This window comes from Theobroma cacao, chromosome 3 (genome assembly GCF_000208745.1).
Source record: "Theobroma cacao cultivar B97-61/B2 chromosome 3, Criollo_cocoa_genome_V2, whole genome shotgun sequence".
NCBI lineage: Eukaryota > Viridiplantae > Streptophyta > Magnoliopsida > Malvales > Malvaceae > Theobroma > Theobroma cacao.
The window spans coordinates 32,991,908-33,105,286 of NC_030852.1; the positions used below are offsets into that span (position 1 = coordinate 32,991,908).

Here is a 113,379-nt window from a genome sequence, read left to right on the forward strand (position 1 = left end):
TGAAATGGCAGGCATTAGTATATTGGTGAAAAAAAGAAGGTTTCTCTTTATTTACTCTTTCTTGCCTAACACCTTGAGAAATGACCTTCAAGATTGTAAGAAAGAGTGGAAATGGCCTGATTCATTGCCTTCTTTTGCAAGTGCTATGATCATTCCCTGCCTTTCCATTCTTTCTTTAATGACACTAGAAAACACTGTGTGTTGAACAGGAATTTTCTTTTTTGCTCAGTCAGGATTTTTTCTTATGCTGAACAGGTTTATAAAGTGCAAGATTTTAGAGAATCTTTGAAAAAACAAGTGCACAGTGGCTTTGACAAAAACAGTTGCAAAAGTTTTAGACAAACAATCGAAGAATAAGAGTCTTGGACACTCACGTCTGTTGATAACTGGAGGCCTTGGAAGCTCATCAGCTACTCCACGAGTTGGTAAGGCGAAGTCATTTGTGTTGGTTTGATTCAGCAAAAAGTTCTGAGATGGATTTGAGATCTCTTCCTGGAATAAAGGCATCAAACCAGGCTCAAAATAAAAAATTCATTTCTAGTTCTAGATGCCATGAAATACGAATAACAAGTAGTTTTTGTTAGTAAATAAGAACGAAAAAAATGTTTAGCAGTTTAATTAGAAAAAACTATAGTAAATTAAAATTGCTTATACATCGTAATGTATATGTATATACCAGAAGATTGTGTGAAGGAGAGAAGAAACTGTGAGCCAAATGGAGCTGATTAGCCGAAGGCAGAAGCAACCCGCGCATGTTCACTGGTAAAAGATTGGTGCAGTGCCCACATCGAACTGTTACAGTCTTGAACAAACTTGTGCAGGGAACACTGACCTATATAGCACAAAACAAAGAATCCCCAAAAGAAATATCCGTAGTGAAAAACATCATCCTTATGAAGGAGACATAGCCAAGGACTTAAGAAAGGAAAGAAAAGGAAAACCCTAGGTGAGACCCTAATTGGTGAACAAAAGGTTGAACAAAAACCAAAAGTGAAAAAGAGATGAAAGTAATGAATGAGCAAAGAATTAGCTAGCAAACAGTGGTAAGAATACCGCAAGGACAGTGTCGCAAATGTTGCAATGAACATAGCAGAGCTGCTCGGAGGGAGGGAGGTGGTCCAAAGACAAGGTAGAAGAGGAGGACATCTTCTTTGATTCCCCTTGCCTTTCTCTTTTGAAATTGATTGATGATTGCTCTCTTTGGTGGATTGATTGATTGATTGATAGAATGACAGCTTAACCACCACCTTGGATCTGCTTTTCTTGATTATGGTTTGTGAGAGAAAGAGAGAGAGAGTGTGTGTGAGAGGAAATAAAGAGAGAGAAGATGGATGATCTACTAGATATAAGAGGGCAAAAGAGAGAGAGAGAGAAGAGGTAAAAAAAAAACAAAGGAAGAAGAAATCCCCTCATCTCTTTCCCTTCTGTTTATTGGTCTTGTTAATGGCTAACATGTATCTCTGTACCCCATGGATCTCAATTAGGGTACCAAAGGACATGCATGACATATTGGCATATACTACATCATGTCATCATGCATACATACATGCATATCATGAAATGTGTGGTTGGCATTCCCAAGGCAAAGTTTGTGTTTGTGCAAGTGAGAAAGAGAAAGAGAAAGAGAGAGAGAGAAAGGGCTGAGGCGGCAGATGTGGGGGAGAGGAGCAAGAAAGGGACGTGTGCATGGGGTGACATAGCTTTCACTTACTCACCTGTTGTTTTCAGCAGTTAAGAGGCTGTGTTTGTATAGTGTTTGCTTCCTTTTTCTGATAAAACTATTATTTTATACTTTCATTTGCCTCAATTTCCGAACCCAAAAACCCTAACCCTCCTTTGTACCTCCCGGATAATAAGCCCCTCAGCTCTCCTCCGCTTCCGCCTCCTAAGGGCTCTCCCATCTCCATCTATCGTCTCTGCATTTATTCATGCAAACAAATCAACATATCATGAATCATCATGGCATAATCATCAAATCCCATGCTCTTGTTTGTAGCTTTTATTACTTCCATATACTAAAACAAAAAAAGAGTTAAAAAAAATCATAAATTTAACGTTATTGTATTTATTTAGAACTGAAAGGTTACTTTTGGTGAAATGACCACTCATTCTCTCTCGACTTACACACAGACAGAAACGTATTTAAGTCACTTGAAACCCATTTGGCAGTGTTCACAGACTTGCTCCCCCCTGTTACAACCTTTGTCCTTTCCTAAATTTCTATTTCTTTTTGGCTTATGTTTGCTAATTTGGTTAGAATCTTTTCACGCTTTCTTTTCTCAGCCAGAGATCTCTAGGGTTTTTGTTATAATTTCTGCAAAGCTACCTATCCTAACTTTGCTTTGATCATACTAATAATATACTTGCCAAATCCCAAATGCCAATTCTCTTTTGAACATTCTTTTCTCTTCTTTCTCTCCTTTCATTCTCAACTCAAAAAGAAGTTCCTTCCCCCCCCCCCNCCCCCCCCACCTCCCCCTCTTTTTAGAGATAAGTGAGTAATTAAGGAAGAATTAAATTTGCTCTCCACCATTCATTGAGTTGTGGGAATGGGGACCTTTGTAAACTCGTATGCAACACATTAAATGTAATTGAATTTAAGTATGAAAAAGAAAATACTACAAAAAGAGTTGTAAAGTTTCTTGGCCTTTTACAACCCATCAAAATGAGGCATTCAAAATTTAAACCATACCCATTTACCATGCTGAAAGGGAAGTGAGCCTGAGAATCTGACTCACAGACTTGGATGAGATCTTTTGCTCAAAAGTCAAATCTCAAAAGAGACGAAAGGCTAGCTATTCGCTTGCTGCCTTAATGTAAAAAAAAAAGTAGACAACTTAAATCCACTAGCAGTACAAAATGGAACTTTTTTTTTTCTCCTTCAAGTACTTCAGTACATAAATAAAACAATTGATACTAATTTGTGTTTAAAGTGCAATGAAAAACTGCATTAGGAGTTTTATAGTTTTGGTTGCACATTAATAAAACTCTCGTTGAACTAGCAAAAGAAAGAAACACTCCCATGGTGGAAAAGCATGTGCTGCATATTGCATACTGATCCTCCATTCCAAAGGCTACACACATTCTGCGGGTATATTCCTTTGGGTTATACCAAATCAATAGGGCAATGCGTACAAGAAAAAGAAACTACAAATCTGACCTGACGCTTTGGTTGTAAGTTAGACAGTCTGGTTCTAGTCTGACGTCTTACTATTTTGACGTTATCTACTTCCCGTGCTTTCCACTCTCCTAATTAAAATCAACAATATGGTACCTCAGTCACATTTTCAGATTGTATTGGCTGGCCACAAAAAAAAAAATGAAGATTTTTACTTATGAGACTATGATATTGTTTAGTTCTAGCTAAATAAAGTGTATTTTTGGTACCTTTTAATGAAGCTGTGCAACCAGGTTTTCTGGCCACAACCAGCTGGTGCTTTATTGGATGCAAATCTTGAGAAGAGAGGGAACAACTCATGTACGAGTGGTGTCAGGATGCTATAGATCAACCCTAGGTCGGGCTTGAACGATCTCCTGACCTAAATCTTGAACATATGTATATGCATCAGCACTTTGTAAGGATAGGGCAGATTAGATGCAGAATCTGACGCAACATTCTGAACTGTTGAAAATTGGCTCTCTTCTGCTGGAGCACAAGGCTCGAGCTCTTAATTACGATCCTGTAGATCGGCCTACTTAACAAAAAAGCTGGTATAACCCCAGTTATATCAGTCCCACTTTTGCTAACTTTGGGGTCAGGAGAATGAGAAATGGCTTAATACTTTGACTATGTTGGTATGTTAACTTTTTCTTTACCAAATTTAAAAAGAAAAAAAAAAAAGGGTATCAATTTTCCACGCCCTGATTGACCCGTTGCCTTTGCTACTGCTGCTTTGATGTATGAGCCTTACTGGACGTTAGTTTAAGAGGTCGTAAACCCAGAAGTGATTAACGTGATAATGCATTCACAAGGAAGACTCAACATTCTCCCAACAGTCCATGGTAATTCTGCTGTCACAATGTCAACAATCTTTCTGAATTGTTGCGAATTTAGGATCGGTATTGTGTTGCTAATTATTCTGAACAACCTTCCAAGTTTGACAATTAAAATATAGAAGTAAACTTAGAATACCTAGATTATAAGAATTTAATCTAATTGAAATATGGTACATATTGTCGTATATATACTCCTATTTATTTTCTGTACATTTTGGGTAAGATAAATAGGAGGACTTGAACCTTTGATCCATTTTGATCTTATTTTATACATTATATTTTTGCCAATAAAATATTGGTTTAGAAATTATATGTTCACGATTTTTGAATACACAATAGAAAATGAGATTTTACAGCTTTGTGTGTGTATATTCAGCGATCTAGAAAGATTATTCGCATGTAATAATTGCCTAATTGTAAATAGGGTTAACGTCTAGCAGTCGGAATAATTGTACGGTGATTTACCAATGAATCAAATTATTTTTGTCATCAAAAATCTTTTATCACTTTCGTAAGAGACTTTGAATGATGCAGTGATTGTGGTTTTTAATGAAATTTTAAAAAGTTTATTTTTTAAAATAATAACTTAATTGAAAACATAATTGCAACTAGCTGAGAACTGATTGGAACTCAATTTTGTGTACTTTTTGGTGATTAACATTGTGTCTTTTGCCATGTAAAATTCCTTTACTTTTTCTCTATAGCATATTAGTAGTTTCAAACAATGTTGCTATTCATATTGTACTTACCAAGGCCAATCAAGTTAAAAAAATAATAATATCGTAGGCAACACAATATATTTAATTTGGGGGATTAATTATATATGAATTTTAAGACCTTTTTTTTCTCCTTTTTCTTTGGAGAAGTACGATCAACATGCAATAATTCAGTTATTCCTTTGGCTAATTTTACACTAACATATACACTAAATAGTAGGTGCCAAATTGCCAATTTGGCAAACAAAATGGAGTGACTCAGAACATTAACTTGAAAAAATAAAAAAATATATAGAGAAAAAGGCAAACGAATATTGTATATTTACTAATCTGATTCTTTCTTTCATATTATTCCTTCATCTGCGCCCTTTCCTTTTTTGTTCTTTTAATTTTTGTGTTGGCGCCTGTTGGCTTTGAGTTATATATAATAAATTGATTTTCACTAATGACCCATCATATGTTGGCAGTTGTCTGTGTAGACACACACACACACAAGCATGCATTCATGCCTACATGTACGAAATAAGGAAAAGCATGCAGTGTCTCTGTATAAAGCCTGCAGAAGCTATTTGTTGCTGTTTGTGGGGTTATCACCTTCTCTCTCTCTCTCTCTCTTTCTTTGATCTTATGGCTGGTGCCTGGTGTTGGTGGGGTTGGGTAGAAATCGATAAAGTTGATATTGAATTTGGTGTGTCTGATATTTTTGTGGCCTTATCCCATGTCCCAAGTCCCAAACTGAATCTGTGTTAGCTTTTGCCTTCCCCCTCTCTCCCCCTCTGAGATGAACGTACGTACGAGTTCAAGAGGGAGCTGATAGCTAGATTTATAGATTGATAGCTATCCATTTGGCTTGGCTTGGATTGGAGATATGTTACCCCACATGCTTTTCCCTTGTTGCAGTTATAACTCTGCTGCATGGGCAATTGGGACTACTCTTGTTTCTGAATCACACAAAACAAGCCTATGGACATCGACTTTGATTCACCCCCCTCACTAAATAGGATAGGTTGGACTTTGGAGGGTAGCATTTACAGGTTTTTGCACTCCTTTTTAATCAATCGATCGATCAATAATTAATTTTGGTTCCATTCTATTCTTGATCGTCTTGTTTCAATCAAGGAGTCATTGCCTGATCGTTTCAGGCTAGAAAACCTTTTAAGTTTGTGCATGGAAAGCATGCTAAAGTTTGAACCACTACTTGAAGCCTCCCCTCCTCGCTACATTATACATAACTAAGTATCATAGGAGTTTATTTCTAAATGTAATGCTCTTCCAGATTATATGTAGGTCTATGGCATACAATGATTAAACACATTTGAGCTTGTCGGTTATGCATTTGAGGATTAATTTGTTGACCCTCGTTTCAAACTATTTACGAAAATTTATTATGCAATAAGTATATATTAGAACCTTTATCCTAAAATATGATATCACCTTATTGATTTACAACAGTTTTATGCAAGATTAATAACATCAACTTATACTAAGAATCGACAATTATTCTTTCACTTCTTCATATCTTTTAATTATGTTAAGTATATATAGATGATGTATGTTATATGTTTCAAACTAAATAAATATATATCCAATTCTAGTACCCCTTCATGATCTTGCAATTGTAAGGTTTTGATCAAAGCTTAGGTTGGTCATGAGGCTAATGAAGATTAAACTTAGGGTCCGTTTGGTTCTGGGTTTTGAGATATGCCTCCAAAATGTGATTTTGAGTAAAAAGATGTGTCATTACTCACTTGGGTATGTATTAATTGTTTTAACTTATATATATATATATATATAAATATATATATATATATATATATATATATAAATATATATATATGTATAAATTGGTTCAACGACCTACTACGGAAGTTAAATTAATGGAAACTATACATTTATTAAAAATGGTGTCGTACATTATTTTGGTTGTTTATTCTCCGAGTGCTTCTTTGTTAATTTCCCAATACTAGGGGAAATTCAGAATTCAGACTGCAACAGGGGAGCCTACGTCAGGATTGGCCCACATTTCTGCCCAATAAATTCCATCTGGGAGACCCTTAAAATGCCCTGCTTTAAGGCCCATACTGGCCCACTAAGAAGCCTGGAGAGTGGATGGCCAGAGCACAACTAATGATCTCTTTGTACTTTCATATTTTAGCGAATTTCAACTTAACATTGCAATTTGTAAGATTTAGAAGCAAATAAATAAATAAATATTATTAAAAACATAAATAAAAAAGGAGATTGAAACTCTAGGAGAATGAATTTTATATTAGTATAACTATTTTGTAGGAATGAAAGGAGCTTTTTCTTTTATAATTTTTAATGTCTTGAGGTGTATATTATATTATTTTTTAAAAATGTTATATTATGATTTTTCATCTATAAGTAAAGTTTTGTAATTTTTGATAATTAATTTCTTTTAAAAAAGCATTATCGAGGAAAAAATAATTAAAACAAAAAAATTTTAATTTTTTGATAATTTTAGACAAAAATTTAAAATTTGACAATATATATTTCTCAAAAAAAAGATAGGAGTATCGTCTAAATTATTAATTGGTCAAAATAATGATTTGATTCAAGTTCTTCCATCTTCTTTCCAGAGATTTTTATTTGAATAAAATGTAGTGGGTATGATACAGATTTATTGATTGTGATCCCAATTCCAACCCGTGAATAGAGTAGAAGCCCATGAATTTCCAGGTGGCATGGCAATAACCAAGGAACGAAGGCAGACACGTGTGCTAATCCCTACCAATCACCTTACTGCAAAACAAGTGGATAAAAATGGAGAAAACATATCACACGTGCGAGAGCTAATCCTTTTTAATGAACTCCCTGTTTCCCTCCACATTTCATCTTCACAACAAAAAGGAAGAAAACAAACCACTACTTGTAAATGGCACTGGCTTCAGTCTCCTCCTTATCCATCAATTCTCTTAGTATTTCTTCTCCTTCAAAAGCTCCATGTTACCATCTGCAATCTTTTTCAAAACGTTTTGGCGTCTTTTGTCAGATAAACAACCCAGAAATTAAAGCCCAAATTCGCGGTGAGTAATGATCTTGATTCTACTTGTTTGATGAACATTGTTTTTATTTGTAGCACTCAATTTTAACAGAGTTTTCCTCGGAAAAGGAAGATTGTTCCAACAATAAGTATGCAGTCACGGATGCTAAGTTTAAGAGCTGGAGAGCCTTGGTTTCAACAGCATTGGCAGCAGCAATGGTTGCTTTTGGCTCTGATATGTCTGCTCTGGCTGAGCTTAATAAGTACGAGGCAGAAACTCGTGGGGAATTTGGTATCGGATCAGCAGCCCAGTTTGGTTCTGCAGATTTAAGGTGCATTTTATAGCATCTTTTATGGTTAACATGTCTGTTCTTGGTTTAGGAAGGGGATTGATTTCTGTGTATTTTGCGTTTTGCAGGAAAGCAGTTCATATGAATGAAAATTTCAGGTAACCATTGAATATATGCTAAGTTTGCATGATAAAGAATTCTAATGTGTACATTTATCTTTCAAACAAATTAGTTTGCAACTACAAAATTGGGGGATGGTGACTTTGAATTTGTACTGAACAAAAAAATTTAGCCATCGAAAGATATTTAATAATGGAATGTTCTAGTGTGCCAGTTCCTAATCAATCGGAAATCTAAATGGTTGATACAGAAGGGCAAACTTCACAGCTGCTGATATGAGGGAATCTGATTTCAGTGGTTCAACATTCAATGGTGCATATCTTGAGAAAGCAGTCGCATACAAGGCAAATTTCACAGGTAAATTGGCTGCCAAAGAGTAGATAACTTCATATATGATAGAATACATGTTTAGATAATGACATCATTTATGAAATGAAAATTATACCAAGTTTGAATACTAGGTTATACCTATAACAAACATTCAAAACCTAAGTGAAATTGTCATCTACCAATAACTTTTGAAGCTTCTGTAAGATCAAACTTGTCCAACCTTGGAAATTAGTGCTTCTTTCTTTTGCTACTGTTTGCATCTCTGGTTGTATTCGATCTGGATGCTCTTTTCCTTTCCCTCCATGGGCAGTTTCGTGCAGCCATCCATCCCGTTACTATCAATTTAGGCATTCGATGTTCCGTTCTACTTGGACCTTTTTCCCGAAACTGATTGCTGCATTGGCCTGATAAATTTTCTGATTCCTGTAAATTGCTCCTGCAAGTATTTGTGGAGCAACTCCCTTCTGACTCACTCAGTACTATAAGTGAGGGATCTTCTGCATCAGACAGCTCATGGTTTAATCCATTTGTCTCAAAAGTAGTTGCTTCCAGGATATTCTCATCCCTAACTTGAGGACATCTTCTTCTACAGCCCTTGGGAGAATCCATAGTTACTAAGTCTATTGTCTTGGGTGGCAGAATCGGATCTTCAGGCTCTGAAGTTTCCGACTGATCAATCAAGCCCATGGAGTCTACAACCTTTGGCATATCTATTCCTTGTTCTTCTTCTGATAATGCTACTGACTCAAGGCTATAGTTATAAATAGAAACCATTGAGTCCTCGGATTCCAAATCATACCAAGAGCTGCTGAAAACCAATTTAGCTTCCTCTAATGACTCCGAAGTTTCTTTCAAGTCAATGTGTTCGATTTCATCCAAAGCCTTTGGTGTCTCTCTTTCCGCCGATGTTATAGAATCAAGTCCCTTCTTCGAAAGAGAGACCTCCAATTCTGAACCAGACCACAAGCTAGAGTCTGGCCCTTCTGATTCTAAATCTTCAGATAATGGTGTTTGAGATTTTCCTTTCGGACCACAGCCTCTAGGATAATCCCGGATAGCCAAGACCTTTTTGCGGGGTGCATAATCTGTAGGCATGGACTCAGACACAACTTCCTCAGGTAATTCTGTAGCCTCATGATCGGAAGTTTCCAACTGGTCAATCGGGCTTGTGGTATCCAAAGCCTGTGACCCATCTTTTCCTTCAACTTCCGCTGAGGAAACTGATTCAAGCGCATCGTCAAATAAAGAAGCCACTAAGTCCTCAGATTCTGAATCATACAGTGAGCTAGAGCTAGGCGACTCTGATTGAACTAGGTGTTGAGAGAATTGAGTAGCAAATCTTCCCCTTGGACTGCAGCCCTTAGGGTAGTCACGAAAAACAGGTATCATCCGCATCTTGTAGCAAATAACAGTTTCAGAACAAATACTTTCAGCTTTTCTTTTCTTCTGTCTATTAAAACTTTTCTTCGGAAGAAACTTGTTTGATTTGCGAGACCATTGTTGGCTCTTGGTAATTTGAACACTGGTACATCAAAATGGAAAATTGATACGAATATATCCATAAAACAGATAAAAACAGAGAAAGAAAAGCATTTACCAAAAAATAAACTTGAAAAGGAGGAGAGAATAGAATAAACGACTTACCCTTAGGGGTTGAACGAGAAGAGGAGTCGGTGATGAACGCAAAACGAAAACCCTGAAACCCTAAACAATTGCCCTTTCTAAGAATTCTTTGCTTAGTTTTCTTGCGTTGGAAGGAAAGGGGCAGGAGACTTCCGTTCGTTAGGAGAGAGATTTGCCCTTGGAAGGATTACTGTAATTACGGTTCAATTACCCAAAGGCGGTGTAAAATTGTAACTATACGTTTTATTTTTTTCTTTATTTCTAAAACAAAACTTGCCCGCTAATGTCCTAAAATCAAAAGGAAAAAAAATACATTAGACAATACAGTTAAACCTTATAAATTAATACATTGAGATTATGAAAATTATTAATTAATTGAAATATTATTTAAGTGATAAATTAATTTATTAATTTATACATCAATTAATAAAAAAATAATTTACTAATATATTTTTATTATTTTTTTTCAAAACATTAAATTTAATATATGTATTATACATTATTTTCTCTTACAATACTAGAACATACACCAGCACTTCTTAACGCATTAAGAAAAGTTAGAGATAATGTTATTAACATTGGAGTCTTATTTTACAAAGGCTCCTAATTGAGTTGTGTACATATATAATTAATAGTTTTGATGTATAAGGAGATTATTAATTTATATATCAAGTGAGATTTATGTGTTTTTTTAAAATGTAGTTATCTTATAAATTTAATGCATTATTAATTGATCACATTGGTCCCAAGTCGGGACCGATAAAAAATATTATTTAATCAAGATTATTAATTTATAAAAGTTATATGGTTCTTCTTTTAATTGTTGAAATACATTTTTAGGGATTATATGAACAATTATATAGGCCATGAAATAATTTTCAAGAAAATGTTGTTCTGTAGTTGTTGACCATAACACCGCATTTTGTATTTCACAAATTGGAATTTTCTCCATGCTGGCAGCAAACAACATTCATGCTTGGATCCACTGCCCAAAGAGATTGATTGCCTTGCTCTTGTGTGTCTGCTTGCATGCATCTGTTATGTTGCTCGGACTCATCTTTTAAATACGAGTGTGTTCAAGTTTTTCCACATTTTTTCTTATATTTACAGAGCCATGCTCGTACCCCCGTATCCATACCCATTTTGAGGTGTTGTTCTATATGTACTTATGATAGACTCATGGTTGAAATTGCAAGATATTGAGAACGTAAAGTTATCTTATGCTTTGTCGAATTTTCCTAGTGTAATTGATTTATTTGATCTCACAGGTGCTGATTTGAGTGACACATTGATGGATCGCATGGTAAAGTTTTCCAAACCCTGGTGCTGATTCCTTGACCTATTAATTTTGATGGTTGTTACGTTTGGTAATGATTAGGGATTGTGTTATTGTGCACACTGGCAGAGAATTGCTTGCTATTTAAAGTTAGGGGATGAAAACCCAAATTACTTTTAGTTTATAGAAAGTCTAGCTTCAAATACAGACTTCATTTTGTTTCAGGTTCTCAATGACGCTAATCTTACAAATGCTGTGCTAGTAAGATCTGTGCTCACCCGAAGTGATCTCGGGGGTGCCCTGATTGAAGGCGCTGATTTCAGTGATGCTGTTATTGATCTTCCTCAGAAGCAGGTATGCATATTCACACACACTCCCTGGGTTTGGGTTTCAGCTTTAAGGTGTCCCTGTTTCTAGGCTTGTTTTTAGTTCTTCTCTCTGACATTGTTTTGTTTCCCAATGTGCTATAGCCCCCAGTGATTAACTCAATATCTGTAGTAGGGGAAGGCACCAGTCAATATTAAACTTTGCTCTGCCCTGAAAACAGAGCAAGTCAGAACTAATTGATCAGTTAAAAATGTAGGGGACATAAAGTTTACATCAATCTGTCATCACCAAGGCCTCATAGATGATTCCATGGCATTCAATTTGCGTCATGCAAAATAGTTAAGTTGCTCAAGTTCAAAGAACAATAAAGAATAGTAGTAAAGCTCTTAAAAATTGCAATATCGAATCTAAATCTAAATTTATCGTTCAGATAGTTCATAGGCTTGTTGCCTATGTGTACAGAAAAGCTATTTCCTGTGTCTCAGTCAGTTCAAAAATTGCACCTGCTTGTGGTAAAAGCGGAATTAATGCAACCTACTTCGGTACTATAGAATGTCAGTGGTGAGTTGAATTACAAACTAAAAAGACTATTGTAATATGGTGTCAACTTTAGAAGTTCAGCCATATTATCTTGTCAACTAAGGTCGTACCTGCCTTCTGCATTTATTGACTCCATTACTATCTGCATATATTAACCAGTGGCCATGAATAGCTAAAATTAATATTTGCTTCTTCCAGTGAGCAAGCCATTAAGATTTGCAAGACCCACCACGCATTACTATGATGGCAGATTATTCCGCAAGTATGCAATCATCTGCCATGTCATCCTCAGTCTTACCCTTTATTCACTTTTCATGTGGCTGCCAAACTGCAACCCTCCCCCAGATATTGATTAGAACAACTTAAGATGTAGGAGAGCAGTGTGCTTTGGCTACCAACAAACAGTTCCAAAGGCAAATTGTCTGGTCACCCGAGGTTTCTAAGTTATTTTCTGTCCTGGGAAGTGTCTGTCATTAATGTTTTACTAGTATTTTACTCAGTGTGTCACGCTAGGGAATTTAGGGACCAGAATAAGTTGAATGCTTCACCATCCATAAAGATGCCTCATTTATTTGCCATAATCGTAGTGTTAGATACAAAGTAGTATATATATAGTTGAGTCCATTAATGTTTTAGCAGCATACATTATTGCATCATAGTTTATCGGACTATTTCTCTTACAAAGTCCATGAAACTGATACCTCACTATTGCGTATATAATGGAAGGATAGTCATGGCCTTGTAGAGATCTTTTCATGAACATTGCAAGGCAACCTGACTTATCTCTTGTATTAGTCTGGCCATATAAGTAAGGGGCTTTTCTTCTCTTGATGTGTGAGAGGTAGGTCATGAAGCTAGGGTGCCTAGATAATTAGCAGGACTGCAATATCAGATTCATGGTCAAATTTCCTAGCTGTCCTGTGTAGGGACATGGCTTTTTTATATATATATATATATATATATCTTTAACAAACTTGCATCTAAATTTAGAAGCATTCCTCAGCCTAAGACCTGTAAAAGATTTCTTCTCTTGTAAAGTAAACGGTATTTAATGATGACTTTTTTTCTTTCTATACAAGTTCTATTTAGTTATCTTTTCAGGTTTGCAATCTATAAGTAAGCATCTATGCAATTAGAGCACCAGCAAAAATTTTAACCTCAGAACTCCATTTGATGCTTGTCTAACTTGCAAAACTTGGAAGTATTTCTAATATTCAATAGCTTTGTGAATATTTAAGCTGCAATAAATGCTTTTTGTCAATTTTTCTGCCACAAGGGCTCTGTTCATGTGAGCGTATACCAAGCATATAAACCTGCAACTGAAGGCAAGGATGTTAAAGGCCTACACTTAACTGTAGAGAAAGAGAACTAGGCGCCCAATAGTCATGGATATTATTAATTTAAGTAGACTGCATTTCTAGAATCGGATCTGTGTACATAGTTCCCAAATTTTTTGAGCTTCATTTATGTTTTTAATGCTGGCCTAAACTGTAGTCTTCACTGCTTCCAGCAGTTCCCTAAAATGAGCATCAAGTTTGCATCTCTTTCATAATTTTACTTATTATCTTTGGTGATTCATTCACACTCCAATTCCACATACTCTTGAGCTCCTTTTATTTCTTCCAAATAATTTTTGCATTTGTTTATGTAGGCTCTCTGCAAGTACGCAAATGGCAAAAATCCAATCACTGGGGTAAGCACCAGAGCAAGTTTAGGTTGTGGAAACAGCCGGCGAAATGCTTATGGCTCCCCTTCTTCTCCTCTGTTGAGTGCTCCACCTCAAAAATTGCTTGATCGGGATGGTTTCTGTGACAAAGATACTGGCCTTTGTGAAGCAAAATAATTCTAAACCCTGGTAGTAATCATACCAAATGACATCTCATAGGCACATTGATGATGCAGGATAAAGGAGTGCGAGAACAGAACATATATTACTTTCCTTTTCACTTCTGGATAAACAGCAAATTTGAGAATCTTTACCATATATTCTTTTTCAAGCATCAGTGATCTATGACAACTCTAAATCACTAACAAAGGATGGATGAAAGGAAATCAATAAAATCACATTATGTCGCTAAGTGATTTACACTGATCCAAACATGGCTGGCACTCAATAATAGATGAGACCCTTCACATGTGCTCAATTATGTCGCTATGTGAAGTGACAGTGTGGATTAAGTTTTGGTGTCTCATATGATGTTTCTGCGGAAATAGCTTATGATTTGTTATCAACCACATGCCAGGTTGACTTCAAACCTGGAATTTGGGGTCAGATTTTGCAATAATTATGTTGTTAATTCCTTAGATTTGTACTTATGCAGCAGTCATTGTCATTTTGGAGTAATGTCAAGCCATCACAGCTAATGGCTTCCTGGATAGTCCTAGAGATCTAAAGGGTCATTGATGCAACAAAAAACTGTTCTCATAAACATCAAAATTCTGAACCCTGCATCCAGTTGTCAGAAACTGTAGACTTCCTCGATTGCCTGAAGACAGGAGGAGATCTAAAATGATTTCATTACAGTAGATATGAATCATCTATGAATGAAGTGTCATTTCTGTCTCAAATGTTATGCCATCAACTCCACAGTCACTCTTCATAAAATCGCCTAATCGCCCATTAAAACAACGCAAAGAAGGATACAATTTGTTACACCAATGAGTCCAAGAGTTGGCTTAAAGACTGTAAAACAAATAGTTTGAAAAGGTCAAAAATGGGTCATGGTAGACATAAGCATGCAATCATTTTGCCTCCGCACTCCTCCCTCCTCCCCCAGTCGTCAATTTGTTCCTTCACATCCCTTCTATGATTGCGGGAAGGTCATCTCTCATCTGAGTGGAGCATTGGAGAGAATCTACCTTATCACACCCATCTGAATGTTCTAATAACTTGGAAGCGTGCATTTCAAGCAGGACTAGGCTCTAAAAATGTCAGCAGAACATGTACTTTCATTTGTAGAAATAGTCCTTTTGATAAAAGCCTTACTTTCTCTTCCAAACATTTTATTTGATGTTCGGTTGAGTTATTTGATCGGTTCATCTTCAGATAAATTAGAAAAAAAAAGAAAAGAACAAAAGCATAAATATGGAGAAAGCGTTTTTTGTTAATTCTAAAATAGACATTTCCCCATTAATATAGAGGAAGAAAATTGAGCTTTGCCTTAACGAAAACTTCTAACTCTATATAGGGGCTTAGAGTTGGTTGGAGCATGGGTTGTGGACTTCGAGTCCAATTCTCTATAACAGAGAATCATGCGAATTCAGAACAGAGCAGCTACTCAATGTAACACTGGGAGAGAATCCAGAATTATAAACTTGTTCAATCGATGAAAGTCCATTAATTACCCTTATAACAACCCAAAGAACGATAATACTATTTTGTTGAACCGGTGCGTTCAGCAGAAGCCCTAATTTAAGACCATAAAACCCAAATCCTGAAAAGCTAAAAAGGTCAAGACGAGTCATGTGGATGAATATGTGCATGCAAACCAATCATTAGGGTTGCACCACTTTCTCATACATTATGCTACAGCCAAAATGTGTTCCATCTTATCCTCTTTTGTAGCGGTTGGATGGTCATTTAAGTTGTCACTGTCCATCTGAATGTTCTAATCTACAGTGGGTACCTTAATTAGGCAAGACTCGTCCTCCCAAACAGTTTAGAAACAGTGGATTCAATTTTGGTGGACAAGTCTTTCTCTGCTCCCAAGTCAAGCATAGACCCGTCATTAAAGAAATCAATCAAGTTGCTTGAACTTTACTTTTTCTTCTTCTTTTTTAGGGTGGACCAGGAGACAGCACCCCAAACAAAAATGAGCTCGACATCGATAATTGAACGAAGGATTGGTTGTCCCCCTTATCGCTAACTCTCAAGTGTTTCCAATCAGGGTATGCTCCCTTTTAGTTTGTCATTTTCTGTCTCTTGTCATCCTTGTGCTTCAGTAAAACCTTCCATGGCATGACATTCACACAAACCCTATCAACCAAAGCTATCAATGTGCTCCTACTAATTTCAACACAGGGAGAACGATATTAATTTCAACAAGCATTCGATTAATTATGATTACCATACAACCTACGTAACCGTAGGGTGAAACATACTGTCACATTTTCTTTCGGTAAATACGTTCTGCGAGTACATACCAACATACAGTACATTGCATAAATTATTCCTTTATTAATGCCAATCATTGACTGAAAGTTAACTGTTTTCAATAAATATAATCCTAGTTTTCAAACAATGTGTGTGCAGATGCGTGAAGGATACACCATCTATATATATATGGAGTTTTTCATTTTTTTCCGTCAAATACCTTCTGAAATGACACAAACATTGTAGCTGATAACAGAGCAGCTGTACTATGACAAGGAGTTGATTCTACACCGTCAAACTAATTCAGGTATTTGTAGCAAAATATATATATATATATATATATATATTAGTGGAGTTTTAATCTTCCTAGCTATATAGTAACCTGAACTAAAGACAAGTGAGCTAATCATTTCACCTCCAGGCTAAACTTGTGTAGGTTGGTCAGCTATCAAATCTTTGCCATGTTATGCTATTGTTGATGTGTAACTTAACAAGCCAAATTAGTCAAAGCAAAATAAAAAAAAATAGTCTGAAAAGGTTAGTTACACAGGTTTTAGAACTTGCTCATATCATGAGCCTGCTCAAGCACCCAAGCTAGCGGCGGATTCTGACGGTGTGGTCCAAGAGTCTCAAATTAAAAAATGAAAAATATAAGTGCTTACTGCTTAGAGACTTTTTAAAACATTGTTTATTCTTACAGTATGTCAGCAATCCTAAAGAGATTATGACTAACTGAGACATAAAAATGGATTAAGTACAAGTTCGGACTCCGGGTACTGTGGAGGTTTGGGATTTGGGAAACTAACGAAGCACTCTAATAATGGTGCGTCACATGTGGTTTTTGTTTTCACATGGTCAATGATGTTATCTTAGTCTGCAAACAACATTTTTAATGAACCCTAATTATTCAGTCACACCTATATGCATCAATGTGCGCATGGTCTTGCTTGCTATGGGCTTTGGCAGGCACAGAATTAGGCCACCCTCTCTCTCTTATGCTCACACTGGTTGAGAGAAAATGAATGGTAATTCTTCTGTTTCGTTTATCACAAGTGAACACAGAGAGAGGAAGCCATGAATTCAAAGAGTGCAAAGGAAACCCTAAGGAGAAATGACTAAACCTTCACGTCAAACTTAGTCAGAAAGAAGCACTTTCTCTAAGCTTTTTAGCATCATTCTTTTTCCAATGAGGAACACTTCGGCTAAGCATGCCTAGCTCTCTACAAGGAAGAATTGTTTCATTATGGGTCCATGAGAGCACGCCCAATGATGATGTCGCTTGGAAACTTTTCATTGCTTTAAAGTGATTTTCATGCTTGACTTCAACCCAAGTAAGAGGATGTTCTCCAAATGGATAACAACCAAAGAATTGTAGTACTTTTGCCGGTTAGTCCTATATTATTCATTATTTTTTTTTTTTGCTCAGCCTATATTATTCATTATTACTAGATTCCTAAAGTATGTTTCCCCTTCCTCCTGGTATTTAAACCAAGCTGGTAAAATTTCAAAACAGACTTCGCGCGGTCAATTGCAGACAGCCCCCGCCCCTCCTCCCCTGATTATTCTCCGAACAATGCTCCTCCAATTTTGCAACCCTGGCAGCTATCGTCAAGGCCTGAGCTGGGCGACTGATGGTGACGAAATCTATATCAGTCTCTGTTGAGCCACAAGTTTAATGACATTTTCCATGTCAAATATCCGTCTTATCCAGCTGCTTCATGGTATTTCCAGTCTAAATATATAGCTGAAATTTGAGACATTTGGGAGTGCTGAAGCCTGCAATTTCCTATATATATGCTTCCCTATCTCATATGTTATCAAGTTCAACTTTTTTGCAGAAGGACTTTGTTTGAGCAAACAAAGACTTTTTTGCAGAAGGATCTAACGAGTCTGCTAATCTTAAGGAGATAGAACTTCTGGCTGCCTCCATCTTAATTCATCTTCTTGACCAGGTATGTAGCTACACCAAAGGTATCCTGGTAGTAAAAATTCCAACAAGGATTTATTCTGAAAGAAAAACATTTGTCAATCGTTTTGTACTTCTCCTTCACTTTCTGTGAACAGAGAATGACTCATTAAATATTAGCATCTAAATTCTTTGTCCTGCGGTTGGGAAGTAATTACAACGAGTTTTTACATTAAAATGCATCTCACATTTGCTGTTGACGTCCTCCATTATCTTTCTTGTCTTAGCGCTTTCAACTATGTACGTAATTACTACAACCTTTTTAATTGAAACAGTTGATGCATTTGGGTAGTGGATGACCACGATTTTGCGTTGTGCTTCTCTTTCGTCATAGCATACACCATTTTTAACTCATGACCAAGTACATACATTTCTAGTAGGACTGCTGTAGCTAGCATGCCATTTTGCTCTTTTCCATTTCATAACTCTGAGCTGCTGGCACTTAACTTATATTTTCATCCGACTAATTAGTTCAATGTTAAGGAATGAACTTAATACAAGGTTCATTTTAACGGCTTGTGCTGCAAAAATACTGTTCTTATTAGCATGCATATTCATATTTGCAGCATGATTGGTCTCAAAGTAGAGCATTTAAACTGTGAAGTAGTAGTCGGCTTAAATTACCCTATATAAGAACCCTGTAGCTCAATACTTGTTCTTTCTTCACCACATGTTGCCTGATTTCCTCTCCTTGCTCAAAGTCGATTGATATTTTCTTGGATCTTCCAACCACACTACTGATATCACTCCACCTGGTTTGAAATGATAGGGATTTCCCTTTAGAACAACCTTAACATATTGCAGATTAGAGGCAGTTTTTATGTGCTCCTGCATCAACTGGAAAAAAGAACTTAACAATAATATTTCAAATTAAGATTAGAGTCTGGTCGTCAAATGCTGAAAACAAATGCAACTTGTGTGATTAACAACACAAAGATGCTACGTAGCTTGTGTGGTTGCAAAAATTTTCTTTCAAGGTCAGTTTTCTTTTAAAACAGAATCTCAGCCAAACATCAAATTTTCATTTAAAGTATTCCAATGGTTATAGAAAAACAAAAGTACATTGATTATCAAACTGTTTTGTCAAAGGTATTGACTTACACACTGCATAGTTCTTAACCAAAAGGATAAACTTTGTGTATTTGAAAATTTATGGAACAAGGATCAAACAGTTAAAAACAAAAAAAACTTCGTCAATGGGGATGAGAAGAGAAAGCTGTTACAACATTTGCAGAAGCTATATCAAGTTGACAACATAAATGATCTAAGAAGAAAAAAGATCGCAATAGAGAAACCCTTGATATGTATATTAAGCTGCAATACGGAAAAATACATTCAATATTAGGCCGAGTCAGTCCCAAAGAGCACTCGACCATAGTCCACCTAAAAGTACTAATTATTTGTACTTGCATCATGTCCAATATCTAATAACTACATCCCTAGTATTAATCAATACAAATTAAGGACAGCCGAAGTCCCATAGCTAATGCAATACCATTATAGTTTTATTATGTACAGCAACCCGGATTGAAGGCTTCTTTTCTTATAAGTGTACTTCCTATAATTAGTATGTATGCTCTCTAATTGCTAGAATATGCTTTCACTTCCACAGATCAATTTGACAACTCGAAGTGGATGTGGAGGCATATTCCTGATGAGCAATTTCTGGCCTTTTGGATTCACTGGCTAGTAAATTCATTTGCTCAGCCACTTGAAGGCTGGTGGCTGCATTGGGATAATTGTTTTCCTTGGAAGCTTCCTCATGACTGAGCTGAGAGGCAACAAATTTGTCAAGAACTCGCCAATCTGTCACTTGATCCACTGCTTGTTCACTGTTGTTATAAAGCGAGTTCAGATTTTGCTGATGCCCTGGCTGCATGTGCTCTTCTTGTGTGAGGGTTGAGGACTGCAAAGTGCTTCCATTGTTCCTGTCATAACCGTAAGGAACAACTGAGTTGCAGCTTACACTTGCAGCAGATTGTGGAACTTTGGGACTTTCCAACTGAGGGAGCTGAAGGAAAGGGTCATGAGGCAGATTGTATTGCAACTCAAGCTCTTGCTTGCAGGGATAATGGTGATGGTATGATGCATAAGGCTGAGGAATTCGCCTTGGGGAATCAAGATCCTGCATAAATGAGACCTGGTCATCGTACCAACACGGAGAATCATATTCACCAACTTTTCGTACTGTTGTCATTCGCTTCTTGAACACCCTACAAACCACCCATCCTTCTTCCTGTGGAATAACAAAGACATCAAATTAGTCATAACTATGAAAATTTCACTGAGATCGCTTGCCTGCATGCATGCTTGTACATATCTGTATGAAAATGTACACTAATGGAAGTGCACCAAATGTTTGCAAACTTGGAAAAAGATTAAAAAAGATATATGCCTTTGAGCATTACTTGCGAAAAAAGTTAGATGTTTATAATGATAAAATCGAATTTAGAATATCTCATGGAAAAGCCAGGTATCACAAGCATGTGTGTGTGTTTTTTTTTTTTACAGAATACTTGCTTTGCTTAGAATCTTTAACATGATATATAGAAAACCATATTCAGGGCAAGTATTCGGGCTGTTGAGAGGCAGTTTTTTATTTATTTATTTTATAATTTGGGAAGGCAAAGGCTAAAGCCAATGTTAGGATGAAAGGCAGACGTTCCTGATAAAAGTGAATTGTGTCTTACATATACTACAAAATCATATCTTCAAATCTAATTAGTTTGTTGCTGAGATAGCATAACTCCGATTTTGCTGAAAACCATTTCACTGTTATGTCTCAATTAATGATAAAATAAACAAAAATCTTTTTTTTTTTACAGAAATAAAACAGTAAATACTTGCCTGAGGAGTTCCATTTTCATTTGTTTCTAGTCGATACTCATGCATGATCCAATCTGATTTTTGTCCATTCGGGGCTCGTCCTTTGTAAAAGACTAGGGTTTTTCTCATGCCAATAAGGCTATGCCTGGAGTAAATAGCCTTGTCTCTTCCGGTAGCTTTCCAAAACCCTGCTTTTGTTGCTCTATTAGTGCGAGTACCTGTTGGATACTTCTTATCTTTGTGGCTAAAGAAGTACCATTCATTCTGCTCTTCAGTTCCTATTCTACACAATTCTATTCAAACGAACACGAATAATCAACATCAGTGGCTAATCAAATAATTAGTCAGTGCAAAAGAAGTTTTTTTTGTTCTTTTACATGCATTTACCAGAAATAAAGAGAGAAAATGGAAATATTTCTACCTTGCAGATCCCACGGTTCAATTTTATAAAGATCGACATCTTTGATGACATCCAGATCTATCCTTTTTGAAGCAACCTTTTTCCTGAGGTAGTAATCTACAAGTTCTTCATCTGTGGGATGGAACCTAAAGCCTGGGGGAACGTGTGTAAAGGTATTCATATTCTTCCAAAGAAACACTCAAAACCTGCATCAATGTGCCAGACTATCAGCAATATGTTTAGAAGCATGAAAAGATAAAAAAATTTCTTTTTCTTTACAATAAACAGTAATATAAAGAGTAAATCAAAGTTATGAATCATGGGAGAATTATTATCATGTAAGTGAATGATACAATTCAATACTAAATAGTAAATTATTAAGAAACACACAGCATTGATTTGGTGTCAATATATGGATCTAAAAGAAATTTAATTGGGGAGTCCCTTAATATTCAGGATACTTCTTCTGACTAATTTGGGTTTAAACAAAAGTTATTAATATATACAGACAAACTAACATTATTGTTGCATGTTTAGAGCACCTGGCCAACGATTTAAGGGAAGGTTAAATGTCTTTACATTGGAAGCAAATAAAGTACCGTTAATCATTATCTCAAGTAAACAACGGTTACTACTTTTGGTTTCCTTGGCATGAAAATGTTATCCAACATTGTTATGAAGCAAACAATCATCCAGAATTCTATCTTTTATTGCAGTATGTAGTACTGATCATACATTAAAAAACACCATATGCTGATCTATGCATAAAATACACTATTATATTTGCCTCATGATAAATGTTAGGTCAACCAAAAATAGTCTATATTTATCAATTCCAAGGAAAAAGAATGATGCAAAAAATATTATTTGGATAATGTCTAATTCAAGACAAGAGTTTAGTCACTAAATTACAAGAAAAAAACAAAAAATTATTATATCTAATAATGATTAAGTTGGATGTACTTCTAAGACAAGTTTTCTCAGATGGAACAAGCTATCATTTCTTATACTTAACCTTTCTATTGCACAATATCATAGTAAGTTTTAGCTGCATATCGAAAAGTAGGCTGCAAAATTCTCATGCTGCTCCCTACCGCTACACCATAAAAAGCATCCCATATGCATACATTGACTAAAACCCAGGCTTTTATCTTACTGTATTACATGGAGATAGATCGAGTCTAGGATATAAAGAGTCTCTAGAATAATATAACAAAGCATGCTTTTAATTCATTAATCCAGTCTCTTCTCCGTTCTCCTCTAAAAATTAGGGTAAATTAGCTCCAGATTTAAAACTTGTAATTTAATTTTGGATACTGTATAAACGAGAATATAGGACTTACATTGCTTAATGTGAAAGTTGTAAAGAATTGATACAAGTAATATGTGATATTTGATCTGGTAGAAACCCCAGAAAAGTATAGAAACAAGGGATAAAACTGTTGACAAATTGAGAAAAATAAATCTAAACACTTCATACTCATAAAAAATATGGCTATTTGTTCATGAGTTTTAACTAAGACACTAAAGTAATTAAAATGTGCAAGATAAAACTAAAGTTTTCTTGTTTCAGCTTATATGTTACATGAATGAAGAGTAGATAAACAATAAACTGTTTCTCCACTCATAAAAGTAAATAGTAGATGGGTATAGGGAATCAAATTTTAGAATCTTTAGTAATTGTTTAAGATTTGACAAGAATATTGTCGTACAACATACAAATATAAGATGATATTATATGAAATCTCCAAAGTTGATTTCAAAGAATGATATGAATACGAAGAAGAAGAAGAAAATGCTAGTAGAACAAAGAACAATGATGCATAAAACTTTTAATGATTCTTCTGTTTTTCTATTATAATTTGGAATAGACAATTCCATGTCCCCCATAACACTAGAAAATGTTTTTGGAGCTAGCATGTAAGTCATATCAAGTGAGATCTAAACTCAGCCATCTCAAAACTATAAAAAGTTAAACATGTGATATAGAAAACGAGAATCCTCTAGTTGTGATCTCTCAGAAGAAAAGAAGAGCAACATTTCTCAATGGCAAATTAAGGAAAGAAAAGAAGATTAAAAATGTAGCTAGAGAACTCGAAAAACCTAGGACATATAATGAAGAAAAAACGAAGACCTTAGCCCCTTGCATAAAAATATCACCACATAATAAAAACAAACCAAATAAAGAAGAACATACTTGGGATCCATGAAGCAAGTATATATATATATATACATGGGAACTAATACATCCAGATCAAACTGAAGCCATGTTGAGCTAAAAAGCAATCTTGAAGAACTGATCCAATAGTGAAAGACATGATCATATCTTATATAGTTTCATTATTTCATTAACTTAGCGTATGTCAAAAGCATCCTCCACTTCGTCTTTTCTAACCTTAGGAAATGATCACACAAAACACATTCAAAAAAAGAATAAACTAAACAAGGAAAAAGGAAAAGGAAACAACAAAGCAAGAAGGAGAAGAAGCAGAAAGAACGAAAGAAGGAAAGAGGAATAGAGAAGCTCACGATAACGGAACCTTGATAATTGTCTAGAGCCCCACCCTATCCAACTCAAACTGGTTAATCCTCAGATCTGATTGAAAACCAGCCTCGTGTGTGCGCCAAATCAACTTAAGGCTAGGAAACTTTAATCTAACTTTTTTGTTCACTCTCTTTTAACCTTTACAAGGTCACTAGGAACCAGACAAAAAAACACAGAAAGAAAGGCAAGAGTTGCGACAGACGAAACAAAAGAAAGAAAGCAAGAAAGGTGGATGTAATGAAAAGTTATAACCCTCGGGAATTGAACTGATACCCCCCGACCCCTAACACTTTGAAAGTCTCAAGAACTTGTCCACTAGTTGTCGGAAGGGGAAGAGGGAGATCAGATCCCAAGGAAGGGAAGGGAAGGGAAGGGGAAAGGAAAGGGTGAGGAATGGGAAAAGAGAGAAGAGATAGGGTTAAATAAGAAGCTAAGAGAAATGAAAATGAGTAGTGCCAAGAAACACACACATGCCCTAATAATCTATCCCTCTCAAATATTCTCTTTCTCTCTCTCTCTGTCTGTCTACCCCCTTTTTTTTTAATAATCTGTTCAGTGGAAGCTTGATTGCTGGAAAAGCCTTGCGCGAAAAAGGGAGGTGGATAATGGTTTCAAGGAAGATTGAGAGCGAGTGTTCTTGAGAGAGATATGTATGTAATAGTATTACAATTACAAAAAAGAAAGAGAGAGAGGCGGCAACCTCCAATGCCACCCACCAGCTACTGATAAAGACCAGAAGAGTGTTTAATTTGCTCCTTTTTTTTTCAGAGAAAGAGAAGATGTCAACAGATGATCCGACGGCAAAGATTTATTGGGCAGCTCTAAAGGCCTTCGAGGAAGCCAAAAAAAAAAAAAAGGGGTTGCTTTCATTTTCTCTTTTATTAGAGACATGATCTTGAGCCCTCTATATTCTTTCTTCTTCTTCTTCTTCTTTTAATATATATTTATAATTTTAAAGGGATTAAGAAAGAAAGATAGAAAAAGAGATTTGCATTGATGAATGAGAGGTACAAAAATATTGATGATATTTTTGGTGGTGGAGAGCTAAGGTGGTACGTAGTAATCCCGCCAAAAGGTACACAAACCTTCCATCTCTCACTCTATTACTTCTTTCTTTCTAGCTTTTTTAATCTACTATTGTAAGAGAAATTTTCTTTTCTTTTCTTTTTGTCCACCGCGTGATGTACACCATCAGATTCATAATAATAGCAGGAATATTACCCTTCCTTCAAGAATATCTACATGGTCAATGTTAACGAGTGCATATGGATAAGGGTTTTCACTTTTCAGCCTTTTATCTCTTCTCTTTTTATTGCTTATCTATCTCCTCTCATTTTTGGATTGTTTAGATTTAAAATCAGCATTTAATTAGATCATAAATTGTCAAGAAAATCAAAACATCATAGTATACTGTAAAGGTCTTATATTGGAATTATGTAAATAGGAAACGAGAGAAAGTTATCTTCATATTGTACGTTGAAGTATTTTTACATGTACCAAGAAAAAACAAGCTTATTCCAATAAATTTATTATCATAAACACAATTAAGAGGATAATACTTTGATAGCTTTTATTTGTTCATGTCACATTTTTTTTTTGTCAAGTTATTACAGTTTTTGCATTTCAAATGTGAAAAATATATTTACTCCATCCCTTACTTTAATTCACCATAATATCTTGAATTTATTATGCGCGTTTGTAAAAATGTTCCCTCTCTTTCATTATTTTTTATTAATTTTTTTATTAAACGAATTCAATTTTAACCATTAGTTTTAATAAAATCATAAAATTATAAAATTTATAATTTTGAATTTAAAGCTTTTCGAAACTTATTTTTTAAAAATTTTCAAAAATAAAATCAAAAGTTGAATCTATTTAACGAAAATAATCAAATAAAGACAAATATAGAGGAATGCATTTGTCAGTCTAAATTCAACTTTCCTATAAGGCCGGGGAATGTATCGAGAAAACCAAGAAACATGTAGCAAAGCAACCTCCATGGTTTTCTCTTTATATATAAAATCCAAATTCCAAAACGACCAAAAGCTCAAAACGAAACATTAAAAAACTGAAAAAGTGCAAATATTCTAATGGCATGAAAATAATACAGCTGAGAAAAGCCTTTTTAAGGTTGGGTAAATAAAATAGTCTCAAAAAGCCCCTCACCAGCAATTGCACGCGATGCGAGCCTCCCCAGTTGGTTGGTCTGCGCTTTTTTTATTCTATATATCTACCAATCTTTAATTAATTTTATCTCTTGTAAGTTTTACCAAGTTTCACGAGCTGACCCCACGAACCGACCCGATACGTGTCAGATAGTGACACTTCTCCAAATTATGCATTTATAATAATATCGGAATTTCTTTTATTTCTCTCGGCTAAGCCCCCAAGTCAAAGCCACATAAGCCGAGATGAAAGTACAAGACAAGGATATATATATATATATTATTGCATACAGTATTGATGAAATAAATGTAAACTACAAAAAATTTACTGCCGTAAAGTTTCTACATTTTGTATTCTTACTACTTGCTTATTTAAATTAAATATATTATTCTTTAATTTTCATTTGGTATATATATTTTTTTCATTAGATTTTATCAGTAACTTGTAGGGGTAATTAATTCCTATGTAACAAAGAAAATTAGCTCATTTTGTAGTATATTTTTAATTTTTTATGGGATAGTGGAGAGTGGTGCCCCACAGAACAGAACAATATGTCGGGGCTCAGGGACGTGGCGGCTAATGGTCCGGCGTGAACTAGCCCACGATCATTAGGCCCACAGTTACGGGTTGCCGGGTTGCAGGCTGGCTCTTCAAGTGGGCCCCACCCAGTTATCCCAATATGGGGCCCACATTTCTGTGGACCTCTCTCTCTCTCTTTTGTTTTTGTTTTTGTTTTTTTTTTTTCTTTTTGGTGGCTATTTTCGCTCTTCGGTAAGTTTGTTTTGTTTACACAGTGCTTGTGCTTGACGATGAGTAAAAAAGGCAAATGTATATTTTTTTTATATATAAATGTGTGGTTTTTCCATCGTCTCGGGCATCGCCTAGGGTTGAGGATTGCATTAAAATTTAGCAATACTTTGTGTGTATTTTTTGCTTTGTTTGTTTTGTTGGGACGAAGTATAGAAGTGAAGCAAAAGTCTCTAACGTTATCCAAGTGTCATCTTGACCCCGCATTGCTTGCTTGGCGTTGGGCTATTCGACCCTAAAAGGTCTAGACGGACTTCATCATTTCTAATTATTTTCTTTACTTTATTTATTATTAGGTTACAAATATTGGACTACGCTATGTGAAAATTGCTACTACTACTACTTACTTTGTTCAAATGATGAATTTCATTTGAATAATTTTGGGGTTTTATTATATAAAGTTTAGGGTTTCAAATTATATTCGATCAATTTGTTTTACTAGAAAATTATCTCTTAATTGACAACAAGTAAGAAAAAGAGAAGAACGCAAGGGATGTGATTGGATGGAATGGGCTTTTCCAAGAGTGGATTGAAAAAATGTTATTTTAGTATAAACTTATTGGTGGGAAGTTTGATCATCACAAAAGCAAACAAGGGTGGACCAAGAACTGGCCAAATAAAAAAATTGTGTTCTCAAGCCTGCCCCATTTGGTTCAACATATGACATTTCGAATGCACAAGAATACTAACAACTTGTTCATTATTTAATGAAAAGAAATGGGTTTGGCTAGGCCAGATTATGGATCAGAAAATGTTAGCAACGACACGTTCGTATTCTTTTCTACATTGTTGTGTTGCAGATAGGAAATCAACAATTAATTTTGGTTTTTGTTTTTGTTGCATTGCAAATAAATGAAATGCTAAGGTTTTCTTTATGAGGAAAAGGTTAGTCACAGCAAAGTGGGGTGAGCTGAATCCCAACCAGAGGTGGGGTCTCTATTAATCATTGCTGATGCAAACCCATTATTGTTTTGGTTCCCCACGTTTAACCCTGCGAATGGGCAACTCCTTAAAAAAGGCCTTATTAAATTTGGGGAAAAAGGTTTCCATGTCCCTTCTCCATTGTCCTTAACTGTTATGTCCACCAGATGAGGGCTTCTTTCTCACATTTGCTCAGTATTCAGTTCTTTCTTCTCCTTCTTCTTCTTCTTAAAGAAAAAGCTCTTCCTCACCTTGGTGAGTTCCTATTGGTCACCTACTAAATTTAGAAAAGTTACAAAAGTATACTATAGTTTGTAAGGATTAAGTTCATGTCAATTTAACTGTCATTTGAATTGAAATATATTAGAAATGGTTATTTTAGATACAAATATATGTTAAAGTTTATAAGGGAAACACCCTTCTATCTATGGCTTAAACTACCTCTAAGTCAAATATGTATGCATGTGAGGATCCCAAACCAGAGAACAAACACACACGCACACTTCTCCAGCTTAATTGGAAAATTTAACCAGTCTTTTGTTTTTTTTTTTTGGATAACATGATGCTTAATAAGATTAATTGCACTGTTCACTATACTAGAGAGGAATATCAACCCCCCAAATATCTAACCCTGTTTATTTTCAAGGTTATGCCTAGATGCTATTGATCAATTCATTGTTGTTAACTCTAATCTCTTACAAACAATTCATGTATACATCTTTAAGCCATTTTAGGCGGTATCTTGGGAACTTGTGTTTGGACCAAGTCATTCCTAGAACATATGTGTGTGTGCCAACAAATAGGCATGGAGTAAAGCTTAGGCATTATCAACAAGTAGGCCATATGTGTGATACATACGAAAACAATTTTATATGATATGCATATATATATATATATATATATATATATATATATATAATTCAACTGTTGAACATCAAAATTGAAGACTGTTTACCTGCCCATTATTCAAAGGGACGTGGGATTAGATTTCCTAGTCTTTTCCCAACTCTTTCCCTGGAAACATAATTAAGGTGCCAAGAATGATCTGCATTAATTAAATTATTGATCTAATCATAGCAAGGAAGACGAATCATGTATGTTGACTAAGATAATTTTATTTGTGTGTTAATTTTCAAAGCAGAAGCTGCGAAATTTCACTTTGGAAACGACAAATGGTAATAACTAGGAGCTTATGCTTATCATTTGAATTCATTTGAAGAAGTCCAAGATTTTTTTAAGCAGTTTTACAGAGGGAAAACAATGGTTAGACCAATGCTAGCTAAAATGACACTAATCAAGTTATAATTCAAGGTTTTGATTAGTGGTACCGATAATTTGTAGGTATATGTAGCATTCTTTTGAGGGTATTTAAGTCCTGTTGCGTAACCTTACCAAATACATTAATCCTGTCAAATTACTCGCATAAAAAGTTGTTACACTGCGAGTGATGGTAGCTAGCTGCAGAATCAGATGATAATTCCTTATTCACATTGAATTTAAAATGTTGTGGTCTGATCTTCGATACAACTTTGTTTCGTTTAACTGGATCATATCATCGCCCATTAAGTTAATGTTTTCTTGCGAGCACGGCAGTGGTAGTGCACTTTTCAGCAGCAAAAACCCTGAAACCATCTGGAGAAAAATGTGAACCAGACTGAGAAAGGAAGTTGAGCTGTTTCTGTTTATATCAGTTTCCAAGTACATGCGCAGAACCACGCGGCAGACAAGAATTTAGCAGATGAAACATTTATTAACCATCACTGTCCCGAAGCCATGATTACAGAAAGACATGGCTAGCTAAAATATGAAGCACGTGGGACATTTGTTGGTTGCGCAAAAGAGCAAGACCTTGATCAGACAACTCTAGCACGTCACTAGCAGTTAGGATCTTTCAGTACTTTTGATGTCTTACCCAAATTTCATTCCAAGACAGAAATCATCTGCCCTGTCTTCTTGTTCTTGTTTGGTTGGTTCCTCAGTAAAAGGATAGGGAAAGGTGAAAATGTAACAATATATTTGGTGGGTGGGTCGGGGGGGTGGTGTATGCAAGAATCTGACCAACTAAAAGCTACGCCTAGCAGTACTAAACACAGGTAAGTCATGAAATCCAACCACAGTTGGCATTCAAAGTATATACTAAGACATTTCCCATTTGTGGCTGCTTCCAATAAACTTCTATTTTTGGCCAGAAAAAAAAAATTAGTGAATTAAAAACTGGTATAATAGATGAGAAAAAATATATTTAAAAAAATTGCTATATAATTAAACCTTCTATCATTCTATGACGTAAGATAAAACATCACTTGAAAAAAATTACCTAACTGATACTGTACATATCAATAATGTTTGGAATATGAATCATGACTTCCGGTTGAGATGATGCAAAAATAAGTTATTATAATTGATGTTATTAATTAGGATAACTTAGCTCATGCCTCCTTCCTAATATCCACACTAATTGCTGCAAAACTGTTGCCTCCCACTACTTGCATTATGGCATAACCGCTGATCCCATTTCAAGCTAAATCTAGAACTTGCTTTCTCAAATTTAGAGTTAAATACATCTCATGTAAAAAAGTTTGTTAATTAGACATTATTAAATTTAATAATCATCTACCTGCATTGGCGTTAAAAGTCATAATTACTATAAAATTATCATAGAATTGATCTTGCATGATGCAGATGAGAATTAATGATAAGAAATCATGTAATTTGCTTGAAGAATTCCAAGTCCGCTAATTAAATAGAACAAAAACAATTTGTATATATTAAAGGGTAAAACATTTGTAAAGAAGAGTAATTAAATTAGCTTTAGTACTAAAAAAGTAAAATTAATCAACTAAATAAATATTATAAACAAAATGTAATTTGTTTGAGGTTTTGTTAACCTCTATGTCTGCTACGAGGGTTGTAAATGTTGGGTTTAATTAAGCTATAGAATAACAAGGCATAAGGAAGGCACGTTTTTTTTTTTTTGAAGTTTATTTAATGCATTAATTATCTCCAGAAAGACATACATACTAATAAAAAGTTGACTGTGACTTTCCAAGGTCAACTATTCATGCACAAAAACACATGCACATAGTGGCATCATTCACTGTTTTGTTGCTCAAGGCGTGATGGATAATAATTGCTACAATTTTGATGTCTTTTTCAAAGGTTGTGGGTCTTTCTAGGAGTGTTTGATTGCTATGTTAGGAATGAACAAAAAATGAGATGTAAATAATTTATTGTAAATAGCAACAGCGACCATGATAACATTTTGGTTTATATGTCCCCTTCAGAATTATAATACCAATTATGGCAAGAATTATAAGATTAAGAAATGAGAACAAATAAAGGGTAAGAGAGTGGAATTTGGAATCATTGCCAACAAATTTAATTTCCATCTCCATGAATTTAACAATGATGTGGCTCATGAATCTCCAGCAAAAGTACACCTTAGCCTATACTCACAGACCTAGCTATTTGATGGCTATATAGATTAAAGAGATGAGCTAAATTAATTAATCCAAAATAAGTATATATTTTGTATTTAATCTACAAGATATGTAGTGGCAAATACATCCAGGAAATGCAGAATTGGTTTAATCTTTGTTCTTTTTCGATGGACTTTTGGACTTTGGAGCAGCAAAAGCAATATTACCTGTAAACTCCATGCATGCAACTTGAAGTTTCCATATGACATGGCAAACAAAAGTTGAATTTGTTTTCCTGTCTGTAATCATATATATATTGAAATTAGTACACTTGATCAGCTGCCCTTACATATCCCTTTCTCAAACTTCAAACTTCGAGCATGATTGACATTTTACACGCCGCTGATCATCGTCAATTATAAGACAAACAATGTTTTGTCTTGTTACCATCTCTTGTTGATTGGATTAATTAACCATTTAACAAAGTCAACATTCGTTCCAGGGAAAAGAAAACAGAGCAACAAAACGGGGTCAGACTTCATCAATTTTGGTCTTGATTTGTCTCCAGTGAACAAGATTGCCAAAATAAATTTGTGGGTAGAGTGAGGTGCAACCATGGCCGCAGCTCAAGTTGGTGGAGGTAGGACTGAATAAGATCAAAATTGGTGAATAGAGTCAACTGAGATGCTGTTCGCATGATAGCAGCGGGACCCTGGACCTTTCTATTGATATTTCCTAGTAGTTAATGTGGTAAACATGAGCAAGCTTTTAAGCTATTATCAATCTAAACCATCAAATCTCATTTTATAAAAGCTAATCAAGATCATTTTCTTATTATTGAAGCAAAATTTGCTTATGAGCAGTTATTGTGGGAAGCAAGCGAGAAATAAAAAATGCTAGAAAGTTTATCGCAATAATTAGCATTTGGAGGACAACAGTATTCATACGTAGAGCACACGGAAGTCCGAAATCGGAATAGTACACCACTTTCCTTGAAAGAATTATGTGTGGATCCTTATTGCCTCACCTAAAGTCGAATTTTTGTGGGAGCAAATATTTCTTTTAATAAAACGGGGGAAAAGGAAACTTATGCCTCACTGCCAGTCTATAAGGACTAGAAGAGGCCCAGGAGATGGCCCATCAACCAACCATAGATAACATAACGTAACACTCTCTTTTTTTCTCTGACTAGAAAAGCCAGGTTGCCCTGTCTGTTGCTTTTCCTCAAAGGCCCTTGAGGCTTGAAGGGCACTCTCGTGCTCTCAAGAGCATTGGCTTTTGCCTGTGCGCTGTGAAGTGTGTGAACCGTTACAAAAGGGATGGCGCTGCAGAGTAGAGCTCTCTTTTTTCTTTTTTTACCTCAAGGTACATGATATTGAATAAAAAGTTGGGAGTTGTCCCACAAAGCAGTTACAGTTGAGAAGAAGCAATCCTTCTAGGGACTGTTGTGTGGGGCTTCCCCTAGGATAAGGCCAGCATTGCAAATGTAGGATAATCCTTATGTAAGGCGATTTTCCCTATAGACAATGCATAATGCATTCACATTTGAACTAGAAGGGAACAAGGTTTTTGCTGTTCTCTCTCCAGTTCCCTAACCACGGTAGCCACTCCCTTTGTATCTACGGATGTATAATTTGGTAATTCCATGGAGCTTAACAAAATGAAATGGATTCGAATCAAACCCAAAGAAAATGTCATGAACGGAAAGCATATTATTACATTTTCGAAAACAGGGGATCAAATCTTTAATTTTTTTTTTTGAATATTCTACGATACATTGCCTGCAGATTATTGTTAATATTAGTACTTACCGAATTATGGACAAATGTTAAAGAGAAAATTGTGACAAATAACCTTCCTCATAAGCCCAATTCAAAAATATAATTTTTTATAATTTTAACTACTTTTGATCAATTTTTGGTATGACTTAACAATAATACTCTTTAAACAATTTCAGATAAATTAAAATGGTTTCAGTTTTCTCTTTCCTGCCATCCAGATAAAAATTTTAAAATTAAATCTCGATTTCTCTCTCTACTCAAATATGTCTATCTCGCCATCCAATTCGCAGATATAACATCAAGCTCTTTCTTATCTTGTTTTATTTTTTTGGATGGTAGATCTTAAGGTTTTTAAGGGCGATGAACAACGATTTTGCTCAGGGAGAAAGAATAGCTAAAGCATGTTTGATAGATTTTATGGTGGTTCACGATTTTGTTGTGTTTGTGATTGGGATGATTGTTAAGCATGTTTACTAGAGATTTTGATTTTTTATGAGATTTTGAGTTGAAATTGTTCAGGGAATATTTTGTAAAAAGGGTATATTTTGTTTGTATATAAGGGGAGTGAGCAAGACCTCCCGATAGGGATATATTTTCTCTTACTTAGGAGGGTTATGAAGTTTTGTAACCTATCTTTTATCAAATGCACAATTTCATGGCTTAGCAAAAAAAAAAAAATGTGTTTTAGGTTCTTGAGTTTATTGGTTTATTCATAGAACTCAAAAATTAAGTTTACTGATTTTTAAGTATTGCGTGACTTAATCACCGTGTGACTAGTTTTAGTCATTACGTGATTGGTTTTAGACATTACGTGACTAGTTTTTATACATTGCGTGATTGATATTTAAGCAATGCCTAAGTCACACAATACCTTACTAACTAGTCACGCAATGCCTTACTAACAAGTCATGCAATGCTTATCAACTAGTTATGTAATGCCTTATCAGAAACTAGTCAAGCAATGCCTTATCAAAAATTAGTCACGCAATATCCAAAGTTAGTCACGCAATGCCTATCAACTAGTCAAGCAATGTCTTATCAAAAATTAATCACGCAATGCCTTATCAAAAACTAGTCACGCAATGCCTAAATTTAGTCACGCAATGCCTTATCAGAAACTAGTCACGTAATGTCTTATCAAAAATCAGTCACGTAATGCCCAAATTCAATCACGCAATATCCACAGTCAGTCACGCAATGTCTAAAAACTAGTAACATAATTCTCAAAAATCATCAAAACTACTGAATTCCATTTAACAAGATCAACAACTTCAAACAATACACCATATTCTATTTAACAACATAATTAACAAATATGAATGCTCAAAATGTTCGAAAGTTTTTCTTCATATATCAAAAATCACTCTAAAATGTTAAAAAATACTTAAAACGATCACAGATTTTCTTCATGTATCAAAAACTACTTCAAAATGCTCAAAATGCTTAAACTTTTTTCTTTCTGGTAAGAAATACTCTAGAGATGAATAGTCTGATGAGGAAAACTCAAAAAATATGAGTAAGTTTGAGGCGTAAACCTAAACATACTTGACCCGTTAATAGGTTTCAGGTTGAGGCGCAGAGTCTAATGAATTGGTCGATTTCATTAAAGACAATTTTGTCTAATTTTTTTTTCTCTTTGTTAAAAACAGATAAAATTATAAGAAAGACCATTCTTAAAAACACCTTATGCCTCAGGGCCATTTATGAAAAATACTTAATGTTAAACTAATCATTTTTCTTTTGTTGTTTATGTTTATCTTCCAACGTTCCTAGAAAATGATATTATCCATCTCTATTGTCTTTCACCTTTTTTTCTTTTTCTTTTTCTTTGTTCAGAACAAAAGTCTAAATGACAACTTCACAGAACGTTATCAAATGTTACCCTCACATATAGATAAAAAGATACTTAATTTGATGTTGTTGGGTACGTTGAAAGACCTATAGGGGTGGTTTTCCTAATGATGTTGTAGCTTAATAATCATAACCAAGGTGATGAACATGTAATTATATATTTGCAAACGTAACCAGACAACGCATATGGTGTGTTAAGAACTTGAAATCATTTGAAAATTTCACTACAAACCACATCAGCAATCAGTTAAGATGCCCTCACGCCCTTTGTGAACAAATAAACATCCCCTATCCCCAACCAAAAGAAAGGCCACAGAAATGGTCCAGCAAGTTTCTGGCCCAAATATTAACTGGGCCAATGATTTATGGACCAAATTAGGAGCATTCAATGCTATACTGAGTATCTGACACGTTCTGCCTCCACTCCTTATATTCGATCTTTGGAATGATATATCTTTGTTGGACCAAATCCTGTCGAATCAAGCAGTTCCAATGTCAATTCTTTTTTTTTAAGTTATAAATAGAAGTGGAACTTGTTGCAAATGTTCAGTCCGATTCTGCAATGATTGATTTTCAAGCATTTAGCTAAGGTGGCTTATCAAATTATATATCTTACCCATCATTTGCAACCCTACTGAATTGAACCAAGTTTAGAGCAGCTCGCCAACAACTCTGTTTTACTTACAATCTTTTTATGTTCTTAGGATCATCTAATTGTAAATATGATATTCATATAGGTTGGGAGGGGGCGATAATTATAGTAACAAATCCATCAAAACCTTAAGTTTCAAGGCTTAGTTAGGTATAGGATGATTACCAACCATGAATAAGTGTTGGTGTCTGCAGAGGTCTAACCATCATCATCTTGGAAATCTTGTAAATTTTGCAAGATTAAAAATGCTACTTTTAAACTGCTCAACTAAGTCAATAAATTATTTAAAATTGTTTTCTTATAGTAATTCCAGAGCGAAATCGACCCCTGATGCAATAATCTCCCACCAACAGGAATCTTATAACTTGGCTCCAAGGCCTTTCAACAGATTATGGGCAGATTAGTCTTATTATTTTGTTGTTATTAGTTTTATTAGTTAACAAATCTGAATACCTAATATGTTGTTTAGTGTACTATATTTGTTAAGTAACAATATTCCAAACTTAATTGCCTATGGTACCAAGCAGTTGATGTTTTCTCTATTTTACAAGAGGAACGTTATAACTGACGAGTAATATCTCTGCGCCTCTTTCCTTTATTTTTAAGTGTCATATGCTTTTTAGAGTTGATTTTATGCCATATTTTTCATATTGCTATCATTTCAAAAATATTATTATAACGTCATGTTGTAATTTGGTTTTCCACACCATTTAAGTTTTATGTAAATTATACATTAAACCACGTTAGTTTCAAGTAACTTGTAAGTCGTAACCCATGTGAAAATCAGTTGATTCGCTCATCATTTTCATAGTAAATAAATATATAATTTTTTTGAGAGCTGTAAAAATAAACTGCAATGGTTATAAGGACACAGTTTCATTGTATAAAAAAATTTGGAAGAAATAAAGCTGAAACTTTTCAATTAGCAATGTCACGTTGTGGTTTATAATTTGTGTCCACGTATTAGATTAATATTCTATTATTATACCAAGTATAAAATTAATATGGTGCCATGAAGTATCACAGCAGATCTTAAGGTCCATGCACAGTGGAGGAACAACAAACTGGCAAATCGGGATGTACCCCTTTGTCTACTTGTCCAAGCTAATTAATTATCTGGCGATTCCAACCATAATTATCTAAGCAATTTGTCCCCATTAACCTTTGCAATTCAAGTAGTTTAATAAAAGGAAGCAGACAAATTAGTGTATGATTAATGTTTTATCCTTATAAATTAATCTAATCAGCTATCATATAGAGTCAAGATCCTAATACAATAAAAGAATTGGCTGCATTTTTGTCACCATTGGGAGCAGATGTCATGTTGGAAAAAAAAGTAGCTAGTCCATATATTCCAAATATATATGGCAGCTAACTTTTTGCGTTAGATTCAAATATGGAAATGGAATTCAGTGGCTTAAAGGATTTGGCATTCGTGTAACCTTTGTTCTCTTCTTCAAGTCCCAAATGGTTGTATTCTCCTCTGCCTAATCGAAATTTTATGGTGGAAAAATCAACGCAAGTCTCATCAAATTTACAGAAAAGGTTAAAAGTAGAATTGGGGTACAAAAGGAGTACTTTCTCTTGGTCATAAAACCCTCTACTTCTTATGTGAATGTCTATTCTGTTTATATATATAATAATCATAGGATTCTACTCAAATGTCCTTCACGAAAGGAAAGTATAACCATACATATGGATGGAAAAAGCATGATTAAACATACGAAAATAAAATATAAAATAAAAAGTATCTGATGTCTCATGGACTCTTTATTGTATACTAGGGTTTATCAAAGACTCAACCAATCAAATGCAAGAATTCTTTTTGGGGGGGAACAGTGCTTAACGTTTAAAAGTTAATGATATCATCAAAGGAAAGAATGTAGCTTCTTTCAAGTTTCCTCCAATGTCATGGTAAGATTGACAGAGCCAGACGGCTTAATCCCCATTGCCTGCTACATCTTTTGTTTTCGAGCAATAACGTTATTTTTGTGCTCCCATGAGTCAGTTACATGCACTAAAAACGACACTACAATTTGCAGAACAAAAGCCTTGCCTTACGCCTTCCATGTTTTCTTGTCTTCTGGTCTAACCAATTTCCGTTCGCTATTTCATGCACAAGCACGGTTGTCTCTCCTCCCTCACCTGTCGAAGGACGGCTCTTAATTTCTTGGTTTTGGAATGGAAAATTTCGGCATTAGACTTATATACCAAAAGTGAGAAAAACATTTTGCTTTAATTAAAGGGACACGTGTGTGGTTCTCTTGAGACATGGACGTCCCAAGCGTCTGTAGCTAAAACGTTTTTGCGTGTGGTCCATTGTTCCAAAATTCCATATGTTTAATATGATCAACACTTTCCAACAAAAATCTTTATATCAAAATAAGAAACGACTACTGAAAAAAAAATGCTACTATAACTTTTTTAACTATTTTTTCTTCTTTTTTTTTTTAAAAAAATGGACTTTCAATTTAAAAACTAGTTATATATTTCAATTTCAATTATGTCGTCCTACTTTGTTACAATTCTCTTAGATCAATTAATGAAAATTAGTGAATCAGAAGGAATTTATGAAATTTTTGCTTACTAAGAACCTAGATATCTTGAATTCAATATTTAATTGATTATTGGAAAGAACCAAAACACTGTACCAAAAAAAGTACTACCTTGTTAACCCAGAGTAACTGCAAAATTGTTCATTACCCAGAAAAAGTCTATTAAGACTTTACTGATAATCATTACGTGTTAATTAGATTTTAATGTAAAATTAATTATGGGGAAGTTATGAATAATTGTTAATAATTAATTAAACTGATCAATTAATTCAAATCCTGGCTCTCCGGGACACCTAAGAGCCTCAATCGGGCTGTTCGCCCGATCCTTGACGTCCTTGGTTTAATTTGATAGCAACAGCCAACAAGGCCTTTGATATTTTATATGAGAAGGATATTAAACCCCTTTTGGTTAAATTTGTCTGATTTTTTTGCTAAAAGGAGTCAAGAAAATGCAATTATTTGTCAAATAGGTTGAAAAATATACCTAAATCAAATTACGATTTTAATACTTGGCTTGAAGAAACAAAATCCCATGTGTTACGATTATTTAGAGTAATGCTATTTTTAGATAAATAGAATAAAATTTTCAACATGACAATCCCAATAAAATTAATCCGAAATTATGGACTTTTAATACTAATACTTTTGAGCTCTGATATGTGGGATTGCATATGCCTCAATTTGAAACCCATGTTATCCTCACATAATTGAGGTTAGAATTCCAATATTTATATGTGGTACAAACTTGGTAACACCTCAAAACAAGAAAATTTTTAATTTACTTTATTTTGTTTTTTTCTGTCCCACGCTTCCGAGCATCAGCGCGTGCCCGGTGCCGACCATACCATATCTTTTTATGCACCTCTCTTTTCTTACGCTAGTCTGACAACTCAAAAGTCTCCTATATAAACATCTCTCAATCTCCCACCGTCCGAACCTTATTCTGTCATACTTCAAACTCGAATTCAGGTATTCATCCACTGCCCAAAACCACCAGGGTCAACACTTCTTCTTTTCCTATAAAACCAAACTCAGAAACCTGAAAAATAAAATAAGAACAAGGAACAGAGGCATTGCTTTGACCCTTGTCTGAAAACAGACATCAGTAGCCAGTCTAGCGAAAACCCATTTCCCAAATCAGATTTTAACACTACCCATTTGATTATATTTCATTTTTTTTCTTGACAAAAATATTATGAAGAAGATTAGAGGGTTCAAGCTTGGACGCAAGCTAGTGAAGGTTTTCAAGTGGATAATCCGACCCAGAAGAAGAATCTACAGGAACAGTGTCTTGAGTCCTCCAACCCGAAGGTACAATCCGTTATCCAGAATCTGCTCTTTTGCGAGGTTTCTTCGACGTGGAACCAAGGGGCTGTGTAATTCGAATGCGGATCCGGGTTTCATCCAATTGGGTGAGGAGGGAGTGAAGCGGGTTGGAGTGCCGAAGGGGCATCTTGCCGTGTACGTTGGCGATTCAGAAGGTGACACGACCAGGGTGGTAGTGCCCGTAATTTATTTTAATCACCCGCTATTTGCGGAGCTGTTGAAGGAAGCCGAGCGGGTTTACGGGTATAATCATTCCGGAGGGATCACGTTGCCCTGCGGGATATCGGAGTTTGAGAAGGTGAAGATGAGAATTGCCGATTGGGAACATTGCCGACGGAAACCACACCGTCGTTATTTGTAATGATATTTTTTCCCTTTATTTTATGGTGGATAAAAATTTGATTCATCTAATTTTTGTGAATATAGGATGTCTATGATTTTTTCTTTTGGAGGCTCTATTCTCGCTCGCTCTCTGTCTTCTTACATTTTTATCTTCTTTTCTTTTTTAACCATTCCCAAGTCCCAAAGGCCCAAGTGAAATTTTTTGGGCATAATTTACGAGAATCACTGCACGAAGGCTCCTTCCTTTTTCTTCTGTTTTTTTTTTCCTGCTTTTCCATTTTTCTAATTTCATTGGTGATAGCTAAGCTCATTTCCAGGTTAGCTTTATATTATTGCTTATTAATTGTTACTACAAATCCAACCTTATCTTATTGGCTATTCGTGCAAAATAGCTACAATGCACCGTATAAGTAAACGAGAATTGTGATCGTCTTTCATACTGATTGTTTTGAGCCTTATCTTTTGCTTTTCTACTTTAAATGTCTTTCTACAGTTTAATACTCTGTTCCCTTAAATACATAGGAATCTCCTCATACTATGTGCGTTGAAAAGTAGTTTGTTGTCTATTTATTTAGATAAGAACTTTTAGCATTTTATAAAACATTAAAATGCTGTTAGAGTGAGTAAGTTTGACGTGATATTGGAAAATATTATTCAATTTTAAAACCTAACATGATTCATAAAATCAAAGGGAAAAAATTTATTTGCTCACGAAAAACAGACCCATGTGCAAGCTTGACACACTAAAGAGAAAAAAAAAATAATTGTTAGATTAGTATGTGAAGCCCGAGCAACACAATGATGGGAGTTGGTTAAGCTACATAAACTAAATAATTACGATTGGCATTATCCAAATACAAGAATCAACGTGTCCCGACAGATGAAGATTATTTAAATAAGCTCAAAAGCAGGAAAGATAAATCTAAAACTTGGTCCTCGGCTAGCCAAAAGGGCAGTAAACTAGGAAAGATAAATTCATGGAATCGTAGACGGAAGCTTGCTAGTGTTGTAAATAGTAGTAAGATGGAACTGAGAAATGATACAAAAAGCCGCAAGAGTTTTAGATTTTGATGCCGGCAATGAGTAAACTCAAAGTTAACGGCAGGAGCGTGCCATTCAAGGCATAGAATTGAAGCACGATTGGATTCTTTTAATAAGGATGTGTTCCTTTATATGATTGAAAGGTGATCAAGAATTCCATTTTTTCTTTTGGCAGGAAACTTTGATGCTTTATGGACTTTTATTTATGGCTATGCTTTGTGGGAGAGAGCACAGCAGCTCTGTCGTGGTGGGCTCTAAAGAGAAAGTCCATGTTCATCTCTTAAGATTTTACTCGAATAAACTCTATAGCTTTTTAGCATTGGTTTTTCAGGCCACTAAAGAAAACCCTGGATATTGGAAAGAGCCTGGTTTAGATCAGCAATTCTCCAGGTTTTTAGCATTGACCATGACCATTTCATAGTCCGTTTAAGAATGGTCAATGGTATAGGTATCCTTTAAAATGAGATACCCAGGCCTAACGTATGTCAGCTCTCTCCAAGCAATATCATTATATAGATTGCTTTGGATACATCGTGCAGTTTTCGCTATTATCAAAGCAAGGAATTGAGGGGGAAAAAGCAAAAGAAATTCTAGGTTTAGTCAAACAAAAAGATAAGAAATTAAATAGTTAAACAAATTTGATTTTCATTTTTCTTTGAAGAGAGGATCTTTGTCAAACTTTCAACCCCTGATTTGGGGCTAGATGATGATCCCACCAGGAGACCAAGCATAGATTGAATTAGTTAGGATTTAACATGTGAAATGGAGAAATCGGTCCGCAGTTGCTGCCAAAGTCTCAAGAAAACAACACTTACAATTGATGGATGTCTATCAAATAATTGTTTCCCACTTCATCAAGATCAAGAAATTAATCGACTCTATCAACATCATAGCTTTCTTTTGATTGCAAAAATACAAAGTCAATCCAATTAAAATTTTAAGGCCATCGATTATTCCCATTATCCAAAATGATAAAATTTACTGTTAGGTTCTACCATAAGTTTTAACTCAAGTTCTAGGTCAATTCCTCAAAGAATTGTTTTCTTAGTCAATGTAATATTAATAACAATATTTATCTCTTTACAATTTATAATTTAAAACTAAATTTAGTGTCTATAATTTAAAGATTCAAAGAGATATCAACATTTGACTCATTAAATAATATATAATTTTTTTTGTTTAAAGAGTATGAGTTTGAATCTCCATTCTATCTAAAAAAATCACCAAAGAGAGACTCAAACCATTTATCCTATCATTACTAATTACTTAAATTGACTATTATCTTGAATTATTCAAGTTTAATGGTTGAAACTTCTGCATGCTTTGAATATGTTTCTGTTCTTTCATACTTGGAAGAACTACTATAATATAAATATATATATATAAACTAAGTGCAAGTATGTGGAAAGTTTATCCAAGTTAGAATTTGTCCCACGAATTGTGAAAATCAAAGTGGGGTTTCAATATCTCAGTGTGCGTGACAAGTGTCACCAGTCCATTTCATTTAAGTCAATTATGATGAATTCTCTTCTATATTCGGACTCTGCGTATAGATGGAATATAAGAGAATATAAAGCTACAATTGAAACTTTTTCTTTCTTCCTTTTTTATTAATTATTTTTTGTCAAATCGCTCGTTTAAATAACGAAATTAATCTTAAATGTAAACTATTTAATAAAAATAAAATTTTTAAATATTAGAGACCAAATTAAATTCAAGTAGCACATGTATATTTAACTTATTATATAAATATAATGCTCTTTGTAAATTCTTATAATCTCCTGAAATCGGTTGATTACTTATTGAATACTTTTTATCTTATTTAATGTGATTGCAAAATCTTTAAATCAATATCATCATCTAAAAGATTTACAGTTTAAAATATGATCTTATGCGTTATAATTAGATGCGCTTGTTGTCATTGCTAAAATACGAGGGACAAGCCTAGAATGCCCCTTAAGGCAGCGATGAGTGGGTCAACGATCAAAGAAACTGGAGCTCAAAGACTAGAATTTCCAAACCCCCTTAACCATATGGGTGCTTAACTATTTAAAATACAGGGCCAGATTTTGGTAAGCTTGCAAGTATGGCAGCAACTCTAGGTCCCCTTTGATTAACGTTGAAATCATTTTTTGGTCCCCTATCTCCTTCTGTGTAGAACATAGAGAGAAATATAGGAGAAAGCAAGGAAACCTTATTTGCCAGTTGTCCAGAACTTAAAAGAATAACATCAGGTGATCATAGACATGAGAGATTGGGGGACCAAAGTCCACTAGTAGAGCTGAAAGAGGCAATAACGTGGCTATAGCCTTAACCTATAATTCAGGCCTCTCCCTCTATCCTGCTAGGTCTTCGCTACTCGATCGTTATTGTCATAATTGATCTTAACTTGGTCCATATAAATGAGAACCTCAAAGTATGTGACCCCAACTTGGCCCCAATTTGGGCCGTTACAGATCCCATACCCCCATCTCTTTCACCTTGTTTCTGGATATTCACCAGCATAAACGTTAAACAAGTATGGATCCACAAGGCCGAATTTCTGCCTTACCTCGTTAAACCGTTAAAATTTAAGTCCCTAACCAAAATTCCCCACTAGTCCAACTAGACCATAAAGTAGAAAAAGACTCCTAATCTTGGTTTATTCCGACTTCACCCCTCATGGCCGAGGTAAGCTGGGTGAGGCGAGGCTATAGATGTGGATTCACCCAATACCTAGTCCATTTTTGACTTTTAGACTGGCTTATCTTTGGAAGTTGAAGTTCAGTTCTCAATTAGCAAAGTTTGGACGTCAACATGCCCATGGACCCAAATTTTGGCAATTCCGATCACGGAGAGCTTCCCTCAATGCTTAAGCCCAAGGCTCAGCTGCCCAAGCCCAAGCTGTCACAGGCCTCCTCTTGTCTTTGAAGAGAAGGAACTCACCCTGTGGCCATAGACTATGTTTTATAAATTACTGCTACTACTTTTATTAGTGCTACTATTTTGTATTCAATGTACATTAATATCAATTAATACGGTAAAAGAGTTCTTTCTGTTTACCTTGCTTTACCTACTTATGCATAAGCTTCATCTCTAAACAACTGCTAGGTAGCTACAATCATATATGCAGGAGAGAAGTGCAACTAGCAGAAATCCAAACATATAACACTAATTTTGGAAGATTCAGATATAATGGTAGCAAGTCCTTTGTGCATATTTTCCACAATCAAGCGCTATAGCCTTGATTTGAGGGATGCCACTGCCTTGTATCATGGCCGCTGCATGCAGCAACACAAGCTTGCTCCATTAAGGATTGGGAAACACCACTGTTGCAAAGGTTGGCGAATGCCCGCATGTGTTTCATGCCGTATTGGGTTAGTAACCCACAGTGTGTTTCAAACAAGCGAACCTGGAATGAAAGGTTTGGTTATGACCAACGAAGAAAGGAGACTAATTCAATTTTGAGAAGACAGTTAAGAGGAAAAGGGACTGATACCATGGATTTCAAGCACTGCCAGTCATCAACAAGGGGCAAACCAGGTTCCCTGACAGAGTTGAGAACGCCAGAACCTTTTGCTGGTCCATACAAGAGTGTTCCAATCAAGTCAATGCTGCCATCCAAATGGATCCTATGTCTGATAGTCTCAGTAATCTGTCTGAGTATTTCTGTCTTCTTTGATCCATCTTCTGAATTTTTGTACTGTATAACAAATAAAATGACCAACATGGATATCAAGTTCAATGAGATATTATTTTGTAATTTAAACAAGGGACTGAATTTCAGTACTAGTCAAGAAAGTGTTTCCGATATTATTTTGTAATTTAAACAAGGGACTGAATTTCAGTACTAGTCAAGAAAGTGTTTCCTCCTTTTATTTACTCTTCTAAATAGCTAGCCTTGTTAGGAAATGAGGGCTTCTGATTAGTCAGTTTAAGAATGCAAATCTCTTTTTGAGTTTTGATGAAACAACAAAGTCCAATTACAAATTTCATAGAACGATTTATAAGAGATTTAGCCAAGCAAAACTTCACTTAGGTATAAGGAGAAGTATAAAGATCCAATGCAATGTGACATTCTATGGTTAGAGGCTGAGAAAAGAATAGAGCCCAAGCTCACCATATGCCATAAAAAAAGAATATCTGCATCTCTCTGGTTAACAGCTTCCATGTGGGTCAATTCATTTGGAGGAAAGTTTTCGCTAGAAGGATCAAAACCTTGATACGAACAAAGTTTTTCAGCTTTAATGCTTGCATTCCCGTATTCCATCACATGCGATCCGCCTAAAGTGTAAGAGTTGAAATTGGAAGTCCGTTCCCTTACCTGCATAATGAGAATTCAAGAATTTCGTACGATAGTATTTTCCACTAAAGAGTTCAGCTGACCATAAGTGAGAAAACAACTCCAAAATTTGCTGAAAATTTGTTATGCTTACGGTTTCATACTGTTGCTTTACAGTTTCCCTCTTCAGATTGTGAGTTTCACTGCAGATCATAGGAGTATAAAAGAGCTAATGAGCACAACTCATTTGAGACACTAACTGAAATAAAACATCTACTACTGGTAATAATACCTACTTTGAGATCAAGATTCTTATATCATAACCGGAAAAGTGCTTTCCTCAAAAAACTAGATAAGGGAAAAATAGTTGGAACTGTGACAAAAACACATTCAACTAGAAAATCCCATGAATGTAAAGATCAAACAGCTTGTTACTAATCGCCTTTGTTGAAGCTGATTTGTGATCTGAAAAAAGTTCAAAGGAGAGTAACCACATACCTGTCCTCCATCCAAGCCACACTGTACAAATCTCCTAAACAAGTGGTATACTCTGGAGGTGGAGAAGGTTCCATCCCAGGACAATAAGTTCCCCAACTACTCTCTTGCGCATTCGATGCTGTTGTTACATAAATGTTAAGATCTTTGGGCATTATGCCTTCAAAGACACTCCCACTTTCACAAGCTTCTACATATATAACCTGGTGGCATCAGAAATGCAATGTAAAAGATCATGGAATATGTCCAAGCGCAGAGCACGAGTAATTTTGGAGTTAAGAAGATCTCTTACCATCTCTTTGTAGCTTCCCGCTGCATGTTTCTTCTTCAAGACATCAAGAAAATCCATTGCATACAGAAATGGCAAATTTGGCATCCCTAGAATCAAATATCAAATCAATTAGACCTTTAAGGCTTTTTTAACTTCTTTGGTGGGTATTTTTACATGCATCTTAAGTCTATGTTCTCAAGGACAAATATTAAACGGAGTTCAGATACAGCTTGGGATTTTATATAATCAGCTGCGATGGTACTACTAGTTTCATACAGAAGGTTATTTTAATATCATATATGCCAATCACAATTCTTGTATTTCAGCAAAGTTAGCAGAAGCTTGCCTCTCTTTTTAAACTTCTCATGGCGATTAGGTCTTATTTGGTTGAAACAAGTGGCTAGACGGAGTATATATAAATGATGCAGCACAAACAAAGTCTTTAACATACCAAGAACTCCAGGGCCTCCATGGTCCGAGTAGAATAGAAATATTCTATCATTGGGTTTGCTATCAACAACCTTTCCACTTCCTCCACTCAGAGCACTTTTATTACCAAGAAGTACTGCATACAGATTTGCTGCGGTAACATGCACACCCGTGTAATCCTAACATTATGATCCCATCAATACGGTCAATATGGTTATATTACAGTAAATTCAAATGATCAAATTTACAACCTTAAGCTCATCTATTAAAGCTTCCCCACTAAGTTAGAACATGCCTCACAAGTAAAAAGGTGACAAAACCTATTGATGATCAATGTATTTTGATCAGCCACCTAGTTGGTAACTTCTGGATTTCAGAAAGAGCTATTGTTCTGGACCTAATGAAGTGTGAATCCTCAGATAAGATGGTTGAAAACATCCACGTGAATTCAGGATTAAATAATAAATTCCAGGTTACTCAAACAAGAGATCCATCCAAGTAGCTAATCATTAGTCAAAATTAATTTGTAATCATTAATCATTTTATTTTCTTAGATTTAACATGGGTAGAACTTTGAGAAGGAGGCGAAGGGAAAGAGTGAGGCAGGCGGGGGAGCCACAAACAAGCACATACATAAAACAGAAGGAAATCACAAATCTACAAGCATCAAGTCATTTACAGGGCACTATTAGCGGGCTTTACAAGTAAATTTCATGTTCTCATTCTTATCCTTTGTCAGCTATTTTCCTTTGGAATTTTTTAACTAACAGCAGGCTTAAACATCAATTCTCTCTATCTGAAATGTCTTCTTCCCTTTGTTTTTTGGCGAAAGTTTACTGTTCCTGTCCAATTATAGTAGCTTTTTTTATGCAACCACTTTGGGGAGAGTGACATTAGATTGTTCATCCCTATGTTAATAAATTTTATGTGCAAGTCTACAAATAAATGACACCCATTATAATTAAATTAGGTCCTAGGATTACATCCATTAATCTAACCACTATATTTCAAAAGCAGCAATAATGACAAAAGGTCCACTCATTTTTATCACAATCAAAGTGGCCCATAACTATCAAATTGATGTCAGACGACATGAAAAGCAACCAAACAGCTCACAACACCACTAATCATGATTAGATTAATTTTATAAACTGAAACAGTTCGATTATGCTAAACTAATCTATGATCCCTATATTTTACAGGTATATGCCACAGATATTTTTCTCATTTTTTGCATAAATTATCTGCCTGTCCCTTCAGATTTTTTTCTTATTTTATACAACAAAATTCCTGCCCGTAAAACTTAAATGCTTGAGTCATCTCAACTCAAGTAAACCTCAAATTTCTAGATCATTCCTAATCCAAGTAAAACCCTGGATGCTCAAGTCATCCTTAGCAAATCAAGTGTACTAGATAATGAATCTAAGAGCTTAAGATTAAGTTTGGTACGATAGAGACTGAAGAGAATGCCCACATACCAAGATATTATCTAAACTGGCCCCTTTATTATTGTTGAGTGAAAGGATTGTTATTACCTTAGGCACGCCAGCATAAACATCATCGCCTTTGGGATGGTTGATGATGACTCCTGGCCTCGGATTCAGCTTATGCATGGCTATGTCATCGTACATAAACACCACTATGTTCTCTTCCTTCAATCCTCCTTTCCTTAACAGCTGATAGGCGTGGCATACATCTGCCTGTCCTTGCACCCAAAAAAGGTTTATGTCCCATTTAGACAAAACTAACCAGTGTTATTACACATTTAACATACAGTACCACTACGCCCATCACTAAGGGAAAAAAATAGTAAAGATTTGAAAACACTAGTATATCTTTTTGCCAAGGAGAGAGAGAGAAGAAGAAGTGAAAAAGGAAAGAATTCAAGAAAGCAAAGAGAATTTTTAATTCCTCATAGTGCAGATTTATTTTAAAAGAAAAAATGAAAGCATGTAAGGCTGGTGCTTGATCCTTTTGTCAGTCCATAGAAAAGAATTCAAACCTTATTATAAGTTGATACTAATGCTTTACCTGATGCCTGTAATTAGCATAGCCAGATGAACCAGCCACCAGAACAGCCCATCTTGTTCCAAGTTGCTGATCATCTACATCTTGCGGTTCATCTATGTCTGTAGACAGCCGGATTCCAGACTCCCACTGATTCAACCGGGCGGCTCGTCCTGCTTCAAAAAGTAATAATAACACTAGAAGTAAAGATAGGTACTTGATGAAAACCGAATCTTGTTTTGCCATGGATATTACAAGTAAATAGTGAATCCAGTTCAAGAAAACCGTGAACAAGTAAGAGGAGAAGGAAACGAAAGGAAGTGGAAACTGATGCTTGAAGGGAAAGCAGGGATGAAGAATGGAGTCCGGGAGAGAGTCTTAAAGTGAAGGTGGTAAAGCCGTGTGAGATGCCATGCAAAATAGGAGGTTGACACGTGTGGAATAGTTGCAGAACTGTGGGTCCAAAAATCTACTGCTTGAAACAAATGGTCGGTTTTGTTTTTTTTTTTTTTTTTTTTTTCTATATTTGTGAAGATGCATATGCTGTTGTCTTCTGTCAGTAGTTGATTTTTCTTCTGGGCTTTACTTTCTTCTACTTCTTGTCAGGGAAAGGGTAGCAGTTTCCATGGGACTAATACTAAAAGTGATACAATGAGAAGTTAAAACTTGGTTGGATATGACTCATGTTAAAAAGTTTCCCCCAAATTCCGCAAGTAAAGTTTGGTCTGTTAAGATTTGTGTATCTGAGAAAAAGATTATGCAGGCAAAAAAGGTATTGTACCAGTACCAAACTCCGATTAGATCAAAGTATATGCTGCCAGATACTTTGATATTCTTCTCCTGGAAAGGAGTTTTACGGGGCTAAAAAGTGGTAATTTAAGGGAAGCTGTTACACCTCTACCTATTACGTTATGCAATTTGTCTTTCTTTAGATTAGAAATTCAGGGAAGATGTATGAAATGTGATGCTGGTCAAATAAGGCTATTGTTCAAGCCAAACAATAAATAAGTAAAGAAATAAATGATTACAATCTCGATCATCACAAAGCTGGAGTAAGCTCAGCAGCTTTGATCCTCTAGCGTTTTGAAATTTTATTCCTTTAGTCCACTGTTTTCTGTTTGTTTGTACTCTACAAATATCTGTTTTAATTAATTCTCTCTAAGTACGATTGGTCGGTTTGGACTTTTAGTTGTTAGTCCGAAAGTTTTCATTACGTTGAAAATAAAAATGGTCTTTCTTTCACATTATTAGCCTAAAGAATAAATAGCCGCTTGTGGTCTTCCAATAAGCAGATCTTTTAAAATCTATTCTTCTCCTCTGATTGGAAGATTTCATCCCATTGCTTGTACAATTCTTCCGATAAAGATTAGCCTAACCATTGTCAATTATCAACTGACTATAATTCACTAATTATTCCGAGATATTGTGTAGAAGAAACAAATACAAGCTTTCTCTCACCGAAACATCTCGACATGAAATCCTTGGAAGCAAAAGTTCTACTAGTGGCAGACAAACCATAACTGCCTCTGTTCATTCACTTGGAAGACAAGTTAATCCTCCAACCTGTAAATTGCATACGCTAAGCCATCTATGATTATTAAACTTCCAAATGATATCACGTAAGAGAGTTTTAGAATCATGCCAAATAAGTCATAAAGGAGCACAAAGTTAGCTTTTAACATGTTTCATGGGGACACCCAATCCCCTTATTGTGAAAGAACAAATACAACAAAGCTCTTGCTTCTGGTTTCCTTTGCCGCCTGCTGAAAAGTTATCCACGCAACAGACACGGTAAAGATAGAAGTTTCAATATTTGCCCCGCCATGAATACCACTTCAATTTCAATTGGAACGACAGTGGAGGTTTACCCAGAATCCCTCTTGCTAACCTTGAATCAAACACATCGAACTGTACACGACTGAGGGAATCCAACAGAACTTGGGCGGGCACAGCTGGTAGAAGTGCTTTACGAGCCTCAGAGGGAACAGCGTCTGCTAATTCACGAGCTTTCAGCAAATGTGCATTGGCTGCTGATGCAATTTCAAAAACCGCATCACATAAGCCCTCACGAGAATCCAAGTGTATCTCTGATCGACCTCCCTCCTTAACTAGCAGCCCATGCTTGGCTGCCACTTTAGCTGGTATGTAAGAAAAGTGACGGTTGCGGCTAGCATGGTATGGCAGCGACTTAAGTAGCAAAAGAAGGCCACTTGCCTTACCAACATGCGATGCTGCATGGTCAACTGCAGTGGACCTGATACCACCAGCTTGAAGAGTCATGTATAGAAGAGTTGATGCTGTATTCTCTGCATATTTCTCTAAGTCCTCAATACTCTCTGGTAGGTCAGTAGCCTCTCTACTTGCATCATTGATCCGAGCTTCCACTAACCGTTTTAACCAAGCCTTGCTAATTTTACTTTCAGATATCACTGAGGAGAGGGCCTGTGCTGTTGGGTGTTCAATCAATTTGTTAGCATAAATTTTGTCAATGGCTTCTTGCCACCAGACAAGGCGCATGAGACCAATCTTGGGATCAGAAGCAACATCCATAGCTCTGGCAGTTTCAACATTGAAGGCGCGGAGTGCAAATGCAGCCTTTCGCATGTTAGGGGGAAGCTCAAGAAGGCAGAGGTAATGATGATAATCATAGCAACGCACTTGCTGTACACAGTAGGAGAAAGCTGCCCGTAAGCTACTAGAAACACCGTTCATCAAATCCCTACTGTGGTTCCCCTACAATGCATTACTACATTAATGGAAAAACCAAATAATGCTTCCAAGACAATTTCTGTAACTCCGTCGTCAACGAGTATTTTCGATTGATAAAGCAAGCTGATGAAAAATAGAGAAAGAAGATCCTAAATATTTATTTCAGATATCTCTCAAGAAGTGACCAATTTCTAAGACCAATTTCTCATTTGTCCCATAAATGCAATGATTTTAACTTTTATGTTCATAAAATTAAACTTAAAAAAGAAAAGATGAAAAGCAGCGAAGATCACAAACTACATAAGAATAGATAAAAGCACCTTAATGCAGGCAATCTATGGCAGGTTACAAATCCAGGTAAAAGATATTGGAGTTGACTGTAAGCACTGATACAAGGTGAGCTTATTCAATTAATAAACAAATCCATTAATAGATGGATTGGGGTGGAAATCTGTCCAGCTTAAAAACAACGGGCACCCAGAAACCAACATTGACTGTAAGCCATTTGCATCCAAAAATTTATTCCAACTTTCACAATGAAGAAGGAATTAGGGAATATGGGATTTCTGAATCTTAAACAAACTTACGCATTTAACTTTTAGCTATTGCACAGAACAAAGCAAGTATCGTAGAAACAGAGTAAATCGAGAACTGATAATTCTTAGTGTTTGAGACATTTCATCGAACGTGCTCAATGCATTAAAAAAACTGGCACATCTTGATCCAACATTAAAACAACTGAATTCCCGATTTCATCCCTCGCAAGAAATTATAAGAGGAAAGAAAGGGGATAAACTGGAAAGCATACCGAGAGTGATCTAAGCGTTTCAAATGGAACTAGAAAGCCAGAGAAAGAACGCGGCGAGCAAAGCAAGCAGTTGTTCGTCTCGTAGGGAAGCCAGACCAACAACAGAAACGGTAGAGATTTTGGGGGAATGCGTTTACCTTCGATAAAACGACGCCGTTGGAGAGCTTTTGAACTTTGCAGACGATTAAAGCCAGTTAATTTTAACTTTTAAGATGGCTTTTAACAGCCTCTTTTCCCAATTCGTTTAAATTTTCAACGCCACAAGTGTAAAAGAATAAACTACTAGTTCAATTAGTTAGTTCTTCGGACATCATAATCTTCAACTTTCATTATTCCTCAGCCCATTACGCTAAAATGCATGTTACTTGCTTATTGCTATTCACTTCAAATGCAAATTTTCGTAAAGGAAATGTAAAAATAAAACACTAAAAAACAATAAGCCAAACAAGCGTCATTAAAGTCAATTTCCGGATACCCATGCACATAAAATAAAAGACTAGACAGAACCACAATGATATTCTTCTCTGTGCTGAAGAAACTGATGAGTCCTCTGGTCACTGTTGATGATCTGCCAGGCAGTAAGGGAGAGGTCTTTTAACAACCGGAGCAAAAGCATCCAGTGACGCATAGAAGGAACATAGAAAGTCTATGAAAAAGGTTCACAGCCGAGCCAACAAGCAAACTTTTGAAAATTTCCAACTGAAACTAATAGTTTTTACAAATTAGACCATTCAAATTCACCCTGCAAAAGTACAAATTTACTAAACTGGAAAATCAAATAAGAGAAAACTCTCCCTCACATTTATCTGATCTGGACAATGCCAGCAGTGACCAGCTTTTGAATCTTGTTCATTACCATAGGGTTCTTCATGTGCTCCTGTGCCGCCTTTGGATTTTCCTGGAAATCAATCAACACCTGCCCACATCCCACTGTTTTAGTACACCATATAAACAACAAAGAATCCAAATAAAATCACATTACAAGTACTGCAACACTGAACCAATATTTTTCAGTTCTTACCTGTCTCATGACAGGATCTGAGAGAATGTTTTGAATTTCCGGATCTTGCATTGCCTTAGCCTGCAACATTACACCAATTAAAATTTACATCGGCATGCAACACGGATTTTAGAACCCATATGTAAACAAAGACATGAAAGAAATCCTAACCTGTCTTTCCTTCAACTCTTCAGGGCTCAAATCACCACGGCTTGCTTTGTTAATCTGTTGTACACATCTGCAAAATAATTGAGAGAAACAATTAATTATAAGATACTGTTGAAACAGGAACACAATACCAAAAAATCTGAAGCAGAAAGCTACACACTTTCTAGCACCATCAAGCAATTCCTGGTTATTAGGGTCATGTTTCAACCCTTCCTGGTATGTATCTAAAGCTTTTTCATACTCCTTCATGAAGAACTGAACAGCACCCTTTCTTGTGTAACCCTTGGAAAATGTTGGATCAAGCTCAATGCACTTCTCAGCATCCTTCAATCCCTCTGGCAATGCACCCAATTTCGTGTAGCATGCAGCTCTATTGCTGTATGCCTGATAAGGCCAAAATATTTTAACAGTCAATAAGATACTATATTTGTGCCTTGGTCAACCACAAACTCACATAAACAGACCAAGGCTTTCTTACCTTTGGATCTTTAGGATTTCTTCTTAATGACTCTGTATAATGCTTCACAGCCTCTGGGTACTTCTGCTGCTTGAAACATTCATTCCCTGCATATATATTTGTCCAGTCAGCTAATGAACATGATAGGGGACTACTATTTTTCTCATTCCAACACAATTATAATACATGGACTCAGACCAAACTCAAATAAACAGGAGAGCAAGATGCAGAGCAACCTAGGAAACATCAGTGACAAGATACAGCATAACATAGTAAAGAAACTTAAAGTACATGACAGTGCCGGCAAAAACTAAACAGAAACGAATAAAGAATACCTTTTTCACGCTCCTCATCAGCTATCTTTGGATCAAAATACTCTTGTTGCTCTAAATCCTTCTTTGCTTTTTCTGCATCATTTAGTTTCTTCAATGTTTCAGGGTTGCGATGCTCTGTAAGGGCTTTCTGGAAAGTCTCAATAGCTGATTCATAATCTTTTGAGCATTTCGCCATTTTCACCAAAGCAGTTCCCTTCCTAGTCAAAGCTCTTGCTACCATCTTAAAGTCTGATCTAAGCTCTCTACCTCTTTCAACAGCCTTGTCACAATCCTTAATGCAGTCCTCATACTGCATTTAACAAGGATGTTAGGCAAAGAAAAAGGGCAGTGCAGTTAGATATACATAAAATCCATTGTAAACTATAACCCCTATACATAAAATCCAAGTACATATACACTAAATCACATGATGTTGACTGAAAAATTATCTCTCCTATTAGGTCCAGTGGAAAAAAGGGGAGCCAGAATATAATTGGCATAATGAGTTCACAACCATCCACACCCAAAAATTTCAACCTAACATAAATGGTATTGGTAGGAAAGAAGACGAGGTTAGGAAAAATCAACTAAATAACTCCATTTCCTTTGGAGGAAATAACTAGGCTTTTCCCTACAATCCTCCCGCTGTCGTCTTTTCAAGAAGAAAGCAACATGTGTTTGTGCTGTAAATAAGCTTATAAAACCAACATAATTAAGCAAATGACAAACATTCTAAACGATTAGTAAGGCCTCATAGAACACTCACAGTCATACCATCATACTCCGCAATCATGCCAACATGACATTCACAGATGTACTTTCATAAGCAGGGCTCTATCATAGAACTATTATTAGAAAGATTCTGAAAAACAGGGCTCCATCTTAAAGCAAAAGCGACCTGACATTCAAAATCATTCTAAAAAAATTGTGGTCATTATTATTTTATACCAACATGAAATTAGCATTATGCCACCTAAATTTTGAGTTCAACTAAAAAGCAACTATAAAAACATATAATCAGCCAACAATTTCATCTTTTCATATGTTATAAATTTCATACCAATAACTAAATTAAAACAAGTAAAATTTCTAACTTATAAACAAATTAAAATAAATAACCATACCTTGCCCATCTCCAAATAAACAGCAGCTCGATTGGTGAGGTACGAAATATCCTCGTCATCAAGCTCCATTGCTTTCGTGTAATGCTGAATAGCCGTCTCGAAGTCTTTCTTCTTATATGCAGCATTTCCAGCCTCCTTCTCCTTTAAAGCTTTCTCCTTCTTCTCTTTTTTCTCCTTCTCCTCTTCTGTAATTTCCATCGGTTCTGGTTCAGGCTCAGGCTCTGGCTTCTTCACCTCCTCCTTAGCCGGCTGTGAAGGCGGTGGAGGACGTGGTGAATCCGCCTCTGGAATTTCCATGTCATCCCCAGCACCATGCGCCTTAAACTTAACATTTAACAAAGCCCCCAAAGCTTGCATAACTCTCTGATCTTTTAAATGCTCGTTCAATTTGCTAGGATTTCTCTGAATCTCCTGCATCGCCTTAACAAAATCCGGCTGCTGTAAATAAACCCTGGTTGTCGGATCCGCCGTCAACTTCGCCCACATCTCCGGCCCCTGAAAAGCATCACCAAATGGGCTAGGTGGCGGCGCTACCCTAGCTCGGGAAACCGAAGCCGTCGCCGCCGACTGAGCATCAGCCAAGCCGGATTTTAAGGCTTCATTACTAGGATCGATTTCAAGACCCTTTTTATAGGCTGAAACGGCATCTTGGTATTGGTGTAAACCTAAGTGAGCCGCGCCGAGCCGGCTGTAACCTTTCGACCAGTCCGGTTTAAGGTCCACAGTTTTTTTGGCGTCGGATAATGCGGCATCGTATTGATGAAGAGAAGCGCAAGCGGCGGATCGGTTAGAGTAAAGGACGTGGTTCGTCGGGGCAAGGTTTATAGCTTCGGTGAAGTGTTTGATTGCGGTGTTGAAATCGCCGGAAGAAAAGGCGGCGTTGCCTTTAGCTTTGGCTTCGTCGGCCATCTTATAGGAATTTGTGGGCTTCTATTTGCTTGGAGGGACGATTTGGATTTCGGGGGTTTTGGGTATTTTAGAGTGAGGGAAAGTATTAGAGCAAGGGATATAAAGGAAGCTAAGTTAAGAGGAGGAGACCAGAGACTTCTGGTGGTTCTGGAAGCTTCTTCGGCATTTGTGTAGGCTGCGTGGATTACGGGTTGTTTGGTCATAGATTTATTCTTTTCTCCAATTACCTAACATTGTGTTTGGGCGTATTATAAGAAGATTTGATTGCTTTGGGTTGACGCCTTTGGGCATTTTTTATGTATTTTTTTTCTCCAATGATTTTGTCCCTGCTTAACTCTACATCCTTGATAAAAGCGACAACCTACCTCAAATTTTCGCAAAATTTTACACTGAATAGACTAATTAGAACTTTTAAGTTCATGGAACAGAACCAGATAATTCCTTCCCTTGCAAATTCTGATTTATAGAGCATTCACAATTTCGAAGAGAAGAGCCCAGAGCAGAGTGCTTGTGCTTCAGAATGCTGTTGCAAGTTTATATCTCAAACTAAGACATGAATATTAGAATTTATAAAAAAAAATGGGAAAAGAAGGGTAATGTTGCGCTTTTTAAATTATGGAGTGAACAAAAATATTGTGTTCCTGGTTGTTGGGACCCGAGGAAAACCAAATCAAGCGGCAACTTCTTGCCCTTTTGAGGCAAGCTCGTTCTGGATGTGTTGAGGGACAACGTCAAACTTGGCTAATTGCATGGTGTAGGATGCACGACCTTTTGTCATTCCCCGGAGAGTGCTAACATACTGGAACATCTCCGCAAGCGGAACAAGGGCGTCAACCACCTGCAGTCATCCAACAGCAAGCCGTGAACGATAAGACTAAAAGAAGAGTTATTTACCATCCCTAATCCAAAAGCAATGCCAGAGGAAACTTCCATTTGGAAAATCCAAGAGAACACTACGGTGCGTACTTCAATTAACATGTAGTTCGTGTTCTCATTGGTAGTACTAGCAAAGTAGTCTAGTGGATCTTTCCTAAGAATCGTCAGATTACACAAAGGAACAATTCATACTCCTATTTTCCCATTTTTTTTCTATTGGCAACATATATGCACATCATGACTATAGAACAATTATATTTTCATTCTGATACAAAGTTTGAATGGTTTAGATACGAAAATGGGCTGGTGCTGACAAATTTGAATGCAACAACTTAACAAGAAAGAACTTGGTAATGTGGCATACCTTGAGCCCACCGGGCTTATCACCAAAGCTGTTAATCTGGCCTCTCCTTGAGTTGAGATCACCAATCACATCACCCAAGTGTTCTTCAGGTGTGACAACCTCAACTTTCATTATAGGTTCAAGCATCCTTGGGCCAGCCTTCCTAATCCCCTCTCTGAAGGCTCCTCTGGCTGCCAGCTGAAATGCCAAGACACTTGAATCAACATCGTGGTAAGAACCATCTACTAGCACGGCACGTACATCAACAACAGGAAAGCCGGCAAGTACACCATTATTCATACACTCCTCCAGTCCCTTCATGACTCCAGGAATATATTCTTTTGGCACTGCTCCTCCCTTGATTTCACTCTTGAACTCATATCCACTACCCGCCTCCATGGGCTCAAAACGTACAGTAATATCAGCAAACTGCCCTTGTCCACCTGACTGTTTCTTATGCACATACTTTACTTCTGAAACTTTAGAAATGCTTTCACGGTAATTTACTTGGGGTGCACCAACATTAGCTTCTACCTACATACACCAAGAAACCAAATTTATGACAATTAGTTTACTTTAACTGAATACCTAGGTAAAAATGATTGGGGGGAAGAAGATGAGCTGATTCTACTTAGGACAACTTCATCACACACAGACACTCTCCCCCACATACAGAGACAAGATAATGAGAATAGATCCAATTGTGCAAACGGTAATCTCCAAACAAATCAAAGGGATACCATGCATGCAGATTTACTTAACATTTATGCATCAGTACAGTTATTAAATGCACACACAGTTGAGCTGAATGATCAAGAGTATTAATATGTTTCACAATTAGATGTTGATACAAACCTTGAACTCTCTCTTCAGACGATCAACAATAATCTCTAGATGCAGTTCTCCCATTCCTTCAATTACAGTCTGGTTTATCTCTTCATCCCGTGAGAAGTGGAAAGAAGGGTCTTCTTGGGCAAGCTTGATCAAACCAGTAGCCATTTTATCAACGTCAGCTTTAGTCTTGGGTTCAATAGCAACCTTAATAACAGGATCAGGGAAGTCCATCCGTTCAAGGACAATGGGATGGTCAGGATCGCAAAGAGTTTCACCTGTAATGGTATCTTTTAGACCTGCAAGAGCAACAATATCACCAGCCATAGCGACCTTAACATCCTCTCTACTGTTGGCATGCATTTCCAAAAGTCTACCAATTCTCTCTTTCTTTCCTTTGTTTGCATTCAACGCATAAGATCCTGCAGAAAGCTTCCCAGCATACACCCTGACAAACGTAAGGGACCCCACAAATGGATCAGTCATGATCTTGAAAGCTAGTCCAGAAAATGGTACATCATCACTTGCTTTCCTTTCAATTGTCACTTCAGGGTTCTCAGGATCAGTTCCCTTCATTGCTGGCAAGTCAAGAGGTGAAGGCAAGTAATCCATGACAGCATCAAGTAATGGCTGAACCCCCTTGTTTTTGAAAGCTGAGCCACATAATACTGGAACAAAACTGCTTCCAATGGTGCCTTTCCTAATTAATTTCTTAATGGTTTCCTCATCAGGTTCAACACCTTCAAGATAGTTCTCCATAGCTTGATCATCTAATTCAACTAAAGTTTCTATCATCTGTGACCGGTACTCTTCAGCCAACTCCTGAAGATTAGCTGGAATATCATCATAAACAAACTTTGCACCCAATTCTTCCCCTGACCAAAGCACAGCTTGCATCTTTACAAGGTCAACCACTCCTTGAAAATTGTCTTCTGCACCAACTGGCAGTTGAATCACAAGCGGTTTAGCACCCAAATTTGTCACTATCATGTCTCTTGTCCGGAAAAAGTTTGCTCCTAGACGATCCATCTTATTGACAAAGCAAATTCTGGGTACTCCATACTTATCAGCTTGCCTCCACACAGTTTCAGATTGTGGTTCAACACCAGCAACACTGTCAAACAAGCATATAGCTCCATCTAAAACCCTGAGAGCTCGCTCAACTTCAAGTGTGAAGTCAACATGGCCAGGGGTATCAATAATATTAATTCGGTGGTTTTTCCAAAATGTCGTTGTAGCAGCTGACGTTATTGTAATACCTCTTTCCTGCTCTTGCTCCATCCAGTCCATTGTAGCAGTACCCTCATGAACCTCACCAATTTTATAGTTTCTTCCTGTGTAGTATAGAATACGCTCAGTTGTTGTTGTCTTTCCTGCATCTATGTGGGCCATAATTCCAATATTACGATAATCTTTCAATGGTACTGCACGCTTTGTCTCTGCAAAGCAACAAAAAAGATATTCAGCTGAGTGTTAGCAAAGTAGCAAGAAATTTGTCCTAACATATGGAGCCTACTGTTCTCTTTTGATTGTCTCTTAGAACTTAGGAGGTTCCTAGGGGAGAATGCGCCTGACCTTATAATAAAAATCCAGAGTATTTGCTTATGCTTCTTAAAAGAAAAATTATCAGCCATTTCATTGATGTGCCTGGGCATTTGAAAAAAGTAAAAAATCTACATTGATATACTTTTTCACCATATATTTTGGTTGAAGCTAAAACTTGGAAGTAAATTCATTGTAAAAGAAGAACCGTTTTCTTCATTAATGCTACCCAAAACCAAAATTTTGATTAAGTGACCACGTTATTTTATGTTAATTATGAATAATATCAGTTAGGGACAATTAAAATTTTGAAAATGCAACTCTCTCTGAGTGTCAGATGAACCGGAAATTAGCCTACACCAGCATCTATACCAAAAATCCAAATCTCCAATTGCCAAAGAATGAGAGAACTAAACTAAAGCTGAAAGAAACGAAAACCCAGGCGTAAAATATTCAAAGCATAACAATCCCAATTACGAGAACAACAAATTACCGCATAAAATGAACAAGTTCAACCACATAACTTATATATACTACAGAAAACAAGAAAAAAAAAAGCAAGAAACAGAGAAATAAAGCATATTTACCTTCAGCGGCCATAGCGAAGACAGAGAAGTTCCTTCTCTTGCCCTGTTGGTGACGTGAAATAGGAAGTCTTGAGCCAATTCGGACACTTCCCAAGAAATGAGAGAGAGAAGAGGAAACTGAGGAAGAAGAAGCTCGAGGAGGCAGACCCAGAAAACGAGTTGGAGAAGATAGAGGAGTTGGTCTCCTTTGAGAACCATTTAGATTACAAACTGTAGAACTCGAACCCGTTATCCTTAGCGCTGTCTCAGCTGCCATTTTTCTTCTTTTACTGGTTCTCAGTTCTCACTCTGCTTCTCTCTGTTTTCTCTTCTTCTTTATTTCTACCGGATATATGGCTTTGGGTCGGTGTTTTCCTTCGTGTGTGGTTAGGGATAACGATAACTAAGAGGTTCTCACGAGTTTTAGCTTTGATTGGGCTGTTCTTTTCTCTACTTCTGTTTTGATCATTTTCCTTCGAACTGCTCTTTCATTTCTTTTTTTGTCTTTTGCAATAATTTCTTTTTCATTTTTTTTTTGTTTATGGACCAAAAAATTAGAGAAAATTACATGTCTTAATAAGTTTGCCATCAAGCATGACTATAAATAACCAAAAAAGCCTTCTCTATACTGTATTTAATAATTCATTATATAATTTATTTGTTTTGGTAGATAGGTAATGATATATTATAAAAGAAAAAAAAGTCATTCAAACTCTCCAAGGAATTTCTTAATCATGTCTTCTAAAATTTCAACTTTTAATTTGTGAATCATAATAGAATTCCAATCATTTATGTTTGTGGAAAAATATGTGCAATTTGCCTTACTACAAAAAACAAAGACATCAAATTCATAAAAATTTATATTTCATATGCTACCATCATGAAAATTGATAGGCATTTTTCTCACTGAAAATACAGGCATGAGGGATAAAGTCTTAGGTTTGGATGGTAGCTAAAATGTAAAAGGAAAGAAGATTGTCAATAGCACTTAAAGATTAAAATTGAATTAATAAATTAAAAATTAAATTCTCGTGTGAACATTTGATTAAATAATAAATATATATTTTATTAAAAAATTTAAGTTCAAATCTCTCATTCTGTTCATTAAAAAAAAACAAATTCTTCATGTTAAAAATTGATGAAAAATATTAACTCCTTATGATCTCAAATTTTTGGGCATTGGAGCTCTTTGCAAATAGATCAAGGCAGCTTGAAACGTCAAAATCTCCTAAATGAAAATACCTTTCCCATCCAAAATAATAACAGACGAGGCAGTTGTGTAAAAGATGTGAGTTATTGGGGGCAAAAGTGTTCAAAACTCGAAATAACAAAACGACGTCCAGTTTGCAATTCTAAGGTTGAAAAGCAACGGCAGTGAAGGTGCCACGTGAGTTAGAAATTGTATATCCGCATATTCTGGGATGGTGGGGTAGGGGTTCCCGGGTGGCCTCCTCTGAGCCAATCCAATTGTTTGAAGTTTGGACATCCACACGTGTCCACTAACTCGCACTAGTCAACATTCTTTCTTCCCCTTTTTTCCTTTTCTTTTGTCAATATTAAAAGAAAATTTTTGGGTTCCGTTCCTAGTTTTTACGGGCTGGGCTCTTCCGGCTCCTCTAAGCATATCAATTGCTTAAAAGGGGGAAAATAGAGACAATTTTAAAACACAAAACATTATACAAATAGATATTAGAAAGGAACACTCCAAGCCTCAAGTAAATGAACATCTAATACTGTAATGCATATCTGATAATATAAAAACTATATCTTATTTTTGAAGTTAATATGATATGAATAAAGAATTAAATTGCTCCATCATGTATCCATTTGAAGTATGGACGACGTTAAAAAAATAACAATCATCATCTGTTATTTGTTTTATTTTTTTATTATTATATATATATAATTTGATACATATAATATAATTATTTTTATAATTATTTTTTAATCATCTTCATATAAAAAATTTTAAATTCACTGTTAATTCGAAGATGTTGATGAACTTGGCAATAAGACCTTCACTTTTGCTTGCCGCTACAAAAAATCCCTCTCACAGATTCAGATGATTTGTTAGGGTTCGTAGTACCCAAACAAAGGGTCCAAACCTTAAAGGCCTAACAAGCATCAAGGCCCATTTAATTGTTCTCTCTTTCGCTTTGAAGTTTTGGGATTGAAATTAAGATTAAACTTGTACCTATTTTATGATTAATGTCGAATTTTGATATTATATTTTAATTTTATTGAATTTTGAAATTATATTTTTTATTTTATTGATTTTTTAATAAAAAAAAAATTAATAGAAATTAAGCATTTGCAAATTCAATATGAAGTTATAATATAATGATAAATTTGAGATTAATTCTCTATGCTTTTTAATTAGAAATTATAATGAATTAAGATTATCATTTACGAGAATATCATCTAGACCGGCCAGTTAGAGAAAATTTTATTACTACTTAGTTATTATACACTTAATTAATTTCGTACTTTTCAATTAAGTAACAAGAGAATAAGGATTCGAATTTTACTATTTAAACAAGAAATCATACATTAACTAATGAGTCAAATGCTTGAATTTAATCATTTTCTTAAGTTCAATATACAGCAATTTAAATTTTTTTAATTGCAAGGTTTATCATTGCCAATAAATTAAGATAGTATAAAACTGTGCTTTAGGAAGCAAATCCAAGCTACTAATCATTTTATGAAAATATTTTCATTTAAAATAGGAGGAATATATATATATATATAATATACTATTACTGATCTTAAAAATATTTTGTTCCTATAAATATAATGAATTATACTATGCTTGTTATGATAAGTAACAATGTTTCTTTTTTGTATATTAAATGGCTATAAAAATGGAATCCATGCTTATTTTTTGTGATTCCCTATATGTTAAATCTATTGGAAATCCTTCTTACATTGGGTGTAATTATCCACAATTATTGGAATGAATTAATAAAAGTCTAGAACTGATTTAGGGTAAGGATTGGTTTTTTCTTCAAAGGAACAAAAAAGGACTTCATATGATAAGAGCCCAAGTAATCCATTGCACTGCGCAATTAGGCGTAGTAGTTTGTTTTTCTCCACGAAAATGAATGGTTGATATTTAGTCCAGGCCACATGCGATCAATATCAGCCTCAGCTCTGATTCAAGGTTGTTCAACTTCAACCATGGTTTTTTACTGGCCAAAAAAAGTCATTACAAGTTACGACGCTAATGGTGGCTTGTTTGATCCTAAGAATCTATGTGGACCTCCATTGACACGTCCAAAACACAACATTTTTGTTTTTGGTAAGAGTTCAAACAGAGCAATTAGGTTCATGTGAATCCTTCGATGTTCTATTCATACACAAAGGACTTGATTCGATCACCAAAATCATTCAATCAGTTATCTCGAGCAATAATTATTTAGAACAAATTATTTGGAAATTATTAAACATAAAATTTCAATTTCAAAAGTGAACATTAAAACGAGATGCTTCATTAATTTTGATATGAAGCAATGAGTCATTTGATAACTGCCTAACTTTATACTACCGGAATCTGTTGAGATGGGGCCATGGTTTTGAACTTAATAAAAAAACAAAAAAGTATTCGTAGAGTGTACGACAGCAGAATGTGGGCAGCAGCTTTGAGATCGTCCTTGTGGCTGGCAAAGGGCCTAGTGATGAGTAGGGTCCGTAGGGAAGGGAACTAGTTACCCTTGCAGTTTTTTTTTTTTTTTTAAAGAAAATAAGAAACGTTATTGTCTAATCGTCCAAGAAAAATATACCTCAATTACATTATAAAACAATAAGACTCCAACCCTAATTAGAGGAGTGTCATAAACTAGAAAATTATAAAAACTAATAAAGCTTTTATTGACCACGAAATCTACAACTCTATTACCTTATCGAAAAATATGACTAATATGAGCCCTTGCAGAGTCGCATGGCATATCCAACCTTTCATTGACCAAGCCCTTGCAGTTACTAATTGCAGATAATTAGCTTTAAGAAATGGCTTGACAGAATTTTCGATGCCTTTTAAATAATTTTTACATAATTTTAGTAACTTAAATTATTGAAATATTTTATATATGTTTAATATTTTTCAATGATATTCAATGTGATTTCAATAATTTAAATTATTGAAATAGTACATACAACTTATTAAAATTGAAAATATTTTTATTAAAATATTAACATAAATGATTAAAAATTAATATTTTTTCATTTTAAGTATGTTTAGTAATTTTATAAATGATTTTAATAATTTAATATTATTAAATATTCATACAAATTACTGAAATTTTAAATACATTTTTAATAATTTAAGTTCTTAAAACATTGTATAAATGTCAAAATATGAATTAATTGAAAAAATAATCAATTTTCTTTTTTTTGAAAAATTAAATGCTTCATTGATAACTCAGGGAAAAGGGGATTCTTTGAAAAATACAACCAGGATCTGATTTTGGATTGCTATGACCCCTTAACCAACACAACATATCAAATCCAAAACCGGAGAACATGTGAACCAGCTGTCTTTAAGATTAGACATGACAAACAGGCATTTGAAGCAAAACATTAAACGAGGTCTATAGTCATCACAAAATACTGTCTTCTGGCGGGATTTAGTGCCTGAGGATTAAACCTTTTAAATAGAGCTTTTGGCTTGCTTTGTGATAACACAGGACATCATGCCCTTTAAGCTTTCAAAGCATTAATTTTCATCAATGAAACACCGTTAAGAACTATCATGCTAACCCTCGATCATGTACAAGACATTAACATGCTAATTCAAACAGCCAGAGACTGTACATAGTGCAAGTTCGGTCTTATGTATTCTGGGCTGCAGATTGACAGAGCTGGAAATGAGTAGTTCAGACTTACCTCAACAAGAAAAGCAAATAAAACTCTGAATCTTTCGTGGCTAACGCTCCAATCAAAGAGAACTGCTTACCTCTTTCTTTATTCCATGGCCGCAAAAGCTATAAAAGCTCTGTAAGGAGGGATCCCTAACTGTTGAAGAAAACCGCATTCAACACCATTTTAAATACTACTATAACTTTCATGTGGGAAAAACATACACGGATTTGGTAGTTGATTTAAAGGGTTAGGTAACGGATTAAGCATGCTGGCGTTAGATTAAAAATCAGTAAGAAAGGTGAAAGGAGGTAGTGCTCCAATAAACACCAGGCAATTTAATGGACGGATGGTTAATTTGGTGTGTCTGTTGGGCAAGGATAATGTTTCCATGTTACACTCATCAAGTCCAGGCGAAGAGTGAATCTTATAGACAAAAAATGAAAATTTTTACCGTATTACATAAACCTTTGTTTTACGATGTCAACTGAACAACTTCAAACCTTTATAATTTTTATCCTAAAATGTAACTAAATACTTACTGTAACTTAATTGTGCGAAAGGGATTTTATACTTGAAAAAGACAGTAAAATGATGTGAACAGGTAGCTGCAGAAGAGCAGTGACAAGCAACAACACTTTCATCTATAATCTGTTGCCAAAATGAAGAGCATATTAATGGATTTAAACATCAATATTCAGTATTAGTATTTACATTCTGACAGAATAAGCACGGATACCAAACTCAATAGTTAATACACCTGTTTTCCCAAATCCCAAAGTAAAAAGACTAAAACCAAGATTTTGCATAACAAAAGTACTAAGCTAGTAAAACATATATAGGAAATGCATATAGAACATCTACACTAGTCGAAAGTTGATCACGGGTTCTGTACAGCAGCTGCATAGCTGTTGACAAGAGCCAAGGCATTGCTTGTCATATGTGCAACTTTAACAATTTGGCTTCTCACAGAGTTTTTAACGTTCCCATTCATGGCTTTACCAGAGAAGCCATCCATGCAGGTATGCTCATCAGTCAAAGCTGCGCTCACCCATGTTTCTATATCATTCATTTGGAGACCAAAACTTTTGCCTCCAGGCTGATCCATTTCACCAACTGACCTCTGGAGCTCGTACACCGAGTCCCTTAGTTCTTCCATGCAATCGCTCAGGGCTTCAGCCTCTCTAGGCTTCATGCCCTGGCTTTTGGATCGTTTTATCATCGTTGTGGAAGCGGAACGAGTGGCATTAAGTGTCACGGAGAGGGCCGTACTGGCTAATAACTTGGGACTGGCTTGGATTTCGCTTGCGTAGCTAGAGAGGGTCGCGAAACACAAGTCACGATAGACTGTGCTACTGCAAGAGGTTTTGATGAATTGGGTGTTGGCTTCCTTACTAAGATTTGTTCTAGCTGCTAAGCATGAGTTCAGATGAATTGTTAACTGAAAGAGGGCGGCAAGAACAGCTATTGAAGCGTACAAACTTGCCATACCTTTCTCTCCTTTTACCTCCCTTTCTCTCGGTAGAAGTAGTCAAGTAGAAGTGCTGGGAATTGGATGCGCCTTTGGGGGAAAACAGGTTATGTCAATTTATAGAAAAGGCTCGTGCCTCTGGTATGCCACATGCAGAGCTTGGAAATAAGAAAAGGAAATTAACCAATGAGGCCAAATGTCCAATAATTTAATGTCAAATCAAGGTAGAGAATAGTAACATAAGTTTTCACCAAAAGCCTAATCCTATGAAAGCAATGGTTCACTTGAACTTAGGACCTATTAATTGGATAAATAGATTATAATTGTCTACAATATGCTTCAAACTATCCCTTACGTCCTCACATAAAAAGTACTAGTATTACATCGACTTGAAAATATATAATAATATTACTAATTAAGAATTATATACAAAATTTAGTTCTAAGTAACCACTGGCTAGTGAAGCAAAGTTAACACATTGCTTGACTTAAACAAATATAGCATAGAATTGATATAAAAGGAGACTTGCTAATTAACCGTGCATCCTTAACTCCAAAATTGATATCATGTGATTATTGATTGCTTAAATTAGTTGGATTAAATTGAAAAAAGCATTGGAGGGTCCCTAATCCTTGAATTATCAGATGGATAAGCACCACTCAATTCTCATTACTAAAAAGGAAGTGAAAAGGCAATGCGGCTTGAAAGATGCTGCTTTGCTTGCTTCGTTTATGTCACTTTCCTTTTTTTTTTTTGAAAAGTATTTCACTTTCGAATATTATTCACCAATTAGAACAACAATGCTGGTAGGGTGTCACTCTCAAACGGTTGAGTTTTCAGGATCTCGTTAATTTCCTTTCCTTTTCCTTTTAATTTGGTAATACGTTAAATTAAATTGAGATTATTATTTACCTTTCATTATTTATGATGGAGTACCTTCAGGTGACATAACTTTTTGGATTATTGGAATTTTGAAAGAATTAATTTGAGGAAATTAAACAGTTAGAAATGGAAGTTCTGCAAAGCAATAATGCATTATTTTCTTTTTTTTTTTTGTGAAGAATAATTTCTTGGGCTGCGGTATATAATAAAAGGTCCAAAAATCAGTCAAATCAGAAAAGAAGAGCTGCCAAGCTCTGATTCTTAGATGACTAAAACAGCAGATGAAGTATGAACCACAAATAGTTAAGCAGTTAAGAAGAAAAATCGAAAATCAACCTCTTAAAAAGTTTTCAAGACTCAATCGTGTATGGAATATTATATAGAAGACGTACATGGCATATGGTGGCTGAGTGGGATGTTTTAAATAATGGAGTCTGTATGGCCCTTTTTCCATTAATTTAAATTTTTACCATTAGACTAGAACATCCTGGGATTCAAACCTAGAATGAGTTTAATTACAGCTCATATGATTTATTGTACATTAATTGCCCCAAATTTAATTGGATTAGCTATCAATTGGACGCGTGGCGCTTTAACAAGTGGACTTAACACTAAGAAATTTACAAAAGAAACCCATCAGTTGATGACTTGACGTTGACAAATTTCCCAAGTTTGATGTTGGTTTTTCAAATAATCCGGCCAGACCATTTAAGGATTGATGATCCTCTTTTTATTTTTGTTCTTTTTGGAAAAACAAATGTGCTGGACGGGTTTAGGTCAAGTTCGAATAACCCAAAGGAGTTCAATCATTGAAAATTAAAGTTTGAAGTAGTAAGGACTTAACAACTGGTAATTAATCCTTTATAAGCCAAATAAATCCTCTGTTTAGCTGATATTGAAAGAATGTGGCCTAGATTAAACACCAAAGTTTCATAATACCTAGAGGGGTTGATCTTCTAAGACTTGCACGACTCTTGATCTCTTCTCTCCCTCACGTGTTGCATGTTTCATGTTTGTCAATTTATCAGAAAAAAGACACAGCTGATTACCCTTCGCTCCCTAGCTGACAAAGAGGCACAGTTTCCACGTGAAGCAGGTCGTTTTGGACCTTCTTGTTGTGATAAGTAGGACCAATGGAAACAAGTTTGCGCATGAATCTCCAGTTCGATTACTGGAAGAATTTGTTACAATCAACTTCGGTAAGAGACTTGCACATGATTTTTTTCCCAGTTGTCTTTATCAGCTGGGGGCACGTGTTTGCATGAAAAGGGAAAAATGATAAAATTTCCCAGACAGACTAGATGGTATGAAACTCATCATGACAAAGCATTACAACAATGAACTCCGGCCCTGTATTTGGCGTGTATATTCATTGTTATCTAAGCTTATCAATATCCACAGAAAATTTTTGTGTTCACCATCTAACCAATGCAGAAGCAGAACAACTGGCAATAGTTGCGACAAAGAGTACTACAAGTCCTGAATATACTATAACAATGAAACAAGCACAAAATTGGCAGCTTCTTTAAGCAAAAACAAAGCAAATAAAACCTTAATTAGCATTAAGCATTTAAGCATTAATAGCCAGAGTGTGACAGCTATTACAAGTACTCAAAACAAAGTATCTGACAGCAAAATACGAGAGAACCGTAGACTAATTCGGTGTCAAACCGGCTGTCAATGTGAGTCACCATGTTTTAAGCTAGAAACATTGGAAGAAGGTAAACAGGTAAGGGCAAAATCTAAGCAGTGTCATTTGCCTTTGTCCATATATTGTTTGCATAACATAGAATATATTTATTGATGGAAGACTGTAGTTACACCGTTTGCATCTTGACAGCTAAATAACCTTAAATAAATGTACAAACTTGCCATAGCCGCTAAATTGAACTCCATTATTCTCTGCTACATATAGCAGCCATGCTAATCGAACTCAAACACCAAATCACTTGAGGAACTATCAATCCAAAAGCTAAACAATTCGGAAAAGAAATCTGCAAATATGATTACTGACCAGACATACAATAGCATAGGAAATGAATGGTATAAGTTTTTCGAGTGACAGGTTAATTTTTGGTGCCAGCATAGCGGTTGACAAAGGCCAGGGCAATGCTTGTCATGTGTGCAACTTTCTCAATTTGGCTTCTTACAGTGGCTTTGACATCTCCATCTGTGGCATTCTCAGAGAAGCCATCCGTGCAGGTATCTTCGTCAGTCAAAGCTGCACTCACCCATGTTTCTATATCACTCATTCGGAAAGCAAAGCTTTTGCCTTCAATTTCATCCATTTCACCAATAGACCTTTTGAGTTCATCAACTGAATCACTTATTTCTTCCACACAATCCTGAAGAGCTGCAGCCTCTCGGGGCTCCAAGGCCTGGCTTTTGCTGAGTTCTGTAAGGAATTTCGAAGCAGAAAGCGTGGTGTTAAGTGTCAAGGAGAGGGACTTGCTGGCTAATATTTTGGGGCTGGCTTGGATTTCGCTTGCATAGCTAGAAAAGGTGGTGAAACACAAGTCAGGGTAGCTTGTGGCACCGCACGAAGTTTTTATGAACTCTGTATCTGTTTCAGAGCTCAGAATTTTTCTAGCTGCTATGCAAAAGTTTAGGTGAGTTGTAAACAGGATGAGGATGAGAATGGCTGCTATTGAAAAGCATGAACTTGCCATTTTTCTTCTCTCTTTCTGCAGAAAAGCTTGAGAGATTGATAATTCTTGGTAAAGATAGGGATCTTAATTTATAGAAAAAGCTCATGGCTGTGGTTCCCACAAAAAGAGCCCGAGAAAGGAAGCTAGCAATGAAGCCAATACAGAATTTCAATTTAAGATGGGGCTAGAACAAAAAAAATGTAGATATTGTATGTGGTGAGAAGTTTTTCCATTTAAAATCCATGACAATATATATATGTATATTTCTACTTTTTTTTAGCGACCAATTCATATTTCAAAGTCCCTTAATACATTAGTGCTAATTTATTTAAAAATGAGTAGAGATTTTCCTTATTATAGAAGTATGAGCTTGTTCGGTTTAATTTTTTTTAGTTTAAAATCTATTATGAAGCTTTTATTAAAAATAATAACTTTTAAAATTAAATTAAAATTATTTGATAAGTTGTTTGGTAAAATAAATTTACCATAATGAATATCCATGTCATCTTCAATCACTTAATAAATAAAAACGGAACAAGTTTACTTCAAGTTTATATCTCATTTCAAATGTTAAAAATAAAAAAAATTCTTAAAAAAACGAAACAACTCTCAAGTTGTATAATAATAATAGTATTAGATTTTTTAGTAAAAAAAAACCTTTAAATAGTATTTGAATGTAATTTTAAATTTTGAGTTTTCTTTTCTTTTAATTTTTATAAGAACTAAAAAATTTTAGATTTTACTATTCTGTTGCTAAGTTTTTTATTTTTTTTTCTAATAGTCTTTATAGAGTGAGATAGAAAAGGAGTTTATGATTTTGCATTGGAAAAGGATGATTTGTAGAGAGAGAGAGGAGAGGGAGACTAATTGAAAGAAAGGGATATTTTTGAAAAAACTGGTATGTTTTTAAAAAAAGAGAAGAGAAAGCTTCTTTTTGGAGCTTTTCTTTAAACTTTTTTTTAAAATTTTATTCTTCAAAAAAATGTTGTTTTTTTCAAGAGTTTTCTCTAAAATCTTGTTTAACTTGGTTTTTGCTTTTAAGAGATAAATAAGTTGAAAAAAAATCAGGTCAAATAGACACTTAATTAATATATGTTATTTTTCATCCACAAATATATAAAGGGCTTGAATTTCGCTCAGTGACCTTAATAAAAAATATTAAGCATCCTATGATAAATTAAATTATATGAAGAGAACAGCATTTTAACCACTAATCATGTTGTCAGTACTTATCAATTCAATTATGCTTGATAAAAAATTGTATGTTGAGAAAGAAAGATATTTTATCCTCATGGACCCTCACCTGATGAAGATTGAGATATTTTGTAACGGATTCTCGAGCATATTTTCAAGGAGATAGTAAACGTGCAAAACTTTGTTTCCGCAACATGATAGAAAGCATACAATTATTGTAATAATATATTTAAAAGAACAATGATAGCACACTCGTATAATTCAATGAAGGTTAAAATTTTATTTTATATGAATAAGAGGATCAAAAGTTCTTTCTTAGAGGAATATCATATGAAGGTAAGGCCCCTTTTTGTTTGTGAAGAATGAGATTTCTTTTTTCGAGAAAGTTATTATTGTCTGAATACGGTAATTAGATTGATCAATTGTTCATATATAGACATATAGACTGATCAAATAACCGTTTTATAGATTAATTACCATATATAATGTTTTTCCCTTCTAAGAAAAAGAAAAGACTTAGGTAATTACATAGCCAAAAAAAAAAAAAAAGCTAATTCGTAAAGAGGAAAGTCAAATAGTGACTGGCTAGCTAGGTTCCATTCCTTATTTACTGCATCTTAAACAATAAGAGATCCCTTACATGGTGCACAGGCACATGGTAGATAAGAAATTCCTTAGCAGAGGCACATGAAATCACGGAATATTAAGCACATGACAAAATCAAAGTCCCTCAATTCTTACTTATCTTGTCGATCTGTTAAGGAGAACGTCAATGGATCCAAAACAGGACAAGAAATTAATAAAAGAAAGGGATCTTCTGTGTGCTGACCGATAAAACTCTCTCCCTCTTTTACTTTTTTTTTTTTTTCTTTCTTTCTTCTGGTAGAAGGCTTGAATTAAAGTCGGGGCATGTGAATATTCTATGGAAAATGCTCTCCGGCCACAATCTTAAATTAATGTTAATTTGAGGTAAGCTCGTTGACCTCACAAAGAAGGAATCTCTCAGATCTCTCTCTCATGGACCTGTTACAACTAACGAGCAAATTATGAAACTGGGCTCACCTTTCTGATTTTTTCAGTTATTCAGTTATTCTCGACTTGAGATTTTCACATATGGGCGACCAAGGTAAGTTCGCCGTCCTCCTGGCTACACCTAGATATCTTTATCAATTTAATCCCCAAACTTTATTAAGCTACTATGAGCCTATTCGTCTTGTTAACTTGCGTGTGGGAAACCATTCAAATTTAGCGTCACGCTTCTTCCACTAGCAATTCAAGCTCTCCATTCTCCATTCATGTCTATGAAGTATGATTATGAAGTCTCTATCTAACCAAAATTTTACCTTTTCTCTTTTAAATTTTCTGATCAACTTAATTTTTAGAGAATTTTGATCATAAAAAACTTTCTGGCTACTTTACCGACCTTTTCTTTTTCTTATAGATTAGATTATGATAATTTGTGAGTAAACAGAGTTATTCTTAACTAATGCTGGAAACTTCTAATGAATTTTTTATTAAAAAAATGAGTACAGCTGATGGTATTTGTACCCAATTTCTAACTCTCTAAAAACATTAATAAAAAGTCTTCAGTTTAGTTAATTCTCAACTAATTAATATTTACAACTAAGTAAAAGTAANATATATATATATATATATATATATATATATATATATATATATGTATATTTGAAATCCTCAAGTCATATAGGAGGAATGTGAGTTCTTCCTTTACTATATTTTGCTTCTGCAAAGCATTCCTTTAACAGCACTGTGCCTTGATTTCAATCAACCAAACGTCTTTTAATCTGTATTCATCTTCTCTGGCTGATATAGATATTAATTTTCATTTAAAATTAGATTGACTTTTGCATGATTAATGATTAGAATTGAATAATTATAAATTTGTAATAAAATGATGAAATGTATAATTGATATGAACGCAAACCGCTAAGTCCAAAAAGCAAGTTGACAAAGGAAAAAACTAGAATGCAAATCCCTAATTAAGGTGACGGGTTTTGTTACGACTAATTGTACGTGGCAGCACAGAGATTGACAAAAGCCAAAGCAGTGCTTGTCATATGCATACAACTTTCACAATTTGATTCGTCACAGTAGTTTTGACATTCCCATCACGGCTTTCCCAGAGAAGCCATCCATGCAAGCATCCTCATCAGTCAAAAGCTTCGTTCACACAGGTTTCTATATCTAGGGGTGTCTCAAATCGAATCAAAATAAATTTAGTTTTTTCGATTTGATTAGTTCAGTTAATTTAGTTTTTCGAATAATGTGATTAGAATAATTCGATTATTAGAGTTAATTTGACTCAGTTTCGATTAAAAATTTTCTTAACCGAACTAATTGAATTTGAATAACAATATAATGAAAGTTTCGTATGAGAAATAAATTATAAACTATTTGTTGTTATTTTTATTTACATTTTTTAATTATTTATTGTTTGTATGAGTATTCATCTTATTTATTCTAATTGTTTATCATCATTTTTAATATTTTTGTAGTATTAATTTATAAAAAAATGCAACGTAAATAAATATACCCAAATAAAAAAAAATTTCAAATTCGATTTTTGAAAACTAAACCGAACTAATTGAATTAATTCAGTTTCGGTTAATTCGATTATTTTTGAAATTCAATTCAATTCGATTTTGATTATTTTTAAATATAAATTTATTAATTTAATTATTAATTATCTAAAATTGAACTAATCAAAATACCCGTTTGCTCTATCTTATTTGTATCACTCATTCAAAGGCCAAAACTATTGCCTCCAGTATCCGGACCCATTTTACCAATAGCCCTTTTCAGCTTAACAAGTGATCCCTTTACTTCTTCCACGCAATCACGCATGGCTGCAGTCTATTTGGGCTTTAGCCGCTGGCTTTTGGAGAGTTCTATACGATCGTTGTTGAAGTAGAACGTGTGGTGTCAGGCGTGACCGAGAGCGCGGAGCTGGCTTGGACTTTGGATGCATAGCGCTGGAGAAAGTGGTGCAACACAGGTCAGGGTAGGTCGTGGCACCGCATGAGGTTCTGATGAACTCGGTGTTTGTTTCAGTACTAAGGATTTTCCTAGCTGCTTTGCATGAGTTTAGGAGAGTTGAAACATGAAACTGAATGAGGATGAGAAAAACAGCTGCTATTGAAAAGTGTAAGCTTGCCATCTCTCTCTCCTTCTCTGTAGAATGAGTTTTAATCGATGACTTTATGTAGGAGAAAGATCTCATCAATTCATACCCAAAAAAAAAAAAAGATATCAATCTATAAACACCAAAGACGACCATGGTTCCAAAAGAAAGAGCCAAGTTTAAACCCTTGATGAGGTATTTTCATCATTAAACATTTAAACTAAGGTTTATCTATATTAATTTGGTCATTCGAAACAATAATGGGGACTGTAGTTAATTTGAAGTTCTGTCAGCATATATATATATCTTAATTAAGCACGATATGTTTCAGCTCTTAAAAAATGGATAGGTCTTTCTTTCGAAACTAATTTAAGAAAGTAATATAGTTTTGTCTATTTTTTAACTAGTGTTTCATCCAAAAATACCTAAAAAATAGCTGGAAACGTGCTAGTAGGCCCTATAGAACCATATTAAGCAACATATGATAGTTAATTAAAGGATTACAATTAACAGCATCCACTGAACCACCAATAGTGCCAGAATTTGGCAATTAAAATATGCCCAAAGTAATTTCTTTGTCAAAGATGAAAGCAAGACATATTCTATCCTCATGGACCCCCATCTAGACATTTACATATTTGTCAATTCATTCTTAAGAGAAAACGTGCAAAACTTTGGTTGGTAATTGTCATTATAATTAATATAAACAATAATTATTAAGAGAAAAGTTAGCAATCAAAGAGAATAATGACAGATCAGACGCTTAATTCATAGTAATTGCGATCGTTGTTGGAATATTATAAGTGAAGATAATGTTCTTCAAAGAGGCTACAACTAGAAGAAGACAAGAATGATGGAGAAATGTCTTTACTTTTTTTATTCCAATTTCTTTTTCAAAACAATGTATATCATACTTAATTATTCATTTTCTCAACACATTGTCATTTCTATTTAATATTTTAAATATGAGTTTTTTTTTTTTTAAGTTGACACTGCAATCTCAATGTAATGCTAGACCGGACCTCATCAATGAAAATTAGGTGTAAATGAGAACAGAGATATAAAAGATAGAAAAAGTGTTTCAATATCGTGCAAAACTAAGACCAGAGTGATTGCAAAGGGGTGATTACAATTAGGGACATTTCTTTGGTCTATGTCTTGTTTGCCAAATATATAGTATAAAAGATTAAACAAGAATAGGTTGAGCTATCGTTATCTATTTGAGTGGTGGAATTTTTCTGTAATTGTATTCTTATCTTTCTCTATAATTTGATTTGATGTGCTATTGCAAGTCTTTTATCTTTAAGATTTAAGACTTGTTATAGTTTGCAGACTATGTTGAGTTAATAAACTCATTTTTCAAAAAAAAATTAAACATTAATGAAAGATGAAGAGTTTTACAATTGACTTAATTGAACCAATAATCAAAGTTCATACTTATGATTACTTGAACATTTTTTTATGAAAATCTTATTTTTAATAATTAAATTGTAAAATATTAGTATATATGTATGGAAAAAAAATAACTCTTGACTATTTGAATAGTACAGGACTTTTTTTCATTTTAGCCAATGAAATTGTAATACATATAGCACACATATGCTAAAGCTTTAAACAGTCACATTTTTTGTGAATAAATCATAAATCTTAGTAAACTTCGCAAACAGTACAAAAATATAAAGCATCTCAATGTAACAACACTGATCACTCGATCTGAAATATCGCCAAAAAGCAACAAAATCGAAGAAATTAAGCTGCTAACAGATAAAGTGACCTGGCTTTGGTATTTCTCGTACATTTTGGTTTTACCCGGCAAGTGTCAAGCCCTGAACAATATTGTTATTATTATTATTAAAACTTCCCATTTGTGTTTGATGAACTCAATTATTCACTCCCAAAAGTCATGCAAATTTAGTGCAAAAATCAATTTACTTGTGGAAAGATTATCAATCAGTCCATAAGCAAAACGATTCCGAACAAGAATTTGCAAAATTTTAGCCACCTATAGCCAGCAAAAAACATATGAATAGGAAATGAAATAGAAACTCTATATAAAGGCAAAACCTCACTCAAAATGCATAACAGGTAAGCTATATATGATTAATGAGTGGCAGCAGCATAGCGGTTGACAAAAGCCAAAGCAATGCTCGTCAAATGTGCAACCTTTACTACTTGACTCCTCACTGTCTTGAAATCTCGTTTCATGGCTTTCCTGGGGAAGCCACCCATGCAGGTATCATCATTAGTCAAAGCTGCACTCACCCATGTTTGTAAATCACTCATTCGACTACGAAAATCGTCGCCTCGTTGAGGCGGACTCATTGCACTAATAGAGTCTTTCAGCTCATCGACAGAGTCCCCTAATTGTTCCACGCAATCACGCAGGGCTGCAGCCTCACTGCGCTCTAGGCCGCGGTGTTTGGATAGATTTATAAATGCTTTCGTAGTAGAACGAGTGGTGTTAAATGCCATAGAGAGGGCAGTGGAGGCTAACAACCTGGGGCTACCTCGGATTCTGGTTGTATATCTAGAGAAGGTGGTGAAACACAAGTTTGGATAAAGAGTGGCACGGCAAGAGGTCCTGATAAATCGGGTGTTTCTTCCACTAGGATGAATTGGTGCAGCTGCTAAGCATAAGTTCAGATTAATAGTGAGCTGAATGAGGATGACAAGAGCAGCTACTGAAAAGTATGAACCAGCTGCCATCTTTCTCTCGGTGGAAGCTTGTTGATGGACGGATCTCAATTTATAGAAAAATATGGGCCATGTGCCTGTGAAATGATTCCGCAAAAAGTGCTAGAAGTACTTTTAGGAGTAACTAATAAAATATTACTATTATTTTCTTCTTTCGATCATATACAATGTTGTTGCCTACGAATTAATTTGTTTGTTTGTTTAAACGAAGACCTTAATTTTAGAAATTAGTTCATATCTATAAGTTTTTCATCAACAATTCAGAAAGAGAAAAGCTGGACCTGTGCTCATTGACCCCTATATAATTTATTGGACATACATTTTAAAATCAATCAATGACAGTTAGATCATGGAAACAACACCTATTCCGCTAACCAAACTGCAGGAGTTTGGAATAGAAAAGGTGATTTCCCTGTCTTAGAGTATTCTGTTCTGAAGCATATTGGCAAAGAGAGAATGAACGTGCTTTCACAACATTATCCCTATTGCCAACAACAACAACATAGTCAATGGCCTGCATATTCCGCTATAATTAAGATCTCTCACACCAAACAAGCTGATCAATCTAACCTCTGCGCAAGTTTCAATCCCCAAACAATACCAATATCAACAAAAATCAAACCCAAGGCAAAAAATTATACTAGTACATTTAAGAAAAACAATTTAGAGAACAACGAAAGATCATAATGGTCATGCACTGTGAACCAATGGTCGAGGAAATTACTGAAGCCAATGTTTATCAATGTGAGGATGGGAAGAATATATAGAAATCCTTATATTCTATGTCTTCTGATTTCTTTTTAGTTCAAAATTGAGATTGATGAATACATGTAGTGAACTAGTGATAGATATATCCAAAATTTCACAGATATCACAATCCCTTCCTCCTTGACATCAAATGAAAAACCACCTAAATGCGCCATATGTTTTCTTTTTAATCCATCAATTTGTTTTTTTTTTTCGTTCACTCTGTTTTTTTATAATTTCTTGATTATTATTAGGTATAGTGTTAAAAAAATTATCTAAACTTTTCAATAAAATTCAAATAAGGCTTTATTCTTCTATTACATTCAATTAAACTCTTATATTTTTATTTTGGATCAAATATACTTTTATGACTAGTTGTTGACTTTAATAAAAATACTACTTGTCATTTTACAGTGACATGGAAGGTGAAAAATGCAAACATAATCATGTAATCATGTCACGTGTCACATGACAAAAATTATTAATTTTAATTATCTAAGTAACTAAATTATTGTTATTCTATTCTATTTTTAATTTTTATTTTATAATTGTTTAAAATTAATCTATTTTTTATTTATTGCTTAAATAGTTTTTTTTTTAAAAATCATTTTAAGGGATTTTGAATTTTAGTTTATTTAATTGTTTAATTTGCTAAATTATTTTTTATGTAATCATATAATTATTTAGAATTAACGTGTATTTATTTAATTTACCTGCCAAATCAGACGAAATCACATTTCGTAAATCATATTTGATTTCACTCTTCATTTTAATTTCATAATCTATCTTTACTTTTATTTATCGCTTAATTTACCTAACAAGCTATGTGAATCAATAAAAAGGCTTTGGGCCGAATCTATTGGGCTTACCCACCAACAGCTCGCTCCCATTTCCTTCTCTAAGCCTGATCGTCATTTTCTCTCCCATTCGCCGCCGATCCTTCCTTTGAAAAACCTAAATTTGTGGTTGGAACTTGGATGATGTTGTGAACTCTTGGATTTTTTGTAGGTGAGTTTTTTAAATGTTTCGTATGCTCGCTCATGTGGCTTTGTTGTGGGCATCCCTGAAGTAATCCACTTTTAAGAATGGCAAACTCCTAACAGTTTGATAAATACTTGGGCTTTTGTAGTGTCATTGATGAATACACTAGCAGTTTTTAATTTAGTTTCTGCATTGCTGCATTGAGATTCTGTACAATGAATCATAAACCATATTTCGGAGATTGTCTGCAACTAAGAGTAACTCTTTCTTCTGCAATGCTGTACTAACAGATGAATTTAACACAGAAAACTGTGATAAAATCAATCTTAGCTCGTGTTAGAGCAACATTAATCCTATACCAGTCTATGACTCTTTCTTTGGACGGTAATCTTGGCAAAATTTAGAGGCACAGATCGCAGCTTTATGGGAGGCTTTCCGTGTTCCGAAAGAGTTACATTGATAGGATCACAATAAATTTGCTGTTAATTTACGCAGGCGTGGACAGTGTACTATAAACTCACTTCCTACAACACTTGGTGATCATTTGTGAGCTATAGATCAATAAAGTTGATTCTTGTTTTCATTTAATTTGGCACAAACACCACATTTTAGCCTTAAGAACTGATTTATAGATTGTGAAACATTTCCAAACAATAGTATGCCATGAGTTGGATTACTATAAAGTTGATAAGGAAGCAATATTTCACCACCTGGTATTAGGCGGGTGAAATATTGCTTTAGCAATTATTTATTAATATTATCATAGGTAGTCTTTCAAAGAAGAAATGATCATCATAGGTACAACCCTATTTATATGTTCCATTTTTCTTCCTTAGGCAGAGACACCGGGTGTTTCTTGATTCTTGCCATGCAGTTATCTGCGGGCCTTGAATGTGGCAAATACCTAATTTTACTCTCAGGGTTAAGCCGCTCCAGCCTGCAACACACCAGAACAAAGGAAAATATTACCAGTTCATTCTTAGAGAAGCATGCTCTAATCGAAGTTGTGCTTAAAGGCATTTCCAATCACCAAACTGTGTGACTTCAGCGTTTTTCTTAGATATTCGTTGGTGGTTGTGATGATATAAGGTTTCTTTTAATTATAAAAAAAATGTGAAAACCGATAATCACATTATAAGTAAGATAAAGAACCAACATTGCAAAATAACTTACTGATAGTTAAGGAGAAAATGATGAAGAAAAATAGCAATTTCAAGCTTGGCAAGATCATTTCCAGGGCACAATCTGCTTCCTGCTCCAAAGGGAAGGAAAGTCCCTGCTTTGGCAGCATAATCCTGCACAGGTTTTTAAATTTGTACAATTAAAAAGTAATATGTTATGCTTATAGCTGATGCACGTACATACAGAGAGAAAAGCATTAATATAAAGAAGTATGAAAGCGCTCTAAAACTTACATCCCAGCGAGAAGGATTAAATTCTTTTGGATTTGTATAAATCTCAGGATCCAAGTGAACGCTTCTGAACCAGGTTAGAACTTTCCATCCCTTGGGAATGGTGTAACCTGCAACAAGATCAGTAATGTATGGTCTTGCAGCATATCGTAAACTGACCTAAATTAAGAAATTCTATAATATTGTTGAGAAAAGAAAAAGGAATTCTAGAATATCAAATTACCGCTTATATTGACATCTGTTATTGCCTCGCGGAAGACCATCAGTGAGAATGTTACCAAGCGAAGCGTCTCATCAATCACCTTCAGAAATCAAATTAACGAGTGAAAGGAAAGGTCCTAAATTATACTCAATATCGTACAATCTCCGCCCAAGCCATAAAATTCACTAGATATAACAAAGAGGTACCTTAGAAAGATAATCCATTTCTCGAATATCCTTAAGCGATAAACCCTTCTGTGTTGGTGGCCTTTTTTTAATGATCCTCTCCTGCTCCGCCTGTAACATTGTCAAGTCTAATGAAAAAACAGCAAACGAAAGTTCTAATAATGCTCAAGAAAGTAAATTAACTAATAACAAGTTTACAACATCTAAATTATGTTACCTTTGCTTTCTCTAGAAATTCCGGGTGTCGTTGCAGGAAAATAGTGGCCCACATTATAGTATGACCAGAAGATTCATGGCCTGCATTCAGGTACATTAACATAATATCAATGATTTCCTCGTCATCCAATGTTTCACCTTTCTCGTCTTTGACATCTATCAAGGCATCCAACATGTCTTTCTTCTTGGTTGAGTTATTTATCTTCTTCTGCTTTCTCCGCTTATTCACTATGGATTGAAACACTGCCACTAGGTTTTTCCGAGCCTGAAGGAAAGAAAATCCAGTTCTATCCCTCATTAACGTACCATAATCATTTTCGCATGCAAGAACAGAAGTAAGAAAATCTCACCTTGAGGGCTTTGTAGTAAGCAAAACCCGGGATATTGATGGCCATGGCTCTAACTCCATAGTTGAGTGTTGTGTACTCCCTTTCCAAGGCTTCCATTTCCTCTTCGCTTTCTGAGCTGAGGAAAATATACATTATTATCCTAAAAGTGAGCTTTCGGAGTTCCGTTAAGAATTCAATTTCTCCCATGTTGGACCATTTGTCCAAGGCAGATATCACATTCTCTTCAATGTATTGGATGTACAACGACAGTGCTTCATGGCCATTGACAGGAGCTGCAGTTAAACGGCGGAGACGCTTGTGTTCTTCATAAGAAATGCCAATAAATGATTTCTTTCCAATGAGCTCCACTGTGGCAGTAGGCCATCCAGGCTTAAATGCATCATCATCATTCAACACTCTCTTACATGTTTCGGGCATTGTAACAATTACACTCGGGTTCCCAAACATGAAGGCCTTGTAGATGCCAATGTGTCCGAACCTGCGTTGTTTGTTCCATTACACAGCAAAAGTTATTAGCACATTGGGAAATGAGCTCGTGCATCAATGAAGTTCTCATAAAAATGCAGAGAAAAGCTAAAGTTTTTGAGAGTTAGAGTATATATTTATAAAAAATAAAATAAAAATTTATTTATTTATGCTTGATTATTCAGAAAAAATAAATATTTTATGAATTAATTCATTACTTTATAGCATTATCAAAAACATGTAAGTCCCTAAAGTTATTCAAGTTTGCACAGATACTGTTAAGCCCAGGGTGTTTTCCTTTATGACCGCGATAGCTATACATGTTGGTTTGTAAATTGTAAGTGTTAAGGGGAGAGAGAAATACTCAAATTTACCAGCTCTCTGATCGAAAAGGAAGTTGTTTGTTTGCAAGCAAAAAAGGAAAACAGACGCTCTGTGTTTGTGTTTGCAAACGTACAACATATCAACGCCAAGTTATTGCAGAAAAACACAAGTCTAGGATAGTGAAGCAGACTCTGTTGATACGCGGGTTTAGCAAATAGCAATAGTAGGCGACAAGAGAGCCAGCTGCCCCATTCCTCAGACTTGAAGTCGTGGGTCCAGAAACAAAGTTCGAGCTCAACTCACTTGGTGCCAGAAACATGTATTTGTGTTGAAAACTGAAAAATGAAAACTGAAAGTTGGCATAGGATTCGCTAAGATGAACGGTGAAGGCTTGGAGTATTCCATCACAGACTATCCAGCTGGGCCTGGGTCATATCCTGGATGCTCCTCATGACACTAGCTAATATGCATCTATGATAAATTGATCATGTTGTACAAAGTACTAGTACTCCATTAAAATTGCCAAAGGCCGCCAACGTTAATCCACTAATAAACGCAACGTATTACTGTAATTAAAGAAAACACTTATGTGGCAGCAAAAATGACAGAGGCCAGCCTCTCTCTCCCTATGGACTCAATCAAAGTATGAAACTTATTGCCCTGAGATGACACGCAGATACAAACAGTTGGCCGCTCCATTTTGAACCACTTCCCTACTTTAAACGATCCTCCATCCCAACAAATTCTATTTGGATTTTCCTTTCCCTGTCTAATCGACAATTTTAGCTGGTGGGGATAGCTATTGCCAGAGAGACTAGAGTATAGAGATTGAAATTCCTGTATGTATATCAATACAGACATACACTGTTTTGGGGGCACATCAACTTGTATATAAATACCCATAGAAACTTGAAGAGGGAGAGCGGTGAGGGAAAGTACCTGGAAACGAAGGAACGGATGAAAGAATCAGGATCGTCGGACTTGAAGGCTCGCAGAAAAGACCACATGTTGCCAATAAAAGGCCAACCCAAATCCCCTGGCGGCAGAGAGTACTGCTTATCACCCAACTGGGATTCATACAGCCACCAATTCACTCTCTCCAGAACCCATTTTACAGACGCCAAGCCAGCGAATATTGCTAAGAGGACCATCCACATCGACCCTATCTCCATTACAGGTGTGCTGCACAGCTTTAACACCGATATTTGTGTATCAAACTTGATACTTCTCTCAAGGATGTGAGTCTTTCTCTATCGTACGTTCTCAATGGCTATTAGAGCCACTATATATAATAGACTATCTCTGAAAGTGATAAAGATAAAATTGAAGGCAGCATTTAGAGCATTTAAGGACAGTGACAGAGAGAAAGGAAAGCAAGATCAGAAACCATACTAACGGAAGGCAAATGGGGAAAGCAAGCTGGAGCTCCATTAACTTTCTATATTAAAGGACCTAGGAAATAGAAAAAGACAGGAGGGGCTTCCCTGCGTTATTTGCTCTTTTGTCGTTTCTATGTTGGATTTGATTCTCTTTAAGAGGCTTCTCTCTACTTACCAAACCATATTCAAAATGAATTGATTAATATATATTTGCTTTTATTCAAAATTAACGTACAAACATGCTACTATCATAGAATGAATTAATTAACATTTCTAATTATGCGTTTGAAATAAACACTATACGATACAATCATTCCTTCCCCTATATATTTGAGCTAAAATACTTTCATTAGCATTACATAAAATTTTAGGAAAGGAAACCTTATTTCTTCATCATTTCTGCCTTCTTTAAAATGAAATTTACTTAATATGGAAGATGCCGTGAATTAATCTCTACCAATACATGATATCTATAGGTTGAAGTAATCTATCACAAATTAATTTAATCTTTTCCTAAATTCTTTTTTTCATTTTTGAAAGTCAAAGTGTCAGGACTGGCCCTTGGGTAGGGCCACCAAGCAAAAGCTTTTGACCCTAAATTTAAAAAAGCCTCATATTTTTATAATATAATATAATTAGTTATATAAAATTGAGATAATTAATAAAATATTTACCTATTCTCTAATACCTCTCACTTTCACATTCTTATTAATTCTCAACTAATTATTTTATTTTTTACTAAAAATATATAAAAATAAAAGATAATTAAGAAAATGACATATTCTCTCATTTCTCAAATTATGTGTCTAATAAATCTCTATTTTTTATCACTTCTCAATTCTTATAATGCTATTAATTTGTAACAATTTCACATATTTTCAATCAATTAATAGTAATATTTATTTAATGATTTTCAACCGCTATTTTTTTCTCATCTATTTCTCCTATTCCAATCAACTAATGTAATATGTATTTAGAATTTTTAACAGCTATTTTTTTTCTATATATAAAACTAATTATTTTTATCAATTTGTAATATCCACTTTTAAATTTTTCTTTACTCATTTACTCTTTCTTCCTTTAACTTTAGTTTTCTTTCAAAAAATACATAGAAAATTTGTTATACTATAATCTGCATAAAGCAGTTAGCCTCATTTGCGGCTTGCATTAAATATTCAATAATTAAGTACTATTATTTTAATCTTTGCATACTTTTTTTTTAATTTAAAGTTTATGTTATATTGTTATATTGTTTTTATTTTATGTGATAGTTGATTTATTTGAATTAGAAATTGTGATTATTGATTTTATATTAGCCATTTAAAAAATATAAGATAATTATAATAACTAAATATTTTTTGTATTTTATAATAAATATTTGAATATGTCAAATTAAAAATATGAATCTGATTATTCAAAGCTTAAAAAAGAAAAAATGAAAGTTTAATACAATCTCAAAAGGAGCACTTGATAAATTTTTTACAAGTAATAAAAATAATGAATAAGAAATTATTAAAGAAATATTAGAAGAATTTGATTATAAAATTTTAATTAGAAAATTTTCATCTCAAAAAATTAAAAGAATAAAATTTTAATAAAAAATATCTCATTTAAATATTTTGTTTTAAGTTTTTGAGATTATTGAGCCATTCCTAAAAGTGTTCATTTCAAATATTTTATGTGATAGTGGGCTAGGCAGTTGGTCCTTACTGGGCTTCCACGGGATGGGCCCACTCCTATCTTCTCGGCCTTTTCAGCTCAGCCGCCCCATTTTTTTTTTTGTCACTCTGAGCCGGCCATTTCACCTATATGGGCTGCTCTCTTCCTTTCTCTTCCCCTTTTTTAATGGGCCTTTCTCTTTCATTTTTTGCATCGTTGTTAAAACGACGTATTTTTGGCTCCTTTTTTGTTCCCTCTTTGGCGGTAGCACCTTTCTCTCTCTAGAAAATCCTTGAAAACCTTTCTTGGGCCGCTCCTGCCATCGCCGGCGGCCTCTAAACTCCCTTCTCTTCCTCTTTTCTTTCCCCGTTTTACCCATTGAAAACCCTCAAACACTCCCTAGAAATCCAACCCGAACCCAAATCTTCCCTTCTCTTCCTCTCTACCTACACTAGCACTAAAGCCTCTTTTTTTTTCTGCATTTTCTTCTTCTCTGTTTTTGTCTTTTTTTCTTTGTTGTTTCTAGTGATTTTGTGTGTTTTTTAGCTGCTGCTCTATAGGATTTTTTTTTTGTAGGGTTTTTCCCCTTTGATTTTTGTCGTTTGTCCGTTTCTTTTTTTCTTTTGTCTCCGTTTTTCCTATTTTCAGATTTCTTCTGATTTTTGTTTTTGTTCATTCTTTTTTTCTCTGTTAATCCGTTTTGGAAACTCTAGTTCCGTTTTGGAAACCCTTGAACCGGTTCTAGAAACCTTAAAACCGGTTCTTTGGAAACACTAATTTTCGAAAACCCTAAAACCGGGCTTTTTCGAAACCCTAACAGTGGTTCGAACGAAAGGCTTAGGAAGCCCATTTAGAGCCTGCGTAAATTGGATATTATGAGCCCAAAAGAGGACTGAAATTTCAAGATATATCTGTTTTCTTAGATAAAAAATCGAAATTAAAGAAGGAGAGGTGATAAGTAATATATCCAATTATCGATTGATTATCCAAAAAAAGAAAAAAAAAAAAAGTTCCAATCCTCTTTCAATATGAAAGCGCCGGCATCAGCCTCTTGGAAAGCCCCTCTCAAGTTCAGGATGTACGCTCCTCCTCCTCCCCCTCCTTATCCCCATTCCTTCTTTCCCTTTAGGTTTACTTCTAATACTTTTACGGCCTCGAGTGTTCATTCTTATTAGCATAAAAAGGTTTATCGCTAATTTTTTTTGACTCAAAGGCCTACAGCTGAAAATTTAGTACCCATTCGGCTGGACATCGAAGTGGACGGGCAGCGCTATAAAGACGCCTTTACTTGGAACCCTAATGGTATGACCTTAAATATCGTTTCTTATGAATTCAAGAAACTTCTTGGAACTTTTAGCTGCAATTTGCTAACCAAACATGTTCTCTGTGTGTGTGGGTGCGTATACATATAATTATGTGTAAATAAAGATCCAGATTCGGAGGTGGTGATGTTTGCCAGAAGGACCGTGAAGGACTTGAAGCTTGCCCCTGGTTTCATTCCGCAAATTGTTCAATCCATTCAGGTAACTATCAATTGTCAACAATAATAATTGACACTTTAAAGCCATTCTGTAGTGTTGAATTTAACATTCTCCTATTCTTCACTCTGCGCATCATTTATTAGTCACAGCTCGCTGACTTTCGATCTTATGAAGGCCAAGATATGTATGCCGGTGACAAGATTGTTCCAATTAAGGTTTGCCTTTCATTAATAAAATACCAACAACATATATATATATATATATATATATATTGCCAATTTCCTTTTATGAATTTCTAGCACCTACTTACCCATCGCATGGACTTTATCAGCTTGACCTTCGAGTGAATCATACTGTTATCAGGGATCAATTTTTATGGGTAAGAATGTAGAAGTGTTTTGTATCATATTATATGCTTCCAAGTTGCGAATCCTTCCCGTGTTTACTCATGCTTGTTCATTCTTTATCTTTTACATTCTATGTCAATCGGATGCTTGAATGTAGTTATCCTAATTTGTTTTAGGACTTGAACAACTTTGAAAGTGATCCAGAGGAATTTTCTCGAACTCTATGCAAAGATTTAGGCATTGAAGACCCTGAAGTTGGGGTAAGTAGTATGTTCTTAGAAGTATACCAGTAACATATTCTTCCTACCAGAAAGGATGAGAAACAGTTACCACACAGTATTTTTCTTTTCAACACTGTTTCCTGTTCTGTTTCTGTTCTTTTAAAATATTTAATATGTATACCATTTCTTTATTCTTCGCAGCCTGCAATTGCCTATGCAATTAGGGAGCAACTTTATGAGGTAGCTACTATGTGTTTATAAAATCTTATGTTGTATGGCATATTGGTTATTTGGTTTGAGTCGTTTATCATTGTAGTGCTATGTGTTTTAGATTGCAATTCAAAATGTAACTTCAGCAAGAGAGAACAGAATAAGCAAGAAGGGTCGCCGGGGTGCTGAACATTTCCCTCCCAGGTTTTTGTGTTGTTTGCTTATAATATAGCCAGAAATAGGGGGAAGGAACTTCTTTTTTTCTCATCAGAATGGTTTAATACTTTAATCTAAGCATTTTTCTCCCCTTTTTCTTACTACATTTATTTTGTCTAAGCATGTAAGACCTCATTGTTTTATGTATGTCGATGACACTACTCTCTGTTTTTCCTCTCTCACAGTAAAGCAGGTGGTGCTGCACTGGATTTGATAAAGTTATTCAGTTTCAGATCAAGTGTGGTTCGGTAGGCCCTTTAAATAAATCTTATGCAGCAAAATTCTTTCGTAATGAGCCTTGAAAATTTGTTCATGGTCTGGAATTTTGTATTTAGCGGGTAGGATTTGGATTTTAAAATCTAAGATTTCAAATTAGTTCTTCTAGTATGTAGTTGTTAAAGCCAACAATTAGGATTTCTCACATACTCCCATATTAGAGAACATCCCGAATTTATGATAGGTTGAAATTTTGAAATCAAACCTAGATTCATTAAAACAAAGAATTTGAAATTCATGAATTTGAAATCAACATTATTGACGTTTATAAAGTTTAAATCCAAATCCATATTCAAATTTAGGTTTCTAACCCAACCTTTGATTTTATTGTCATGGTGGTTTAAAATTTGCATGAAAGCTGCATGTCAAAGTGAAATGATCTTGAGACTTACCCCAACAAGTTTAGGATCTAAGTACCTTGAATTTTAAAGCATTTTTTAATTGATTTTGTTCAAAGCAAGCTAATGAGCTTTTCTATAAGCAATTTGCTCATTGCTTACATCACAACAGAGCAAATGTAACATTGCTCTCCATATGAGTTGTGCATTGCTTTTCCTATAATGGTATAACTACATTCAGTTTGTTTGATCTCTGATCTCTATGCTGTGTCACTTTATTGGAAAATTTCATGAGAGAGATACTTACGGGTTTGCCCTTTGTTTCTGATGTATCAGGAAAAGAAAGGAATGGGGTTATTATAAACCCACTCTCGATCTTTTATCAAATGAGGACGTGGATGCCCTTGAAGCCAAAGAAGAGAGGAGCGGTCGGTAAATAAACATAGTATATAGGATGCTTGTGGGTTTCTTTCTTTCTTTCTAAACAATAGACATTTTGGAAGGCAGATTTTGGTGGTCATGTAGATTATTGCAGCTTAGTTGTAGAGTCATATTTCCGTTCTTACTTTATGTGAGTTTAACCAAGGATACAACAGTTAGATTTGTAGTCCACCAAGATAGATTTCTGTTATTTTGTAACATTACAAATTCATTATAATGCTTTTGTAATTTATCTGTGACTGTATAAATGGTATACCAAAACTGATATGTGCATTACAAACATTATCAAAATCCAGGTTTCCTATAATTATCAAAATCCTCATTTCCTTTTCAGTAACTACTCAGTCTCATGTTAGTTAATTACAAAAAGAAATATATGACCCAAAATAGTCAAGGTCGGGCTCAGGTTCTTCACATGGCTTTTAGACTTTCGGTTAAGAACTGAGCCTGACTTAGCTTATTGGAACTGCCGGTTGAAAAGAGGCTGTCGTCCCTCTTATTTAAAGATTAATGGTAAGATAGATTGCGCACATAAAATACACGTATTCTACATGATCCGTTCGACAACATGAATTTGGATTAATGCGTTTGACTTAGAGACCCAAATTAAAAAATTCACTATTTAAATTTAATAAAGTTGTAAAAATTTAAATTTGAATACATAATTCATGATAAATCTTTTTAAAAGTTTAAATGCGTATATGTGAATAGTATTTTGACTAAATACTCAAATAAGTTTTTGAATTATATCAAAAAAATCAATTCAATCCTTATTTTTTTTATTACGTTCAGATAAGTCTTTGAACTTCTATTTTGGGTCAAATAAGTCATTCTTTTTAACTATTGTCTAATTTTCATTAGTCAATGATACATGTGACACTTTTATACTATGTCATCTGTCACGTGGCAAATGACGTGGTATTAAATATTATTAATTAGGATTTATGCGTTTACGTTTTTACCTATTTACTCAATCCTAATTAACAATATTTAATGCTACATTATCTGCCTCGTGGCAGATGATGTGGAATAAAAATACCATATGTACTTTTGACTAATAGAAGTTAGTCAACTGTTAAAGAAAGGGGTTTATTTGATTTGAAATAAAAATTCAGGGATTTATTTGAACGAAATAAAAAGATAAAGGTTGAATTGATTTTTTTGACATAATTCAGGAACTTATTTGAATATTTAGCTTTGTATTTTATACAAAAACTTTATAAAAAATCATTCGAATATGCACACAAATTAATAACCCAAGAAAAAAAAGTGAAATTCAATTTGATACAGAATAATAACAATAATAATAACAATTAAATTTGTAAAGAACGATTGGAAGCAATCTATATATATATATATATATTGCTTCCATTATGCAAAACAAGCTTTCTTCAATTTATTTCCAAGAAAAAAAGGAGAAAAATTCAATCTGATACAGAATAATAACAATTCAATTGGACGCAATCTATATATTAATATATATATATATATTGCTTCCATTATTCAAAACAAACCTTCTTCAATTTATTTCCAAGAAGCAAATTAACGCCTAATTAGGTTAATTCTTCTGAGCCAAGGCAAAGCTCTTAACAAGGTTTAATGCATTGCTTGTCAAAAGTGCAACTTTAACAACGCGTCTCCTGACTCCACGCTTCACCTTGCTTCTGATGGCCTTATTAGCCAATGCATTCATGCAGGTCTCCTCTTCATCCAATGCTGTGTTCACCCACATCTGAATATCGTTCATTTGAACCTGAAGATCAGAGCCTTCGGCACGGTCCATTTCCTTTATAGACTTTTGCAACTTCTGCACTGAATCACTTACATCCGCAATGCAATCCACCATGGCTGCAGCTTCATTAGGTCTCAAGCCGTGCACTTTTGACGTATGGGCTAGCAACTTTGAAGTCGCTTTGGCAGCGAAGAAGGTCGTGTTGAGAGCTGCATGGGCTAATAGCTTGGGGTCGGCTTTGATTTTGCTTGCATGGCGTGCAAGAGATTTAAGGCACAACTTAGGATAAGTTGTGCCTCTGCAAGAATTTTTTATATACTCTTGGTTTGTAAGATACTCATTGCTATGAGATTTTCTAGAGGCTGAGCATGTGTTAAAGTAGGAGGAGAATTGCAGAGCAATAAGCAGAATTATTAATGCATGGATTGAAAATGTTCTTGCCATGTCTCAATTTTTGGTGTATTATGGGGTAGTTTAATGAATTGGAGAGGGGAAGAGAAAATCCCAATTTATAGAAAATCCTTCCTCCCCTCCAAAGTCTGAGAATTTGGGTTTCCTTACAGGGAAAGGCCTGTTTCAGAATATAGTAGCTAAGCAATAAAGATGATATGATAGCATTAATGATTCCAGAAATCCAAAATTTGTATTTCTACATTGTCTATCGCAATCCTAGTTTAAGCTCTGTTCATGGAAGAGTTAATATATATTTATTTGCATGTCAATTGCCAGAAAAAGATTTTTACCGATCCATTTTTACATTAAAAACAATATTAATTTGAATTCTATTTATGATGTTACATGTGCAAAATGCAATGCATGTGTTTCATTGTCTGGTTTTCTTTCATTAAACCCCAACAAGCAACTCCCTCCTTATTCTTGCAATGGGGTGACTTAAGTATCTGTTTCTCATTCTTCTGCTAATCTGAGTAACTCTCCTTTTCTGCTAATAGAAGATGATTTATCAACGTTTGAAATGTATCAGATAAATATTACTACTAGATTTTGCAGGTTCGATTTTGATCTGGGTCAGCCCAGATCATAATGCTTCTACTCTTTAGCCTTCATTTTTGTCCAGATAATTCAAGTATCTCTAGAAATTGCTATAATGATATTGTTTTCTGTTCAGGCAAATCATTGAAACTGTTCTCTTCCCTACATAACAAAGTGAAAAGAAAAATGGAAAATAAGGCTGCAATTTTGCTGTTTGAAAGAGAAACCAAATGTCATATCACTCAAATTTGAATTATGAAAATGTCACCGGTTGGCCTCAAAAGCATGAGAATCCATGCCTCCACAAATCCTGTCTAGCTTTTACATCCTGACTGGACCCGCAATATGATATTTCCTGAGAGAACTAAAATATCTTATGCAATTTCTAAGGAAACCAAAGATCAAGCAGGGTAATAAAACATGTTTATATTTTGATTCATCAGTTAGGCTTTTGTTTGGACAGTTGTGGCTTTGGGGGTGTAATTTTGGGAAAAGATTCAAAACTTTAGTTGGAATGTTTTGGACTTGTATGAAAAGAAACTGGATGATCCACAAACAACAATTTGCATGCGCATGCAACTGCAAAATCAGGAAATCCATATCATTAACCAACGGGTGCCTGGGGCTAAAGTAAACATCAAATCAGTTATTAACTTTAGGATTAGACAAGAAGCTTCCCCAAAATTTGTCGATGTAGATGTTGCATCTATAGATACGGATTCATGGCCAAAATAATTTTACAAGATAATTAAGGGGAAACAAATGAGTGTGTAGATTATGAATAGCTTAAATTCTGTCTTGTATACTTTAATCCAACAATAATTGAGAATTTTCAGGTGGGAGAAGAGATTGAAAGCAGACCTTGATTTTTGACATTGTAGTACATTTCCATAGCAGTCCACACACCAGAGTTCCATACTCCTTTGATACAGTACAGAAATCAAGAAACAGTAATAAACGCAGTGCACAACACAATCTGCCATCTCCTGCTATCTTACAACTCTATCAACTTGTGCTTCTAAATTTACTTTGGGACAAAATTTTCTCATTGCCCCGTTTGAAAGCATACAACTCCCAAAGCAAATTGAACATGAAGCAACAGCTGCATAATTCTAAAACAGACTAAGATAAATCCTGTACATATTAATCTTCACTGTGTTACTATAAGAAATTCAAATAAGGAGAAAGAAAACAAGGGCTTCCTTAAGTAACTTCTCTTCAAACTTTCACGAGAAGTATTCCAGATGAGGAGAAATTAAGGTAAGTTACTTTCAGTTGAGGCATAGTTGTTGATGAGAGCCAGGGCATTGCTTGTCAAATGTGCAATTTTAACAATTCGTTTTCTTACCATAGTTTTTGCATATCCATTCATGGCCTTGCCTGCAAATCCATCCATGCAAGTATCCTCGTCTGTCAGCGCTGCGCTAACCCAGGTTTGAATATCACTCATTGTAAGGGAAAAATTTGAGCTTCTAATGTGACCAAGTTCCCCTATAGACTGTTGCAACTCATCTACAGAGTCACCAATTACCTCAATGCAATCTGCCATGGCTGCAGCTACCCTAGGCCTCAAACCATGGATTCTTGAGATCTTTATCATCAACCTTGAAGTTGATTTGCTGGCTTTAAGGGTTACGTTGAGCGCAGTATGGACTAACAATCTGGGGCTGGTGTTAATTTTGCTTGCATAGATTGAGAGGGAGCGGTAGCACAATCTGGGGTAAGTTGTGGTGCTGCAAGAAGATTTGATGTACTCGATGTTTCTTTGGCTGTGAAATGGTGTATCAGCTGAGCTTAAGGCTGTGTAGGTAGTGAATTGAAGGATAATTAGCAGGATCGCCAGTCCATGGCGTGAAGATGAGCCTTCCATTCTCTCTCTTTCTCAGGATTGGTAGGAAAGTTAAAGGGTCGAAGTTTATGATTTTAGAGAGGGAAAAGAATGGTCGATTTATAGAAAACCTTAAGTTTGTGGTTCCCACGAATGAGGAAGGAAAAGCCTGATTTGAAGGGGAAATAAAACTACCATGGGTAGGAAAGCATAGGCAAGAAAAGATGCCAAGAAAACAATCAATATAGGTGGACAATGTACATTTCAAAGCTAACCGTAGGTTTTTTGAATATCAGTACGAACTGTAATTATAATCTTAGCAGCTGTGCCAAGAGTGCAGAGAGTGGTTAAATTGTCTATGAAGTAAGAATTAATCTGCTTGAATCCTAGGATTAATGGACCCCTCTCCAAAACAGGAAAAGAAGAAGAAAAAAAACCCTGCAAAATAAAAAAACTGATGACAGAATTTTCAGATTTGTATCTTACCTACCAATTTTCAGATATGCATTACTTTATGAATTTTGACTGCATCAGAGGGAAACAGGAAATTTGAAATATTTTAACACTTTAATTACTCTGAACATTTGAAATTCCAAATTAGGTCAACAATGTAAAAGTAATACGTGAAAAAAATTGGGTTCAATAACTGTTGAGCACATAAAGCAAACATAAGGCAGACAGTAAAGCAGCAAAAGTTTGCAATTAATCATTAGGGTCAATCAAAACCCATAATCAGTCTAATGACAGTGAATTGAGCATCAGTGCATAAACATCTGATTCTGACTCGGGCAAGGATTTGATCCTCATCCTCGAACCCTAGCCCTAGCATCACCTCTGAATTTCTGAGCTGGGAGTTTCTGACTTGATCCTCCACGTCGTCAATCAAAAATAAAATTCAATCTAGGAGGTAAGGCCTGCCCTCAGAACGTCACCATCAAGCATTGTTTTAAGCGATGATAAAATTAAAGGAACAATAGAAATATTGTATCAACGTCAGGATGCTTTTTTTTTATTGAATCTGGCAGAACTAAAAAATCATGCGTGTAATTAATTGAGAAGTGGACTGACATGCCAAATGTCTTATTACCCTTTCTTATTCTATCTTTTTCAGAGTTTATGGCATTATTGGCCTAACCTTAACTGATTGAGGTGTTATCTGAGGATGTTGAAGTTGGATGCAGATGAAGGACACTCATTAATTTTAGTGATTTGATTTGTTATTGCATATCGATCACATTGTTTGTGTAGGCCTCGTTCTATGAGAAAAAAAGAATTACAGTAACAGATTTGGGTTCTCTTCAGAAGATAAATGAGTGCATCCAATTATTGATGATGATGATGTGTGTATATATATATATATATAGAAAAAGAGATGGAAAAAAAAGAGTAAGAGATGAGGGCAGAGGAATCTGAGCGATGTTTCCAAAAGCAAATCAAAACTTGTCCAGGAGGTTATTTCACAAAAACTTTAGAGATTCCATGTCTAGACTTCAAGCTTAAAAAACTAAAAATTAAAGGGAGATTTCTGTCGGCTTTGCCCAAGATAAATGCTAGGGAGGAGGAGGTCTCCAAATTTATGGTACATTAGGGTGGGGACAATAATTGCCCCCACTGATTTTGAAAAAACTCAAAAAAGCCTATTTTCATGTGTAAATAATTGTAGTTGTGGATCTGGCCATGGCTGTGAAAGCTTTCAAGTTTATCATGTTTTCAGAGAAGTGACTGCAATCATTTGAAACACGAAAATAATATTTAGTGGGATAATTCAAAATTAGTCATCAATTAATGAGAAACAGGAGAAAATGTAATATGATAATTCAAATGCAACAAACTAATGGTTAGGACTAGTTATTTTTAATTTGAAATTTTTCGAATTTAAACTTATCCATTAAAAGGATAGAATTGAAATCTAGCAAAGTTAATGAATAATTTATGCAAATTAATGCATGGGACCAGCGTCAGGAGTATCCAAATCCAAAACCCTAGTGTTTAGTCAAAATAAGCAGTGCCAACCCAAAGCTAACCAAATTTTCCTTTTTTGATCTTAGATTTTCCAGAACTCAAAGTTTCACAAAAAAAAAAAAAAATTGATGATGTTAGGGCTGAAGATGTGGGATTTGTCTAGAACCATGTGGCCAGGTAGGAAACCATTCAATATAAGCTGCGGCTTGAGGCCCCATACTGATGTGTTTTTCACGAATTGCCAGAAAAGACCGACACAATGATAATAATCATAATAACAGTTTTAGTATGATGTTTTAAATCAGTTGCAAATTAAAGAGAAAAATCCTACTACATTAATCTAAATTAACCGCTAATTAGTACTAATAAAGAATGATAAAAAGGTTAAATATTCCATATGGTCTGATCATATATATCAGTCCCCTGTCTATTCCATTTACTTTTTTCTTTGCAGTTGAATGTCACATGGTCGCAGATCACTTTGTGGGGACTTGAATCTCTTTTATGGGTAGCTTTCAAGTTCATGAATTATTTTTTTTTAGTTCTTATTATTTTCTGGATCAGAATCCGGAGGCAAAAATTTTCCTTCTAACAGCTTGTTTTCACCATAATCTTGATTTCTCCATGACTTTTTCCCATAGGATCCTAATCCTTAATCAAAATTGAAACTTAGTAAAGATATGGTTTTGTAAATATAACCTGCTACAATCTCAGTCACAAGTCAGGAATATTGCTAGTTGTCTTGTCCCTCTCAGCCTTAAAGATTTCCTCTGGAGGATTCTAGAACAGAGCTTTCATGTTGTGTCTGCCTAAGAGAGGAAGAGATAAGCTTGTACATGCTCCCCTAGAAAGGGAGATAAGCTTAAAAAAAAGAAAAAAGGTTTCGCAACTTTTGATGTTGAAGATTTGCGTTAATGTCATCGTTAGCACGAAGGACCAGGAAGAGGGTTTGCGTTAGAAGACAAGCAACTTAAAAAGCATAATGGGATGCGGTCGCCTGCCGGTAAAGGGGGTCTACATATGTCAAAAGGAAAATAAAATAATAATCACATTCATGATGACTTTTTTGCTTTTAGCTTTGTTTAATCCGTTGATTCTGGCCTGACTGTCTCCTGGTTTTCTTTCTGCTTAACCATAAAGTTAGGTTCTGATCAACCATATAATATATAATCATAATTTCTACAAAACAAGAAAAGCTTAAAATAAGAGGCCAATTTGTCTGTGACCTATCCTCCAAGGGTCCAAATTATTACCTAGATAGAAGTCCAACCCATCTATGAAATCTAAATGAAACGAATTATTCCTTTTACTTTAGCACCAATTGAACAATAGTTCTCTGTTTTTTGATGCTTATTAATATAATCCGAAGTCGAGGAGCAGGTTCAAGCTCGATAATGGTAGACCTCAAAACCATTTAATACAAGCTCAAAGTGACTCATCTCCCATTCCTATCCGTCATTTCATTCTTATTGTGTTTATCTTCTTCTGTAAGGGCTGGAAGAAGTCAGGCGTCAACTGTCCAAACTTAAAAAGATCTTGTACCGCAAAATTAATAAAAAGAATAACAATAGTATCCTAGTGGTCTGATTTCACATATAAGACAAACGAAATACTGGATGGAAATACGTTTAAAGACGTTTCTCATGCCATGTCTCAATGCAAAAATGACAGTTAACTGAGTCTAATTGATCACTGAACCGAAGCCCCAAGGACGTTATCTTCGACAAGTCACAATCTTTGAAGTAGATTCATCACAAAAAGAAAAAAAGGGTTCTCTGCATTTGTAACGTCTGCTGGGGTCTCAGCCTTGTCTCTTGATGCGTCTGTTTTGTTTCTTTCATGGAGAGGACTCTGTTGGTTTTTCTGTGTTTTGTCCTGTGGGGTTGGGTTCATCGCTTTGTTCTTACTAGCTGTGGCTGGCTTTAAGTTCTGTAGCTGTTTTGGGCCTTGTACCAGAACTCTGCTTTCGTTACTTAACCTTTTAGATAACGAAGAAATCATTTATGCAGGGACAGATTTATCGAAGGTTAATTTATGTAATCAGGTGAAAGAAAAGATAGAAGCCATTTCATTCAACCAAAAAATAAAAAAAGAAGAAATAGTTCATTTAAGCTTAATTCCATTATACAGAAAACAGAACTTTACTGTCATACAAGGCAAGCAGGAGTGTTTTAGCATTTGACCTGAAGTTGATATGTATATGATATAGTTACATACAATCCAAGCAGGCTGAGACCTTTTAGACAGGATCCAGACAGGCACAAACCTTACTTAGAGACGCCAATAACATTTTTATACATTAACCAGAGATCTTCCAGAGTGAACCTAACGCTCCTCAGTAGGTGCAGCAGCTCGGTGTCTTGCTGCAAAGCGATTTACTAATGCAAGTGCATTGCTAGTAACTTGAGCAACATTGACGATCCTGCGCCTTATTGCAGTCTTGATGTTTCCATCCATGACACGGCCTGCAAAGCCATCAAGGCAAGTATTCTCATCTGTTAGTGCAGCACTGACCCATGTCTGCACGTTGCTCATGTGCCACATGAAGTCCTGACCCACAGCTCGTCCCACATGGCTGAGTTCCTTGACTGACTTGCTAAGTCGGTCTACACCGTCGCCCATGTTTTCTATGCAGTCTTTCACAGCTTGACGCTCTCTAGGCTTGATGCCCCTCACTTGAGTCATCTTGGCAACAAAAGCCGCAGCTGATTGAGCCTTGGATAGGCTGACTGATAAGGCAGTTCGAGCAAGGTGTTGCTCATCTTGTCGAATCTCACTAGCATAACCTGACAGGCATTGGACGCATAACGCAGGATACCTTGTGGCTTTGCATGATGCCACGATGTAGGCTGCTGGGCTTGAATTTCTGGTAGAAGCAGATGCAGCTATGCCAGTCATGTAAAGGGCGAAGAAGAGAACTAGTATGGAAAAGGCTAGTCTTGCCATGTCCTTGAAGGAGAAGAGATGGCTGAAACAGATGTCGGCGAAATGAATAGAATATAGGAGTTTATTTATAGAGAATTCAAAAGATGTTTCTGTCTTCTTTTTGGATTAAATAAAATGTTGTCACATGCCTTCTTTCTCCTTTTAACTGCTTTTGATCTTCTCTCTTTGCGGTTATTGTTTATCGTTTCTCATTCTGTTCGGTGACAAAGCATACTTGGCCAAATTTTCTTTTCTTTGATTTTGAAAGCACTCTGCAATTTGAATAGGTTTGGGGCAAAAGCACAATAGCACAAGATTTGGCAATCAAGCAGAGAGGAGGGTTGAACTGTACTAGTCAATGTTTTAATGAGCTAACATATAATGAAAAGAAACTCATTAAGATCAAAACAAAGGAAGACAAATTTGGATGGTCTTGATCAAGCAAATATCATAAACTACTACCATTTAGAACATTCCAAGAAACCTGCACCCGTCCACAATCAAGCATGGGTTTAGATTGAGGAGGGACATGGAGATTAACACTCCACAAACAGAGATCATACGCACGAGCTTTACTCACGCTACAAAGCTAAACATGTGAGTGCAGACGCTGATGAATGGATGGTTCTAGGTAACTTTAGGTGATAACAATACTGTGGGTTTACCTCTGTTTTTTGACGTTTAACTAGCAAGATTCCAAGCTCAGCCCACAGCTACCTTCGATATATGTGCATATAGATTACCTACGACTCCAACTAGTTAATATATTACAGCAACAATTATGTAGTTTTTTGCTAAGACTTCCTTTTTATGTCATACTTTACTACAATGTGAAGATATACATTAGTATTGTTATTTGTTAATCCCAATAACTCTGTTTCAATTCATAACCAATCATTTGACAGGAATAACAAATCGAATACTAGCAATCCTGTATTTTTCAACTTTGACAATAATTTTCTATTTGTGCTATCACTGTGATAATGAATCAATCTTCCACTCTTGTTTGAAGAACAACAAAATAATTGTATAAACTCTAATAGCAAACCATGTCTTTGTACATAAAAAGTACTGCCCTGATCTTAGGACAATGGCTTATAATTTATGTAACCTGATCTTAGTACAATGGCTTATAATTTATGTAAGTATAGAGCAGTACAGTAAATGCTAAACCAAACTCACCAAGAATCAATTAAAAATACATTGTACTTATCATTAACATTTAAACATGTGTATACTATACCGTCAAATACTTGAGAACAGCTGCACGAACCTTTTCCATGAAAGCTGCTGCTTGTTTCTGCATGTTTAACATAAATAATTGACCTAAATTTTCGGAGTTCAGTCTGAGTTGGAAGCAGTTTATTAGCATGGTAATAGATTGCAAACAGTTGGTGCACATATTCTATCAAAGTTTTAGCAGACTAAGAGTTCACATCAAATCTACCGAAGATATCAACTGAAAATATATTGGATTAGAGCCATGAGACAAATGGATATAAAATAACAGATATGTAGAGAGAGATGAAAAAGGTTGATTGAATGAATGTTTTGACATGAACAACTCCGGTCTATGTCAGTGGCCACTCATCGAGCAAACAACTACTAGTGCTACTATTAATTCAGTGATCAGATTTTTAAGAAACCTTGAGGCATATCATTTGTCTTATTTCCAAGAGGTCATATAAAATGGATTAGAACCCATATTGTCGAATAAAGATACAAAAGAAGGCCAAAGAACAAATTTTCTTTACTTAAAGACAAATGCTTTGATCCAAGAAGAAAACTGTTTGGAAATGAGCTGAAGTGACACATATAAAAAATGGAAAAAAAAAAGTGAGATAAAATAATATAATTGGTAACTGTAACAAGTGATAATGTTATATGACAACAAAAAAGATTGTTTTGTTGCAACTCTACGAAAAGATGGATTTGAAACCAAAGTTGTCACACATTTCTTTTACAAGGAAGCAAATACAAGTTTTATACACTTCAACTTTTAGATGGAGGCCATATCAGCCTCTTTGTATTCTAATCACAATGTTAGAACAGTCAACCTCAACATCTGTCCTTCATAGTATTCATTAGAGCATAACAATGACAACAAAAAAGTTCCAAAAGTAAAAAGCGTGAAGGAAAATGATTTTATAGACAGTAGAGACTGAAACACTATTGTTAACCAAATGAAATGTTTTACCATGTCAAAAATTCAATTAGCCTGCTGAGGACTCTACTCGAGACCAAGAAAACAGTTTTGGAGCTTGAGCAAACTCATTAACTCAAGAGGCCAAGATAGATGAATTTCCATGGGCCAACTAGCACTTGAAAGCCAAACATCTTGGTAGATGAACCAAATTGGAAATGGTATCATCTCAACTTGAGAATAGGCATGAGAACTCGTTTTCTCTTCCTTTTATTTCCTTCCTAGCATCAGCGTAATGGTGAAAATTAGAAGTGTAAAACATTTAACTAAAATCTAAAAATTAGAAGTGATAGGTTAGGAGGCTATTTCTCTCCAAAGCATTTGATGGGACCTTACAATCTTTGAGAGACCTAAAATTTGTACTTCTCTACCTCACGCTAAACATTGTGAATATGAATATAAGCATGTATGCAGGTACTTATGTATTCTTAAATCTTGAAGATGATGCTAACCTGGTTACCCCTGTGTGCATTTGCTATGTTTTCGTCAAGAAGTGTCAATAAGGATCTATTTAGTTCATTGCCTTCAACCATCTCCAACAACTGCAAGGCAACACTAAACTCCGTTGAGCTGCATAAACTCAGAAATATAAAAGGAACTCCATGAGGGGTAAGTCAGGCACATACAGTTGCTTTTATATCCTTTGACGTCAAGATTTTGGTGAGGCTTTTCTTTGCAGTTATAAGGTCAGCTTGCATTTTATCATATGCTTCTGTGATCAGAGGACCAAGGATATTTGGTCAAAGAGAAAACAACAAAAACCCTTAAACAGTAGGTTGTATGGTTAAAAACCATACCTATGCCTTCTTGCAAGGCCTTCTGTAGTGCCTCCAGCTCAATCAGTTTGTCCTCCATATCCTGTAAAATTTACCAGTTTTTACATTTCCAATTCTCTCAGGTTAGATAAACACAGGATTATCACAACATAAAAATTTTTTATAGCAAACCTCGGTCTTTGAAACAGCAAACCGAATCTGGCCTATCTCAAATTTGAGGTGCGAGAAAAATTCCTCATCCAATCTACAAAGTTTGCAATAAAGGTGGTGTTCTTGAAGTAAAAGTTTTAACTTTAAAGTGCATTCCATTAGTAAAGAAAAGAAAATGGCCATGCAGTCAACAAGAGAAGCCTAAAAAACTAAACTTCTCAACAAAAATTCAAGTTTTTAACATAACTCAAATCGGAAGAAGCAAAATTGCAAACAACTAATATGCAATTTAAGAAACAAGGATTTCACAGCTTTTTCATACAAAATTATAGTACTAACCTCTGCCTTAATCTTGCAATCTCAAACTCAATCTCCTGAGCTTCAGTGTCAAGAAAATACTCAATCAACTCCGCTGGAGTATCGGGTATTTCCCTGGACTAATAATAAAACCACAGCAAGGAAAAAAAAAATTAAAAATACACCTAAAAAAACCCACGGAATAAATAGTATTACATAAAGAACACGTTCGTAAAGCTATCATACTTGGCGAAGAGCTAGGCGACGTTCTTTCTCTTCGCGTAAATGTTGCTCAAATGCGTCTCGAGCCCCTGCATCTCTCTCTAATCGTCTTTTAAACTCGAGCCGAGCCAGGTGTCCTGTCTGCGGCGGGCCAAATATACCATCCGGGTCCTTCCTTCGATAAAACAAACAATAATTTATTTCAATCCAAAGCTTCAATTTATCAAAACATAATATAAAAAAAATTCAAACCCAGAAAATTTAAAAAGTTTTGTACCCATTGGACGCAGGAGATTTTGAGCCTGAAGTGGGTTCGTTTTACTGTTGTTGCACGAAAGGCGGTGGCGGCGAAGGTGGCGATGCCAATTGAGAGAGTGGCCATTGTTAGTGGCCCTTCCGTAGAAGCTTTCGTCTGCTTTCTGGTTTTCGGTGGGTTCTTGAAGATGTGTTGGATGGCGTCTTATCCGTTACAATCATTGCTGTTTAACATGTTTCTAATTTTCAGTTTTGGTCGATCCTGGTGGGTAGTGGAGGGAATAATGGCCGTTAGCTGGTATGGATTTTCAGCTCTCATCTGGACCGTTGACAAAGGAGCGTTACCTTTTGGGCTCACAGGTTGGGCTTTTTGTTTGGATGCCAGCTGGACGATGCCCTATACCCAACCCAATATATTCCAAAGAAGAAAATGCACTATCAAACAGCCAAAAAACAAATCACATAAAAAAGCAAGAAAAAACTATTATATACTGCCAAAGTTTTGTATTGTTATAAGTAAAATAGTAAATAAATATAATTATTAAATTGACACGTGGTAATCTTATATTAATTATGAAATTAAAAAATTCCATCATTAAAATATAAATTGATATTCTAGAAACCAAATTCGAGTTGGTGTAATAGTCAAAACAATAAAGAAAAATATATTGCAAGAAACATCATTTGAATAGTAACAACCGATCAAAATTGAAATCTGTGACTCCCTTGTTGTCCACTCCAACAATTCATACTATTCTCAATTCTGGTCTAGTTTATGTTTGCTTGTTCGTTCTGCTTTCTGTCACTGACTGCTTCAAGAGAATTTTCACCCAACAAGAAAACCATTGAAAGAGCAAGCAAGCACGTAATCAACAGGGCACTGCAAGCTGTCCTCCCATTAGACTATTCCTGCTTTGAATGTTCTTATTTTCTTCTAATTCAATAACAAAATTCTCAGTTTCCACGAACACCGTTAAAATCGAATCTTTGTTTTTTTTTTTTAAATAAAAAAGGTAAAAAACTAATCATAGTCAATAAACAATCAACCATGCACTCTCCATAAAAAAAAAAAAACAATTGCACACACCATTTGTAATTTTAATTTTTTCACGTGACATTATATATTTTTTTCGATTAATACTCTGTGAATATTTTTATTTTCAATTAACAGTTTATGAATATTTTTAAACATGGACAAATATATTAATTTTTATTAAAAATGTTTTAATAATTTTTTTAAAGAAAAAAGCAGAGAGAGAAACTTTTATTTATAAATAAAAAATTAAAAATCTTATATTAAAATTTTTTTTCCTTCTCCACCTATCGAGCTTGGATGAGTCATGAGTGTATGACGCACTTGATGAGAAGAGATCCTCATGACTCAAGGAAAATGTTGTAGCAATGCGACCTTTTTATATGTTTTCTCAGCAGCCAAAAGAAATAAAGACTAAGACTGCGTCCACTGGATTGAAATATTGACTATCCGTTCACACTTGTTTTTGGTTTTATTTTTATACCATTCTGGGTATGAACATTTTATTGACTTGTTGTCACTTCGATCATTTGATGATGGCGTCTTAATACCAAGGTCTTATCTGTTATTTACTCACTGTTTTGTCTTATTTGTCTGGTTTGATTTTTTTTTAAAATTAAACAAATTTAATTTTGATAATTATTTTTTAAAATATTATATAAAATTTTTAAAAAATAAATTTTCAAAAGTTTGAAATTAAAATTTGCAAATTTCATTTTTAAAAGTTTGATAATTTTATGATTTTATTTAATACAAAAGTCAAAATTAAATTCAGTTAATCGAAAAAAAATTAACAAGACATAAAATAATAAGACAAAGAAAAAGTATTTGTTTTGTCGGCTTGCACAAGACTTCATTGGTTAATATTTTAGAACTTCTTTTTGAATTAAGCAGTATTAGGATTTAGTCTATTCTTTCATAATACAAACTCCACCTCGCATCACCAAAATTTGAATTTGACACCTTCCATTAGCATAGATTTATCAGGAACATAGGACTACAATCAGCATCGACCATCAGGTTCATTCAGTGGCAAGGGAAAGGGATCCAATAAGAGCCCACTCGTTAAAAATTTTAAATTTTTATAATATATTTTTGTTTGTTTTAATTTTTTAATTTTATTTCTATGAATATTAAAATTTTAATATAACATTTTCTTTTATAAATATTATTCTTACCTCAAATGCGAAATTTGAACTCTGCCCTTTATTCATAGGAGCAATTGAGTGCTTTCTTTCGAGTTGCGTTGCTTCATTGGGTAGATAGAACTCAACCTGGTAGTGCTGCAAGTATTTTCAAACCCCTAATGATCATTTGGAGCGGTTGAGAATGAACTGTTACCTGTTTCTTTTCATAGTGGAATTGATGTGCAAAGGCGTAACTGATCTCTGTTGCAAATGAACAATAATGTATTCGTGTATTTTAATAAGACATTAAATTAAGTTCCAGATGGCAGTTGGGGATTTTCAGGTCCACTCTGTTTTCTGGGGAAGTCTACAACACGAATCCTCTTTTTTCTCTTCCGTGCCCCTAAACCAGGGGGAGGCCAGGGTTGCAGCCTAGCACCTACTCTTTGAATTTAGTTTATTAATTTTTTTAAAAATTTATCTTATTAACAAGTTTCAACTGTCACAAATTCAAAGGAAATTCATAAATAATAATCTATTTGTTAATCCATTATCATTTTTTCCCTCCTCAGTTAATGGGATCTAATTTTAATAACTGTACTAATCATTTGCTTATTTGTCAAAGCTCTTACTATCAATAATAATTTGATATTTTCTGAAATTATCAAATAGGGTTTGTATCTGTTCCACTACAACCTATGCATGTGATGCAATTTAATTATATACACAAAAGCCAGGTTTTAGAACTAGTGTATTTAATCTAGCTATTATTGACAAAAAAAATTAAGCAACCTTTTAAATGATTATTGAATGAAACTGTAAAAATAATAGGCCAAAAGTACTAACATTAAAATTAATAATTGTAGGAAAATTTAGTTTAAATAGTTTCAATATTAATTTAGTCGACCTAACAAATCATAAAAAAGTTATTTTTTTCCTCAATCAATTCAAACTATATTGAGAAAATAACACAATTCCGCAAATTCCCAAGCGTGATGTGACATCCCAAGGAGAGCGCGTTTCTAATTCATCTTCTGCTCTGACACGTACGAACCCAAGACTTTTCTTACCCTCCAAAAAAGGGGACTATTTAAGCAACAGCCATATGCACAAAATGGACAGAGAAACAGCAGCCGGGGATAACACAGAGCACGAACACGAAAAGAGAAAACTGAATTTCGAACGCCATGGCTAAGTTGTTGATCATGACGGTTCTTGTGATTTTGGGCACGGTGGCAACCGTTACGGATGCGCAAGCGGCTTGCGCGTCGAAGCTGACTCCTTGTTTTCCTTTCCTTAACAACGCCACGGCACAACCTACAGCCGACTGCTGTAACCCTATCAAAGATACCGTGGCCAATGATCTTGAATGCCTTTGCAACCTCTACAACGACCCAAATTTGCTTTCCTCTTTAAACATCACTGTCGCTGCAGCTCTCAGGATCTCTCGCGAATGCGGAGTCACTACTGATCTCAGCGCCTGCAACGGTATGTGGCTATAGATTGATAACATTATCATCACCTAAGTAATTTGTTTGGATTTTTCATTCCTTTCCTTTTCCCTTTACTCTTAATTAATATGGAGTATGAAGTTTGTGTCATAGTTCATGTTTCGGTTTGGAAATTCTGATGATAGATACTTTTCATGTTTGTATAGTTTTCTTTTGTTTTTTAATTGTAAGACATGCTAGAATTCTTCATAATTTTGATTAATTGACTTATTACTAATCTCTTGATATTTGTTTTACCTGCTACAGCCACCTCGCCCACTTCTGCTCCATCCCCACCAGGTAACAAAGCATATCTTCAACTTTCTCAAATGAACTGTTATTCTCCTTCTCAGGAGACAAAAGGGGTGAAAATTGTGTAAAAGGAAAGGATTGCAGTTAATCTCTTTTCAGAATAAACGATTCTTGATGAGTTAATCTGAAGTAACTGCTAGCCATATCTGAGTCTGAGTTTTTGTCAGTTAGACCAGCCTCGGAAAAAACATGACAACTTTTCTTGTTGGGGTGTGAGAAGGAGAAAACATGTGAACTAGGCCTACCAAAATGCTATTTTGTTGTTTTTCTTTAATTGATTGGGAAGCCATTATTGGAGCTTTATAAATGTGAAAAGAGGAGTTGGTGATGCCAGCTAGTATATGAATTTGATACTTTCGGTGCTTCCAAAATTGACTTCAAAACTATGACCAAAAATAAAGGATTTTCTTTAATACCTAACTGCATAGTTCATACAATTCCTGGGAGAGAGTAAACAATGTTTTATTTTATTCATTTGGTTGCGGAATTTTTATTCATATGGGGGAGAAAAGAAGCATATACACTGTTCAAATCTTGGTAGTTGTTTGCTAATTAGAAAAGTAATCAATGAAAATGTCAAACACACACCCAAACAATATTATTAGGTCCATGCTTTTACATTTTGGTGGTAGTATTCCCTCTGTCTCTTTCTTCTTCTTTCTTTTTTTATCCCCCTTAATTCTCACATGACCAGGCTTAGGTAAGTTGTTTAAGTTTCTTTTAAAAGACTCTTTCTTAATCCCTCCAGCTGGGCTCAATTCTAGGACTTGAGGCATAGTTGTTTAATTCTTTTTCAAGGGCCCATGCCCCTAGAACATGAGTATAGTGCAAATTGATGTTGGAAAAAAAAAAAACTCAGGCTTAGTTGGATCAAATAATTGTTAAGATAATTGTATAAATTATTTAGTTAAAATTATAATACAACATTATTATCTAATTAGTTTACAATATCTAGGTAGACTACCATACCTAATTAGAGTTAGGTTATAAATAGGAATAACCACTTCTTCGCTTCGATTTTTCAAAGAGAGAGAGCTTGTAATCTTGCTGGTTTAGGAGGATCTCCTTTCTGGGGATGTGCTTTTTCTGCTGTGGGAAATTGAGAATGGGATGCTGTGGGAAGTTGAGGGAAAGTGGGCTGTGAAAGGAGCTGTTGATGTTGACATTGGTGCCAATCCTTCTGCTGAAGGTGGAGAGGAGGATGAGGGTGTTGGACCAAGCTGTTGACACTTTAGGCTTCAGGAGCAACCTCCTTTCGACAAGGGGCAGTTTGTCACATACATGAAGAGGCTTATCAAGAATGACACCCAAGTTGGAAGGAGAGAAGGGTGAAACCTTTAAGAAACACATTGAGGGAGCAACCAAGTTTTTGCTTTCAAAGCTCAAGGACCTTCAATTTTTCGTGGGAGAGAGCATGCATGACGATGGCTGTTTGATGTTTGCTTACTACAAGGATGGCGCTGTTGACCCAACATTTTTGTACTTTGCTTGTGCATTGAAGGAGGTCAAGTGCTGAGTTTGAGGCAGAAGTGCTTGCTGTATATAGTTCTAGTCTTCATTATTATTTCTTGCCTTCTTTTCAATCTTTTGAACTGCTAGACTAAAGGCCTCACGGCTGCTGTTTTGGTAATAATAGGATTATATTATAATTCTGGTTAGTTAATGTATACAATTATTTTAACAATAATAAATTCACTACTCTGAATCATGAATCTGCAAAAACTATCAGTTTATAATTAGCATGAATTTCCCTACAACTTGGACCCTAATGTTTTGCTCCTGAATTTTACAGGTCAATCCGGAGGTGATAATGGAGGCTCTGACAGGATAGCATTGACTGGAATTACCACCTTACTCTTATCTTTGGTCTCTATTGCGCTGTATTAAGGGACATATTCCTTTGGAATCTTGATTAGCGGATGGGTTTCTCAGAGTAAATAATACAGAGATCATTCAGAGCTTAGGCATCCCAGTTTCCATATCTAGAGATTTCATTGTTTTCTTGTATTTTTCTTGCTTGATACTATACTTGGTCCGTCAGTGTTGCTATCATTGATCTTTGTTATTATTATTATTATTCAGTTGCATTTATGTCAGCATTTGAGTTCATCGTTTTGTTCTCAAAAGTTGAAAACTACATCTTCATTGTGCTTTTGTGCCTTATCTGTCCATATCTCCCTCTCTGTTTAAACCTGGAAAGTTGATTGTGAAAGTTTCATTGTTCTCAAGTCTTTTTGTTGCTTCATGGTATTCTTCAGCATAAAAAGGTGCTCCAGACTTGTAAAGTCTAAGATGAGAGGAACGTATTGAGCTTGGGTTATTGCATGCGCTCAGTGCAGAGGACATATTTTCATTTACGCAACAGCCTCTGTCGGGGGAATTAAGAGGCTAATGCGTAATGGGCTTCAGTCAATATACTCACCCTCTAGACATGGAAGGAAAGCATAACAACTCGCATTCTCCAATAGTTAAAGGGTGTTGATCAATAACTACTTTTCTATTATGATTGGGCCTTGGCCTATCACCCCAACAGCATGAAATAATCACCGTACTCTAAAAATCTAAATTTCCTTCTACATTAAAGTAAGGATTAAAATTAAGATTTATATATTTGAAATATTATTATACATTATTATTTATATCGGATTATAAATATGAGAAAATTTAAAATCCAAATTATTTTTAAAATAAATATTTTTAATTCTTTTAATAAAATAATAATTATATTTATAACATTTAATTAATCAAATATAAACTCCTAACAATAATCAACGATTCATCTGAGCCAAACAAGAATATGATTGGACCAAATTTTTAATTCCAAGCTGATTCCTACCCTATAGAAGATACTAGAAGGACCGAGTCTCATCATCTCCCCCGTTAACTTGTTTTTCATGTAAAAGAAAAAGTGAAAAACCTCAAAGCTTCTAAAAACCTCACAAAGCAATCTCTGCAAGCTCTCGACCCACAAAATGGACGCGGCGAAATTGAACGAGCTGAAGAAGTTCATCGATCAGTGCAAATCCAACCCTTCCATTCTCAGCGATCCTTCCCTCTCCTTCTTCCGCGACTATCTCGAAAGGTAATTTGAAACATTCCATCACTCTCTACTCTACTCGCTCCATTTCTCACTCTCGTTTTTACTTGCTGATAAATAAAAACGTCATCGTTTTTCAGTCTCGGGGCTAAGCTCCCTTCCTCCGCTTACAGCCATGGAGCCAGCGACTCCAAATCAGTAACTGCTTCAACAGAAAATTAAACTCTTACATTTTTCTCCTTCTTTTGTTTCTAATTTTGTAATCCGACCGAGGATTTTGATTTACAGAAAAGTTTTGTGGTGGAGGGAAGTGACGATGAAATGGCGGATGAAGGAGAGAAACTAAATGTAGAAGAGGAAGAAGAGGAAGATGAGATTGTCGAATCGGATATCGAGCTCGAAGGCGATACGGTTGAGCCTGATAATGATCCTCCACAAAAGGTATCATCTAATTTAGCAATGAATTTATGTTCCATTTTATTGGGATTGTTTTAAATTAATTGTGTTAGTGTTTTATATTTTTGGTGTCTGTAGATGGGAGACCCTTCGGTGGAGGTCACAGATGAGAACCGCGATGCTGCGCAATCAGCTAAAGCCAAAGCCATGGATGCCATTTCTGAAGGTAAATAAATCAGTATCTAATATTCATTTGTCTATTTTTGTTGAATTTGTATCTGATGAATCAGTATAATGCAGGGAAGTTAGAGGAAGCTATTGATAGCCTGACAGAGGCGATTTTGCTGAATCCAACATCAGCAATTATGTATGCCACAAGAGGTTAGTTTTTGCATTTTAGCCATAACATGCTCTATTTGATTTGATTCTTTTGAGATAGATTCTTATATTTTTGAAATGGTTTGGTTGCTTCGTCATGGTTTTTTGTTTCAGCTAGTGTTTACATCAAGATGAAAAAGCCCAATGCTGCTATTCGAGATGCCAATGCAGCTTTGGAGGTTCGTATATATGTTGTTGTTTGCTTTGGTGTAAATGTGGTTTTGCACTTGCTTGTATGATAAAATGCATAAATGGTAACTGTCTGTCTTGGATTATTGTTTGATTCAAGCAATACATTTAAGGAATTTATGCTCAGCGATATTGTGTTCCATATTTGTTTCCACATGTTTTAGGGTTTTTCTGGAAACAATGGTGTGGTTGTTGAGAAGGAAATATTTTACATATTCCCTCATTCTTATCTTATAGATTAACCCAGATTCTGCTAAGGGCTACAAGTCTCGTGGCATTGCACGAGCAATGCTTGGTCAATGGGAAGATTCTGCAAAGGATCTGCACGTGGCATCGAAGTTGGATTATGATGAGGAAATAAACAATGTGCTTAAGCAGGTTTGCTCTTGTCTGTCCTTTCTTTGGATGGTTTAGTCCATGCTTCATAATTCTCAGAAGATGAGATTTAAAATCAGAACAAATAGAGAGATAAGGTTTTAAGAATAAGTTAGAAGGATTTTGGTTAATCAGTAGATCTCTGGTGTTGGAAGCTTATCAGATAATTTCTCCCTGTTTATCGTTTCTGAAAAAAATGAACTTCTATTCAATAGGCTTGCATAGTTGACCTAACTCAATCAAGCTCTATTCCTTTCTAATTGAGTGGTCTACTTAAAATGTGATGTATTAGGATTTAGGTGCACTGAGCCTTTCCCAAAATAACAACTAGGCTTAAGATGCATCTTCCGACATAGAAATGAAGTGTTATTCTGTGCCACCAATGTTTTTTGTTTTGGTCTGTATCAGCATTATTAAAAATGAGAGACAGGACTGTTGTTGTTGGCTATAAGACCTGTTTTGGTGGCTCACATCGATTCTTCGCTTAAATAGGTTGAACCCAATGCACAACGAATTGAGGAACACCGTAGGAAGTATGATAGATTGCACAAAGAGAGAGAGGACAGAAAGGTTGAGCGCGAGAGACAACATCGTCGTGCTGAAGCTCAGGTAATTTAGCACTTATTCATCTTCTGACAATGTTACCTTACAATTGTTTTCTTTGACTGATTACACTGCATATTGTGCTCAAGGCTGCATATGAGAAGGCTAAGAAGCAGGAGCAATCATCCTCCAGTAGAAGACCTGGAGGGATGCCTGGTGGGTTTCCAGGTGGTATGCCTGGAGGTTTTCCAGGAGGAATGCCCGGAGGGATGCCTGGAGAAATGCCTGGTAGCATGCCAGGTGGGATGCCTGGAAATGTTGATTTTAGCAAAATATTGAATGTAAGTATGATTGAACAGTCTTGTTTTTTTTTTTCCTATTAAAGTAATCTACCTTTTTTTGCTTCTTATCTAGATGCTATTGGAAATTTTCTTTCACATTGTTTTAGGCTGAAATGTCAAGAAAACTATTTGTTTCGACTTTTATGTTGCACACTAGATACTTGGAATAGGTGAATTGCTATTTTGGAAACTTGTTTTTTTGATGTGGTTTCTGGTTTTTGATATTTTGATCAGGACCCTGAATTGATGGCGGCATTTAGTGATCCAGAAGTCATGGCTGCTCTCCAAGATGGTAGCTTTTTGGCTCTCCTATGTTTTATTTTTTTTTCCCCTTCTTGACACTTTTATACTTCTTTCCTCACCTAGACTTGCAACTTGTGGAGTAATCTTTCCTTTCATTCTTTAAGGTTTTTTTTTAACCCTAGTTGCTTTCAATGAACTAGGACTATGTTTACTATGCTTGCTGAAGAAAATGTAGGAGCATTTTTTAGCTGGCCTTAGGTTCTGATACGTGTTGGCATAGGGTTCAGCAAATGCCTGATTCTAGTAGGATACAGTGCAGAACAGGACTCTTCTAGGGGACCCCAAATTTTTTGGCTGAGGCTTTATTGAAATGAATGTTAGTGTTCTTTGTAGATTTACAGTATTATATGTGCTATAGTGCAATAATTCTGTATAACCTTACAGATGCATGACCATATATTTTTGAATGTTGGACATCTTGGTTAGTCTATTTAAAAATTGATAGTGAGTTTTATATATCTTAAACATATTTTTTTGGGGAAAATTCCTTGTAATTTAGCAAATAGTTTGTCTCTGGAACCTCATTCAGGAAAATGTTTGCAATGGAGCTGTAGTTTCAGTCCTATTTTTTAGCTTTGATGTTCTCTAATGCTTTTGGTAACTGGCATAATTTTCATTTATCCTTATATGTGCTATCTCTAGGTGTGAATGATTCATCATCATGGTTGTATGTATTAAATGACTCCATGTTCTATTGTACATGGAAATTTGACATTCTTTATCATTTTCTTAGGTGACAAATCTTTTTACTGATTTGTATGCTTAGACTGACTTTGCCTTGAGAGTGTTTGAAAGGCATATTTTCCTTGCACACTTTCTATCCATTCAAATGTGGCATTATCTAGTTAATCGTACTGTGTACTCTTTTGTATGGGTTCTTTAAGCATATGTATAACGCAAAAGGCATTAGAAATCCAATCCTATTTTCTCAGGACATTTGTGGTCATCAACACATCAGAATTTCTTGCACAAGTGCCTCTGAGAGTTTTATGCTTGTATAATGGGGGCTTATATGTTCTTGTCAATGGTTTTGCAGTGATGAAGAACCCTGCTAATCTTGCAAAGCATCAAGCAAATCCCAAGGTGGCTCCTGTAATTGCAAAGATGATGGGCAAATTTGCAGGACCCAAGTAAAATAGTTTTTCAAATTGATGTCATATTTGGGGAAATACTCCTGTCATATTTGAGGAGATGATGTTTTGTTTTGCTTCTTATTTAAGGTATAAATTGTAGTAAATGGAAGAATCGCAGGATTGTTGTGTTGGGAATTTGTTTTAATAGGTTGGAGGATTTTATTGATGAATTGGAACGACATTGAGCCTTTGACATATTTTTGCAACGTTTTTAGGCGTTGATAACTTGGGTTACAGCCATATCCTTGTCAGGCACAACACTTTTATCCCGAAAGAATGCTTCATCTTTAGGGGCGGGGTTAATCAATTTTTATTGAGGGGATTAAAAATAGAAAAATAAAAATAAAAATTTTCAAAAATAATATATTGAATTTAACCATAATAAAAAATAATCATGTAAATCAAGAAAAAAATATTTACAGTAGTTTGAAATATGAGTTTGATCATATTTTTTGAATTTAAATTTATTGATTAATAATTATGTATTGAAAAATATTTATTTTTTAAAACTTGAGTTTTAGATGTTTTGATTTACATTGTTCTTATTCATAAATTGAAGTATTAAGATTTTATGATTTAAGTGTAAAAGAATTATTTGGAGGATTTACATATTTTCTTTTAAACAATTTGTTAATTGTTTTCAATTTACTTACACTTTAATCAAATTTGAAAAAAAAAATAATCCAGTCAATTTTTAATATTTTTATTTTTTTATTTAAACTTATAATATTAAATATAAAACTATAATAAATAAAATATAAATAGTTAAATACAATATACAAGATTGTTAATTTCTTCTTATATGATTAAAATTATTTAAAGGTTATATATTCAAGATAATTCTCTTTTAACTAAATATAAAACATAAAACATATAAAAAAAATATATTCAAAATAATTTTTTCGTACATAGTCAGTATTAATAAAAAAATGATATATTGATAAAATTTTAAGCAACAACTATAGTTTATATTTAAAAATTATATAATAATTTATTAATTTTTAAATATTAAAATATTAAA

General features: G+C 35.0%; 20 protein-coding genes, 1 long non-coding RNA gene and 1 pseudogene across 29 annotated transcripts in view; 6 read left to right on the forward strand and 16 right to left on the reverse strand.

The window, feature by feature from the left end:
- The window catches only part of LOC18606316 (axial regulator YABBY 1), a 3,164-nt gene extending 1,701 nt beyond the window's left edge, over positions 1-1,463 (reverse strand). The window contains exons 1-3 of the mRNA XM_007039862.2: positions 1,054-1,463; positions 677-832; positions 375-492 (exon numbers count right to left, since the gene is read on the reverse strand). Of these exons, the coding sequence (XP_007039924.1) occupies positions 375-492; positions 677-832; positions 1,054-1,146 (367 nt within the window). The 5' untranslated portion in view covers positions 1,147-1,463. The remainder of the gene's footprint in view (positions 1-374; positions 493-676; positions 833-1,053) is intronic.
- LOC18606317 (thylakoid lumenal protein TL20.3, chloroplastic) lies at positions 7,548-14,366 on the forward strand. 2 transcript variants are annotated; one of them, XM_007039863.2, is made up of 7 exons: positions 7,548-7,759; positions 7,829-8,048; positions 8,135-8,164; positions 8,377-8,483; positions 11,348-11,382; positions 11,581-11,709; positions 13,874-14,366. In XM_007039863.2, the coding sequence occupies exons 1-7, from the start codon at positions 7,609-7,611 to the stop codon at positions 14,063-14,065; spliced, it is 864 nt and encodes a 287-aa protein (XP_007039925.2). In that variant the 5' UTR covers positions 7,548-7,608; the 3' UTR covers positions 14,066-14,366. The 2 variants fall into 2 exon arrangements, with proteins under 2 accessions (XP_007039925.2, XP_007039926.2); XM_007039864.2 differs by having other exon boundaries at positions 7,549-7,759; positions 7,850-8,048.
- Positions 8,489-10,428, reverse strand: LOC18606318. Its single transcript, XM_007039865.2, has 2 exons — positions 10,101-10,428; positions 8,489-9,978 (listed from the first exon to the last, which is right to left on the reverse strand). Exon 2 carries the CDS (start codon positions 9,849-9,851, stop codon positions 8,685-8,687), a length of 1,167 nt encoding a protein of 388 aa, XP_007039927.2. The 5' UTR covers positions 9,852-9,978; positions 10,101-10,428; the 3' UTR covers positions 8,489-8,684.
- Positions 19,568-24,557, reverse strand: LOC18606319 (NAC domain-containing protein 7). The gene is made up of 4 exons (XM_018117874.1): positions 24,048-24,557; positions 21,529-21,713; positions 21,129-21,400; positions 19,568-20,517 (listed from the first exon to the last, which is right to left on the reverse strand). The coding sequence occupies exons 2-4, from the start codon at positions 21,686-21,688 to the stop codon at positions 19,882-19,884; spliced, it is 1,068 nt and encodes a 355-aa protein (XP_017973363.1). The 5' UTR covers positions 21,689-21,713; positions 24,048-24,557; the 3' UTR covers positions 19,568-19,881.
- On the forward strand, positions 39,082-40,125 carry LOC18606320 (auxin-responsive protein SAUR36). The gene has a single exon (XM_007039868.2). It carries the CDS (start codon positions 39,400-39,402, stop codon positions 39,889-39,891), a length of 492 nt encoding a protein of 163 aa, XP_007039930.2. The 5' UTR covers positions 39,082-39,399; the 3' UTR covers positions 39,892-40,125.
- Positions 43,858-48,989, reverse strand: LOC18606321 (vacuolar-processing enzyme). Its single transcript, XM_018117356.1, has 9 exons — positions 48,401-48,989; positions 47,905-48,069; positions 46,392-46,548; positions 45,962-46,047; positions 45,673-45,872; positions 45,329-45,377; positions 45,013-45,216; positions 44,392-44,595; positions 43,858-44,304 (listed from the first exon to the last, which is right to left on the reverse strand). Exons 1-9 carry the CDS (start codon positions 48,620-48,622, stop codon positions 44,122-44,124), a joined length of 1,470 nt encoding a protein of 489 aa, XP_017972845.1. The 5' UTR covers positions 48,623-48,989; the 3' UTR covers positions 43,858-44,121.
- Positions 48,817-49,470, forward strand: LOC108661343. The gene is made up of 2 exons (XR_001927100.1): positions 48,817-48,864; positions 48,983-49,470. It is a non-coding gene; the product is annotated as an uncharacterized LOC108661343 (long non-coding RNA).
- On the reverse strand, positions 49,798-52,210 carry LOC18606322 (NADH dehydrogenase (ubiquinone) complex I, assembly factor 6). 4 transcript variants are annotated; one of them, XM_018117359.1, is made up of 2 exons: positions 51,894-52,210; positions 49,798-51,037 (listed from the first exon to the last, which is right to left on the reverse strand). In XM_018117359.1, exon 2 carries the CDS (start codon positions 50,978-50,980, stop codon positions 50,183-50,185), a length of 798 nt encoding a protein of 265 aa, XP_017972848.1. In that variant the 5' UTR covers positions 50,981-51,037; positions 51,894-52,210; the 3' UTR covers positions 49,798-50,182. The 4 variants fall into 4 exon arrangements, with proteins under 4 accessions (XP_017972848.1, XP_017972847.1, XP_007039932.1 ...); XM_018117358.1 differs by having other exon boundaries at positions 49,798-51,098; XM_007039870.2 differs by having other exon boundaries at positions 49,798-51,109.
- LOC18606323 (hsp70-Hsp90 organizing protein 3) lies at positions 52,297-56,055 on the reverse strand. The gene is made up of 7 exons (XM_018117355.1): positions 54,957-56,055; positions 53,854-54,142; positions 53,540-53,625; positions 53,222-53,445; positions 53,065-53,131; positions 52,915-52,974; positions 52,297-52,809 (listed from the first exon to the last, which is right to left on the reverse strand). The coding sequence occupies exons 1-7, from the start codon at positions 55,863-55,865 to the stop codon at positions 52,696-52,698; spliced, it is 1,749 nt and encodes a 582-aa protein (XP_017972844.1). The 5' UTR covers positions 55,866-56,055; the 3' UTR covers positions 52,297-52,695.
- Positions 56,282-60,514, reverse strand: LOC18606324 (elongation factor G-2, chloroplastic). The gene is made up of 4 exons (XM_018117354.1): positions 60,045-60,514; positions 57,940-59,354; positions 57,106-57,618; positions 56,282-56,703 (listed from the first exon to the last, which is right to left on the reverse strand). The coding sequence occupies exons 1-4, from the start codon at positions 60,298-60,300 to the stop codon at positions 56,536-56,538; spliced, it is 2,352 nt and encodes a 783-aa protein (XP_017972843.1). The 5' UTR covers positions 60,301-60,514; the 3' UTR covers positions 56,282-56,535.
- LOC18606325 (21 kDa protein) lies at positions 65,509-66,458 on the reverse strand. Its single transcript, XM_007039875.2, has one exon. It carries the CDS (start codon positions 66,367-66,369, stop codon positions 65,761-65,763), a length of 609 nt encoding a protein of 202 aa, XP_007039937.2. The 5' UTR covers positions 66,370-66,458; the 3' UTR covers positions 65,509-65,760.
- On the reverse strand, positions 68,964-69,950 carry LOC18606326 (21 kDa protein). The gene has a single exon (XM_007039876.2). It carries the CDS (start codon positions 69,900-69,902, stop codon positions 69,300-69,302), a length of 603 nt encoding a protein of 200 aa, XP_007039938.2. The 5' UTR covers positions 69,903-69,950; the 3' UTR covers positions 68,964-69,299.
- LOC18606327 lies at positions 73,100-74,253 on the reverse strand (annotated as a pseudogene).
- On the reverse strand, positions 76,318-76,923 carry LOC18606328 (21 kDa protein). The gene has a single exon (XM_007039878.2). The coding sequence runs from the start codon at positions 76,921-76,923 to the stop codon at positions 76,318-76,320; it is 606 nt and encodes a 201-aa protein (XP_007039940.2).
- Positions 79,283-83,209, reverse strand: LOC18606329 (ent-kaurenoic acid oxidase 1). Its single transcript, XM_007039879.2, has 8 exons — positions 82,733-83,209; positions 81,005-81,482; positions 80,656-80,919; positions 80,460-80,549; positions 80,275-80,353; positions 80,055-80,161; positions 79,813-79,934; positions 79,283-79,576 (listed from the first exon to the last, which is right to left on the reverse strand). Exons 1-8 carry the CDS (start codon positions 82,963-82,965, stop codon positions 79,450-79,452), a joined length of 1,500 nt encoding a protein of 499 aa, XP_007039941.2. The 5' UTR covers positions 82,966-83,209; the 3' UTR covers positions 79,283-79,449.
- On the forward strand, positions 85,093-88,652 carry LOC18606330 (chromatin structure-remodeling complex protein BSH). Of its 5 annotated transcripts, none has more exons than XM_007039887.2 (10): positions 85,093-85,909; positions 86,045-86,133; positions 86,266-86,354; positions 86,456-86,527; positions 86,644-86,691; positions 86,836-86,919; positions 87,082-87,120; positions 87,212-87,294; positions 87,492-87,554; positions 88,257-88,652. In XM_007039887.2, exons 1-10 carry the CDS (start codon positions 85,860-85,862, stop codon positions 88,354-88,356), a joined length of 717 nt encoding a protein of 238 aa, XP_007039949.2. In that variant the 5' UTR covers positions 85,093-85,859; the 3' UTR covers positions 88,357-88,652. The 5 variants fall into 5 exon arrangements, with proteins under 5 accessions (XP_007039949.2, XP_017973986.1, XP_007039948.2 ...); XM_018118497.1 differs by having other exon boundaries at positions 85,094-85,909; positions 86,260-86,354; positions 86,462-86,527; XM_007039883.2 differs by having other exon boundaries at positions 85,096-85,909; positions 86,260-86,354.
- LOC18606331 (21 kDa protein) lies at positions 89,616-90,624 on the reverse strand. The gene has a single exon (XM_007039888.2). The coding sequence runs from the start codon at positions 90,535-90,537 to the stop codon at positions 89,920-89,922; it is 618 nt and encodes a 205-aa protein (XP_007039950.1). The 5' UTR covers positions 90,538-90,624; the 3' UTR covers positions 89,616-89,919.
- LOC18606332 (21 kDa protein) lies at positions 91,921-93,304 on the reverse strand. The gene has a single exon (XM_007039889.2). It carries the CDS (start codon positions 92,951-92,953, stop codon positions 92,339-92,341), a length of 615 nt encoding a protein of 204 aa, XP_007039951.2. The 5' UTR covers positions 92,954-93,304; the 3' UTR covers positions 91,921-92,338.
- LOC18606333 (21 kDa protein) lies at positions 96,960-98,680 on the reverse strand. The gene has a single exon (XM_007039890.2). The coding sequence runs from the start codon at positions 97,817-97,819 to the stop codon at positions 97,199-97,201; it is 621 nt and encodes a 206-aa protein (XP_007039952.2). The 5' UTR covers positions 97,820-98,680; the 3' UTR covers positions 96,960-97,198.
- Positions 98,804-101,961, reverse strand: LOC18606334. The gene is made up of 8 exons (XM_007039891.2): positions 101,724-101,961; positions 101,471-101,617; positions 101,267-101,364; positions 100,949-101,021; positions 100,799-100,859; positions 100,628-100,713; positions 100,454-100,543; positions 98,804-99,098 (listed from the first exon to the last, which is right to left on the reverse strand). The coding sequence occupies exons 1-8, from the start codon at positions 101,826-101,828 to the stop codon at positions 99,036-99,038; spliced, it is 723 nt and encodes a 240-aa protein (XP_007039953.2). The 5' UTR covers positions 101,829-101,961; the 3' UTR covers positions 98,804-99,035.
- Positions 104,961-107,815, forward strand: LOC18606335 (protein YLS3). Its single transcript, XM_007039892.2, has 3 exons — positions 104,961-105,349; positions 105,619-105,651; positions 107,456-107,815. The coding sequence occupies exons 1-3, from the start codon at positions 105,049-105,051 to the stop codon at positions 107,548-107,550; spliced, it is 429 nt and encodes a 142-aa protein (XP_007039954.2). The 5' UTR covers positions 104,961-105,048; the 3' UTR covers positions 107,551-107,815.
- Positions 108,565-112,564, forward strand: LOC18606337 (FAM10 family protein At4g22670). Its single transcript, XM_007039895.2, has 11 exons — positions 108,565-108,745; positions 108,841-108,898; positions 108,989-109,141; positions 109,235-109,322; positions 109,397-109,477; positions 109,589-109,653; positions 109,901-110,041; positions 110,531-110,647; positions 110,731-110,922; positions 111,157-111,214; positions 112,262-112,564. Exons 1-11 carry the CDS (start codon positions 108,636-108,638, stop codon positions 112,357-112,359), a joined length of 1,161 nt encoding a protein of 386 aa, XP_007039957.2. The 5' UTR covers positions 108,565-108,635; the 3' UTR covers positions 112,360-112,564.

Excerpts from the sequence above, each read along its gene's own strand:
- LOC18606317 (XM_007039863.2), top strand. The coding sequence starts at position 7,609 with ATGGCACTGGCTTCAGTCTCCTCCTTATCCATCAATTCTCTTAGTATT. Across the intron at positions 7,760-7,828 it reads AATTAAAGCCCAAATTCGCG|AGTTTTCCTCGGAAAAGGAA; the intron begins GTGAGTAATGAT and ends CAATTTTAACAG. Across the intron at positions 11,710-13,873 it reads TTGATCTTCCTCAGAAGCAG|GCTCTCTGCAAGTACGCAAA; the intron begins GTATGCATATTC and ends TTGTTTATGTAG.
- LOC18606318 (XM_007039865.2), bottom strand. The coding sequence starts at position 9,851 with ATGCGGATGATACCTGTTTTTCGTGACTACCCTAAGGGCTGCAGTCCA.
- LOC18606319 (XM_018117874.1), bottom strand. The coding sequence starts at position 21,688 with ATGAATACCTTTACACACGTTCCCCCAGGCTTTAGGTTCCATCCCACA. Across the intron at positions 21,401-21,528 it reads TGAACCGTGGGATCTGCAAG|AATTGTGTAGAATAGGAACT; the intron begins GTAGAAATATTT and ends TCGTTTGAATAG. Across the intron at positions 20,518-21,128 it reads ATGAAAATGGAACTCCTCAG|GAAGAAGGATGGGTGGTTTG; the intron begins GCAAGTATTTAC and ends GTTATTCCACAG.
- LOC18606320 (XM_007039868.2), top strand. The coding sequence starts at position 39,400 with ATGAAGAAGATTAGAGGGTTCAAGCTTGGACGCAAGCTAGTGAAGGTT.
- LOC18606321 (XM_018117356.1), bottom strand. The coding sequence starts at position 48,622 with ATGGCAAAACAAGATTCGGTTTTCATCAAGTACCTATCTTTACTTCTA. Across the intron at positions 48,070-48,400 it reads ATGCTAATTACAGGCATCAG|GCAGATGTATGCCACGCCTA; the intron begins GTAAAGCATTAG and ends GTGCAAGGACAG. Across the intron at positions 44,305-44,391 it reads GGCAGTGCTTGAAATCCATG|GTTCGCTTGTTTGAAACACA; the intron begins GTATCAGTCCCT and ends CTTTCATTCCAG.
- LOC18606322 (XM_018117358.1), bottom strand. The coding sequence starts at position 51,088 with ATGAACGGTGTTTCTAGTAGCTTACGGGCAGCTTTCTCCTACTGTGTA.
- LOC18606323 (XM_018117355.1), bottom strand. The coding sequence starts at position 55,865 with ATGGCCGACGAAGCCAAAGCTAAAGGCAACGCCGCCTTTTCTTCCGGC. Across the intron at positions 54,143-54,956 it reads TTTATTTGGAGATGGGCAAG|TATGAGGACTGCATTAAGGA; the intron begins GTATGGTTATTT and ends TGTTAAATGCAG. Across the intron at positions 53,626-53,853 it reads TGATGAGGAGCGTGAAAAAG|GGAATGAATGTTTCAAGCAG; the intron begins GTATTCTTTATT and ends ATATATATGCAG.
- LOC18606324 (XM_018117354.1), bottom strand. The coding sequence starts at position 60,300 with ATGGCAGCTGAGACAGCGCTAAGGATAACGGGTTCGAGTTCTACAGTT. Across the intron at positions 59,355-60,044 it reads CTTCGCTATGGCCGCTGAAG|AGACAAAGCGTGCAGTACCA; the intron begins GTAAATATGCTT and ends GTTGCTTTGCAG. Across the intron at positions 57,619-57,939 it reads GTCTGAAGAGAGAGTTCAAG|GTAGAAGCTAATGTTGGTGC; the intron begins GTTTGTATCAAC and ends TGGTGTATGTAG.
- LOC18606325 (XM_007039875.2), bottom strand. The coding sequence starts at position 66,369 with ATGGCAAGTTTGTACGCTTCAATAGCTGTTCTTGCCGCCCTCTTTCAG.
- LOC18606326 (XM_007039876.2), bottom strand. The coding sequence starts at position 69,902 with ATGGCAAGTTCATGCTTTTCAATAGCAGCCATTCTCATCCTCATCCTG.
- LOC18606328 (XM_007039878.2), bottom strand. The coding sequence starts at position 76,923 with ATGGCAGCTGGTTCATACTTTTCAGTAGCTGCTCTTGTCATCCTCATT.
- LOC18606329 (XM_007039879.2), bottom strand. The coding sequence starts at position 82,965 with ATGGAGATAGGGTCGATGTGGATGGTCCTCTTAGCAATATTCGCTGGC. Across the intron at positions 81,483-82,732 it reads ATCCGTTCCTTCGTTTCCAG|GTTCGGACACATTGGCATCT; the intron begins GTACTTTCCCTC and ends CAAACAACGCAG. Across the intron at positions 79,577-79,812 it reads CATTTTCTCCTTAACTATCA|GCTGGAGCGGCTTAACCCTG; the intron begins GTAAGTTATTTT and ends GGTGTGTTGCAG.
- LOC18606330 (XM_007039883.2), top strand. The coding sequence starts at position 85,860 with ATGAAAGCGCCGGCATCAGCCTCTTGGAAAGCCCCTCTCAAGTTCAGG. Across the intron at positions 86,355-86,455 it reads AAATTGTTCAATCCATTCAG|TCACAGCTCGCTGACTTTCG; the intron begins GTAACTATCAAT and ends ATCATTTATTAG. Across the intron at positions 86,920-87,081 it reads TTGAAGACCCTGAAGTTGGG|CCTGCAATTGCCTATGCAAT; the intron begins GTAAGTAGTATG and ends TATTCTTCGCAG.
- LOC18606331 (XM_007039888.2), bottom strand. The coding sequence starts at position 90,537 with ATGGCAAGAACATTTTCAATCCATGCATTAATAATTCTGCTTATTGCT.
- LOC18606332 (XM_007039889.2), bottom strand. The coding sequence starts at position 92,953 with ATGGAAGGCTCATCTTCACGCCATGGACTGGCGATCCTGCTAATTATC.
- LOC18606333 (XM_007039890.2), bottom strand. The coding sequence starts at position 97,819 with ATGGCAAGACTAGCCTTTTCCATACTAGTTCTCTTCTTCGCCCTTTAC.
- LOC18606334 (XM_007039891.2), bottom strand. The coding sequence starts at position 101,828 with ATGGCCACTCTCTCAATTGGCATCGCCACCTTCGCCGCCACCGCCTTT. Across the intron at positions 101,022-101,266 it reads ATTGCAAGATTAAGGCAGAG|ATTGGATGAGGAATTTTTCT; the intron begins GTTAGTACTATA and ends CAAACTTTGTAG. Across the intron at positions 100,860-100,948 it reads TTGCTGTTTCAAAGACCGAG|GATATGGAGGACAAACTGAT; the intron begins GTTTGCTATAAA and ends TAAATTTTACAG.
- LOC18606335 (XM_007039892.2), top strand. The coding sequence starts at position 105,049 with ATGGCTAAGTTGTTGATCATGACGGTTCTTGTGATTTTGGGCACGGTG. Across the intron at positions 105,350-105,618 it reads TGATCTCAGCGCCTGCAACG|CCACCTCGCCCACTTCTGCT; the intron begins GTATGTGGCTAT and ends TACCTGCTACAG. Across the intron at positions 105,652-107,455 it reads TTCTGCTCCATCCCCACCAG|GTCAATCCGGAGGTGATAAT; the intron begins GTAACAAAGCAT and ends TGAATTTTACAG.
- LOC18606337 (XM_007039895.2), top strand. The coding sequence starts at position 108,636 with ATGGACGCGGCGAAATTGAACGAGCTGAAGAAGTTCATCGATCAGTGC. Across the intron at positions 108,746-108,840 it reads TTCCGCGACTATCTCGAAAG|TCTCGGGGCTAAGCTCCCTT; the intron begins GTAATTTGAAAC and ends ATCGTTTTTCAG. Across the intron at positions 110,648-110,730 it reads ATCGTCGTGCTGAAGCTCAG|GCTGCATATGAGAAGGCTAA; the intron begins GTAATTTAGCAC and ends ATTGTGCTCAAG.